Source organism: Apodemus sylvaticus, chromosome 13 (genome assembly GCF_947179515.1).
Source record: "Apodemus sylvaticus chromosome 13, mApoSyl1.1, whole genome shotgun sequence".
Taxonomy (NCBI): Eukaryota; Metazoa; Chordata; class Mammalia; order Rodentia; family Muridae; genus Apodemus; species Apodemus sylvaticus.
Window position 1 is genome coordinate 95,312,861 of NC_067484.1, and position 131,362 is coordinate 95,444,222.

Sequence of the window (131,362 nt, forward strand, 5' to 3'; positions counted from 1 at the left end):
CTTTAGTAAGATGGCTCCATTGTTTCTATGTCTGTGATGAGGCAGAACACCATAGAGCAGAGCAGAAGTGGGAACAGAGCAAGGCATGACAGCCAGAAGCAGTGAATGAGAGATGGCACCTATTCCTGCTGCTTCCTCCTTATGCTTTCGCTCTGTCTGGGCTCCCAGGCTGGTTGACAGTGCTACCCACATTCAGGGAAGATCTTTGATCCCTTAGTTGCCATCTTGCATGCCTCTCATTGCTGGGAATCACTCACAGAAACATTAGAGAGCTTAACTAATCTCTGAAGCATCTCAATCCAATCAAGTTGATATTAATCAACACATTGTAGAACAAATAGTTAGAAACTAGTAGCCTATGGGTATGGTTCATTGGTATCACATATTTAACTTTCAAGAGGCTTTGGATTCGACACCCAGCCTGAATAAACACAACAATCTTCACTATATCTATATAATATAATTTTAGTTATATCGAGACACAAAGGGAACTGTAAGAAAACATTCAAGTAAGCCACAGGAAAGCAGGATAAAGAAAATAGAGAAACTACCAGGCACAGTAACACTCAATAATCCAGCATTTAGGAAGCAGAGGCAGAAGGACCTTTCTGAGTTTTAGGTCAGCCTGCTCTACATTCCAGGGTAGCCACTGGGACACATTATGAGATCCTGCCTAGGGTGAATGGGGTGGGGGAAGGAGAGAGAGGGAAAAACAAACAGAAGAAACTACACCAAACTCAATTGGCAAATGTAAGATCTCAATTAACAGTAATTTATATTACATAGAAATAAGCTAAGATACCAGCTAAGGCTCTACAGTAGCCAGTGTAACAGTACATGAAGTCATTCCAGGTACTCAGGAGGCTGAGACAGCAGGTCACTTAAATCCTCTGGTAATCTGGGTAAAACAGTGAAAAACAAGCAGAAATCCCATCAATATTCAAAGCAATAGTAATCAGAACAAAATAGACTACTAGAAAGCCCAGAAACAACCCCTGTGCAGCCAGATGGTGCTTGCTGACAAAGGCAAAGGCTAATGAACAAAGAATTCTTTTCAAGGAATAGTGCTGAAATAACTGGATATTGGCTCGTGGAGAATTATGCAAGAATCTATCTAGACAGATTCTACCTTTTAGAAACTTAAGTAAATCAAAGGCCTAAATGTGAAATGCTAAAATTTTGAAAACCTAGAAGAAAGGTTGAAACACTGAAAATACAGCCAACAAAAGGTAAAACTGATAAAAAAAAAAAAGACTTGATTAAAACAAAACAAAAAAAGCTATGTACTAAGAGGGATGTGAGAGTAACTGTCTATAATTCCAGTTCTACAAAGAAGCCAAGGTAGGATGATCACAAGTTCAAAGCCAGACTGAGCTGTATAGCATGACTGTTGTTAAAAACAAAACAACAGCAACAAAAAAAAAAAAAAAAAAAAAGAAACAAACAAAACCACAATGGTTGGAAATGAAGCAGTAGAGTGTGAGCGGGGTTAGAATGAACAGCAAAAGCCTACGTTCAAACTACTGTTAAGAGAGCTAGGGAGATGGTCTGGTCCATACTAGTACTGGCTGCTTTACAGGGGATCAGAGTTGAATTCCCCGCACCCACATCAGGTGGCTTACACCTTTCTGTAACTCCAGGTCCAGGGGATCAGATGTCCTCTTCTGACCTTCATGACCACTGGCATGAACACACACACACACACACACACATTCACAGACATAGACACATGTGAATAAAAGGCAATCTTTTTTAAAAGAGCCTATTAAGAAAATGATAGGCAAAACCATAAATTGGAGGGAGGACCCAACCCTTGCTATCATCAATATTAAAACATATCTGATGACAGGTCAACATATGCAAATAATTATTTTATTTATTTGTTTGTTTGTTTGTTTAATGTATATGAGTACACTGTAGCTGTTTTCAGACACACCAGAAGAGGGCATCTTGGATCCTATTACAGATGGTTCTAAGCTACCATGTAGTTGCTGGGAATTGAACTCAGGACCTCTGGAAAAGCAGTCAGTGTTCTTAACCACTGAGCCATCTCTCCAGATGCTACAAATAATTTTTAAGCATAAAAAAAGGCCACTTAATTCAAAACTGGGAAGACTTGCACATACAGTCAAATGTTCCATGAAAAAAGTTATATAAATGGAAAATAAATATGAAATAATGCACAGTATCATAAGTTATAAGGAACTGTTAAAACAACATTGAGATACCACTACATGTCTATCAAAGTAACCAAAATCCAAAACAGTAAGATTAAATGTTGATGTGGGTATGGAGCAACAGGATCTCTCATTTATTGTAGGTTGGAATGCTTACTGGTCCTATTTCAGACCCCAGGACAAGGGACTGAGGTTCATATTTTAGCTAACAAAACAAACTTGTCTCCAAGTTTTCCCAGCAGCCCTCAGTCCCTACCTGGTATACCCTGCTCCCAACCCTGAACTTTCCAGCTCAGAGGCTGGGCTGCCCACAAAGGCTCTTCACTAGATAATCCAGACATTTGGCCTCTCCTCTTCCTCCTCCTCCTCTTTCTCCTCTTTCTCTTCATGTGCACACCCTTTCTTTCTTTCTCTCCCCACGCCAGGGCCTCAATCCTTGGGGAGCAGTGAACTTGCCCGAGAGCAGCTTCCCAACAAACGTGCCTTTAATATAATCTAATCTGGTTTGAGTTGGCTCATTTCACAGCAGAGAAATAACCTATTAGGTACAATCAATTCAGAAAGTTTCCTATAAGACTAAACATATCGCTATCACACAATCTAGTAACATTGTTCATTGGTATTTAGTCATATGAGCTGAAAACTTAATATCTGCATGAACTTGAACACAGATACTTATTGCCACTTTGTTCATACTTGCTTTGAACTGGAAATGAGATTTGTCTGTAGCGAAGTGGATGAATTGACTGTGGTGTTTTGTTTTGTTTGTTCTGTTTTGTTTTGTTTTGTTTTGTTTTGTTTTTAGAGACAGGGTTTCTCTGTGTAGCCCTGGCTGTCCTGAAACTCACTTTGTAGACCAGGCTGGCCTCGAACTCAGAAATCTCCAAACAATAGACTATTAGTATGAAAAAGAAATCAGGCCGGGTGGTGGTGGTGCATGCCTGTAATCCCAGCACTCTGGGAGGCAGAGGCAGGTGGATTTCTGAGTTTGAGGCCAGCCTGGTCTACAGAGTGAATTCCAGGATAGCCAGGGCTATACAGAGAAACCTTGTCTCAAAAAAACCAAATCCAAAAAACCATAAAAAATAAAAAATAAAATAAAATAAAAAATAAAAATAAAAAATAAAGAAATCAGACAGGAAAGACACAGGGAAGGCTTGGCTTCATATTACTAAGTGAAGGAAGCCAATCTGAAAAAGTGATAATATAATTTGAACTACAAGGTGAAGGGCCCAGCTTAACATTACAAACTCCATTTTGCTTTTTGACTCCATTTTATGAATAACTTGCCTTCTGAATTAACTCAGCTACTAAAACCCCCCAACTTGTTCCAGGAGCCATGTCACCCTGGCAACAATCACAATTCTCCTGAGCAAATAGCCACCTAGCAACAACCAATCAGTTCTTAAGGGGAAAGTATCCACTGTTTTAAAGTAGACTGATTAATCTAGCAACCATTGTTCACATCAACTTGAAATCATTACTGGCCAATAGATGTGTTCCCAGCAAATGTCAACAAGTTACATAACTGCCAAGTTGGAAAGTCCCTTGCCCTGCTACAACAACCATGATAAACAGACAAGGCTTGTACCAGCTTGGGACCTTCTACACCAATCATTGTGCTGGAGAGGTTGGAGGGTTCAAGCTCAAGCTTGAATAAAGACTCTATGCTTTTGCATACAAGTTGGACTTCTGATGGTTTCTGGTGGTGTGAGGGGACTTCAAGATCTGAGCACAACACATGGATTTTTTTTAAAAGGGCAAATTAATGAAATACTAAAAAAGATCAGTGACTGCGAAAATTAATAATGAGGAACAGACAACACAGACAATTTTTAGAGAAGGGAGATGATTCTATATGACACTACAGTGGTAGTTACATGCTATAATATATTTGCCAAGTTCCATGAAATGTACTACATCGAAAGTGACTCTACATAAGAACTGTAGGAGATAACAATGTATTTTCATTAGTTGTCACAAAAGTACTATTCTAATATGGGATGTTGATGGAGAGGAAGACTGGTATGTCTGAGGAGGCAGGAATATATGGAAACTCTGTAGTTTTGTTCAGTTTTGCTGGGAACCAGAAACTGACTTAAAAAGAAAACCTACTAGAACAACAACAACAACAAAACAAAACAAAACAAAACAAAATTCAAGAAGGCTGATAAAGCTACTGTACAATAAGAAAAACATTGAGATGAAGGAACATTTATTATTACACTATGGAACAGTAGAGAGCATATACTGAAGCCTTCTAGGGAGACAGAGCAGAAGGATAAATAATCCGAATTGCATTAGACTTGTCAGCAGTAACCTCAGTGTCTTCATTCTGGAAGACAATGAGTCAATGCTCTCAAAAATGCTCTCAAAAATGTCGCAGAATTATTTTTAAAATAGAATTTGATTTTTTCTGGTCCACACTTTCACCTGTAATCACAGATTGGCACAGGAAGATCAACATAGTCAACTAGCCTGGACCTCTGAGTGCTCTCAGGGACTGAGCCACCAACCAAAGAGCATACACAGGCTGGACATATATGTAGCAGACACGCAACTTAGTCTCCATGTGGTCCCCCAAAAACTGTAGCAGGAGCTGTCCCTAAAGTTATGGCCTGACTGGAATCTGATCCCCAACAGAGCTGACATGTCTGGCTTCAGTGGAAGACTTGATGTGCCAGAGTGAGGTGGGACCAGAAGGGGGGCAGCATTTAGGATGTAAATATATATATATATATATATATATTTTAAAAAATAGAATTTGACTCATCAATTGATTGCACTGGAGATTGTCCTCTCAAGGCCTCACATATTGCAGGCAAGTGCTGATCCACTGAAATGCATTCCTAGCTTTAGAGTTCATTCTAAAGGGCAAATTAAAAACACTAGGTAAAAATGTAAAAAACACTTTTATTTTAAACATATTTTGGGTCAATATAAAATTATTTCCATGAGGCTTATTCAAGAGACAGAGTCTATATCTAACCCAGGCTGGGCTCAAATTCCTTATGTAGCCACAGAAGATCCTGAACATCTATCTGATCCTTGCACCTCCTGAGTTCTGGGATTATAAGTGTGTACCACTATACCTAATTTATCCAGTGCTGGGGATGACTTCAAGGCATCATGTATACTAGTTAAATACTCTACCAACTGATATCCATTCCCAGCCCTATCATAAAATGTTTTGTTTAATATTTATTTATTTTTCACTATGTGGTTTGCCTGAATGTGTGTATGGGCACCAAAAGTATGCAGTACCTGTGAGGACCAGAAGAAGGGTGCTTGTAGTGGCTATTCCTGGTTGTCAACTTGACTATATCTGGAATGAACTACAGTCTAGAATTGGAAGGCTCACCTATGATCCTAATTTGGAGGCTCAGAGATATAAGTTTCTGACCTGGATCTTGGCATGGAGACCTTGAAGCATAGTGGCTAAGACAAGGAGATCTCTTGTCTTGAACAAGGAGTTCAAGATCATTTGGGATTAAAGGCATGGATGCACACACCCTTAATCTGGGCCACACCCTCTGCTGGAGACCTACAGTCTTTAATCTGGGCTACACCCTCTGATGGAGATTTATAAGGACTTTGGAAGAAGGAAGATTCTCTCTCACTCTTCCTTGCCTGTTTGCCTCGTGGGACTGAGAAACTGCTAGATCCTTGGACTTCCATCCACAGCTGCTGCTGATCATTGTTGGGGAGTTGGACTATAGACTGTAAGTCATTGACAAATTCCCTAACTATATAAAGACTATCCATACGTTCTGTGATTCTAGAGAACCCAAACTAATACAGTGCCAAACCCCAGTTTCCTGGAGTAACTGGAGTTACAAATATTTGTGAGCCACTATGTGGGTGCTGGGAACTGAATCCAGGTCCTTTGCAAGATCAGCAAGTGCTCTGAACGACCAAGCCATCTCTCAAACTTACTAACATGAAGATTTAATAGTGAAAAAAATACTGATACCATTTTTATCAGAATCAAAATATGAGTATATTTTCTAATAGGAATAATTAATAAAAGTGGTTTTATCTTTCATGTATGAAAATTCTTTTAACACAGGGTTTCTCTATGTAGTTCTGCCTATCCTAGAACTTGCTCTGTAGACCAGGCTGGCCTTGAACTCACAGAGATCTGCTCACCTCTGCTTCCTAAGGGCTAGGATTACTTCTGTTTATTTAGGGTGCAAAGAATTGAGAAAAAAATTTAAGTTGTAAATAAGATATTCACAAAACAAAACTTAAGTCAACTTGATTTTTTTCCCCTTGAAAACAAAACAAAACTTTCCAGAGTATGTTGTTTATTTATTATTGTTACAAGTGTGCATAATGTTGCACAAGTGCTTGTGTATCGATACACACATGTGGAAACTAGAGGGTGACATTTGAGAGAAAGTTCTATCCCTCTACCAAGGTTGTCAGGTTTGCACAGCCTGCACCTGGATCTTCTGAGTCACTTCACTGGCCCCAGGGCATGTTTTCAATAGTACTTCATAAAGCTTCCTCCAATGGTTATGTTCATATGGATATCTAACATCGATGTTCAAGAATAGATTGCTAGCCGGGCGGTGGTGGCGCATGCCTGTAATCCCAGCACTCTGGGAGGCAGAGGCAGGTGGATTTCTGAGCTCAAGGCAAGCCTGGTCTACAGAGTGAGTTCCAGGACAGCCAGGACTACACAGAGAAACCCTGTCTCAAAAAAAACCAAATCCAAAAAAAAAAAAAAAAAAAAAAAAAAAAAAAAAAAAAGAATAGATTGCTAATACTGGACAGATGGTTAAATTAAGTGTAATCTGTGCCAATTAAAAATATAATTATATTTTAGTTATTTTTATTACAATGATATACTTAAAAAACACAGATTTTATTGCAAACTTTAAAATGACTGGATATGAAATCTGAGAACTTGAGATTTGGTATTTATCTGAGAACTAGTATTTAGGGGTAATGCATTTCAGAAAGTGCAGGGGATTTTGGCTTTCAATTTTAGTCTATACAAGATTAAATGCCCCATAAATGTTCATGAAAATACTCTGTATGCTTGAAGAACATTTAAATTAATATGAATTCTTTGAGGATAATGTGGGTGGATTTAATCATCTTGTTGAAGACGGAAAGCAGAGCAATAAAGAGAAAGGATGGTTTTCTAAGGGTCTGGAGTTCAGCTCAGTGGCAGATTTTGCCTACACTGAAAGGCCCTGCCTGGGTTCAGTCCTTATCACCAGGAGAAAAATCTTGAGATACCTACTGCCTCTCTCTCTAAAGTAAAAGAACCTGAAGGAAATATAAAGTAAAACTCTCAACTTTTTCAATTCCAACTAAAGTAGTAAGGTGATAATTTGGTATATAAAGAAATGAATATTAATAGTAAACATCAAATGATTTATAGCATTCTAAACTTTAATTAATTATCTTATTTTTAGTATTTTTTTTTTTTTTGGTTTTTTGAGACAGGGTTTCTCTGTGTAGCCCTGGCTGTCCTTGAACTCACTCTGTAGACCAGGCTGGCCTCGAACACAGAAATCCGCCTGCCTCTGCCTCCCAAGTGCTGGGATTACAGGCGTGTGTCACCATACCCGGCTTAGTATATTTTATTTATATATTGTGATGCATGTGAAGATGAGAGGACAACTTGAAGGAATTCTTTGGTTCTACCTTATACATCCTGAGGATAGAACTCAGGCCATCCAGGCTTGGCAGGACCTCCCTAACCTACTGAACTATATCATCAGTCTTAGTTCATTCTCACAATCCCTGAGGCAGCTGTTAGAATCGTCACGTCCCAGAAGGCAGACCTGAGACTCAGCAAGGATGATCCCATTTTTATTATTTAATCTCTCTGCCAAATCTCACCAAAGACAGTGTTCTCTCTCTGTAAGGGCTGTTTTCTGCCTTGTAGCTTTTTGCTTTGGAAAGGGCTATTCAAGGAAACTAACAGCCATGAGGTAGTAAGGGGATACATTTTTTCCCACCAATGACACTGCCTGCTATGTTGATGTATGCTGCATTGTTAGGCCTTAAAAAAAAAAAAAAAAAAAAACAGACAAAATTCTCCACCACCCACAGATCCAGAAATAGATATCGAGTAGATCTTGGCTCCCTCAGGGATTTGGGTTGCCATTTAGGGAGAGAGGGGGGGGGGAGGGGGAAGGGGAAGGGGAGGGAGAGGGAGAAGGGGAGGGGAGAGAGGGGAGGGAGAGAGGGAGAGGGAGATGGGGGGGGAGAGAGAGAGAATGATGCATCTTCTACCATAAGAAATGGGATAGTGTCATTGTGATGCTTTTTTCTCCTGAAGTTTGCTGGGAAAATGTTAGCTTTGAGGAAATATAAATAATAAAACAAGGTAGAAGTCCTAAAATATAGAGAGAAATCTAAAATGTAGAGTTCCATATACCATTTCAATTTACATTTACTTTACATCAGAAAGTATTCACAGAATACTTTCTAAACTTTTCTTTTTTGGTAATGCAAGATGGCTTTGTATGTGGGAGTTGAATGCTTTAGTCACACAATTCTCAGTTTGTTCTAAGTCCAGTAGTTCTGTTTTTAGAAACATGTAAACTACTGGATTTTCTGACTAAATTAGATTAAGATATTTGACTGGGGAATGTGAGATGGAATACTTCCAGGTCATGAATTTGGACAGCTTACATCGAAGGAGTTTTAGGAAAAGAAGTATTATTAAGAAACAGAGACATCACACAATTACAAATGGGCAGTCCACCAAAAGAAGTAATAACCTCTAAATATGCACATACCTAACAATGGGGCTTCAAAATATAAGAAACAAAAGCAAATGGAAATAAAAGAAACATAAAGACACCTACTACATCCACAAGGTATTGACACCTATTTTATTTCCTTAGGAGATTAATTCAGAAGGATAACAAATCCTCCCTGGATTACTGAGTGAGTTAAAGGCCACCCTTGGTATTTTGGCAAAACATTGTCTCAAAACAACAAACATGAAAGAAGGGCTGTGCTGTAGCTCAGTGGCAGAGCACGTGCCTGGCTTTTCTAGCACATGGAGGTCCTAGGTTTAGTTTCAGGTACCTAACACACAAAACAGTAGAATATAAGAGAATGACACTGTTGGGGCTAGAGAGACAGCTCAGCAGTTAAGAGCACTTGTTGTTCTTTCTGAGGACCTGGGTTTGGTTCCCAGCATCTACATGGCAGCTCACAACTATCTATAGTCTAGATAAAGGGGATATGATGCTTTCTTCTGATCTCTGTGGGCTCCAGCCAAGCATGTGGTACACCTACATACAAGCAGATAAAGCACCCAGAGATATACAATAAAAAGTAAACGATAACTCTTGAACCAACTTGATAACATTTTGGAGATTGTTCCACTTAACATCATTAGAATATACCAAAATAGAATAGCATGGACCAAAAGACAAATTGAATCTAGAGAATTAAGAACACGACAGAAAAGGTTTAAAGGAGCTGCGGAAAATTGCTTAGATAGTATGAGGGGGGAAATGTATTAGAATTTACAAGAGTGGGACTCTATTTTTTTTCTTTAATCAACATAGTTCCTATTTGAAATGATAAAAAAAGGACAGGACAGTGTTGATGGTTATATAATATTGTATTTTTATTGAAAACTATTGAGTTGTTCGCTTAAAATGGCTAAGACACTAAAATAGCTATGGAGTTTTTAATATAATAAAAATCAACTGGGGCAAAAAGAGATATGAATTTGAAAGAAAACAAGGAAGGTTTGGAGGAAGGAAAGCAAAAATTATGTAATTATTAAAATCTAAAAAAATAAAAGTAATAAAATTTTAAAATGGTACTATTTAAAGTACTTGCTCATCTAACAATTTAAAAAGAATAAAATTACTTAGACATTAAAAAATCTATAGATAGAAAACTATATTCATTGTATAGTATATGAACAGAAGAGGTTTTTAGAAAAGGAAATAAAAGAAAAATATAAAAAATTTCAAATAATTAGGAGTTATACAACGAACTTCAAAATAAACCATGTGCAAAGGAAGTAATTTCAAGGAGATTATAAAATACTTGAGAATGAAGCATATCAAAATTTGTAGAACACATCCAAAATTAGAAGAAAATGTTCATGTTTGCAAAGAACAATTGTGCAAAATCAATAACCAAGACTTTATGTAACAACTATATGCAAAGAAGAACAAATCATTTCAGAGCAAGAACAAGGAGAGGAATAAATGCAGGACAGGAAGTGGAAGAAGTTGAAAACAAAAAATAATAGAGAAAGTAATGAGACAAAAACACAGATTCGATGAAAATATCATGGAATTTATAAATGGTTAGCCAAACTAACAAAGAAAAAGGAAGAAAAACAAGTTATCAGTTCTAATAATAAAACTGGAGCCATCACTAGAGACACTGCAAAGTCACACGAACAATAGAATAATAGGATGAAAACTTTTGAATCTACAGTAACTTAGATGAAACAGACAAGCTACCTAACAGTTTTCTAGAGCTAATATTTATTCTAGAGCTAATTATTTGTATGTGTCCACCTGCTCTTCCTCCTAAATGCAATCTTCCAGAGTGGTGACTCTGGAAGATTCAGTTGACATGGACATAGGTCACCTGAGGTCTAAGAACTATCGTTTTGTTTGATAACTAAAGTTCAAGATGATTTCTTAAAAGATGGATAATGATGAAAGTGAACATCAGTTTCCAGTAAGAGTGGCCAGTTAAAGGCTGAAGCATATTGTAGAAGCAGGAAGCAATGTTATGAAAGCAATCAGATTAATGCTGGCAGCTGAAAGTGTATCATCAATGACTTTCCTTTGGGGAGTTACTATTCTATCATGTGCAGTCTTTAGGCTGGAGTATGGTTCAGGACCTGTGCACATTAGTGGCAACACTTAGTGACTACACAAGAAGACAGTGAGACGATGACGAGGAGGATGGGAACTCTATTATTTGCCTGGAAAGGCTCTGGGAGATCACACAGTCCAATAAAACTCTGTCAGTAGTTGGGGGAGGGGGAAGGGTAAGTGCTATGTATAGACAACTAATCAAGTGCATTCTTAAAATAATTGGCTTTAGTCAACACACAAACATTCTAGTTATGCTATGATGTCTTGATGTATTTTCTTATACTCTTCTTCAAGGGGTAGCTTTGCATAAATATCTGTCCATGGTATCTAGGCTAGTGACTCAGAAATAATTTTACTCAGAGCCCTAGGCTAGGCATTCCATGGAGCACTCTCAAGGCAACAAGGAGTGTGCCGTGAATGGGCTTGCTGCTGCTAGCCTTCACGTCAGTTAGAACAGCCCCCGCCTTCACCTCAGTTAGAACAGCCCCCACTGTAATTTTTTTTCACATTTGAGCTCTTATAACAACTAAGATTTGTATTGGTAAATAAAATGATAAAATCATAAATAAAACCACCAGTTTACAGTAAACAACCTTTATTGCAATACTCTTTGTAATCTAATTTCAGGAGAGATGTTCAATTTGGTTCTTTAGCATACAGTTTTTAACATTTCTGTTCATGCTTTGCTAGTCTTACACAGAAATGATTCAGCTTAAGGAATTTGCCAATTTCTGATGTAAAATACCCTTTCTCACATAAAGATGGTGCCTTTCTCTTCACTGAGGTATTAATATCTAATATTAACATGCCTATTGTAACATGTGGTTTTATTTGAACAACATCTGTCAATTATGTCACTTTTTTAGACTTAAATTTTGCTTTAAAGGGGAGCTGTGTTATTCCAGAATGTGGGAAGGCAAATTTATTTTCCACAAGGGAAAGTCAGTCAGCCATAAAAGCAAAACATATAACAATACTATAAAATTCTGTTACTGTTATTGTTGCTTGCTTAGGGTTCAAAGCCTGATGCCAACTTTTTTGAGGACAAACAAAACACATTAGTAAGCACCAGAGAAGAGTCAGAGGGTGTCTGTTGCTCAGGGTAAAAACACTTGCTGCTAAGTCTGACTTAGTTAGCCTGAGTCTAACTTCCAGAACCTACATGGTGGGAATGAGAACTGACTCCCACATAGCAGTTCTCTAATATCCATAAATATGCTGTGACACACACTTATCTACATACATGCACACGAAATAAGTTAATTTTAAAAAGAGTTATTATATAAAATAAATATATATCTTATAATTGATCCTGGTGTATTTATGATGAGTTACAGTTGTTATTAAAATATACTTAAGAATTTCAAAATAATTAAAAACCTATGGATACAATAGGATATCAGAAGATGGCTGGGTAAAATATTAAGCATATGTTCAATATTATGCTTTCATATAATCATGAAATAGTTAAAACAAGTTCCCAGATAGGCTGGCAGCAAAATTTATAGATTAACCAAAAATACCTGCAGTAAGAAATATGTATGGCCTTGCTGATAAAATCTAAGAACTATATTTTACACTTTTGTATGAAGGTTACCAATTACTCGCTGAGAAGATGGGATGTCACAAACTCTGTCTAAATTAAATTATACATTTAAAACATTTTGCCAACCAGGGAAGTATATGTCTAAAGTCCCATATACTCATGTGGCTGAGTCAGAAGGATCACTTTAGTCCAGGACTTCAAGGGCAGCATGGGCAACATAATAAGAACCCAGTTCAAAAATAAATGAACAGTAAAACAATTGTAGCTACAATTGCAACAGAAGAGAGGTAGAATAAGGAGATGCTCAAAGTTATTTTATAAATCATATTTAAATGCAAATGGTTAAAGTAATTTAGAAACTTTAAACAAAGAAAAGGAATAATGTTGGTTAAAGATTGACCATATATATGGTCGAAAGCCTCATAAGATGGTCTTATATGGGTCTGACAGAGTGTGTGGTCAGTCTGTGTGAGATCCTGAGTTCAATTCCCAGCACTAAATAAATAGTCATAGTCTGGCAACATCCTTAAACATTTATAGCCATTAAGTATACTCCACAGTCTTTGTACAATAATTGCCTAAGGACACATTTCTCAGAACATACTTGTGGGGTGTGTGTGTGTGTGTATTTGGTGTGTGTGTGTGTGTATGTGTGTGTGTGTGTGTACACTCAGATCATCAGACTTTTGTATCTAACATTTTTATCTTCTTACCTCACTGGCCCCATTTTCTGTTTTTAAGAGATGTACAACTATACATCCAGAATGGAATACTTCAAGAATATAGATAATTATGTGGAACAATTCATGTATACTAATAATGGTATCATTATTAAGAAAAGTAACATTTAATGCTGTTAACAGAATTGTTTAGCAATTTAAAGGGCTGGTGAAATGACTCAGTGGGTTAAGGTGCTTGCTGCCAAGCCTGATGACTTAAGTTGAATCCCCAGAATTCATACTTTTTTTTTCTTTTGGTTTTTCAAGACAGTTTCTCTGTGTAGCCCTGGCTGTCCTGGAACTCACTTTGTAGACCAGGCTGGCCTCGAACTCAGAAATCCGCCTGCCTCTGCCTCCCAAGTGCTTGGATTAAAGGTGTGCGCCACCACTGCCTGGCTAGAACTCATACACTTGAAGGAAAGAACCAACTCCCACAAGATGCCCTCTGCCCTCCACATGCATGCTGTGGTGCAGTATACCCACACATATATGCCTTACCCCCACACATATAAATGAACATTTTCAAAGTGTTTAGCAATTGTAGAGCATATACTTTTTACCTTCAATATTTTTTCCACTTAGACTTAAAATGAAAATACAGAGAACCAGGACACGGCAGAAGAGCAACAGAGCATGGAGAAGAAAAGAAAATAGAACTGGAGGTTGGAGAGAGGGCTCAGCAGCTAAGAGCACTGGCTACTCTTCCAGAGGACCCAGAACTGATTCTCAGTACCTATGTGGGACACTTACCCTCTGTAAACCCAGTCCTGGGGAACCCAATGCCCTCTTCTGGAACAATTCATTTTCCACTGCATGCATGTGGTATACATAAATACATGCAGGCAAAACATCCACACATATGAAAGGTTTGTTTGTTTTTTAAAATGGAACTAAAGTGGGTGGTGGTGGCACACCTTTAATCCCAGCAGTCAGGAGGCAGAGGCAGGCAAACCTCTTGAGTCTGAGGCCAACCTGGTCTACAGAGTGAGTTCCAGGACATCCAGGAGTACACAGAGAGATCCTGTCTCCAAAAACCTTCTATAAATAAATTAAAAAATAAAAAGGAACTAAATATATTCTAAACTTTTAGAATACAAAAGGACAATATACATAAAAAAGTGAAATTCTAAAGAAAAAAGACAAAATGAGAAGACCTTTTAAAAGAAAATATTTCGTTATTAAAAATGTTCAAAATGTAAAAATATGGTAAAAATCTGCAATTAGTAAAGGGTTGCAATGATGTATGTATATAAAAAGATACAAATGAATTTAGGAAAAAAGTGTAAAACCAGTAGATGAATAGATGTAAAGCATAAATCAATACATAGAAAAATAAAAACCCTCTGCTGGTGAGATGTTTCCATGGGTAAGAGCACTTGCAAAGAACCTGGATTCAGTTCATAGCACTCACATGGTGGCTCACAATCATCTGTAACTCCAAGCCTAAGGGATTCAATGCCCTCTGCTGATTTCACTGGGCACTAGACATGCATATGATCCACATACATACCGTTTTAATACATGTAAGATAAATCTAAAAATTAAAAAGCTGGTACAACCACTCTGGAAATTAGTCTGGCAGTTCCTCAGAAAACTGGGCATGACACTGCTGTACCACTCCTGGGCATATACCCAGAGGATTCCCCAGCATGTAATAAGGATACATGCTCCACTATGTTTATAGCAGCCCTATTTATAGTAGCCAGAAGATGGAAAGAACCCAGATGTCCCTCAACGGAGGAATGGATACAGAAAATGTGGTATTTATACACAATGGAGTACTATTCAGCCATTAGAAACAATGAATTCATGAAATTCTTAGACAAATGGATAGAACTGGAGAACATCATCCTAAGTGAGGTAACCCAGTCTCAAAAGAACACTCATCGTATGCACTCACTGATAAATGGATATTAGCCTAGAAGCTTGGAATACCCAAGACACAATTCACATATCAAATGATGCCCAAGAAGAAGGAAGGAGTGGCCCTGGTCACTGGTCCTGGAAAGGCTCAGTGCAGCAGTAGGGGAATACCAGGACAGGGAAGTGGGAAGGGGTGGATTGGGGAACAGGGGGAGGGAAGAAGGCTTATGGGATTTTCAGGGAGGGGGGATCTAGGAAAGGGAAAATCACTTGAAATGTAAATAAAGAATATATCGAATAAAAAAAGAAAAAAACAATAACAACAACAACAATAATGAAATGAAAAAAGCAAAGCGAATACTGGATGAGAGCCAGTCACTTACCAAATAACGAGTCTTAAAGAGAAAGATGTAAAAATCTGAAAAGCAGTGGTTCAGAAAGCAATCTTAGCGTTGGAATTTAGGGAGTGGTGTTTTAGGCAAGAAGAAAAAAATCTAGATTTCAGACTTGGAAAAAATAGGAGGGCATGTAGCCAACTGTGTGTATTATCACTGCCCTGACCTGGGTTTCCCTCTCTTACTATGGTCACAAATAAACCATCTCAGAATATTCACAAATAAAAAATCCCCCTACTTTTGGTATGCATTGGAATAGTAGGTATTTGCGTTCTTGGGCTTGGGGTTAGTAGCAGTGAGATCTCTAAGATAGCAATGACATAAAGCAGGGGAGTAATTGGTTTACAGAAATCCCTTTCCTTCTGTTTCTCCATTCTATTTCTAGGGTCAATGCAAATATGTTTGCAGTTGAATGGAATAGCAGCTTCTAAGAATACAAAACAGATGTTAGAGGAAAACATTTTAGGGCAAGTCAGGAGAAGCGTAAGAGCACTGTGTCCTCACAGGCTGCCATATCCTTTCTTTGTTGTGATCTTGACAGATTCCCAAATTTCCAAGTCTGCCTAGGCAGGACCAAGGCTGTAGTAGATCTAAAAATGTCAAACTATATTTATTCCTAAGCCCTAATGTTCTGTGGAAAGAAAACAAAACAACTCTCTCTGTCTCTCTCTCTGTCTCTCTCTGTCTCTGTCTCCCTCTATCTCTGTCTCTCTCTCTCTCTCTCTCTCTCTCTCTCAGCTGATCTCAAAAGAAATACTCTTTTAAAAAGGAAATTTTCTTCCTGATTCACTTGTAAGACCTAGAAAAACATGAAAAATTAATTTGGGGTAAATATTAATCATATGAAACTAACTTCCTTCCTTCCTTCTTTCCTTCCTTCCTTCCTTCCTTTCTTTCTTTCTTTCTTTCTTTTCTTTTCTTTTTTTTTTTTTTTTTGGTCTTTTGGGGTTTTTTTTGGATGTTGTTTTTTCGAGACAGGGTTTCTCTGTATAGCCCTGGCTGTCCTAGAACTCACTCTGTAGACCAGGCTGGCCTTGAACTCAGAAATCTGCCTACCTCTGCCTCCCAGAGTGCTGGGATTACAGGCGTGCACCACCACCGCCTGGCTGTCTCATAACTTTCTAAAGTGCTTTAGAATCTAGGGAAGTTGTACATTTAAAAAAGATAAGATACTCTTTGGAAAGCTACATTAACCATAATAAGTATCATACTTTCCTGGAAGTGTTGGCTAAGGTTTCTATAGGAACTTAGCTATATTACATTCTTAATACATTTATGGCATGCAATTTTGGGATAACATGTAATTTATGAAACTGACATACAATTGATGTTCATTTTATAGTATGTACCTATTTTATGTGTTCTGGAGATAAAAATTATTAAAATTATTATATAAAAATATAGCTAAGGGGATAGAGAGATGACTTGGTGGTTAAGAGTATTTGCTGCTCTTACAAAGGACTTGGACTCAATTCCCAGCACCTACATTGTAGCTCATGATTGTGTAGAACTCCAGTTCCAGGATATTTGATGCCCTCTTCTGGCCTCCCTGGGTACCAGGCATACATGTGGAACTCATGTATATGCAGGCGCATACTCATACATATAAAATACAAATAAATAAACCCTTTAAAAAATAAGAAAAATGTATTTCTACAGGAAAAAAGCAATTTTATAATTATTTTAAAAATCTGGAAGTGTTTCTTCATTGGTGTTTACATGTTCATGTTTGTAGGGGTGCATGCCTGCACAGATGGTTATGAAGATCCAAGGCCAAATACTGGCATAATTACTTGTGATCCATTTACCTTGTTCTTGAGATAGGGTTTCTTACTAGTCTGGAATTTGCTGATTAGACTAGACTGATGCAGCAAGCCCCAAGGGCAAGACTTTTCATTTCCTCGGCACAGGGACTACAAACTACACCATATCCAGCATTTTTGGCTTTTTTTTTTCCAATGTGGATTCTGGGGATTGAAATCATGTCTATAGCAAATGTTTTATCAATTGAGTTATCTCTCCAACCCTGACTTCCTCAATTTGTTTAAAAACATTTAGGGTTTTTTTTTTTTTTTTGGTTCAGTTCTTTTGGAAATAAAAGATATTATCATGCATCAATCTGTTATTTCTTTAAATGCTCCATTGTAGTTTTATATAGACAATATTTAAAAAGTATATACTGTTTCCAGTTTCTCTTCTCCATATTTACTTGTGAATAAATTTTTTCCCCTGGGATACAGTGTTTTGTTTTCTTTTTGTGAGGAACTATACCAAAACAGTAGATCAAAGCAAGAATCATTCTATTAGTTTATGATTCTGGTATATAAGCAGTCCTTGAGGGATCAGCCAGTTTCTTAATCCCTGTCTCATCAAAAGTTGGGGTTAGCAGGTACCTAAGTATTTGAGAGGTTAAGAAAGGAAGGCTGCAAACTTAAGTGCAACCTGAGCTATATAAAAAGGCCTGAGTTGGGGGAAGGGAGCTGGACTTCTGGAACAGGCCAAGTCTGAGTTATGTGTTCTCAGAGTCTGATGGATTCTCAGGTGCCCTCCATATTATCTCTTCTGGTGCTCAATAAGCTTGGTTTGTTTTTTTTTGGGGGGGGGGGGCATGTTGATTTCAGTTTAGTACAACTTTCCAGAGCACAAATCTGTTAGTTGTGAGACACTCTCACAACTTAGGCCTGGCATAGTACCTATGCTGCATTCTACTGGAGAAAGCCTCAGTCTAGCTTCAGTGTAGATGGGAACTACATCAGACTGTTGCAGGAGACATAGATCACGGAAAACCATTTTTAGAGGCTACCTCTCATAACATTTTCCCCCCCAGATACTTACGAAAGAAATTCTATAAACATTTGACCAAGTATATTTTCCACCAAATAACAAACAAGAAAAATGTGCATTTTAATTGTTTCACTCTATCGAAGTCTACACCCCAATCTAATTTCCCCATGATCTCTCCCAACAATGCCTTATTCCAATTTTTCCACGGCTGTAGTTTCTTCACTGTAGGTTCGAGCACAAATCTCATCGAAATGAATTTTTTCCAGATGTCTGAATCCCTAAGTCCAAATAAAATAGAATAAAATGTGACCAACTTAGTCTATATGTTTGCATAGAGGTACCAAATTTATAATCTTTAATTTCTGACTAAGAACATTATAAAAGATTATTTCCGGGTGCTGGGGATATAGCTTTGTGACAAGACACATGCTTTGCATATGTGAGGTCCCAGCCTCAGTCCCGAGCAACAACAACAAACCAAAACAAACTAAACTCAAACAAGCCAGCAATTCCACAGACCATCTATTGTTATTCTTCATTTTAAAGAAAAGTTGTGTTTAATTTTCAAAACATAGTAAAATTTCCCAAATAAGATATTCTTTTTAACTACTTCTGTTTTGTTAATGAAAACATTACAACCTTTAAAAGATTTTCTTTGTTGGACAACCTTTATGAATTTGGAAACTATGTAATACTTCATGGATGTGCCTGTTCTCCTTGCACCCAAGTTACTGTGCCTCTCATCACTTCAGTTTTAGTTGTATGTACACTGCTAATATGATGATTACATCTTTATCTTTCTCACTTTGCTACAAATCATGGAAACTACAAGGGATGCCACTGGTTCTTGGACCCTATATTTAGGAATGGCTAGCCAATCCAATGTTATTAAACACTGTCAAGACCTTCTTTACTCTGAACCTACAAAGTCATTTTATGTCTTCCCCTAGGGACCATAATCATGTTAATCCTTCTCTTACAAGGAATCATTTAAACCTGTGCCAATGCAAACAATACAATGCATTACTGGTTCTCCATTCAGATTAAACAGTGTTAATAGAGTCAGTAGTTGCAAATCTTCCCAATATTACTCTGTTCCATTCTGGTTGCTTCATGATTAATGAGCAAGTAAGCTTGTTATAATCTTGAGCACGAGCTGGGCGGTGGTGGTGCATGCCTGCAATCCCAGCATTCAGGGAGGTAGAGGCAGGTGGATTTCTGATTTCAAGGCCAGCCTGGTCTACAGAGTGTTCCAGGACAGCCAGGGCTATACAGAGAAACCCTGTCTTGAATAAACAAACAAAAAAATAATAATCTTGAGCACTTTTCTCCATCTGTGGCATAAGCATAACAGACTTTGTTATATACATATTAATTTCCACATGTCTGTCTGTCTGCCATGTATGGGGTACATCTTCAGGGGCCAGAAGATGTCAAACCTCCCAGAGGAGTTACAGGTGGTTGTAAGCTGCCTCAAGTGGGGTACCAGGAACAAAACTCACAAATTCTAGAAGAGCAGCAAATGTTCTTAACTTCTGAATCATCTCTTTAGCCTTTCAAATTTTTGTTTGTTTGTTTGGTTGACTGGTTGTTGTTTTTTGTTTTTGTTTTGAGACAGAGTTCCCTATGTAGCTCTGACTGTCCCAGAACTTGTTCTGTAGACTAGGCTGGCCTTGAACTTAGAGATCTACCTGCCTCTGCACATCCCCAGTGATGGAATTAAAGGCACAGGCCACCACTGCCTAGATCCTTTTGTTTATGTTTTAATTGGATAATATATAAAGTTTGTAGAGTAGTGCCTAACCCTTGGGAAGCTATTTGTATGCATCTTAATATATTAAGTTTTAATATAGAATATCATCCTCTATTACTTTTGCTTCTAAGAGAAAAGTTGATGTATTCTATAACATTTATACATTGAAAGATATGAAGAGTAGCCATACATGGTATTAGTATTTTGCAATTGCTTTTGGAAATCGTAATATTCTTCAGAGTGATTTAAATTATAATTATTTTGAAAAATTATACATAATTATACAATAAATTTTTACTTTTTAAGATTTCTCTTTTTTACTTTTTATGTGTTTGTGTATATATATCTGTGTTAGTGTATGCCTTATAAGTATGGTGCCCTAGAGGCCAGAAGAGCGAGTCCTGAGCCTGACATGGGTGCTGGGAACCCAAGTCTGGTACTTTACCAGAATAGCAAGCAATCTTTAACCATTAGGCCATTTCTCTAGCCCTCCTCTCCCTAATATAATTTTAAAGATGGAGACTTTAATGTCATGGTTCTGTTACACTTGGACAGTTTATAATGTAGAAATAAATTTAGCTTGGTGCCATGGCATTCACCTCTAGTTTGGGCTATTTAGAAGAGTTGACCTGTCAAAAACCAACATTTAATGTTAGACTATAAGTAATGGAATGCTACAATTTTTAGACTAGCCTTGTAAGTAAATAAAGTACATACACTTCAAAAATACTTTTAGAAGCTTTGTCAGTGACTTATCTTTATTGGTGTCTTGCTGTCTTAACTACCTGTACTTTTTCATGTGTTTCCAAATGGAAAACAGCATAATGTTCAGTTCTCTGAGGAAAAAAAAAAAACCCAAGAATACCTAAAAATGGTAATAAAATAAAGGACAAGCAGGGTTTAAGAAATTTATTTCAGGGAAACTGCCAGATTATTTTAAGCCCTATGCTTAAAAATAAATCTAATTCACATGACTGACTTAAAATACTGGGGCCAAGAAAAGTCACTGCAAAAGCATTTAATGGAATACCTGAAGTTTGTCCCTGGGTTTTATTTTGGCTATAACTTTCTGTGAAGACTTACTTCCTATCTTGATTTACACAGTGGACTTTATAGCTAAACATTTCCGGTACCTACTTTTTCCTATTGGCTCCCTTGCTGATTTACTGTTCAGATGCCATGCATTGCTTTTTTAATATGCGGACATTTGGTTCATCTGTAGTATTTTCCAGTGTGAGGTGAAACATAGCCACATGTTCAACTAGAAATCTTTCATTTGACCTATGATCAAACCCAAGGATTGATTGGAAATAATCAGGTTGGACTCCTACTGAAGGCAGTGAAAAACAGAATCAGAAACCTTTTTCAACCTGTCACCCTACAGTCAATGAAAAACTGAATTAAGGAATGCCCGTTATTTTCATATTCCACTTTAGTTGTAATAAAAACTACGATTTGAAGTTTTACTAAATGCCCTGAAGTTGCAGTATCTCACAGACAGGACAAAACTACAGTTGCTGTGAGAAACGAATAGAAACAGCTTACTAATATTGATTTTCCTATGATTTTTTCCTCTTTAAGTAAACTGCCTTTGACTTCTATTGATTCCGTCTTCCAGAGTCAACATTTTAAGGCTCCCTTGACATACTCGGTTTGGGGACGCTGAGTCCGTGGTGATTTTCCCACTGAATCGTAAACAGATTCTGCGGTGGTGGGCATCAAGAAAAGCCCACCGGAGTGCTCCGGAAATTCCAAACTCCACTGGTGCTGAAATAACTGGTACTACCAAAAGAAAAGCACCCTCCTAGGCCGCAAGAAGTATCTATATCAGTGATAACAAGCGCCTTCTTTTCTTGTCAGAATTCTCCCGACCAAAGGCCCAAAGGAAGCGAATCTGGGGCGCCTGCCAGCTCAGCCACCAAAAGCTGGGAAAAATCTACTCCTCCCAGTCCTCCACCACACCTCCGACTCCGCCCCGCGGCCAGCCTGCCAGGCCCCGCCCACGTCCGGCCCCGCCTCTCTTCCCTCCTCTCTGTCGTGAGCCGGCCAGCCCCGCCCTGGCGGGCGCCTGCATGCGCGTGCGCACGACCCAGCTCACTCCCTTCGGAACGCCCGCGTCGCGCATGCACACTGAGCGCCGGCGGTCTCCGTTTGTTTGAACAGGAAGGCGGACATATTAGTCCCTCTGAGCCCTCCTCGCCCCACCCCCCCAGGCATTCGCCTCCGCGACTCGCCCTTTTCCCAGCTCGGACCGCGGCCCCTCCCAGAAGTTCCCGCATCAGCAGCGGCAGGGACCCTACGGTCGTCTTCCTCCCGGGCCCACCACAGCCAGTCTTCCCTGAGACTCCATCGGGCCACCGACCTCGCCCTGCCCCGCCGGACACCGCGTTAGCAACTCCAGCAGCGACCGGATAAAATGGGAGAGTGAGCCTGTTCTGTGGGGACCAGCTCTTGGCCGAGGCTGATCAGTGCGTGGCCGAGTGGAACCGGGGATGCAGAGCTAGACTACCTCTAGCGCCTCTGAGCGGAGCAGGGCCGGCCGCGGCCCAGGCGGCGGCGGCGGCAGCTGGCGCAGATCCTCACCCGCCCTTCGCTTTCGCCTTTCCTCTTCGCCCTCCCTGGCTGCCCCGAGGGAGTCTCCACCCTGCTGCGCTCCCTCTTCCCGCCGCTGCCCTTCTCTGGACTGGGCCCCGCCATGGCGAAGGCAGCCGGGGCCCGCTAGGCTAAGGTGCCTCGCCAGAGCGAACAGGCTGCTGGCGACGGCGCTGTCGGCTGTCGCGAGGGGCTGCAGGGTGGGATGCGACTTTGGGTGTCCGAGCGGCTGCGGGTCGCTGTCACACCCAGCCTGGGGTCTGGAGAGTAGAGGTCCCCTCAGTGAGGGGGAGGAGGGGGGACCGGGCGCACCTGGTGACCCCGAGGTTCCGGCTCCTCTGCCCTGCGGCTACAAACCCACGGGGGAGGAAGTTGGTTGAACTTGCTTTCCGCTGCGGGTACGAAGGTATCGTCACAAGTAGCAGCATCATGTCGACTGGGGACAGTTTTGAGACTCGGTTTGAAAAAATCGACAACCTGCTGCGGGATCCCAAATCGGAAGTGAATTCAGATTGTTTGCTGGTGAGTGCTGCTGTTTTCTCTGGGTTGCCTTGGGTTGCTGTTTGCAGTCCTAGTTAACTGGAAAGAGTCTCAGGTGTGCATAGCCTTGGGAAGATGCCAGATTTCTCTTTTGCAAGAATTTTGGAACACCAGTAAACCTCATAGTTCAAGACACCCCCCCCCCCTTTTATTTTTTTAGCAATTTCAGTGGTTCTAGGCTAGCTACTCTGAACTTCTGGTTTTGATTCAGCTCCTCAGTCCACCGAGCATACTTAGAAACTACGATTTCAGCCATCGTATCAGAACGTCAACACGTCAAAGTTTATATTGTATAGCTTGTTGAAAGACAATCTTAGTACTAACCTCCCCGATTAGTTTGACAGTAGGATTGAAAAATCTACTTTCTATTTATAGAATTAGGGAGTTTAGACTTGGAAATGATAATGGAGAATTAATACAGAGGAAATGATTTTTAAGATAAAATTTTAGGTGTCTTGAGGCTAATGAAACTGTTGAACATTAAATGCAAACACCTACAACTAGTCTTAGGCCAACAAAAGTTTGGTGGCTTTTAAAACACTTAGTAAATATATTTCACATGTATTAAGAACTTTTTTGGTGGTAGTGAACTAATTATTGCCACTTTAAAACATTCTGAAGTTTTTAGGTCACAAAAAGCCAAAATCCTACCATAAAAATTACCCAGTTGTTGATAGCAAATACACTTATTTGTAAATAATAGGCATTTGAGTACTGCCAATACAGTTATCAACGGAATTTTTCTGTTTACTACCAACTAATATATATATATAAGTTTGTAAACAAAATCACAAGATCTCTAAAATCACATTTCAGTGTCTATCTGGACACGGGAATTTCAGAGAATTAACTTTGTATACTCAGTAGTTTGGAAATTTAAGAATGATGCCATTTAGAGAGATAACATTTTTAAAATCTCATACTGAATCAGGAAATTTTGTAAATTAAAATTAGTGTTTATTTCAGTTTTCTAAAGTATATTCAGTTAGTCAATACTTTCAATTTGTAAGGTTTCTTACCAAAGCTTTCAGAATTGCTATAAACATACTTAACTATACACTCCCAATGTATTCCATGTCTGATATGTCTTTCAGTAGTTCCATAAGTTGTTATTAAGTTTTTTTATTGTTGTTAGTGGTGCTGACAGTTGAACCCAGCACATACTAGGCAAGCACTTCACCATCAATCTGCTCATCCTGTTCTGCTTTTTGGTCCTCCTATTATGAAGTAGATTATAAGGAGGGTTTTGGAGTTTTTTTTTTTTTTTTAATTGCTAGTTTTCTCTTTTGTTACAGTACCATTCAGTAGGAACCTGATGGAGCTGTAGAGAGTACAAAGGAAATAAATACACATTACATGGACTTTTTAGAGAGTTGAATCCATTTAGTAAAACATACATATACAGAAACAAACAGTTTCCAGATTGAGCAAACAACTGATTAATTGTAAATGATTATTCAGTATTTTTCCATCACTCATCTGTCTATATAATGAAAACTGAAGGGAAAAAATTGCTGTGAGTTGAGAGTGCTAGAGTGTGCTTTATGATGAATTGGCTACTGAACTGAGGTTAGCAAATAGAGGATGGATGAACATCCATGACTGGCTGTGACATGTTTAGAGAAACAAGGTAAAGTTGCAAGGATGGGGTTAGATTTGGTGGATTTGAGTGTAATTGGGCTGTCACAAAATGAATGAAGATTAATCCAGTAGTTCTGTGTAAGATAGATTTGTATGGAAAAAGACTGGGAATAAAGAGAGCTTGGAGAATTTTCAGATTACCCTAGTAGTCCTCACTCAAATGGAACACTGAGCTAGGACATGAAAATAAAGAAGGAAGAATTGATGGAAGCTGATTGAGTTGAGGAAAATCAGAGAGGCATTAGTCAAATGACTCCAAAAATGTTGAGCTTGGGTTATATATAGTAAGAATGGTAAAAATAATGAAGTTTGGGAATTGCTTGAGAACTGATGTATTTTAAATTTGCTGTATTTGACAAGATAGTGGAATGAGTGTGAAGAAATGGCCTGTAGACTATTGTAGATGTGGAATTAACTTACAATAACAAATAATGACTACAGATTGTAACTGCTATAATGAAAAGGAATATCATAGAGAGAGATCCAAGAGTGATAGATGAAGGAAGAGTCAAAGAAGCCAGGTATTAGGAGCACAAGACTTTAAAGGAACATTCAGAGAATGAATTTGATTACTTATCTCTGTTTTAGTCTTATAATCTTGATCTTTTAAAATTCCATTATCAAAGGTGACCACTGAAATTTTACTGTCAGGTCACTCTGAACTTAAAGATTGGAATTTTCTTTGGAAACAAATCCACTTTCCAGTTTTGTAGTATCTAGCATGAATTTTCTTTGTACAATATTTTATGTTTATTATTGAGCATTCATTCATTCACTCATTCATTCCCTTACTCTGCCATTCACAGCGACTTAGCAGATTTCTACACTTCCCTTTTGTATGGATTGGACCTGTTATAGATTGGAGCTTTAATACTCCTTTTACCTTGGTTGCCTCTCTAGCTTTGTATTTATGTGTGCCGTGTGCATATAGGTGCAATCAGAGGCCACAAGAAGGGTGTCAGATCCCTCGCTGACTGATTTAGCTAATACTATATTCATAATATTTGCCACATGGAGTACTTGTCATTCTAGTCTTTTAATATCTCATTATTATATGTTATGTTTGCTTCTAGATCCACTCCAGTAATGAAAGGTTTCAAATTTTGCTGGCAAATGTCTTTAAATCTAATTTTACTCAGAAAACACTTTTTTTTCCCCCGGGCAATAATAATGTTATCTGTTTACTTGGAAGATACACTAGTAAGTGGCTGTCCAACCATTTCTTCAAGAGCATGACTTTTTTTTCAGATTTCTATCTGGGGAAGTGTAAGATGTATGGGTAGATGATGGGGAAGGAAACCATATTACTTAAACAGAATGTGAAAGAAAAATGTAAAGATTTGGATGCTGGTTTTCATTTTTTTTTTCCATGAAATTCTTTTTCTGTATTTTTAACTAGTGCCTTCCCCATATTTTCATTGCAGATTATTTTTTTCCCTCTTTGCCTTGAATGTAATGGACAATTAATTCCAAACTTGAAACATCAGTTACTTATCACTCTTTCCATTATCTATAAATCATTTTATTTACATATTTTAATTGTGTGTATCTGTGTATCTGTGCTTGCCATTTGGATGTCAGAAGACACATTTTGTGGAGTTGGTTCTTTTGTCTACCTTTATGTGGTTGCTGGGGAAGTAACTCAGGTTGCCAGGCATGTGCTGCAAGCATCTTCATTGACTGAGCCATCTCATTCGCCCTTTATTTTATTTATTCTAAATCATAAACATTCAACTGTCTTTTAGGTATCTCTTCTTGACTATCATATTATAACCCAAATTTTTTATATTTTAAATAGATTATTTGTATGTTGTTAGTATCACTACTATCTCTCACTAAACTGAACATTTTGTTGTGAAGTTTTTGGCTACTGTTGTCCATAGCTGTGTGCCCATTAGTCCTCATGATTTCAAGGTTATGAGTTTTACTAGTGTTAGTAGGACCAAACCCTTTTCCTTAGCCTTTTTTGTTGTTTTATTTTGCTTTCAAGAGATGGGACTCTGTCTTAAGTCACTATTCTATTGTGAAGAGATACCATGTATGACCAAGGCAATTTTTATAGAAGAAAGCGTTTAATTGGGGACTTGCTTACAGTGTCAGAGGTTTAGTTCATAATCATCATGGCGGGGAGCATGGGGGCTAACAGGCATGGTACTCAAGATGTAGCTAAGAGACATATCCTGATTTGCAAGCAGAGAGAGAGAGAGAGAGAGAGAGACAGACAGACACAGAGACAGAGACAGGCAGGCAGGCAGGCAATGGGCCTGGCTTGGGCTTTGAAAGCTCAAAAAGTCTGCTCCCAGCAACACACCTGCTCTAGTAAGGCCACACTTCCTAACCCTTCTATGCGCCTATGGGGGGAGCATTCTTACTTTAGCCATAGGTTCTCACTATGATGCTCAAGGTGGTCCCAAGAACTCATTGCCTCAAGAAATGAGATTTTTGCTTCATCCTTACAGGCATGCATAGTTTAGACTGTTCTGATGTTCTGATTGTTAGTGTATTGCTAGAACATTTAGAAAACAATCCTTTTTCATTTACACATTTAGTAAATGTTTCTGTTGTTCTAAATGTGAATTCAAATCTAGACCTTGTCATGTGTGAGCTAGAGGATTTTAGGTGAGTTATTTTAACCCCTGAAAGCTCATTTTAGCTTCAAGAAAAAGAGAGAGGTTATTGTACTAGTTTGTTATGCTAATTAATTTATCATGGTATAGGGTGGCTAATAACCTAATAATTGATAACCAATATTGTCATATTATTACTGGTACATTTTCTCTTTTACGTGCAGAGTAATTTACTGGACACTTAAGGCTATAATCCAGATATGTATTGTTGAAACATTCAAACCAAATATAACTGAAAATGTAGACATTAGATAGATTCAATTAGGAGACTGTTCCCTTAGTCATGTTTTATTTTGTAGTTATGGTCATTAAGCCTAGGACCTTGTACTTTCATGACAAATGTTTACCGTTGAGTTAAATCTCCAGCCCCTTTTCCACTCCAAACCCAGGGACTTTCTTCCTGCAGAGCTCTCAGCTACTATTTCTGCCTGCCTGCCACCATGCTCCCTGCCTTGAAGATAATGGACTAAACCGCTGAAACTGTAAAGAAGCCTCAATTAAATGTTTTCTGTTTTATAAGAACGGCTGTGGTCATGGTGTCTCTTCACAGCAACAGAATCCTGACTAAGACAATACCTAATTTTACTAAGGTTTTGGGTTAGTATGAAAGGCAGTTGGGAGCTAATTAGTTAAAATTTAAGTATCTTGTTCTCTTTTTATTTGTGTCTTCTGTACTTTGTGAGTATGTTTTCTGTACTGAAGGGCCTTTTTGCACTACAACAAAGCTGTGGGTGTATAGAGCAGTTGCTCACAGTGACAGGCAAGACATGAATGACCTTAGTACCTTATACCCTCTTCTGACCTCCAAGGTCACTAGGCATGATGCAGTACATATACATTATGCGTATAGGCAAAACAGTCATACATTTCAAATCTTAAAAAAAAGTTGAAAATGTGCCATTGGTTTAGCATTTAAGAAATAAAATTTACAGATTTAAATGATGTTGGTAGGAATACAAATATAGGAACTATCTTTGGGTCATGCTGTTTTTGGAAGTAGTTCCTCAACTGATTTTAATTGTTCTATTTGGCACTTGGTTTTGTATTTTATAACTTATTTTTATAACTCTAGGGCAGTGGTTCTCAGTGTTCCTATTGCTGTGATTGTTTTATACAGTTCCTCATGTTGTGGTGACCCCCCCCCCAAGCCCCACCCATAAAATTATTTTCATTGTTACCTTATAACTAATTTTGCTTCTATTATGAATCATAATGTGAATATCAATGCTTTCCAATGGTCTTAGGAGACCCCTGTGAAAAGGTTGTTTGACTTTCCCCAAAAGGGTTGGGACCCACAGGTCCAGAACCACTGCTCTAGTAGTTTGTGCATTTTGAACAAAAATGATAATCAAGATACTTGCTTTTATATCCACTGTAATATATATGTGAGCACTGAGTAGTGGTACAAACTTGGAATTTCAATACTTAGAAGGTACAGGCAGGAGGATCGGGAGTTCAAAGTCATCCTTAGCTACATCCTTAGCTACATTGTAGACGAGAGATCCTGTCTAAAACAAAATAAAACATACAGATACATTGAGCAGATGAATAACGTATATATATTTTATTTTTCTAATAAGTGGACCTTTTCTGTTTGGGATTATAAAATGCAAAGTGTGTTTTCTTAATGATTGCTAAATGATTGTAGGAGGCTAGGTACTCAAAATCTGATATTGTAGAGAGGCAAGAGATTATCTTTATTCTTGTCATAATTTAAAAAGATTGGCTAACCTGCAGTAATACTTTCTATACCAACTTTTGGCAAGAGATTGAAATCTTTCTCAGGACTGGAGAGATGGCTCAGCAGTTCAGAGCACTGATTACTTTTCCAAAGGTCCTGAGTTCAAATCCCAGCAACCACATGGTGGCTCACAACCATCCATAAGATCTGACACACTCTTCTGGAGTGTCTGAAGACAGCTACAGTGTACTTACATATAATAAATAAGTCTTAAAAAAAATAAAGGAATCTTTCTCCAGTTGTCTTATATTAGAAACAGTGGATCATATTTACTCTCCTATCATTCATTCATTTACTCAACCATATTTGTTTGATATATACAAACAAATATTGGAACTTAAAGACAGTGGGGACTTAGAACTCTAAAAGACAATGGGGCACCATAGTGAGTTTAAAAAAAATGGGTCCTGCTTTCATGGAATTCATAATTGTAGGGAAAGGAATTATATCTATCACACTAAGATAGTGTATTGGTAAGGCTTGAAGGGGAGGTAGGGTATATGTGAGTCATGCTTTTATTTCAAGGGTTGGGATATATAAAAAGACTTATGATAAAGCTGTCTGAGTATATATTTTTCATATGAGTCTGGATTTTCTGAATCAGATTCATTTGAGGAACTTTGGCTAGTTAGTTAGTTAGTTAGTTAGTTAGTTAGTTAGTTTTTCAAGATAGGGTTTCTCTGTATAGCTCTGGCTGTTCTGGAACTCACTCTGTAGACCAGGCTAGCCTCAAACTTAGAAATCTGCCTGTCTAATATGCCTGTCTCTACCTCCCGAGTGCTACTTTGGTTAATTTATAATGAAAAGTTTCAAACATACAGAAGTAAGATAGTGTACACCTATTGCCCAGAGTTTGTATTTCTCAGACTTTTCATGATGCTTCATTATTTCATTTTGTGATGCTTTATTATTTCATCCTTAAGATGCTATAGTATCTTTTAAAAAACAAAGGACATGTTTTTATAACCACTGTGAATAATCATGTCTAACACAAACATTACATTTTATCATTAATTTCCAATTTATGTTTACATTTCTGAATATCTAAAGTAGATTTTATTTTTTTAACTTTTTATTCTTTGTGAGTTTCATATCATGCACCCCAGTCCTGCTCATCTCCCCTTGTCCTCATACTCATCTTTTGCCCTTATAACCTTCCCCCAAAATAAAACACACACAACAACAACAAAAACAAAGCATAGGAAACATCTCATCATGAAGCTGTAGTATGTCACAGTGTGTCCCACAGTATCCCTCTGTCTACACATCTTCACTTGCAGATGTTCATTGCAGTCAGTTACCGGTCTTGTTCAAGATCTTTAGCTTTTGTGATACCATCAGTATTGAATCCTTATTAGGACTCCTCATGGTTATCCTGTTGTTGCCCTGAATCATGGCTATCTTGCAGCTTTAGAATAGCAGGGCCCTGGATCTGGGCCTGGTGGTAGCCGAACTAACTGGTCAGTCTGCCAGTTCTCTCTTATCTGCAATACCAGGTCCAGGCTCTGCAGCACAGCTCTCCTGCTCTCATGCTCCTGGGCTGGCTTGCCTACTCCCATGCTTCCACAACTCCACTGTGCTGCCCAGTCATGGTGCAAAACCCACTCTCCCAAGTTCTGCAATTTGTGAGGGGCTGGGCCAGCTTTCCTGTTCTCACACCTTCTGGGCTGGCTCACCCATGCCTTTTCCCTCAGGGCCAGCTCCACTGTCTTGCCTAGGCGAGGTACCAGACTAGCTCACTTGGTATGGGGCTAGTAGCTCTCTTGCTTTCATGACCCCAGGGCCAGCTTTTCCAGTTACTGCAGGGGGTGAGGAGGAAGGCATTACCGCCACCTCACAGCAGATGAGTGATGGACCAGCTCCCTTGTCCTCTCTTCCTCAGGGATGGCTCACCTGTGTCCCCTCCACCAGGACTGGCACTACTGTGCTGCCCAGGGAAGATGCAGGCCTGTTCTTCTAAGTGCTGCAGCCAGCGAGGAGCAGGGTCTGCTTTCCTGACTACCTCAGGTTGCAAGGGGCAAAAAAGCAGAGGGCATCTCTCCTGTCCCAGGCTACCTCATGGCAGAGGGGTGGCAGGGTCAGCTCTCCCTCACTTTGTCCTCAGGCCTGGCGCCCTCACTACTGTGCTGCCCAGGCAAGGTGCAGGCCCACTTTATAGCAAGTGCCGCAGTTGATGAGGGGCAGGCTAACTGTCCGGAGTTCATGACCAGATCTGGTCTGACTGCCAGATCTGTCAAGGGATGACAGTAGGAGGGAGCATCACCTCTGTACCTCTGCACCTGTGCCATCCCTCAGCAGACAAGGGGTGGGGTTAGCTCTCCCAGATTCAAGTCCTCAGGGCAGGCTTACCCCACCACCATTGTCAGCTCCACTGTGCTGCCTGGGCGAGTTGCTGACCTCAAGTGAGCAATGGGGCCAGCTCTCCCAAGTGTCACATCCATTGAGAAATGGGGCTAGTTATGAATGGCCCCTGGACATCCACATGGTCCCCAGTGGCTGTCCTGACCAAAGACAGCCCCATGTTCCCTAGTCGTAATATGAGCCATAGACTCAGACATGGCCCCCAGTGGCAGCTCAGGCTGGGATCTCAATATGGCTCCAGATGTTGGGACTGACCCCTCACAAGAGGCTATTCCTCTCTACCTTTGAATCTCTAGTTCCATCTCTCTTCATTAATACTTAAGCTGGTCTTTCCCATCTGACCACCATATACTCCCATGTGGTGGCTCCTGCCTGGCACAGGCTGGCCACACAGCTGGCAGGCTTCTGGGTGACATTCTCTACTACATTCACCACTTGCTGCATGTGCCATGTGTTGGAGGGCAGGTCTATGGGTGGCATGGTAGTCTGCAGGTTTCTGTCTTCCTCTTCTGGTGCTTTTGGTTTTGATTTATGGGTTTGGATTTGATTTTTTTTTTTATGGGTGGTAAGCATAAGACAGCTTTGACCACCAAGCCAAGCATGAACAAAGGACTGCCATCTGCCCAACTGATATAAGAACACCACCACCGATAGGTGTCTCTTTTCCCATTGCTCCCTGGGGATGTTACTGTTTTTGTGGTTTTGGTCTCTTAAAAGTCTTTAAATGTAGAATCTCCTTATCTCAACTTCTCACCTGTCATCTGATGTCTTTTTGAAGAGACCGGGGCAGGGATACTATATATCTGTTTTACTATCTAGATTTTTCTATTCTTATATCTACCATATTTCTTAGATAAATTTATAAACCAGAAACCTTGGTTTAACTATGTTGGACTTTTTAGTAAATATTTCCATAGATGTGTCTGTTTTCTTTTGTATCACAGCAAGAAGCATGTATAATTTTAGTATTCCTTTCACATTTATTAACTAATTCTGTTGAGAGAACTTATCACTACCTGTGGCTGTTTACCTTGAATACAGTTCATGATACAAAGGATGACTGCTTCAACTTCTAATTGCTACTTTGCAGAGGAAGGCATTTTTCCAGCCTTGATGTGAGAGGCTTGGCACAGACAAACTGTTATGAAAGTAAGATAATACTCAAGGAAACCTTTCAGTGAGGTAATGATGCAGTAGTACCCTTAGGATGACCTGCCACTATCATAGGGTCTGAAGGGATGAAAAAAGAGAGAGACTGGGGAAGGAAGCTTCATGGAAAAGGCTCACATATTCTAAGTTGAAACAAGCATTTTGATACAGCAGTTGGCAATAAAGGAGTCCAGGTGATGTCTCCTGGCTTTCTACTCTTGAGACTAAAGTCTCCTGTGGTCTTTCATTACCTGAAAAAGCTACTAGGACTAACTTTTTCCTTCTATCATCTGGGTTGCATGGATGAAACTCAGGTTTCTAGGCTTAGTGGTTAGCGTCTTTTCCCTGACTGGACAGTTTGACCTATTTTTGACTAATAGTAGTCTCTTGATATTAGTTCTCATATTTGTTTGATCCTAATAGATTTTGACAGAGCCCTTGTTTTTGCCATAAGATGCTTAGGCTTGTTTTTCAGGTTTATTGTCCTGGGCTTGAAAATTAGCTAGTAGTCCAAGAACATTTCTTTTTGATGATGTTTTGAATTATCACTGGTACTGGCTTATAGTTGTTTCTTGTCCTTATTTGGTCAATAGAGCTTTATAATATTTTATTTTTGAATTTTAAACAGCTTACTGTTACTTAGGTTATTTCAATGCAAGATGCTTTTGGTATTTAGAAATTTATTTTCTTCCATTTTTCCCCCTCCCCTCATTTCAATATATAGTTGGTAAATTCTCATTTGTATATGCCATCTCTATCCTGTTTTTTCCTTTCTTATTTTTTATACTTTAGTTTTATATGAAAAAAATTTTAGACTTATTTTTATTTTATATGTATGTTTTGTTTGCATGAATATCTGTGCACCATATGTATGCATGGTGTTCATGGAGACCAGAGAGTGTTGGATTCTCTGGAAGTAGAGTTATACATAGTTGTGAGCCACTGTGTGGGTGCTAGGAATCAGCCTAGGTCCCCTGGAAGAGCAACCAGTACACTTAATTGCCAAACTATTTCATTAGCCTTCTACTTTTATGCTTTAAAAAATTTATTCTAACATTTCTTTTTATAAATAAAGACAAATACACTTGGACTACATGTATGTATATGTTTATATTCATATTTCTACCCTTTTCTGACTCTTAAAAATATTATACTGTGGAATGGAAATCTTCATTCTTTTTTTGTAGTTGAGTATAGTGCCCTACTTTATGGATGTTAATATTGTTTTTTTCAGTCTCAAATTAACAAATACTATGTTAAGTTTTTGGTTTTAGTAATATTGTATATGAATTTGTATTTTTACCATTGTGTGTGTGTGGTTTTTATTTTTATTTTTTTATTTTTGGTTTTTCGAGACAGAGTTTCTCTGTGTAGTCCTGGCTATCCTGGAACTCACTCTGTAGACCAAGCTGACCTTGAACTCAGAAATCCACCTGCCTCTGCCTCCCAAGTGCTGGGATTAAATGCATGCGCCATCACTGCCCGACCTATTTTTACCATTGCGCGCGCACGCGCGCGCGCACACACACACACACTTGGGCTTGTGCAACATTACTGAACTAAAATCCATTACTGACAGAAGTATTAGTTGATCACTTGTCGATTGACAATTTGTATTATTTATTCAATGCTATATTACATAGTCAGGATAGATTAATAGTTCCAAGTTGCCTAGCAGTTTAAGTGAGAATTAGAGAATATTAGAAACCCTTATTTAGAATACAGAGTGTTTGCCTTCCAACTTCACATTCTCTGTGGACAAGAACAGACCATTCTTTTATTTATGTGCATAGAGCATAAATATGATCATGTTTTCTCCTGTTTGTGCTATAAATTCAGTATTGGTATCTATAAATTTACCTCAAAACTATTAGCAATGGAAGGCTTAAACAAGAATGCATGCTGCTGGAATAATGCTCTTTCCTTTGTGTGATGGATGAACATCCATCTTCTACTCCCTCAGAAGATTTCTTCTGCATGTTATAGAATGAGGAATGGTTTAGTCTCATAATCCATAGTGTCTATAAGTTGATTTCTAGAGGTGAGATTGCACCGTCAGAAGTATATAGATACATAATTTTGCTCATTATTTTATGAGTCTGTCTTCTAGGAATGAAAAACTATTCCCATAGTAATAAGTGAGATTATTTATTGTCCTTACTAATAGTAGTAACACTTTCCAACTTTAGTAGGTTAAGAAGTAGTATCCTAGTGTAATTTTAATTTCCTTTTCTCTTACTGGTAAAGTTAAATATATATGTATATATTTAATTAATTTATTTAATCTATTTTATATATGTGACCTTGTGGGTGCTGGGAACTGAACCAAGGTCCTCAGCAAGTGTTCTTATGTGCTAAGCCATCATCTCTCCAGCCCCATCTTTTCCTATTGTTATGAACTTTGAAATTTCTACTTATTTTTGTCCAGCTTTACAACTTTTCCTCAACATTTTAAGGATTCTTTATATACTAATAATCTTCATCCCCATTCTATAGTAAAAGACATAGTAAAAAGAGTAAAAGACTCATCCTACTCCTGTTTCCATTACTTGGTTGTAATAGACTCTTAGTTGTACAGTGGGTAAGGGTATGAGTTTAGTAGGAGTAGTTCTGAAACCAATGAAGTCAGCCACTTATTAACTTGATAATTTGGGCAAATTTCTTCTGAGTTTTAAGATTCAAGCACATCATCTTCAAGTAAGAGTAAGTATATTTTTTTTTAGAATTTCTAGGACTGTTAGAAAGGGTAATGCCTAGAACACGCTTATGTAGTTCTTGATACTGAGTCATTATTAGCTATCATTGCCATCATCCTTGTTGTTATATATCTTTATTTTTTGTCCTTGTCGAAAAGACTTTTGGTTGATCAAGTAAATTATTATCTACCCAACTCCACCCCCCCCATTCAACAGTTCAGCTTTTTATCTAGTTATGGTATTGGGCAAATTACCTAATTTATTTGAACCTGAAGGTAAATAGTTTATAAACTTGAGGACCATAATACTTCCTAGATTTTAATTATGCAGATAAAATGAACTGGTGTCAATATTTTGCTATGGTCTATAGAAACTAGATTAGCTCAGGGGTCACAGAACTCTAGCTTCCTGCCTCTGCCTCCTGAGTAGTGGGATTAAGGGGTTGTGCCACCACACTAGCCAGGTTCTGAATTTTAAATGTTCCCTGACTATGATCTTTGCTTTCTGTTATTGTTTCATCCATCCCAAAAGTCCAAATTTTAACTCAACCTTTTTAGACTAATGGGCTAGTCAAGTAGTTTTCTAGTTGTAGTAAGTACTATAATTTTTCTTAATCTCAGCCCTACATGTTTGCTTTGTCTTCATTTACACTATTTCCCTGAACAAACCTAGACTTTTCTATAGTATTTCATTCGTTTTTACCATTCTGCTCACGTATTTCCAAGGTCTTTTATTGCCTTGAGTTCTTTTTTTTTTTTTAACTTTTATAATCTCAACATTCATCATAACTGTGTTAGATTTTTTTTTAATATTTTTCTGTGTTGGATTTTTATCTTTTGAGCTCTTACTGTACTTATCATACCTCTTGTATAGTTTAGAATTCATCTATATAGCTGTTTTGTATGTATCTGTCTTGTGTGCTAGCTTTACTTTTAATGAGAATTTTCTGGGATCTCAACTGAATTTTGAGTATTCTGTTAATATCTGTGCATTGTAAATAATTATTCTGCGCACTTATTTTCTGAATTAGTTTGTAGGTGATACAGCCCAGCCTAAATTTTTGTATGCAAAATTAATTATAGATTCAGAGAGAAAACTGATCTGATTAAATGTGAAGATTCATTCAGTGGCTCTTTCTCTTCTCTCACTATCTTTATATTGGCACTGGCTTTAGTCACGTGAAAGCACCACTGCCGAGAGAACACCAGAGTGTCTTTGACCACTACAAATCATTGACTCAAGTCTAGATCTTAGAAAGAAAAATTAAAAAAGAAAGAAAGAAAGAAAAGTTGATTAATTAAGTGGGCAGCCAACTTAAGTATAACCAATCAGTTATGATGAGGATCACATGAAAACTATTGGAATGGCTAAACAGTTTCTAGGAAAATGATGACTGGGCAGTGGTGGAGCAGGCCTTTAATCCCAGCACTTTGGGAGGTGGAGGCAGGTAGATTTTTGAGTTCAAGTCCAGCCTGGTCTACAGAGTGAGTTCTACGACAGCCAGGGCTATACAGAGAAAAACCCTGTCTCAAAAAACCAAAAAAAAAAATAAAAAAATACAAAAAAAATAAAAAAGGAAAATTATAACAGTGGGTGGGATAAGGTAGATGGTATCGTCAATGTTCACCATACATTCTTAGATGTTAGCTGAGTAACTTAAAACTCTACTAAACTGCAAGTTTCCTCAATCTATAAAATGGAATTAAGAAGCGTGTACTTAATAGGTTGTGATGAGAATGATAGGAGATAAGCTTTGGATGTTTTCATAGCAGTGTTTGAAACCTCATAAGAACAGTGGTGTAACCTGATAAGTAGTTGGCTTTTGGCCCTTTTTACCAATGTGTCACACATTCACCTGGTCTGACTGCAAAGGGTTTTTACCTGTGATAGTTTATCTTGCTCTGCAGGTTGCTCACTGGCCTTCTGGTGGTACCCTATTCAGGTGCATCTCTAATACATCTTACTAAGTAGAAGTTATTAACCTCATATATCTCTTAGAATTCTAGATTGTTATGTTTTTAGTCTATGTGAGGTGTTTTTGTTTTGTTTTTTAGATATTTGCTTTATTTACACTTCAAATGGTATCCCCTTTCCTGAGTTACCCCTTCGAAAATACCCTATCCCATCTTCCCACCCCCTACTCAGCCCCTCTCCCCACCCAATTTCCTGATTTGCATTCCCCTATTCTAGGGAATCGAGCTATCACAGGACCAATGGCCTCTCCTCTCATTGATGTTTGAAATGGCCATCCTCTGCTACATATGTAGCTGGAGCCATGGGTCCCTCCATGTGTACTCTTTGGTTGGTGGTTTAGTCCCTCGGAGCTCTGGGGGTACTGGTTGGTACCTATTATTGTTCCTCCTGCAGAGCTGCAAACCTCTTCAGCTCCTTGAGTCCTTTCAGTAGCTGCTCTATTGGGGAACCCTATGCTCAGTCTCTTGGTTGGCTGTGAGCCACGGGTATTTTGATCCACCTGCCAATAAGGATCAAAGTATCCACACTTTGGTCTTCCGAAGATCTTCATGTGGTCTGGGAGTTGTATCTTGGGTATTCCAAGCTTTTGGGTTAATAGCCACTTATCAACAAGTGCATACCATGTGTGTTATTTTGTGACTGGGTTACCTCATTCAAGTTGATAGTTTCTAGCTCCATCCATTTGCCTAAGAATTTCGTGAATTCATTGTTTTTAATAACTGAGTAGTACTCCATTGCGTAAATGTACCACATTTTCTGTGTCCATTCCTCTGTTGAGGGACATCTGGGTTCTTTCCAGCTGCTTGCTATTATAAATAAGGCTGCTATGAACATAGTGGAGGAGCATGTGTTCTTATTAAATGTTGGAGAATCTTCTGGGTATATGCCCAGGAGTGATATAGCTGGGTCCTCAGGTAGTGTTATGTTCAATTTTCTGAGGAACCGCCAAATTGATTTCCAGAGTGGTTGTACCAGCTTGCAATTCCACCAGCAATGGAGGAGTGTTCCTCTTTCTCCACATCCTCTCCAGCATCCTCTCTACTGTCCCCTAAGATTTGATCTTGGCCATTCTGACTGGTGTGAGGTGAAATCTCAGGGTTGTTTTGATTTGTATTTCCCTGGTTAAGGAGATTGAATATTTCTTTAGGAGTTTCTCAGCCATCCAGTATTCCTCAGTTGAGAATTCTTTGTTTAGCTCTGTGCCCCATTTTTAATAGGGTTATTTGGTTCTCTGGAGTCTTAACTTCTTGAGTTCTTTGTATGTATTGGATATTAGTCCTCTGTCAGATGTAGGCTTGGTAAAGATCATTTCCCAATCTGTTGGTTGCCTGTTTGTCCTATTGACAGTGTCCTTGGCCTTACAGAAGCTTTGCAATTTTATGAGGTACCTTTTGTCAATTCTTGATCTCAGAGCATAAGCTATTGATATTCTATTCTGGAAAAATTTCCCCTGCGCCCATGTGCTCCAGGTTCTTCCCCACTTTCTCTTCTATTAGATTCAATATATCTGGTTTTTATGTGGAGGTCCTTGATCCACTTGGACTTGCACTTTGAACAAGGAGATAAGAATGGATCAATTTGCATTCTTCTACCTGTTGACTGCTAGTTGACCCAGCACCATTTGTTGAAGATGCTGTCTTTTTTCCACTGGATGGTTTTGGCTCCTTTGTCAAAGATCAAGTGACCATAGGTGTGAGGGTTCATTTCTGGGTCTTCGGTTCTATTCCATTGATCTACCTGCCTGTCATTGTACCAATCCCATGCAGTTTTTTTATCACTAGTGCTCTGTAGTATAGCTTGAGATCAGAGATGGTGATTCCACCAGAAGTTCTTTTACTGTTGAAAATAGTTTTCACTATCCTGGGTTTTTTGTTATTTCAGATAAATTTGGAAATTGCTCTTTCTAATTCTATGAAGAATTGAGTTGGAATTTTGATGGAGATTGCATTGAATCTGTAGATTGCTTTTGGCAAGATGGCCATTTTTACTATATTAACCCTACCAATCCATGAGCATGGGAGATATTTCCATCATCTGAGATTTTCTTCATTTTCATTCTTCAGAGACTTGAAGTTCTTGTCATATAGATTTCACTTCTTTGGTTAGAGTCACACAAGGTATTTTATATCATTTGTGACTATTGTGAAGGGAGTTGTTTCTCTAATTTCTTTCTCAGCCTCTTTATCCTTTGAGTATAGGAAGGCTACTGATTTGAGTTAATTTTATATCCAGCCACTTTGCTGAAGTTGTTTATCAGGTTTAGGAGTTCTCTGGTGGAATTTTGGGGGTCACTTAAGTATACTATCATAGCATCTCCAAATAGTGATACTTTGACTTCTGCCTTTCCAATTTGGATCCCTTTGACCCCCTTTTGTTGTCTAATTGCTCTGGCTAGGACTTCGAGTACTATATTGACCAGATAGGCAGAGAGTGGATAGCCTTGTCTAGTCCCTGATTTCAGTGGGATTGCTTCAAGTTTCTCTCCATTTAGTTTGATGTTCGCTACTGGTTTGCTGTATATTGCTTTTACTATGTTTAGGTATAGGCCTTGAATTCCTGATCTTTCCAAGACTTTTATCATGAAGAGGTGTTGGATTTTGTCAAATGCTTTCTCAGTCTCTAATGAAATAATCATGTGGTTTTTTTTCTTTGAGTTTGTTTATATAGCGTATTACATTGATGGATTTCTGTATATTGAACTATCCCTGCATCCTTGGGATGAAGATCATGGTGTGTGAACTTTTTGATGTATTCTTGGATTCTGTTGTCAAGAATTTTATTGCATACTTTTACATCGATATTCATAAGGGAAATTGGTCTAAAGTTCTCTTTGTTGTGTCTTTGTGTGATTTAGGTATCAAGAGTAATTGTGGCTTCATAAAATGAATTGGGTAGTATTCCTTTTGTTTCTATTTTGTGGAATAGTTTGAAGAGTATTGGTATTAGGTCTTCTTTAAAGGTCTGATAGAGCTCTGCATTAAACCCATCTGGTCCTAGGCCTTTTTTGATTGGGAGATTATTAATGACTGCTTCAATTTCTTTAGGGGTTATGGAATTGTTTAGATCATTCATCCGATCCTGATTGAATTTGGTACTTGGTATCTGTCAAGAAAAATGTCCACTTCATTTAGATTTTCCAGTTTTGTTCAGTATAGGCTTTTGTAGTAGGATCTGATATTTTTTTTTGGATTTCCTCAGTATCTGTTATTACGTTTCCCTTTTCATTTCTGATTTTGCTGATTTGGATACTGTCTCTGTGCCCTCTGGTTAGTCTGGCTAAGGGTTTATCTGTCTTGTTGGATTTTTTTTAAAGAACCTGCTCTTGGTTTGGCTGATTCTTTGTATAGTTCTTTTTGTTTCTACTTGGTTGATTTCAGCCCTGAGTTTGATTATTTCCTGCTGTCTACTCCTCTTTGGGTGTATTTGCTTCTTTTTGTTCTATAGCCTGCAGCTGTGCTGTCAAGCTGTTAGTCTATGCTCTTTCCAGTATCTTTTTGGAGGCACTGGGGTTTTTTTTATTTTTGTTTTTTAAGAAAGAAATTCAGATTGTTGATTGAAAACCTTTCTCTTTCTGTTTTATGCAAGTTAGCACTTTACACCTGGGTTTTTCTGCAGCCAAGCTCTTTTCTGATAAAAGCATTTAGTAGTATACACTTTCCTTTAAGCATTGCTTCAGCAGCATTTCACATAGTTTGGTATGTTATAGCTCCCTTTTTTTTTTTTTTTTTTGTCAGTTCAATATATATTGATTGCCTTTTCCCTTGAGACTTCTTTGTCTGGTGAATTACTTAGAAATCTGTTATTTTTCCATGTATTTGGATGTTTGTTTATTGTGGCTTGATTACAGTTTTACCAGAAAACATCTTGTATGATTTTAATTCTTCTAAATGGTTGAGATTTGTTATGCCAAGGAGATAGAGTATCCTGGTAAGCACCTGTGAGCACTTATAAGCAATGTGATTACTAAACTGGAGAGGTGGTTCAGTGGTTAAGAGCACTTTCTGTTCTTTCAGAGGCCCTGAGTTCAGTTTCTAGCATGTACATGGTGGCTTATAACCACCTGTAATTAAGTTCTTTACGTTCCAACACCCTCTTTTGTACATGGCATGTCTGTGGTACACAGACATACATGCAGGGAAAGCACTTACACATATAAAGTAAATAAGTCATTTTTTGAAAAAGAATGCATACGTGCTGTTTTAGGGTGGAATGTTTCATATCAGATCCTGTTGTTTCATATTGAATTTTTCTTGCTATTCTTTTGCCTAGGTCTATTAGTTGTGGAAAGTGAAGTGTTTAGGTTGCCAATTAAAATTGTGTATTTTTATTTCCATCAGTTCCTGCTTTTTCATTTCTAGTTCCATTGTTATGTGCATTCACACTGAAGATAGCTTTGCCTTTCTGGTGGATTGACTCCTAACAGTGTCGTTTTTTGCACTTTGTTTTGAGGACAGCTTTTAAGAGGTGCTGATGTGACTTTTCTCTCTTTTGATGAATCTGTATGCTGAGTAAATTGCTCATCTTTTTATCTTTCAGCTTAATGTGTATTACATTTGAAGTGAATTTCTTTTTTCTTTGCTTAGTAAACCCAATGTTTAGGCTTCCCAAAGGATGCTTTCTGTACATTTATTTTATTCTTCTAAATTAAGGCATGTTTTTCTGTGCCTTATCTATCTATTTGTGAGTTTTAAAATTAAAAATTAGCTATTTGTTACACGATGCTAACTTTGGAATCAAGTTAGATTTTCTCCATTTTCCAGAGTAATGTGTTATCTTTGTTCTGTTTTTTGAGACAAGGTCACTTCTCTTACATGTATCCTAGGCTGACTCTTGAACCTTCTTTGTAGATGAAGGTGATCTCATTGTGCCAGTTTTTCGGTGCTGGGAATTAAACATAGAGCTTCCTGCATACCATACAGTCACTCTATCAACTGAGCTACATTCCTCGTCCTGACTTGGATATGATTGTAGTACCTCTTTCTGAGGTACTGTCTGTCTTCAGCTGTTTGGATGGAAATTTCTTTTTCCATCATTCGGTGTACAAACACCAAAACCACATAAGAGTTTCACAAAAAAGAGTCTTTGAACTTACTGTATGCTGGCATATTCTTTAATCCCCCAGCTATCTAGACTTGCACTGTGGCGAAAATTTAATGCTTCATAGTTTTTTTGTTGTTAGCTTTTAAATATCTTTTTCCCCCCTAATTGGTGTGCAGGTGTGTTGATTTTCTAAATACTGTCATATACCTGGCTGCTTTTGAGAATATAAATACCCCAAATAGTCTCACTGGACCTAGGTGTTGTATCAGAAATCTCTCATTTGCTCCCAGACTTGTCTTGGTTCTCAGTGGAGTTTGTCGTAGCCTTCCACATAGCAAAATTTTATGAATAGCACCTGCTGCTTACCTGTCTGTATTCTCTGTTATGTGAAACAGATGAGGCCCTTGGTCCCTTACTCTCATATAGATAGGAACAGACATAAACAGTTTACCTTTACCTCGGGTTCAAGGTATGTGGGAATGAGATTCATTCTGCTAGTTGCCCAAGACTATACAAGCTGTCCTTGCCCAGAGGTAGGTCCAGAAAACAAGTAATATAAAGAGGCTTCTTCCTGCAGGTTTTAAGATGACTTCTTACTTGACTGTAGCAGTGGTGTTATATAAATCCTTCAGCCATTGTCCAGTTTGTGTGTGTGTGTTTATTTGTTTAATGGCTTATTAATAATATTTATAGGGAGAAGGGAGCTTAGAGCTTCCCACATTGCCAACTACACAAAACGCAACATATGTTGAACTAGGTTATGAAGATATGTGCCTATAATCGTAGCACATGTGAAAATTAGGCAGGAGGCTCATCAGTTAAAGATCAGTTTGGTCTATGTAGTGAAACCCTATCTCAAAAACAGCAAACTTGAAAAACAAAACAGTGAAATACATATATAAATACAAAGCTCAATATTTTGATTATTTCTGAAATATATATTTAGTTCCCTGGCACTAAGTCATTCAAACATGTACAACTGTCTGCCATTTAATTCCAAATGACTTGGCTTCATTTCATTTATAGAACTACTTGTCCTTTTTGTTGCATTTCACTTGCTCTTAAGTTCCTTCTAGGTGTTTTCTTCAGTTTTCTTGAGGTTCTTCTGTCTTTATTCCTCTGTGTTTCCCATTGTATATATTTGTCTTGTTTAGCTCTCAAATGCCATCATTTCTCAGGATTTTATTCTTGACATTTTTATTTCTTCATCTACTTTTGTTGGATAACTGCATCCGTTTTGAAGGTCTATGAATATTCTTATGACTTCCAAATGTGACTCAAGTAAAAAAAAAAATTGAAGTAAAACTCAAATTGTTAGCTGTCATTTTTTAATCTATACTTAAGCTCTTTGGAGACCTTTAATTTAATATGTTCAAAACATTTTTCTAGTTTTTATTTTGTATATTTATTTGTTAGTAAAGCCATCATATAGGCTAAAAGATATAGTATAAACATTCTTAAACAGACATAATCGCGCTCAGCTCATCCTGCCCCTGTTAGTTATTCATAGAGTTCTTTTGCTTCTTGTCTGCACTCAGTTTTGATGTTTAATTCAGTCTTTTATCTGGTTGTGCCTGTATTTTACAGCATCCTCCAAATTGTTCCTTTCCACCCAAGTCTTCTAGTTCTAATGCATCATCTTATTTTATTGCCAGACTTTACTAAATTAAAGATGTTATATGCCACTCTCCTTTTTCCTCTTAAACTCTTGTTTCAAAATGGGTATTGAAAGATAAAACACTCAAATTCCTACCGTGCTATGTCTTACTTTAATGTCCGTAACCTATTTTTCACAGTTTTACCTCTGACATGTTCTTACCATTTCTAGTCAGGAGCACTCTTGGTTTTCTTCTTTGCTGTACACTGTCTTCATCTTACTCACACTGGGTTTTATAAAGACCTCAAAATTAGTGTTTTCTCTTTATGTAGACCCTACTTAAAAGAGTTGGTAGGTACTTTATATATATATATATATATATATATATATATATATATATATATATATATATAGCTTTACTTCTAAACTTTCAGAGAGACGTTTTTTGTTATTTTCTTCTCCAGTTTTCTACAGAAGAAAAGACCAGTTTATATAAATGATAATATCACCTTTAAGAAATGCAGAATTCATCATTACTTGTTTGTTTGTTTATATATATATATATATATATATATATATATATATATATATATATATATATATATGTACCACATGTGGGCAGGTGCCTTCAGAGGTCAGAAGGAGGGTATCAATCAGGACTCCTGAAACTAGAGAGTAACAAGCCCAATGTGGGTGCTGAGAATCAAACTCCTCAGGTCTTCTCTGCAGTCTCCATATTCATTTTGTAGGACTTTGGAGGCTTTCTTGACCTAATTTATGGCTGAATATTCACATTGCTTGTATTGTACAGCTTTTCTACTATATCAGAGTGGAAGCCTGAACCCCTCTTGTTTACTCTAGTGTCTTAAATTTCCTTAGCCTTGTGTTATGCCTATGGATGCTACTGAAAAACATAGATCATCCCATGTTATTTATAGAGTTAAAATATTTGATGGTAGGTCCAAACATCTAGTAGACATATGCAGCTAGTAGAGGTGGCCAGATTTTCATTAATAAATACATTCCCAGGCTCAGTGGTCTAGCAAAAGACAGGTGGAATTGCTGCATTTAACAATAAGACCTGAGTTTACTCTTAAGATTTTATAACTACATGACTAAAATGCATAAGTTTTTATTCCTAGCAATTAGGGAGACGAACTATAGTCAAAATAAAAGTGGGAATATTCAGGACTTCACATACTTAACCTAGTCTCAAATCTGATATGAGTTATAGATATAAATAGATAACTATTCTCCTTTTACATCAAGAGAACACAGGCTCAAAAAGGTTATGTCATTTGTCTTAATAGCATATAAATACAAGTGTATTTTTCTTTGGAATGAAATTGATTTTTTTTTAAGCTTGAAAAATTGTTACCTATCTGGAATTCATCACTTTATTAGTATGATCTACAGACTTTGTTCTCTATAGTACTAATCATTGCATAAGCTACATAAACAGAAAGAGCAATCTTTGTAATGAAAACATTTTAGGATTACCTTACTCTGCCTTCTACTATATCATGTAGCAAGATACAGTCTCAGCACAAGCTTTCCCTTGGTTGTATGGATTACTACACCATCACATTGCCCAGCATTTGGTTACATATTTGAATGTCTGGTTTTGAAAACCAAAAAGCTTCTATTTGTCTTTTGCTGTTTGTTGGCCTAGAAAGTGCACTAAGAAAGTGAGCCCTGCCTATGAACACCTAGTATGTTTTTGTAATTAAATATGTATACAGCTCACATATATGGTTATGTATGATTTAGAGTAAATTTTATGCTTCATTAAATATTATTTAGCTATTATCCTTTAAAACACTTATAGTCACATGTAGGTTTTTGCTGAACACCTATGAAATGAAGATAAATTTAGAAGTAAGGTTAAGTGGAATGTAAAATTTTTTATCCTTGTAAAATGATTATATGAATCATAATCACATGAAGTCAGCCTGGTACTCTTCCACAGGAAGATTTTGAAAGTTAAAAAAAAAAATGTGTATATGAAATAAAAAAAACATAGAACTTTGCTCTTCCCTATTATTTATGTAACCTTGTAAAGGGTATTAAATGAGCACAAGATAAATTGAAGAGAAGACATTAAATATTCAAACCAGATAATATTCTAATGCCTAACACTAACTGTCTGTTTCTTTAGGATGGATTGGATGCCTTGGTTTATGATTTGGATTTTCCTGCCTTAAGAAAAAACAAAAATATTGACAACTTTCTAAGCAGATGTAAGTACTTTCTGTAGTTTAATGTTGCTGTACATATAACTATCAGATATTCAAACTTCTTTCCCCTTCTGTTGCATTCTTAACTATTCCATTAGTGAATTCTATGTAATATTAGTGCAAAGATTGGCACTAGCTGCTGCACTAACAAGGCACCTTGTGAATGAAATTTTAGAAACTAGTCTAGATGCCTATCAAGAATGCACAGAAAGTAATTTGGGGAAAAGGGGTGAAAAGTATAAAGCTAAAGTAGAAATATGTATTTTAAAATGCATGTATGTGCATATTCAAGTTTTAATACTATATTTGATCCCTTCGTTTATAAAAGAATTAGTTATTACATTTGGAAACCTACAGGTAAAAATTGATTACATATGACAACCCATCATAAAATAAAATGTTTTTCTCCATGGCAGCTGTTTTGTATATGCTTATTATAGATATTCTCTTCTAAAAGTTTATTTTAGATTTTGAACTTATTTAAAAATATGGTTTAAATTAAAAATAGCAGTAAGAAGTTGATTATAAAATTCTTCCCAGCCTGTTTATTTCTATTCCAAAGCCTTAATCTAGTCATATAAAATAGTTGTATTTTGTTGTTGTTGCTGTAATTTCTTTTTGTTATTTCTATATAGTAGAGTTTGAATTACCTATTTTGTACTTTTGTTGGATTTTTCTTCAAAATCAGTTTTAATTTTGTCTTGGAGTTTGGTACCAAATTCTGATTTGGGAATGATTTTTTCCTACCTGATGAAAATGTAACCCAGTGCTTTGCATATGCAAGTAGTCTACTGTTGAGCTACATCCCTATCTCTTTGAATTGTGAAATTTTAAGTATAAAATTCTTACTAATGTCTTGTAACCTACTGAAAGAATTGGACAGTTTTATTAGTTTTTATTTGTTTATCCCTATACTAAATAACAGTGAAATAAACAACGATGAACTACAGTTTATTTGGTGGTAGACAAAGGCAGAGGGTGATCATTAGTCTAGAGGTAGAGGGTAGAGTATAGTATGACAGATACTGGGATAATAACCTTCTTAATCTATTATTCTTTTCTATTTGGTTTCCTTTGTCTCAAACCACATTGCCTCTCTTGAAAGCTAGCATTCTATGTGTGAGCCACAACGTCCAACTTAATTTTACTACTTTATTGCTTTTCTAATATTAAGTATGTTCTTGTATTGCATTTTATAAATAGAAATATTAGCTAGGAGAGAAATTTGTATAGCTCTTTTGGAATATTAAGCTAGAGAAAAATGCAAGAAAAGTAATATTAATTAAACAAAATTTTAACAAATCATATATAATGATAAGTAAAAGTCACAAATGAGAGGTTTCTACCAGTAGTACAAAAATCAGTGTACTTTATGATATTAGTATATTAATAAAGGAAATGTATAAATTATTAGATGTAGAAAAATGAAATAAAATTTATATTCATAAATGTGAAAGAAACTTACCTCAACATTATAAGGAAACATATAACTTAGATATGTTAAGGAAGTTATATGCTTCCTAAGTTATAAGGAAACATATAACTTAGATTTAATTCTTTTATATGTGTGTATCCAGTTTCCTAGTTTTATTTGTTGAAAGGCAGTCTCTTTTCTAGTGTATATTTTGGCATGTGTAAAAGTAACTTTTATTCGCCTAATGTTATTGTCATCTCCAAGGCTTAATACCTCAGTCTGCTAACCCAGTCCTAGCCCTAGAAGCTTCTCGCCTTTGTACAGTCTTATTTAAGCCTAGAATGTTTCAGCCTTTAAGACTTACTGATGAATAAGTTCACCCTTTTTATTCTTTCTGAACTCTTGACTGGCTGGTTCAACTCAGCTATTCTGGCTCAAATTCCTCTCCAAGCGGACTGATTGAATCTGGCTCTGCTTGGCCTCATACAAACTTTGGCATATGTTCTAATCTTCCGGCTCCTTCTCATTCTCTCTCTTTTCTCTCTTCTCTTCTCTTCTCTTCTCTTCTCTTCTCTTCTCTTCTCTTCTCTTCTCTTCTCTTCTCTTCTCTTCTCTTCTCTTCTCTTTCTCCCTCCCTCTCTCCCTCTCTCCTTCTTCCTCTCCTTCTCCTTCTCCCTTTCCCTCTCCTTCACTCTCTCTCCATCCTGTGTCTCTATTAACTGTCCTGATAAAACTGCCTCTTAATCTCTACAGGGCTTCCTTGTTCTCCATTCTCATGAGATTTGGGCACATACATTTCTGTCAAATCTTTCTGATCACTTTGCCACTCAATTAGACATCACTTTGAAACATGGGTGCTTTCTTTTACAAATAACTTTTACCTTCATTGTTTGGGATTAAGGGTGTTTACTAAGGGTCGATCTGTATTCCAGCCAGGGTAGCAATATTGCTGGATTAAAATTCCTCTACAGGTATGTGTCAGAATTTAGTGTGGTTGAGTCTGTGTGGACTTATTTTTGTGTCCATTGGTCTGTGTAATTTGACAGTCTCTTATATGCATTTAGTCACAAAGCTATTGGCCAACAGCTAGGACAAGCTAAAACATCAAGGAACCAGAAGGATCTATTTGATTTCTAATGTTTTGTCTGCCAGCTTCCTCAAGATTTTGAATACTTTTTCAGTGTCACTGACCATTCTAACACACTACCTCAGCTTAGGATTTTCTTATTTCTTATGTAAAATATTAAAATACTCTTAAAATTCTCTCGCTTCAGTTTTGTCCTTACTGAATTTATCTTTAACATTCTTCTGAGTAGTTGAAGTATAGGTTTGATTATGCTTATTTACATTAGTTTCCATTTACAGCTTTTAAGCATGCTAGTGATTTTTATATCGTGCCTTAATTTTTATATATTGAGAGCTGCCTAAACCTGTAATCTGGGGGAAAAAAGTCTTCCTATTATTAAGTCATAGATTTTTTTCTTACTTTCTTGCTTGCTTACTTCTCTCTCCCTCTTCTTCTCCCTCTCCCTCTCCCTCTTCTTTCTCTCCCTCTCCCTTATCCTCTCCCTCTTCCTCTGTCTCCCTCTCCTGCCTCTCCTGCCTCTCCTCCCTCTCCTCCCTCTCCCCTCCCTCCCTCCCTCCCTCCCTCCCTCCCTCCCTCCCTTCCTTCCTTCCTTCCTTCCTCCCTTCCTTCCTTCCTTCCTTCCTTCCTTTTTTTGGGAGGTGGAATGGGGGAGCTGGTCCAGAGCTCACTGAGTAGATAAAGTGGCCTCGAACTCAAAGATCTGCCTGCTTCTGCCTCTGGAGTGTTATTAAAGGCATGTGTCACTCTGCCCAGCAAATGATAATTTTCTAACAAGTGACTTAAAGACAAAGTTCAGGCTCCTTAACCAGATTGGGGTTCTCCATTCTCTTCTGCCACAAGCATACTAATCTAGCGGCAGAGCCCTTGTGTATACGGTTCTGCTGTTCCATCACTTAAATGGTCTGTCTTCATGATCTCATGTGCCTAACAACTACTTTTCATTTCAAATGTGTCTCGGGTGTTTCCCTAAAAGTTTTCTGTCAGTGACAGACTTTAATTGGTATTTTCTTAGTACTTTACAAACCATGCTTAAATGTTTTATTTTTAAATAGTTTTGAATTAGAATCCCTGCCCAACTCCCCAGAAAAGGTTTCACTGGGTAGCCCTGGATGTTCTAGAATTCATAACAGTAACATCGTAACCATTACCTTTTTATATTTCTAGTGGACCTAATGTAGAGTAGGCAAAAATATTTATGTACTAAGTTGAATATTGTAACTTTGTAGTAGGTCTTGCATTACTTTGATCTGGAAAGTTACTAAATATACTTATCCGTGTACAGGAATTTATTAACATTGCATATGTCTGTTGGTCATAACCTATAAAAATATTTTAATTTGAACATTTTAACAGAAAGGTAAAAATATTATAGTTACTTTTATTAGGAACTAAAACTTTAATAGTCTTATATGTGTAGACAACATTGATATGGGAAGCTTTTCTATGAAATCTCATTCCAGTGTTGACCCATAGGGATTTAAAAAAAATATATAGCCCTATTTTAACCTATGACCAAATTAGGAGATAACTCTCCAGGGGAAGATTTGAAAATTATTGTCATCTGTAACATGACAGGTTAATAAGAATAATTGCATTGATTCCCCACTGCATGTTTTAAAGTCTAGCTTCAGATTAATGTTGTAAGTTTAAAGATTGCAGGTTAGAAATTTAATTTTTATTCCTTAGTACATGTGCCTTTGATATATTGAACTTGCTTTTTGGGGATATTTTTTTTTCCAGGATAGGATAGGTTTGTTTGTTTGTTTGTTTGTTTGTTTGTTGTGTGTGTGTGTGTGTGTGTGTGTGTGTGTGTGTGAGAGAGAGACCCTGGCTGTCCTGGAACTTGTCCTGTCCAGGCTGGCCTTAGTACAGAGACTGCCAGTACGTCTCCCAAGTACTGGAATTAAAGGTGCATGCCACCACGCCCAGCCAAAATTTTTATATTTTTTTAAAGGATCATCATAAATGATTCACATAAACAACATAAACAGAATTTTTTTTTTTTTTTTTTTAAGGTAGGGTCTCAGTATCCCTGGCTAGCCTGGAACTCCCTGTATAGACCCAGAAGGCTTGGAGCTCACAGAGATCCTCCTGCCTCTGCCTCCCAAGTACTGGGATTAACGGCATGCACCTGGAACTCACTCTGTAGACCAGGCTGGCCTCGAACTCAGAAATCCGCCTGCCTCTGCCTCCCAAGTGCTGGGATTACAGGCGTGCGCCACCACCGCCCGGCTCAGAAATTTTTATTTCTTTGATAGAAACATCTACCTATGTTTCCTTAATAAAATGTGATATATACCTAAAATGCCAGAAGTAAATTATTATTAACATTATTACTACTACTACTACTACTACTACTACTACTACTACTACTATTACTACTACTGCTACTGCTACTACTACTACTACTACTACTACTACTACTACTACAGCATTTATATTTAGCTTGGGGATGTAGTTCAGTTGGTAAAATATACTTGCCTAGCATAAACAGAACCCTAAGTTTGACCTCCCAATATCTTGGAAATGTAGGATGCATAAGAAAGCTTAAAAAAATTAAAAGTAAAAGCACAGCAGTTTTTGTGTTTAAAACTTTATATCATTAGATTTTTATAAAAATTTTTGATGTAATAATAAAATCATTACAGAATTTGAAACAGTTCCTAGCATATTAAGTATTTTTATACTTAAAATTATAACTTCAAATTTTATATATATCAATTATTTCAAGTGATAAGAGTACTGGGGCTTAAACTGGGGACCGAAAGAGGCAAGTATTTCACCATTGACCTACATCCCAGCCCTAATTTGTAATGAAGTGGGCTTTTTAAAATTGTGTTTTGAGTAATTTGATTGTAAAATAAGTAGTGTTTATTATAATAATGCTTTAGTGACTTAATTATATTTTTCATACAGATAAAGACACAATAAATAAAATTAGAGATTTGCGAATGAAAGCTGAAGATTATGAAGTAGTAAAGGTAATCGGCAGAGGTGCATTTGGAGAAGTTCAATTGGTAGGTTACCTTACTCAGATTTTTTTTTTAAACACTACTCCATTTAGCATAATATTTGGGAAAATAATTGTTTTCATGGAACTGTTTCTTTAAATGGCTCTGACATTTTTGCCTAAGGTAAAAACCTTGATTAGATATCAAAGTAGTAGAAAAGTGTTTTCCTAAGCATTTCAATAAACTTTTCGTGTCTCACAAAAAAAAAATCTTTGCTCCTAATTCTATGTAGAATGCTAATAGTTTTATGAATAGGGCATCATACATGATGGGACAGACTGGGAAAGTTTGTTGATTTATTTTTTTAATTGTGTTCTGGTAATTAAAGTCTTTATACTACCTAATTGTACGAAGAGAAGAAACAGAAATAGCTAAATTATTAAATATTAAAGTCATGTAGTAAGTTATTAAATGAAGCATTGAGCTTTACATGTTAACTAATGGTTAGTTTTCAATTTTAAAGGTAAGGCATAAATCCACCAGGAAGGTTTATGCTATGAAGCTTCTCAGCAAATTTGAAATGATTAAGAGATCTGATTCTGCTTTTTTCTGGGAAGAAAGGGACATCATGGCGTTTGCCAATAGTCCTTGGGTTGTTCAGGTATGGTTTTCATTCTGTTTTCTTAATGTTGTACTAGCTTGTAAAAATGTATCTGAGAAATTTATTTTTTATAACAGTAATAACTTATTAGTGATTATAAAATTATTATTTTTAAAGTCATAAAATTAATTGCTGAATTATGTTTAGAAAAGTCAGAACAAAATTACTTTTGTAGAATTTAATCTGCTTTAATGGAAGTATTCTACATTCACTTTAGTAATGATATTTTTGTGTGAGAAAACATGAGGTCCTCTTTTTTTAACTGCCTAGTTATGCATATGTGTCTCTTACTGAAATAAAACAATGGAGAAATCAGAAGATTGAGTTTCACTAAGTCAACAAATGTCCTGTGTTGGCCTTAAGTTTTTAGTACTGAGGAACATATACCCTAAGGTCAACATTGTATAGCACAGCCATGTCACGTTAAAGTGAAGGCAAAGGCAAGAGGGTCTGGAATTCCAGGCAAGACCTCATTTCCAAAGGAAATGGCGCAAGTCTAAATAGTGTTGACTGACATTGACCAAATTGTTTAAAATTCATGGGCTCTAATTTCCTTGCTTATAAATATGAACAGTCTTTAAGATGTTTTTGTTTTTAAATTTCAGACAGGATCTTATGCTAGGCCACTTACTATGTAGCTAAGGGTAGCTTTGAACTCTGATTCTCCTACCTCTACTTCCTGAGTGCTGAAATAATAGGTACATGCTACTTCTGACTAATTGGTTATTTTAATTGTGAAATAAAGGCCCCACTAAATTATTCTGAGTTTTCCACCTATGCTTTAACTAGGGCACCTCCATTTCTTTTTATCTTTAATTTTGAAGTCTTTTTAAACTAAGCTAGATCATTTCCAAATTCCTAATATACATTTTATTGTTTATTTACAGTACATATTGAGGACTAAATAAGCATTGGAATAAACGGATTTGGAAAATGTCTATTTATATATAACGCCATTTTAAAAAGTTTTTTTGTGCACGTGTGTGCCTGAGTGTATATATGTGTACCACATGCTTGCAGGAACCCATGGAGACAAGAAGATAACGTTGGCTTTCCTAGAACTGGTATAACGGATGGTTGTGAGCTACCATGTGTATGTTGGAAACTTAAACCCAGGTTTAGTTGCTCTACAAGGAGCAACAAAGTGTTTATAACCACTGAACCACCTCTTTAGCTTCCCACATTTGAAACTTGAAGTCTCCATTTTTTTTATTACCCGTATATATCAGGGTTCCTCAGCTTTAGTATCTGTATACCACATAATGCTTTTTATCCTCCCCCCATCTTTTTGGTAAGGTCAGAAACATGCAGGAGAGGCTAAGCAGATTTCCAGAGCTAGGTAGCTAGCTAATGCACTACAGTGGAGCCAAAGCCCAGTTTATCAGACCTCAGAGCTCTGATATTCATTGTAAAGGTAACACTAAACTTCTCATGTGCATCTTTTTTTTTTTAAAGACACATTTATTCAGTGTCATGATCAGACTATTACATTTAGCAATCAACAGCATGGATGAAAAAGGTCTACAGTAAAACCTTCTGTTGGAATGCTTTATACTTGCCACAGAACAGAAACTAAAATAACCTGTTATATAATTAGTCACAAATACAATCCTGGAGTTTTGTGTACACACATGAGTATTGTCTAAAACATGTTTTCTTTGTAGCAGCTAGGCCCTGCCACCACTGTGCATGGCTGAGTTCACAAATCTGTTGTAACCTGTAGCTTCCCTGTCACTTCTCTGGCTCTCCTGTCCTGCTAAGCTTTGTTTCCTGTTTGTATGTAATTAGAACCTCCTGCCACTGCCATAGCTACTGCTCCTGCTGCTGGAACCTCCATAGCCACCTTGGCTTTGTGGTTTAGTAAAGTACTGGCCTCTACAACCATAAGGGCCAGAGCTCCTGCCTCCAAAGTTCCTCCCTTCATCGGTCCAAAATTTGAAGACTGATTGTTGTAATTGCCAAAATCATTGTAGCTTCCACCACCTCCAAAACTGCTTCTGTCATTGCCAATTATAGCCATTCCTACTGCCACCATATCCACTACCTCCACAGCTGCCACTAAAGCCACCTCGACCACTAAAGTTCTGTCCTCCAAAACCACCTCCATGACCACCACCAAAGTTTCCGGAACCATTGCGACCTCTCTGGCTGGATGACGCACTAGCTATCTCTTGCTTTGATGTTCTTCAGTGTCTTCTTTGATACCACCAAGAAAGATCTTTTTCACAGTTAAACGGGCACCTGGTCTCTGAGAATCTTCTCTCTTAGGTTCCACAACTCTTCGATCCACCTTGTGTGGTCTTACATTTACAGCAGCATCTACTTCCTTCACAGTGGTGTATGTGACAAACCCAAAGCCCCTGGATCTCTTGGTGTTTGGATCTTTTATTACCACACAGTTGGTTAGTGCTCCCTATTGTTCAAAATGGCTCCTCGGCCCTCTGATGAAGAGCTTCTGCAGCTGTTCTGGCTCCTTGGGAGACTCTGACTTAGACATGATGGCAGGGTTATGAGAGCCTTTCCTCAGTAGCATCAAAGAGCAAGACAGTCTTTCATGTGCATCTTAAGAAACAGAAGTACAGTATTTCTTTGCCTGAGAAATTTGTTCCTTATTGAAACTATTAGAAATAAAAACCTCAGTATAAAAAAAAAATTAGATGTAGTATAGAGAGCTGTGAAGAGGAAATGACTCCAGGAGCCTCTTGGATATTCAGTTTATAGCTCTTTGGTGTGTATAGGGAGGGTCCTTGTGGCATTTATGCTTGCCCTGAAAATTAGCCTGCACTTACAGCTATTCTACAATTAATCCATTTCCTTCCATCTTATGTTAGTATCTTTGATAGGTTTTATATGAAAACAAAATGTTGCAAAAATCATTTTAATTTTTCTTTAATTTGTAGCTTTTTTATGCATTCCAAGATGACCGGTATCTCTACATGGTGATGGAGTACATGCCTGGTGGAGACCTTGTAAACCTGATGAGCAACTATGATGTGCCTGAAAAATGGGCAAGATTCTATACTGCAGAAGTAGTGCTTGCATTGGATGCAATCCATTCCATGGGTTTTATTCATAGGTAAATTTAGCAATTCTTTCAGTTTCTTATTTTTGAAAAGAGTAGTTGAAAGAAAATGTAAACATCACTTAATTGATATATCCTATTTCCAGTCTACCTAATTTCCTCCCCTGTAACACAAATAGCATTTTAGAATTATAGTGCATTTAGTTTAATCTTGTTATAAATAATATTCTTTAATATTCCTAGTCTAATTTTCTAGCTTCTATAGTGTGCATTTAAAAAAATAAAATTGTGGGCCGGAGAGATGCCTTGGGTTAAGAGCACTGACTGCTCTTCCAGAGGTCCTGACTTCAATTCCTAGCAATCACATGGTGGCTCACAACCATCTATAATGGGATCTGATGCCCTCTTCTGGTGTGTCTGAGGACATCTACAGTACGCACACACATTAAATAAATAAATCTAAAAAAAAATTGTAAAGTGATTTCTAAAAGTTTTGTGAAGGACATTTTGTTGCCATATCGTACATAATAGGTTTGTTCTGTTATACATCTGTATACAATGTACCCTTTCTTCTCCCCTCCTACTTATCTTCCTGTACTCAATCAATCTCTCTCATACTTTAATATCTTTTTACACCCCTATGACTTTTCTGATACCCATACTATGGTCTGTCATGGTCTTCTTCCTATATGGAGTCCCTTAAAAATGAAAAAATTAAAGACAAATAACTAATTACATTTTATATTACACTTAGAAAACTTTTGCATCTTTAAAAACTTGTTCATCTTAGTAGGTTCTCTACAGAATTGTGTCTAAATTTACTCTCAAGTACAAGGTCATAAAACCATTCTAGGATGTCCCTAAGTTGCATGAAAATATTATTTCATATTTGGGAATTTAAATCATGAACTTCTTCTCTCATGTATAAAATATAAGCAAACACCACTTTAACTGAGGTCGCTTATAGTAGTATGGTTGAGGGGTTATTTTCAGGAATATAAGCACTTACAGTGGAAACACCCCTGAAGAGAGTCTTTCATTCCCAGGGAAACATTAACTACCAGTAGCTCTTCAGAGGACTGAGGCTGGGATATGTTTTAAATATAATTTATTAAATTAATGAACAATTAGAAATACATTCATTGTAATTTAATTTATTCTGAAAACACCCACCCCTTGAGTCTTATGTGCAACTACTGTGCTGCATATAGGGATCCCAAGTGAAAGTGATTAGACTCTGCCCTGGGGTCGTTCATATAATCTCTTATTATAATGTTTTGCTGACATTTATGTCTAAATGTATTTTTGTGCTTAATCTCTCAAATTACTCATTTTCTTACCATCAAACAGTAGCTCAATCTTTTAACCATCTTTTAGCTCTTGAGAGGCAGAGGCAGGCGGATCTCTGAGTTAGAGACCAGTTTGGTCTATAGTTCCAGGACAACCTGGGATATACAAAGAAACCTTGTCTCAAAAAACAAACAACTAAACCAAACTTTTAAAACTGTCTTTTTTAAAAAAAGGCACTATGTAAAGGAATGTTTTGATGTACTTGAGTCTTTAGGTGTGTGGATAAGGAGTACATGTAGATAGTTTAAGAAGACTTGATCTGAAGTAAATGCTTTATAGCTTTTATCAATGTCTGATCTGTTTTAGCAATATTTTGTTGTTTGTTTTTCTCTCCCTCAGAGATGTAAAGCCTGATAATATGCTGCTGGATAAGTCTGGACATTTGAAGTTAGCAGATTTTGGTACTTGTATGAAGATGAATAAGGTTAACTTTAAAATTCTAATTTTGTTTTCTAATTCAAGATAGTATTGCTCTAGGAAGTGCTATTAAGAATTCACTAACCATGGGGACTAGAAAGATAGCTCAGCAGAGGTCCTAAATTCAATCCCCAGCAACAACATGCTCACAAACATCTAGCAGGTGTATATGCAGATAGAGCACTCACATGTATTTATAGACATAAAAATAAATCTTTAAAAAAAAAAAAAGAATTTACTAACCAGTTGTGTGGGGTTGGTGCTTGTCTTTAATCCCAGCCCTTGGGTGGCAGAGGTAGGTGGATCTCTGAGTTTGTGGTCAGCCTGGTCTACAGAGTTCCAGGACAGCCAGGGTTACACAGTTACCTGTCTCAAAAAACAAACAAAAGAATTCACTAACCATATCTGGATTTGTCCAGAATCAATGTGACCATATTTGTTGTTCTTAACACCATAGTTTCAGTGTTGTATTCGTAACTAGTCAATTGTTTACCCTCTCTATTTAGGGTAAATATAGATTGCCAAATTGACTAACACTTTTCATAACTGTTATATACATTACTGGTAACTAGAAATGAAATTAGTGTAAATGTCACTAAGTGTTAAAATTAAGACTGTCATAAAAGATTTGGATGTCTTAGAAATATTTTATGAAGACTTTAGTTGTCTTCTCTTAACATATATAAAATTTTGTCACTTTGTAAAAGTCAGTTGTAAGAGAAACTTATAGTCACTGTATAATTTATACATACAGTTGAAAGGAAAATGCTACCTTTTTTCTTTTGTTATAAAGGCTTATGTATTATATTTCACAACAGAATAGCTAGAGATGTGTAGTTATAATTTTGAAAGATATATTAAAAGGAAACATTACATGTAAACTAGTGTGTCAACATTTATTTTTAATTGTACTAATAAAGTAGGTAAAATAAATAATTTGGGAAGAGGACATTAAAATGTGGATCTGATAGTTACTTCGAATTAACACTATCAAGTCCTTTGCCTTATGTACTGCTCCATTTCATATCTGTACAGTTAGCTTTTGTGTATTTATATCACAATTTCTAGTATAGTTAAATCAGATATTTTGGTTAAAAAATAGTGAAATCATATTTATATGCACTAAAATGGTTTATTATGTAATCTCAATCTGTTTGCCTTGATTTTCGTCTCTGGAATTACTATGCAGTCATCATATTAGCAGTTAGAGTAAGAAATGGTGGCATCTAGTGAGTACTATAATACAAAAACATGAATTTGTATTCACTGATATTTATATAATTAGGATGTATATGCATGATTTACATTTATGTTTTTTCAAGTTTGCACTTTAAAAATATTTTTGTTAGCATACAGAAGTGAGTTTTACTCTGCTATTTCCATGTGTTATCCATTGTATTCATCTGCAACACTCTGTGCTTATGGTCCCCTCCTGTGACTAGTATTCTCATGGTTTTCATGTCATCTGTATTTCATTGTCATCATTCTTTGCTTCCCTTGCCTTCTTTCTTCTCATGGTCTCTCTACTGCCTTGATGTTGCACACAGGAGTGTGTGTGTAACCCTGACCCTGTGTGTGTATACATACTTACATGTGTGTATGTATGTGTGTATATATATGCACACAAGAGCTTAAATCTAGATTAAGCATGTGAGAGAAGGAATGCATTTGTCTTTGTGAGTCTGACTTACTTTGCTTCACATGACTTCTAGATCATTCATTTTCCTGAAGATGCCATGATTTCATCTTTTTATATAGCTGGATAAATTCCAGTGTTTATTACTGCATTGTTTCTACTCATCTAATGATGGATTTCTAGACTGTCTCTGATTTTAGCAATTATGAATAATGTGTTAAATTTTGATAAGTTATTTATAACAAGTTCTTCTTTGAGTTATATTAAGAAAACCATTGAAAAGTATTAAATACTAATCTAGGCTTGCTGCTCCTTTTAGGAAGGTATGGTACGATGTGATACAGCAGTTGGAACACCTGATTATATTTCACCTGAAGTATTAAAATCCCAAGGCGGTGATGGCTATTATGGACGAGAGTGTGACTGGTGGTCAGTTGGGGTATTTTTATATGAAATGCTTGTAGGTGAGTAAAGGAGGGTTTAGTTTCGTGTGTGTGTATGTGTGTGTGTGTGTGTGTGTGTGTGTGTGTGTGTGTGTGTGTGTGGGCGTGCGCGTGCACAATCGCTTTAATATTATTTTATGTGTATGGGTATTTTATCTGATGTTTGTCTATGTACCACGTGTATGCCAAGTGTCTACACAGTCCAGATAAAGGTGGGGAACAGAACTTGGATCTGGTGTAGCAGCAAGTGTTCTTAAAGCATCTAATTTCTGTTTTTGTTTTAAGTGTCTAATGTTTTTCATCCCAAACCCACCACTTGGCTTTCTCTCATTATTAAATTGCAATATTAAATTTGTAGGAAATAAATAAGATCCCTAACCTGTTTTGTCTGTTCTAAAAGCTATTTATGGGCTAATTTTATGATGTGTTCCATTTTTCTATGTTAAGTGTATAGTTTAACAATCTATTTATTGTTTTTTTTTTAAAACCAGGTAACTGATTCTTCCTTGAAAATACGTATTTTTGTAAATGTATTTCTTTGTGTTTTTTTTTTTTCTGTCAATTTTTTTCAGGTGATACACCTTTTTATGCAGATTCTTTGGTTGGGACTTACAGTAAAATTATGAACCATAAAAATTCACTTACTTTCCCTGATGATAATGATATATCAAAAGAGGCAAAAAATCTCATTTGTGCCTTCCTTACGGACAGGTAAATAAATAATTTTGACATCGAGTTCGCGTATTACAGTGTGCGTGTTCATGCCCCAGCATAAAAGTTAGCCCTTCTCTGCTCTCAAATATACATTTTTAGGCTCCACAGTATGCACTTTTCCCTGCTCAGCCATCTCATCAGCTTATACACTTATTTAAGTAAAGACATTCTCATTTTGCTGCTCAATTTTTAAGGTTCATACTTGATCTCTCTTGGCATGTGAACTATTAGAATATAAAAGCTAATGTCTTGAAAGTTTATGATAATAAAGCCTGATATAAAATTACGGTATTCTGGTATCTTTTGCCTGTCTGCTTAGTGCACATAAGCAGTCAGCTGATGGCCAGATAATATTTTGTTTTGTTTTTGTTTTTTGTTTTGTTTTTAAGTTGATTATCAGACTGAATCCTAGGTTTTTTATTATTTTCCACACAGACTTTTGCTGTGTGGGAACTCACTTTGTAAATCAGGCTGGTCTTGAATTCACAGAAATACCTGCTTCTGCCTCCCAAATGCTAGGGTTAACATTACCTGACATCACATCCAGCTAAGTTTTTTTTTTTCCCTTTTTATTCTTGATGTATTAAAACCTCTAGAATTTGGGTGCATCTTTATCACTGATTTACACTAATAGAAAGCATGCTTCCCTTAGTTAAGTAAAAGTGATGATATTCCTTCAACTTATGACAGTTTTGATTTGGTAACTTATAGTATTTAAATGAGTGCCTTTCTTGTACCCATAGCTGTTGTGTCTTCTAGATGCAACAAGTGCTTATGAATGTAAAATGTGGAACATTGCATATACTTTTGTAGCTTCCTGTAATAATTATGTTGCAGTGCTGAAAATTGAATCCAGGACTTAAGATACAGGACAGGGAAGTGAGAGTTTAGTTCAGTCACTTACTTATGTAAGAACTTAGATTTAATTATTTTTAATTAATGCATTAATTAATTAAATACAAGAATCAAATGACTTTTAAGATTACGTTTAATGTTGATCATAGATTGTTACGTAGTAGCAAAAGTCTAGTACTTATAAGTATATTTCAATTTGAGGATTACTTTAATTAAAATTAATTTATCCTCAGTATGTTGTTTAGAGCTTGAAAGGCAGTTTTTAGATTTTTATATTTTAATGTAAAGAACTATCTTGTGTTGTATGTTGGTGCTAGCCAAATAGGAATTAGCAACTTACATTGCATATGCTTCAAGTAACCTCATAGTTCTCTTGTGAGAAAATAGACATTGTGTAGTAGTAATTACAGTGAAGTGTAAGCATTGTGTGTCAGAGAATCTGGCCTGAAAAAGAGTCAGTGAAATCTCATAACAAAGTGTTATATATACAAAGCAATGTTTTTAGCTTTTGAAAAATTTGGATTTGATTGTATTCCAATTGAGCTCTGATAGATAACATGTGGCACCAAGTCCCCGTCTTCACTTCTGTTGAAGGCAAGTTTTAGTTTATGATGCTTTCCAAAAAAGGGCTAGATAGTTTTGGGTCTTATTTCTGTTCATTTTAAGATGGATGTGAGTGACTGTTTGACTACAGGCTGAACTCAAGATTCTTAAATGCTTTGTCACTGGACTGCAGTTTCATCGTAGCTCTATCTGGTTTTGAGCTTTCAATCCTCCTGCCTATCTACACATACCATCAGGGTATAGTCATTTTCCTTATGCCCTGCTTTGCCATTATCAGGTTTTAATTGATAAAAAATGGCTGAATAATTTTTAAAAATAAAAGTGGCAATTAAAATTTTAAATGTGTTTCTGGTTTTTTATAAATTTCATATATATGAAAGCTTACCATAAGCTTTTAAAACAATTAAAAGTCATAGAAAATAGGAACAAGTCAGTACCTTTATGTATTTTTCCCTTTAAAAAAAAATTCTTCAAAGTTAGTCTGTGCTTTATTTTCTGAAAATTTTGCTGATAATAGATTTTATAGGTGACGTAACTGCTCAGGTTTGGTGTTCTGTCATGAAGAAATCTATACAAGTTATAATAAGATCTTAAATGATTACTTTTCTCCTCTATTTAGAGAAGTAAGATTGGGCAGAAATGGTGTAGAGGAAATCAAACGTCATCTGTTCTTCAAAAATGATCAGTGGGCTTGGGAAACGCTCCGAGACAGTAAGTTCTTTTTTCCCTGAACATTCAAAGAGTATTTGAAAGTAGTTATAATAAGTTTAAAGTGCCTTACAAAATATTTGCGTACAGTTGATGAAAATAAATTCATAAATTCCCTAAACCTAGTTAAAAAGTTCTGGAAAACTTTGTGGAGCTATGCCCCACATATCCCTTGCACAGCATACCATCCTGATGGAACTGGAGCTGGGTTCAACAGTCACAGTTGATACTTGAGCATTTTTGAGTAGATCTTCATTTAGGCTTAGTTATTTCTATAAGAGAATTATCAAAGAGTAGGAATGGATGAGTTTTTATCCTGTTTCAATTAAAACTTCAGCTGTAAGGTGACTGAATTACTGATAAGTCCAGAATATAACTCAGTTTTATTTATGTTTACATTGGAACTTGAGGTATACTTGATTAGGGCTTTGCAGAATGCAGTTGTGAAATATACTATGCTAGAATTTAATTGTCATTATAGAACATTTTCTTATTTTTTATAAAACAAAGTTAACTTATAAGGTGATCTGAAGAAAAGTTTACATAACACAGTTATTGAAATCACAATGTTTTTATTATAATTATGTATAATATACCATATAAAATATTATATAACCTAAACAATCATATTGTGTGATATATAATCACTTATAATTATATAAATATGTAAAATATATAAATGTATATTTTATTTTACATCATAGTTATATGATTATAAGGTTATTATACTGTACATTAGCATCAAAGTACATAATTGCACTAATGACCCAGACTTAGGAGAATAAGAGTTAATCTTTTTTTCATACTGAGTTTCAGAAGTTTTTTGTTTCTTCTTGTTTTGTTTTGTTTTTTTATTTTTTTCCTTTTTATTTATCAAAAAAAGGATGCTGCTGCTAGCCCATCACCTATGAATAGTAATAGAAATGAGCTTTCCTGGATAGTATTAGGAACATAAGGATTGTGGAATTCATTGAGACAGTGAGTGGTAGTTCTTACTTGAAGAGAAAAAAATTTAAATTAATTTTCAAGTCCATGATGTACATTTGCTAGTTTTAGTGATGTATTGTAGTTATCAATGATTACTAAAAGAAACAGGCACATTGCTTACAATATAGCATATATTGTTCTATACTATAAAATTACTCAAGAAGAAGGGAAAGCTAATTAATCCAGAGATCAATAGATTGTACTATAACAAGGAGTGTCATTGACTATACTTACAGGCTTATTAAAGAAGCTATAGCAGCAGTGTGACCTTGGGAAATCTTATTAATAGTTACATCCGGTCGAGAAATGTACAGCAGATAATAATAAACCACTATAAAAGTAGGATGGTTTTATATATAAAAAATATTATATATAAGTATTTGATTATATTTATTATATATAAAATACTTTTTATATATATGCTTGAAAATTTGATATTAAGTATACAAAGTGAGATTTGAACCCTTTTTGCAAGCCAAGCATGATTTTATTCCATGCCTTAGAAGAATAACAGTCTCAAACCAAGTTTTTCCTTGTGAAGCTCATAGTTGTGTGGAAATTGAGGTCCAAATTCATGTCATTTTATTATAACCCTACATATCTTTAATAAGACTGCCTTTACTTATGAAAAACATAAATTTCTGGTTTTAAATCAAGTGAACTTTGTATTTAAAGATTATTACTGCCTTTTGTGATTTTTATTAATATTGTCATCTCTTTATATTTTAAAGAGCTTCATTGCTGTCTGTTTCGTAGAGGGTTTTTGTTGCTGTTGGTTTTTCTGGTGATACCGGGAATCAAGCCCAGGATTTTATGCATTCCAAGCAAGCATTCTACCACTGAGCCATATGCCTGCCCTTATGGTTTTGTTAGGGTCTTAGATGCAACAGACTTAGGAGCATTTTTATAGTTTTTCCTAAATGTAATCAGTTCTGCTTTGTGATTATTGAAAAACTAAAAGTTGTAGAACTTATTATCACATTTCTTTCTTCCTATCTTTCTTCACAGCCCACTCCTAAAATACCAAGAATGCTTTGATTTCTTCTATACTGAACTCACTAACCTACATTATAATGAGTGTAATTCCTTTTAGAGATTTCCTTATTTTTATTATTTTGATGTTTTCTTATGTGTGCACCATGTGTGTGCCTAGTACCTACAGAAACAAGAATGTCTCTGAAGCTATAGAAAGTTGTGCACTGCCATATCATATGGTTCTAGAAACCAAACAGACTCTCAAAGAGCAGCCAATACTTTTAATGACTAAATATCTTTACCGTTTCAGTTTTTAATACTTTAAATATATTTGAATTTTCATTTTCTTTAGGAAAAATTGCTCTCTTTTACTAATTTAGTAAAACTAATCTAGGTTTTACCAGTTAAATGTTTTAAAGTCATGACAATTAGTCTTCCAGTCAATCTTTTTTTCTTGGTTGTGCAGTATTTTCTCCAAGTCTCTTGAATCTGTTCACCTTTTATTTAAAGTTATAAAATATTAAGATTATAAAATTACTTCTACGTTTACATGAGATAAAGTTTAAGAAATTACAGGGTTGTGAGATTAAGATAGAAGACTAAAGAAATGGAAATACCCTTTCCCTTGAAAAACCCTTTCCACACTACCAGCACATTATGAATCAGTGATAGCACAGGGATTCATTCATACCTAAATCTGTATGAGGTTCTAGCCCTTGGTCATTGTAATATTATGTACCATTTAATGACTTTTTTCCTATTTAAAAGAGATGTAAGAAAGCAACATGTTAGCAGTTAAATTTGTATGAAAGCATGTAAATCCGGTATTTATTACATATAATAATTTTATATTAACAATAATATGATAACCTGCAAAACATTTTCTTATTTACCATCTCATTGGAAACAAAACATTGCCTTTGCTTAGTCTTCTATTTGTAACTGTTGAGCAATATATAAGGTACTATCCATGACAGTCTCTCTGCTTATGTCCTATATGTTTAGCAAAAAGCAAACCTATACTAAGTCTTACAGACTTCTTCAGACTAGTAAAGTCTCTCAGAATTTTACATTTTCATGGTAAAGATTAATAATATGGTCTTCGTTAATAAAAAAAAAATTGGGCCTAGCTTGCAAGTCAGGGCTCTTTAAAAGTGTAGACTTTGTTGACATTATAATTAATTCATTTTTATTTTAAGTAACTTTTTTTCCTTTCTTGATGAGTAAAGTAGGCATGACAAAACCCGTACTTGAGTCATTTAACTTTCAGTCACTAGCATCACATATGGTCACATTGCCATAAACCATCATCATTGAGTTTCTCAAAAATTTTCACCATTTTAGATTAAAAATCTTTATTTATTAAAATATTAATTCTCCTTTCTTCTTCCCAGTTGGCCCCCAATAAGCAAAATGTGTAAATTTCTGTCTCTATGAACTAGATTATTTAGGGTATCTCATTTAAGGAGAACACTGTAGTGTTAGCTTTTTATTATTGGCTTGTTTGACCTAGCAGACATCTGCCTGTCTCATCTTTGTTGTAGCGTTAATCATAGTTAACCATTGTTTAACAAAATGTAACACATTTTGTTAAATCCATTTATCAGTCATTAAACATTTAGATTACTCTCTAACTCTTGTTAGCTATTCATCCACCAATGTTTATTTTGAAATATATTTGTTATTTTACATTATAGCTATTTTATAACTATGTAAAGTATATATGAATATTTACAGAAATGTCTACTTGAGTAACTATCAACAAAATGGAATTGAAGAATCATTTTGCATTTCTGTTTTTAGGTTTTTGAGCAATCATTCATTATCCACCCTGGTGCTGTCTCATAGTGGTTTTGGTGTGCAATTTCCTATTGGCTACTTATATGACATGGAAGTTGAACAGTTCCATGTTTGTTTATTGACCATCTGTATAATTTTAATTTTTTTCCTCATTTTTAATTTGTTCATTTTTTTATTTAATTATTTCTCTATGGAGTTTTTAAAATCACACAAGTAAAAGAACAGTTGTCAAAAATCTTGGCTTTTATATTCATCTATGTAGTTATCTTTTCCTATTTTTTCCTCATGGCTGAGATTACACTATTGACTGTATGCATCTTCAAGTGGTTCTTTTGTAAGTTTTCTTTATTTTGTATTCAGTTTCCTAAATGTGTATATTGATAAGTTTTATCAGATTTGGGGAGCTCTGGTATTTCTTTAAATACTCTTTCTGCTTCTTTTTCTTCTCTTGTGCCAGACGTCTTAGATGCACATGTGGGTCAGTTGATTGTGCCTAATTCCTTTAGGCTGCGTATTTTTTATTCAGTGCCAGGATTTCTATTTTATTCTTTTTTCTATCACCTAACAGTTAAGACATTATTCTCCTGCTTCTTTATAGTTCATTGTCCCTGGTATCCTTTAATGTTTATACACATAAAGATTTATTATAAAATTGTATTTAGTAGTTCAAATGTCTGGAGTTCCCCAGTGGCATGCTTTTTTTTCCTCTCCTCTAAAGGTTGTTGTTTATTGTGAGCTGTGATTAGCTTTGATTGTTCAAACTGGTTTTACAAAGTTCATGTCTCTTGCCTTGTGTTATTATGATCTCTGTTCTGTTAACCAATGACAGAAATTTCCCAGATACCAACATTATGAGTTCTTTGGTTTGTTTGTTTGTTTGTTTCAATTGTTGTTTTTCTTAACTTTTTAAACTCTGTGTGTATGTGAGTGCGTGCGTGCGTGTGTGCGTGTGTGCATGTGTGTGTGTGTGTGAGTGTGTGTGTGTGTGTGTGTGTGTGTGAGTACAAAAGCCAGAAGAGGTCATCTGATTCCCCTGTAACTGAAGTTAGAGGTGGTTGTGAGTCACTTGATGAAGGTGCTAGAAATAGAACTTGGCTCTTCTGCAAGAGCAGCAAATGCTCTTAACTCAGATCCATCTCTCCAGGTCCTCTGAGTCACTCTCTTTATTAAACAACCCCTGTATATTTTAAGGTATTATTAGATTATACAGTTCTCAAGAAAGTTGCCTCTGACAGTTTTTGCCAACATAGTGCTTACTTCAATAGAGAAAGGTTTTTTTAGGATTTGTTGATGCCCATCAGGTTATTGGTTATTTATTAACAAAGCCTGAATCTGATTACACTATTGATAATAAGTCAGTAAAATAGTCCTCACCTCACTAACTAGTTCTCATGTGATTAGGTGATATTATGCACAGTCTTAAACATGGTAACTCAGAAGCAGAGATTTCAGAGCTCTATCAGAATGTCTTCCACTCACATCTCAACAGTTTATAAAGGAAGGAAGAAAGGAAGGGGGAAAAAAAGAAAGAGAAAAAAAAGAAAAACCTTTACAGGTTTTAAACTCTCTGATGGGTGGGTAAGATGGTTCATTAGGTAAAGGTGCTTGCCACCAAATGCTTATACCAGATTTCTTCCCAGGATCCACATAAGTACCTACAAGTTGTCCTCTGACCTCCATAATATGCCATGCCATGGACATGTGTGCACACATAAGTAAAGCATGATAATTTATTTTCTAAAAATTAAAATAATACCTCATAAGAAAACTTAGTCTCAGCCTAGTCTACAGAACAGGGCTATACAGAGAAACCCTGTGTTGAAAAACAAAAACAAAACAAACAAAAAAAACAAGCAAAAAAAATCAATGAGAGGAATTACAAGGGAGGGAAGGAGAAAGATTGATTTTGCCAAGACCATAATTTACTTGTCAGGGAGCGGTGATCTTTTACGTACTTCTCTTTTTACAAATCAGGCAGTTCTTTTGAATGAAAGTGAATGGTAGACAGACCCTCTTTTCTTTCCCTCTGTTGCTACTGGTGGTTAATGCTACAGCTTTGTTGGGCTACCTCTGTTGCTTAGTTCCAAAGTTGGCCAAATAGTTTCATGTGCCTAAGATTGAACTTGATAGATATTTTTTGGTCTGGGCCTAAGTGATTAAAAAAAAACATAGCACCTTAGTAAATCAATGAAATGCGTTCAGTTGATTTTGCTCATATTCATCTTTTTTCACTAAGGGAAAGTGAGGTAATTGTACCTAAGGTAGTGTCTTGGTTGTCTTGTGTTTTATACCAAAGGCTTTATACTTCGGTTGATTGGTTGGTTGGTTGGTCAGTCAGTCAGTCACTCGGTCAGATGGATGTTTGTTTTTTTTAAAGCAGGGTCTCTCTATGTAGCCCTGGCTGTTCTAGAGCTCACTCTATAGACCAGGCTGGCCTTGAACTTCGATCTGCTTGCCTCTGCCTCCCTAGTCTGGGATTAAAGACATACACCACCACTGCCTAGCTTTATACTTAGATGTTCCCTTTTATATCATAGTCAAGCTCCAGAAGCTATTAGAAACATTAACTTCACGTGGTGTTTTCTCTTATAAGATAGAAGTCCTTTAACCACTCCCCATCATGTATGATTCCCTTCCTCCTCTTTATTTCTAGGATAACTAAGAAATAATCTTGATTTTCAGTTTTCTCTATAGCAGATTAACAATTTAAAAGAATAATCCAATGCTTAAAATGGACCTTTTAAAAAAAAAGTACACTTTGTTAAGCTGTATGTTCTGAAAATTAACATATCCATTCCCAAATGCTTTTGAGTATTTCAAACTATGTCGTGTTTTGTAGCAAATCTTAATTTTACTTGTAGCATGCAGCTTAAACTTGAAACATAAGTAACTGCAAATATATAATTTTCATTTAATTTTGAAATCTCGTAAATCTTAGTATTGTGGAATTTAATGCATTTAATGTTGTGATCCACAAGCTTATTTAGAAGCAAGAAATCATCAGTATTTAGTATAGATCCTATTTGATGCTTCACATGAAGTCTGTCTTGTTGACCAGCTTCTTGAGTAGCTAATATTATAGATGTATGTTGCAGTGCTGGGCTGCTACATCTTTGTGCCACTTTATTTATATACTAAGTTTGAAAAAAACAACTGCTTTCTTTTTGTTTTTAGCTGTAGCACCAGTTGTGCCTGATTTAAGTAGTGACATTGATACTAGTAATTTTGATGACTTAGAAGAAGATAAAGGAGATGAAGAAACATTTCCTATTCCTAAAGCTTTTGTTGGCAATCAGCTACCTTTTGTAGGATTTACATATTATAGCAATCGTAGGTAAGTACACCAAGGAGTAATTTGGGGGTAAGTGATAATTCTAATATATTCACCATATCTTCTTTTTTTTTTTTAAAAGATTTATTTATTTATTATATATAAGTACACTGTAGCTGTCTTCAGACACTCTAGAAGAGGGTGTCAGAACTCATTACAGATGGTTGTAAGCCACCATGTGGTTGCTGGGATTTGAACTCAGTACCTTCGAGAGAACAGTCAGTGCTCTTAACCGCTGAGCCATCTCTCCAGTCCCATCACCATATCTTCTTAAAGATAACTAAATATTGTTTTTAAGTAGGTTTGACAGTATCTAAAGTTAGATCTTTTTAGTATACCAATTTTTTAAAATAATTATTTTGTGAATATAAGTACATTATAGCTGTCTTCAGACACACCAGAAGAAGGCAACTGATCATTTTACAGATGGTTGTGAGCCACCCTGTGGTTGCCGGGAATTGAACTCAGGACCTCTGGAAGAACAGTCACTGTTCCTAACCACTGAGCCATCTCTCCAGCCCCCACCAATATTTATTTTTAGTATTTGGTATTTGAGAATTTTTTCTTGCATTCATGTTAAGAATATAGTTTTATGTTGAATTATGTAGCATATCTTCAAGTGAAAATAACAGATGAAATATGTTAATAACTGACATTTCAGTTACTATTTTTATTTAAAGAGTTAACTGCTCAAAAATTTCTGAACAACTTAATACATTTACCTATCATTTTATCACTGTATTAATGCTACTGAAAGCCAATAATTTTTAGTTTTTGAAAACTTAGTTTCTCCTTCCTCTTCCAAAAAAACCCCAAAACATTTAATGAGCATTTCCATGAACTATAACATACAATATTACCTATAGTGTTATGTTTGACAAATAACTGTAGCCTTTTAATAACTGTTTCCATCCCCTGGAACTCTGAGTTGTCTTAAGGGTTATGTGAATAAAAACACAGTAAAACACAATTGTGCTTTGCATGAAGTAAGCACGCAGTGTCAGCTGTTCCTAACTGATAACATCTGTTGTTAGCTTCTATCTTTACATATTTCATTATGTTGGGCATTCATCCATTCAACAGACATATTTGATAATTTGTTCTTTGTCAAATGGATGGTCATACTGTGGTACAGAATATGATACAATATATATCCAGTGAGAAAATGAATGAACTTATAATGTAAGTTCTACTTAACAGAAATAAAGTGCTAGACCAGTAGTACCAACAAAGCACTTCTGGTTTAAATCTGCAAACCTGTTATTTTTCATTGTTTTAAACATTTCTTGTTTTAAAGATCAATTTATTTTTTATGGTGTGATTTTAAAAATTTGACTTAGAGTGATTATTAAATTTGAATATTATAATTAACTTCATGTTAACAAGTCTTATTATTTAAATCAGAACTTTCATAACAATAGATTTGGGTCTACAGTAGAAATCAAGAAGGCACTGTAGTCCTGCCTCCTAAATTCGCTTTCCCAAGATTTACTTAGAACCTCACTAGGCACTGGAGCAGCATCACTACCAACTAGGTCACGCTTGAGCTTTGACCATGAAAAAGCCTACTGTTTGATCCCTTCCTCCTGACACTTACATAATACTGTATTTACTTTATGTTGACATATGTAAACAGGAGATCATCTAGATAGGTTTTTCTAAAGTCTAATTTTATATATTATATTATCTAGGATATAATGGTGCTTTTATGTTTTTGAAAACATTATGTTGACAAACAATCCCCAGTATTTTTGGATCCCCTGTATGGAGTCTAGCAATTAATTACTTTATGATTCTCTGTACAAAGTTAATCTTTAAACAGTTTGTACTACATTATCATGCACTTCAGTGTATTTTCTGATTTTCCTTTATATTCATGTTTCATGTTCCTAACTAATGTTTATATTTCTTAAAAAATAGGATATATTGTGTTCTTAACGTCTTATTGTCTAATATAAATATTTTTATTATTTTATATGTATGCATGTAGGCCTGGGCATATGTCCACCTAGACGATGTATGTAGAAATGTAGTGCCTTATTAAAGTAATTGTCCACATTTTATGTAAAAGCAACACTATACACAACACAAAGAGCTTTTGAACACAAGAAAACAAAGGTGGAGAAGATGTGGGTAGATGGTGTCCTTGTATTCCCCTTCTACATCCAGAGAGCCTTTTACTCCTAGCTTTGTAGAATGCAGGTTATATAGCATATAAATCTAAATCTGCAAAACTCTTGCTCTCTCTAGTCAGAGTCCCTGGCAGGATTTTTTGGTACTATGTAGCTTCCTGGTCTTAAGCACTTTTGTTTTTTGTGCTATTTTATAATAAATCTAAAATATAGAAGTTAGTGAGAGAACCTAAAGTGTGTTGTTAATGTTGTATATAGAATCCCTCTCTTTCTCATGATATTAAGAGTGAAGAATTAAAAAAACAAAGCTAAACTTTGAGTTAAAAGCAAAATAGAAGAAGAGCACTGAGGTTGTGATTATTTTAAATGTCAGCACTATTGCACTACTTTTTATACTAAATACCACTTTGTTTTTTGTTTTTGTTTGTTTTGAGACAGGGTTTCTCTGTGTAGCCCTGGCTGTCCTGGAACTCACTCTGTAGACCAGGCTGGCCTCGAACTCAGAAATCCGCCTGCCTCTGCCTCCCAAGTGCTGGGATTAAAGGCGTGTGCCACCACTACAGCCTGGCACCACTTTGTTTCTTGATGTTGATACATCATTTTTCTATAGAAATGTTGAATTATAATTGTAGTGTTACTTAAGAACAATCTAACTTATATAGTTTCTGAAATAAAAATTAAGCATACTTAATTTTTTGAAAATTGACTAGTATAACACTGAACATAAAACAGGCACACAGTGCTTATTGTTTGTTAGTATATATTAAAAGCTATTTTCTTTTTAAATTCCTTCTACTCACCTGATAGATACTTACCTTCAGCAAATCCCAGTGAGAACAGATCTAGCACCAATGTGGATAAAAGCTTGGTAGGTATTTCTTACTCTCAGTTTGGTTTTTATTTTTAAATTCACAGATAATGTATTTGTATGATATTAAGTAAGTATATGAATTGCTTGTGAATGTGCAGTTAGTTTAGATATTTATAATACTTAAATTGTTCACTCTTCAGTATTTCTTATCTGAGTATCAAATAATATATAAGCTGGAAATAGTATTAAATGATAACTACTTATTTCATCCCTTGTCCTCAGGCCCTAATAACCTGCTCTGCTTTCTCTCTCAATTTCTTCTACTGTCCTATAAGTGGAATTAGATATATCTGTCTTTATGTGACAGGCTTATTTCATTTACTTAAATTCATCCATGTTGCAGTATATATTAAACTTCCCTTCTTTTTAAAGACTGGGTAATATCTCAGTGGACATGTTTACCACATTATGTGTACACATGCACTAAATTAAAAGAGTTAAATAGAGGGATTTTATGCTACAAACGTCAATCAGACAGAACAATAAAGGGAAAGAAAGCACCTTTGTACTAACAGCTGTGGAAAGCCATTGCTCTTACACTGCTGAAAGCAAGGAGAACGTTTGGCGTGATAAAAGAGGAATCCAGATTGTAGAACAAGAGGTGTTGAAAAAGTAACTTCATATCTCCACCTTTCTTGTAGTTTTGGTTTTTTTTTTTACTTTTTATTTTTATTATTTTCCTTCATTGTCTGAGACCAATAACACAGCAGATCCAGGCAGTGTAATCTATAGTTTTTATGACAAAAATAAAAGCTAGATTTTTAAGACTGAAAAGGAGTTGGAAAAGTAGAGTATAACTAGTATTACCAGCATAACTTAATTTCTTCATTTTTTGGAATTTGTTATGTATGATAAATAAGCATATTAAGAACTTGGTATGTTCTAGTTAGGGATTCTTTCTGTCGTTCATGTGACTGAAAAACAAGCCTACCAGACTTCTTTCCCTCCTTCTGAGAATAATATCTTTACAATACCTTGTATACACAAGAAACTTTAAAAAAAAAAAAATTCAAGATAAGGTTTCTCTGTGTAGTCTTTGCTGCCCTGGAACAAGATAGCCTCAAACTTACAGGGATCCACCTGCCTCTGCCTCCTGAGTGCTAGGCATGCACCACCACTGCCTGTTTCATATATGCATTTTATTTACATTTGTTTTGTGGTTTGTGTCTTTTGTGGTACTGGAGATCGAAGGCAGTGTGGATATAAATTCAACTCCTGAGCTATATCCTCATCATCTTAATTATATGCCTTTAATCAAGAAGCAAAGGAGTAACAATTATGTTTTTTAATTGTTGTTTCTTACTTTTTTTTCAAGATTAAAATTTTTAATGCATATGTGTATATACCTGGGTGTATGTTGGTATACCATGTGAGTGCAAGTACCTGTGGAAGATAGAAGAGACCATCAGGTCACCTGGAAGTGGGGCTACAAGTGGTTGTGAGCTGCCTGATATGGGTGCTGGGAACTGAACTGCCATCCTCTCTAAGAGCAGTAAGTGCTCATAACCACTGAGCCCATTTCAGTGTTCTGTGTAGCTCTTACTGGCCTCAAACTCAGTGTCTGGTCAAAGATGAGCATGAACTTGATCTTTGTACCCTTCAATGCCATGTGTTGCTTACTGGTATGGGTCACTTATATCCAGTTTTTTGGTACTGGGGAATAGAAGCTAGAATAGAATTCATGCATCGTGGGAAAGCAGTCTATGAACCCAGCCATTTCCCCAATACTATTTATTTAGTTACTTTTTTATTTTTTAATTTTTTTATTTGGTTTCTTGAGATAATCTTAGATAATTTAGGATTGCCTCTTACTAACTATGGTGACCTTGAACTTCTGATGTCACTTCCACAGTGCCAGCACCCATTTTTATGAAGCAGATACAATTCTTTTCCTTATGATATATTTCCTCTTAAATGTAAGAGAACATGTGATAAAAGAGAAAGTAAGAAGGGAGAAGGAACTATGCTAGTACTCTCTCTACTCTGGTCATTTTTTAAAATTTTGTTTTTATTTGTTTCTGTGAACATGTGTATATACAGAGGTCAGATTTAGTATTTTTCTCTTGCTCTCCACCTTTTTCTTTGATTCAGGATCTCTCCCTAATCTTGGAGCTCATTGATTAGCTAAGCTGACTGACCAGCACAGCCCAGGCATCTTATTGCCTTCCTGTCTAGCACTAGGATTATAATCATGTGCCACCAACCCTCTTCTTACATGGGTGATTGCATGGCAAACACTACTGATGAACTAATTCCTAGTCCTGGATAAAGCTAATTATTTTAGGATGTCAGTATTATGTAACAAATTAGACCATTTAAGTGCTCAAGTTTTATTGTGCATACAAGTATCATGATCCTACTTCTTAAAGTTGAGTTAATTCCTCAGTGATATTTTATTTTGTGCTGTATTTGATTTTTTCCCATTATCAAATACCATATTTTCTTCTCACCTTTTTGTTTTGCTAAAATGTTTTCTTTCTACTTTTCTTCTCCTTAGCCTAATTTTTCATCAGTCAGATGCACCCTTAAAACATTTGTATTTTTGGTAAAATTAGAAGTGGCTCCTTTTCTTTAGAACATTCTATAGGCAATCTTATTAACACCACACTGTAATATTTTGTGCCTATGTCTTTGGATTATTGTATGTTTTTAACTGATATTTAAAACATAAATGTACATATTGGGCTAATATATAATGTTTTGATACATACGAATTATGCACGACTATTCAGAAAATACAAACTAACATTATTCAAAAAGATAAAGGATTGAACTAAACATATTCTAAATAACCATAAAATGTTAATAAAAGGTATTAGTTTTAATTTCTCTGAACATTAGCAGAATGAAGGATTTTTTTTTTTAATTAAAGCAGGAAAGTTTACAAAAAACAATCTACAAGCTTGAAGAACAACTGCATAATGAAATGCAATTAAAAGATGAAATGGAGCAAAAATGCAGGTAAGACTGTCCTCAGTTATACTCTCATTAGAAGTTAGGTATATATTTTAGAATGTATACTCTGTTAACACCTAGAGGTATATGGAAGATGGGGATATCAAAGTTGCTACTTATGCACACCTATAAAAAGTGTTCTTGGCCAGAATTGAAAATAATAATGGCTTGTTATTTGGATTTACAGTAGAGTCTGTACTTAGCATACACATGGCCTTGGCCCTGAGTTTAATTTGCAGCACTGCAAAAAGAAGAGTAGGGAGCCGGGCGGTGGTGGCGCAGGCCTGTAATCCCAGAACTCTGGGAGGCAGAGGCAGGCGGATTTCTGAGTTCGAGGCCAGCCTGGTCTACAGAGTGAGTTCCAGGACAGCCAGGGCTATACAGAGAAACCCTGTCTCGGGAAAAAAAAAAAAAAATCAAAAAAAAGATCAGAAGAAGAGTAGGGAATATTTGTGTTGGCATTAGGTATAGATATGTTTTCTTCAGGCTTTTAAAAATTAGTTACCACATTCACTATGTTTCCCTCCATTGTGTTTTTAGTAGCTAATTGAAAGGAATTTCCTTTCTTCTGAGCTAAAATGACTAATTTTCATATTTCCACTGAGATTTTCTAAAGTATAATTTGTTTTGTTATTTTTTTGTTTTGTTTTGGTTTTGGTTCTTTTTTTTTTTCTGGTTGAATCAAATTATTTTGATAACATGTATTTCTAGAATAGAGTGGTTCTCATCTTATAGATAGCAACTCCTTATGGGTCAAATGACCCACAGGGGTCACTTAAGACTATCCTGCATATTGAATATTTATATTAAAATTCTTAACAGTAGCAAAATTGTAATTAAGTAGGAGTGAAAATAATTTTATGGTTGGAGGTCACTATAACATGAGGAACTATATTAAAGGGGTTCAGTAGTAGGAGGTTGAAAATCATTGAAGTAGAAGATGATCAAGGTATTTTAAAATAACCCAAAATAATGTTCAAACTTGTTACTTACAAATAATTTTATAGTTATATTTTATGACTATTAGTGAGTAAGTGAAATATAATTGTGACAGATTTAGTATTCAGTAAATGGTATTAGGAAAACTTGAGAGTACTAGAGGCATAGGAAATAATGTTTTTCCTGCCTTCCTTTCCTGGTATATTATATAGCTAACTGTATAATTTAAAATTAAAAAGAAAAAACCATGCAGTAAACAAAAGCTGAAGCCAGGTTTTGAAAGGAATTTCTAAGAGTAAAGTATAGAAATAAGGGAGGAAAAGAGTAAATGCAAACATATAAATACTGAGACATTTCTACTTTAAAAACTTAGGGGCTGTAAAGATGACTGAAATATTAAAAGAGTGCTTACTGATGTTACAGTTGTGTGTGGCTCACAACCACCTGTAACTCCAGCTCCACGGCATCTGACACCTTCTCCTGGGCTCTGTGGACGTCTGTACTCAAGTGTTTACATAACTACTTGCACACAGGCATACATGTTTACATACTTTAAAATAAAATAAATCTTTAAAATATTTTAAACAAAATTAAATTTTTGTTAGAGTTGGTGATAATTGGTTTGAGGAAGAAGTCAGAATGGCCAAAGCAGATGATCATAGGAAAATGTTTAACCTCAAGAAATGGAAATGACAGACTTAATTCCAATTCTTTAGGAACCTGAGGCAAGAGAAGTAATAGTTTTTAGCCCAGGCATTCAAATAATTTTAATTACATCCATTTAACAAAGATTTTTGGGACTGGAGAGATGGTTCAGTGGTTAAGAGGACTGACTGCTCTTTCAGAGGTCCTGAGATCCATTCCAAGCAACCACATGGTGACTCACAGCCAATTGTAATGGGATCCGGTGTCCTCTTCTGGTATGTCTGAAGATAACTACAGTGTACTCATATAAATAAAATAAATCTTTAAAAAAAAAGATTTTAGTTTATACCAAATAATGTGCATATCAATATTGTATTAAATGAAAGAAGATATAGCCCCTATTTTTGTGGAGCTTTTAAACATTAGGGAAGATAATGTAATTATAAATTAATATGGTACATGGTAATTTAGGAAAAATAAAATGATAGAGTAATGTATTAGAAGAACACCGTGGTTGATGTCTCACACCTGCAATCCCAGCACTGAAGAGGTGAAACAGGAAGATCACAAGTTCAAGGCTAGTCTGAGCTACATGTATAAAGACTAAACCTGCTCCCTCAAAAAAAAAGGGGCGGGGGGAGAAAAAGAAAAAAAAGAGGAAGAGGAAGAAAAAGAGAAAGAGAGAAAATAAAAAGAAAAAATGATGATTATATCATCAGATTCTACTTTATTGGATGTTTTAAAAACCCAGAGCCAAAAAGTTGGGTGAGAAGATTGAAGTGGGAAGAGTTAAAGTCCAGGAATTTTACACATGTGGAAGCTTTGTAAGGGAACTTGATTAGCTGTTTGATAAAAAGAAAAGACAGGGATGAGCCTGGCAAAATAAGGAAAGTCAATATATTAAAGGACTTTGTTTTTGACAAACTAAAGGATTTGAAATTTACCTTAAGAATGGTGGAATATACTAAAGGTCATTAAAGAATTAAAAAATGGTTTTCTATCATCCACTCACTAGCTTATAAGCCAGGTAGGCATGGCACCTTACTATAGTGCCAGTGTTGTATAGGCAGTGCAGAGATGGATCTTCTGAGTTCTAAGACTGACAGAATAGAAAGTGGAGGAACATCAAGGAAGACACCTAAAGTCGATTTTAGGAGCTTCACTCTACTCATACTGTGTACCAGCCCACATGTACACACCTACAGATAAAATAACTCCCTGGGTAATGGGCAGCACTTGACTTTTTCATTTTTCACCTAAGTTGTTTTTAAAAAAACAAAAACAAAAAAAGGAAGATTAGTCAAGGATAATTCCCTGTTGATAGAAAATACTTGTACATTCTAGAAGAAAAGGAAATTAGTATTGGAGGGAGCTGTATAGGACTGTAAATTACTTTGTTGCTACTTCATTAATATAATTAGGTACAGTTATGAATCGTAATGTAAATATCTTGATATGTGATCCCCAAGGGAACATGACCCACAGGTCGAGAACCACTGTGTTAAAAGGTCAGAATTAGCTTATAGACAAAGAAAAGAAATTGTGGTGGATGTAATGCAATTTGGATAGATCTCAGAATTTTGTCTACATTGATTTCCCAGTGCATTTATTCATTTGACACATGCCACTTTTCCCATCACTCACTTAACTTTTTATGATAGATTGAGTAGCTTTTACTTGATAGCATACTGTATTAGGAAGTTCAGAAATACTTTTTGGGGGGTGGGGGTTCAAGGCAGGATTTCTCTGTATATCCTTGACTGTCCAGGAATTCAGTCTGTAGATTAGGCTGGGGTCAAAGGCACATCACCACCTGGCAGTTGAGACACTTGGAGGAGAAAAAGTTAACCTTTGAATTTTTTTTTTACTATCATTCTGTGTTTGAGTGCAAATGCATGCTTTTGTGGCACGTGTGTGTGGAGGGTGTTAGACTGGGTCCCAACTGAGATCATGAGGCATGCAGCAGGCACTGTTACTGCTAAACCATTCTGCTGGCCCCAGAGTTTTTCTTTTCTCCAAGCAACAATCTACAGATAACAGACTCTAGCTATTAGTTTTTGCCAATAGAAGTCAAGATGTTTTCCAGTTATTGCTATTGCTGCCTTATCTCTGCACCTCAATTATATTCATCACTACTTGGAAATTCTTGCTACCATACCGTGCCAATTAGTATATTACAAAGGAAACGCTGAACTATACGTGTTTTCCAGTTTTTTTATTTGTATTTCAGTATAATTGACATCTTCTACTCTTAGATAATTTGTGTGCCTTCAAAAATATATTTATTGCTCCACAGAAGCACATGTCTTCATTAGACCAGCCAAGACAACACACACACACACACACACACACACCAGTTTTTAAGAAAATCAAGTGAAAAGACTTGGTATTAACACTGGTAATGGAAATAAATGGATTTATAATCTGAATTTTTTGTTTGTTTTTACAGAACTTCAAACTTAAAACTAGACAAGATAATGAAAGAATTGGATGAAGAGGTACTTTTTAATCTTTTTCATTTAAATACACATAATTTTTCTTTGTATCATTTTCCCCCTTTTACTTTGGTATGATTCTAGAGGCAGTTTCATTTGAAATCACAAAACATCATGGAAGATTAAGATGAAAATTTTACCTTAGACTACAGCTTCAAATTTACAGATTATACTTTAGTTTCCTTTGTATAATTTTATTCTAAGAATTTAATGTAGAAATTTTGTACATGAATTTCAACTTTGTGGTTCTTGATAGTTGAAAAACAAAAGAGTAGCAAGAGATGAAAATAGAAGCTGTAACTATGTCAGAAAGGCAGACTTGGAAGAAAAAATATTTCAAGTGATTGATATATACATGATAGAACGTGATTAGTAGGGCTTAGAATTGAGTTTAGAAATATTCATTTTTTTTAAGATTTCCGACCAGCCTGGTTTAATTAGCAGAGAAATGGTATTTTCTGATAAATGTATGTGCACAAATATATAATACATTTTTACTCTTAGTTAACTTTCTATTGTATGGAATGACTCCCTTAGGTAGACATAGACAATCTCTGTAGTCTTCTTCAAATGTAAAATATTCTTTGTCTTTTTAGATTTAATCTTTGATAAATTTTGTGTGGTCCTGTTTTTCTTCCCTAGGGTAATTGTATCTGTTTGTGATGTTTTTCTCTTTAATTTGTGGCTTTAGGGTATAAATTTAATCATCTAAAGATTGTGACAACTTTTTTCTATTAGCTTCAGTATGAACTTAGTTATTAGCACTCGATATTTCATTCTTATTGTTTAAGGAATCAATACTAAATTCAGATAAGTTATATGTTTGTTACTGATCATTATGAGTTCAAGATCGAGAGGAAGGTCTTAATTATTAATATAGTCCTATTTAAAGAGAGGCAAAGTGAAAGTACTGTTTCTTTTATCACTAAGTACAGCTAAAATTCCTATATGTTAAATATAATACAAATGTGAGGAGATCTTGAAACATTTGAAGAAAGCAGACCAGCTCTGGGGTACTTGATTTCTAAGAAACACCACAGGTTTCTCAGTTAATAGAGTGTTTGAGTAACCTGAGTTCCCACGACCTCATAAATAGAGATGTTGGCATATACCTGTAATCCTAATACCTGGGAAATGGAGGCTAGAAGAACAAAAGTTCAAGGTCATCTTCAAGTATATAGCAGTTTCAGGACTGGCCTAGAACACATCAGATCTGGCTCAGAACCTAAATAAATAACAGGAATAGTATGGGTCCCTCCTTCCCTGGCCTCAGTATAGCAAGAGCAGACTTTATAGAACACAGCTACATCATTAACAGCATCTCTTCAACTGTGGCAGAATATACTGTCTTTTCAAGTGCTTAAGGGCCACATACCAAGATAAGTCTTGTCCTGTGTCATAAAATATACTTAAAGGAATCATAATGATAGGGTGTCTTAACCAAAATATAATCAAGGCTAGAATGAGTAACAGATAGCAAGAAAACTGTGAATACATGTAAGTCAAGTGAGAAAAAGAGGCACTCTCAAAAGGGATAAAAATTCATTAGAATGGTGATTATATCTTCAAGTTTTTGTTTTTGTTTTTTGTTTGTTTTTTGGCTTTTTCGAGACAGGGTTTCTCTGTGTAGCCCTGGTAGTCCTGGAACTCACTCTAGACAGGGCTGGCCTCGAACTCAAAAATCCACCTGCCTCTCCCTCCCAAGTGCTGGGATTACAGGCGTGTGCCACCACCACCCAGCTTATCTTCAAGTTTTTATGTTTCAAAAAAAGTAAAGCTTTTCCTCATTGAAAATACATAATCAAATGTAAGAAAAATGAAGAAAAAATATAAAATCAAAATTTGTGAGATGCAGATAACACAATGACTAAAGGAAAAATATAGCATGCATGTTCTTATTAGAAGAAGAAAAGTTGGTAATGATGAATCTTAACAAAAACAGTGAAAAGAGTAGATAGAGGTCATTGCAATTGGAAATGACAAGGAAGAAAATGGATGGAACAAAAGAACTTATTTGAACAGATCCACAGAATTGGCTAATCTCTGGCAAGGTTGACAAAAGCAAAAAGATAGAATCAGAGTCAGGAATAAAAGAAAGTTGTGAGGGAATGATGTGAACAGCTCTAAATATGTCATTTAAGTGAATTAAAAGAATTGCTTAAAAAATTCAACATGCCACAACTCCATAGCTATATATACCTCTAAGGAAAATGAACCCATGATTTTAAAACTCTTTCTCCACCTGCACAAAAAAGTGAATCTCAATGACCAGAATTCTGCCAAGTTTAAACAACAAATTTACAACACATTAAAATAAAAACATTTCCTAATTCAATATGTTAGACTAATAACCTTACATAGACTATAGAGAAAACTAGAGCTCACTATCACTCACAACTACAAAGTCTTTAGCAAAATACTAACATAGATCTTAGCAGCACATAAAAAGATAACTATCTAACTCTAGTTTATTGCAGAGATTCATTTAATATTTTAAAAACAGTCACTTAATTCATTATATTAAGTCTAAAGAAGAAAAATAAAATGATCCTATCAATTGATACAGAAAAGGCATTAGACAAAATGCAGTATGCATTCACAGAAAAATTTTCAGAAAACTCAAATAGCATATACAAAACCTATATTTCACATCATATTTAATTGTAAAAGAGTAAGTACTTCCCCTAAGGTCTGTTACTAACAAAAGCACATCATCTCTTATCTCATCATTGTTCAACTAGTACTAGAACCTGTAGTCAGGACATATAACCAAAAAAGGATCAAAGAGGAAGAGGTAAACCTGTCTATGTGTTTTATGCAAGAGAGACAATGATGTCTTTAGAAAAATCATAACTCTAGTGATCAGAACTGCATGATATTGACTTAAGACTGTAGATTAGAAAATAGAATAAAGCACAGAAATAAACCGACCTGGGACTGGAGAGATGGCCCTGAGGTTAAGAGTATCAGCTGCTCTTTCAGAGATCCTGAATTCAATTCCCAGCAACCACCTGGTGGCTCATTACCATCTCTAATGAGATCTTGTGCCCTCTTCTGGCCTGTAGGCATACGTGCAGGCAGAATGCTGTATACATCATAAATATATCTTTAAAAAAAAAAAAGAAGAAGAAGAAGAAGAAAGAAACCCACACAATTATGGTTAGCTAACCTGTGACAAAGTTGCAAAAGCATTTTGGTGGAGGAAAGGTAATTCTTCAGCAAATAGTACTGGGGCAAATGTGGGCCAAGATCTGAACCTTAATGTGTCATACCTTGTGATCATTAACTTAAAAGTAGATTTAAACAAATATAAAAGTATAAATCTTTTAAGAGCTTTGAGTTGGTGACTCATGTTTATAATCCTACCACAATCTTCCAAGTGCTGAGATTACACATGAATGCCACAATGCCCAGTTTCAAGTTAGATTTAAAGTTAAAAGAGGTGACTCAGTAGGAAGAGGCTCTTGTATGTAGGCCTAATAACCCAAGTACCACCCCTCCATCCTATAAGTGGCAGGAGGAAATGGATTCCTAAGAGTCGTACTCAGACCTGCACATGCACACTGAATTTTAAAGTTAAAATGACAAAACCTTAGAGAAGTTGAGCTACTGTGGAGATCTATATCACCTCTACAAATCTCTCTAATGATATCTACATAAAATATACTATTTACTTAGAGATAGGAAGATGTAGAAAAATCACATAGTAAAACAATTTCCTGGTGTCACATTTTAAATACAAAAACAATGCAACAAAAATGTGACAAAACTGGTGATGGTGGTTCAGACGCAGCAGGTGGATCTGTCTAATTCAAGTAGGACTTACTTTGTAAGACATGTTTTATTTGTTACTGCAAAGGTGTCATTAGACTGTATTACCTGGGTCTTAGAACATGGTTGAGCTTGACTATAACCCTATCAAGGGAAAGCAGTGCAGAGACAGGTAGGCCCTAAAGCCCACTGCCAACCAGTCTTGCCAGTTGGTGAGTCAGGTTCAGTGAGAGACCACATCTCAATTGATATAGAAGAGAAATAGAGGAGGGCATCTGACAGTGGCTGCCGGCCTTTAAGCACATATGCACACTCACATATACTATGTACATATAAGCACAACTAAAAAGAATGTACTACCTGATTTTAAGCAAAAAATGGATCTTAAGATTTCATCTGAAATATTTTTAAAGAGCAAAGTACTCCCTGAACGGTGTGTCAATTGTAACTATTGTTGTTATAATTTTAGGGGAATCAAAGAAGAAATCTAGAATCTACGTTGTCTCAAATTGAGAAAGAAAAGATGTTGCTACAACATAGAATTAATGAGTACCAAAGAAAAGTGGAACAGGAAAATGAGAAGAGAAGAAATGTAGAAAATGAAGGTAAATTGTTCTTTTGAAAATGTCGGACTATCTAGGTAGACACCACCACTGCAGCCCCCAAAATTTTTTCTAATATTGAACTGTCTTTATCATGAGGTTGTCTCGACTATAATAATATATAGGTGAATTAAATAACCCAAATCTTCAGTTACATTTATAACTTACTAAAGCCTATAAGTGTTATTTAGCTAAGATGATTGTTACAATTATGTTCATACCAGAATCACCTGAGAATCATTGAAAATCATAAATATAAATATGAGGGCTGAAGAGATGATTCTGTAGTGAAGAGCACTGGCTGCTTTTTGAGAGGACCCAGGTTCTAATCTCAACACCCATAAAGTAACAAACAACCACTTGTAATTCCAGTTTCAGGGCATCTAGTGCCTTCCTCTGGCCTCTGCACACACTGTACACACATGGTGCACAGGCATACATGCAGGCAGAGAACTCCCATACACAAAATACTTAAAAACAGAACATTCATACCCAAACTCCAAAGATTTATGTTTAAATTATGGTATAGATACATGGCCTGGCAACAATATTTCTACAAATTCAGACATTTCTAACATGTATCTCATTTGATTACTGTAAAGCTAGAGTTGCCACACTCCCATCCCCAGTAGTAGCTCAGGCTATCCTGGAATTCACAAAGATCCATCTACCTCTATCTTCCAAGTGCCTCTATCTTTCATGTGCCACCACCTTTAGCTAGAATTTTTTATTTTCATGCCGGTATTGCAATTATAGTACATTTAAAAAATTTTATGCCATTTGATAACAGTGATTTTATTTCTGGTTTATTTTATAAATGTACTTATATGTATGTAATTTTATGTATATACAAGGCTCTTTATATAGAACTGATAAAGTATAAAAAATGTATTCAGTGATATAATAGATATTGGAATATCTGTCCTAAAAATATACAGCTTAATGAAAGAAAAAAGCATCTCCTTATATTACTAAATATGTATATATTTCTGTAGATATGCATGCGAAAACATATGTATGATGTTTGGTCTTATCTTAGGATATTGATTCATAGATTCAGCTAAGAAGGAAGAACAGTAGTTGTAGAAGAGTCAGTTAAGGGAGGAAAAAACTAGAGAAGAATCCTCATTATTCTACCATTTACTGTCATACCATTTTAAAAATACTGAATTATTCAATAATTTTAATGTTCAAAATCAAAGAACTAGCTTTATAACTAAGATTGGTGGTACATTCCTATATCCCAGCACTCAGGAGTTAAGGCAGGAGAATAACTTGAGCTCTTGTTTTTTATTAGAACTTGCAGGGAATATCAAATTATCCCTTAAGGGTTTGGGGACTCAGCAAAAGTAGTTTCGTACTATTACACCAATATATTGGTCCCATGAAGGCAGTAAAAGAATTTGGAATACTATAATATTGGAAACAAAGCTGTTTTACATTATATTGTAAAATCATGTTCTATTTTTTGATCGATTTAGAATATAAGAATTTGTAAGATAGAATTTATTTTGGGAGTGGGAGTTGACCCATTTTAACTGATTGTTGTGGTCTAAGAATACATTTTATTATTAAAAAGATTTTTTTTTTCTAACAAAATATGTGATTTCTACATAATCTTTGACTTCCTAGTTTCTACACTAAAGGACCAGTTGGAAGACTTACGGAAAGCAAGTCAGAGCTCACAGCTTGCTAATGAGAAGCTGACACAGTTACAGAAGCAGGTCAGTTCTTCATCAGGATTCTTTTAAAATTATAGTTAATTAAAAGAAACATGATTGTGTTTGGTCATACTTCTTTCTTTCTTTTTTAATAGTTAGAAGAAGCGAATGACTTACTTAGGACAGAATCAGACACAGCCGTAAGATTAAGGAAGAGTCACACAGAGATGAGCAAGTCAATTAGTCAGCTAGAGTCCTTGAACAGAGAATTGCAGGAGAGAAACAGAATTTTAGAGAATTCCAAGTCGCAAGCAGACAAGGATTACTACCAGCTGCAAGCTGTATTGGAAGCTGAGAGAAGAGACAGAGGGCATGATTCTGAGATGATTGGAGACCTTCAAGGTAATACTTTTTCTTATGTGAAGTATATGTGACAAAATTTACCATCATAAGTTTTTATTTTAAGTGTGTATTTCAGTGTCATTAAATACATTCAACATTACTGCATATCTTTCCACAAATCTCCCAACCATTTTAGTCACTCCAAACTAAATGGTACCTGTTATACAACTCTAATTCATTCATTCCTTCCTTCCTTCCTTCCTTCCTTCCTTCCTTCCTTCCTTCCTTCCTTCCTTCCTTCTTTCCTTCCTTCCTGTAGTGGTCTCTAACCATCATCCTACTTTCTGTGACCCTTACCAAAAAAGACCAGGCCAATAGGAAAGGTTAGGATTAGTTATTAGCATTCTTTGTTTAACTAAAAAGCAGATTAAACATAAGTGACAATGAATAAAAGGAACAGTTTAAAAAGGTTAATACCATTCGGTTTGTTTTCCAAAGATAACTGCCTTCACTTCCCCAGACATTTTCCAAGGTTTTGTTGCTGTTCAGTAGCAGCATCCACACTAGCTATACAAAAGACACACATGAGAATTGCCAGGCCTTTCAAGAAAGACTGGAGAACGAGAGGGGATGTGTGTTTTAACCTTAGTCATGGAAGGGAACATATTTTGGGTCTCATGAGACTTGATGATTAGCTATAATTCTGTGGACAGAGGTCAGGCCAGTTTTTGTGACTATGGAAACAGAAATTAGGAGTTCCCATTGGCTCATAGCTGAAGAGAGTTGTGCAGTCTTATCTCCCAGGCACCAGGCTTAAAATAGGTCTAGATATATATAGCCAAGAAAGGAGCCTCTTTGTAATTACTGGGAAAGCCTCACACTTTTTTAAGTCTTAGTTTTTCTTGCTGCTTTTATACAGTAAATTAGCCATGTGAAAATCTCATTACTTAAGGATTAATTCCATAAATCCTTCCAGTTCTTAAAATTGTTGATATTTGTTATCTCTTACTTATGACTAAGCTTTGGACTACTTGGTTCCAAATTTTACACCATCATCACGTGTTTAATCTCAATTGGGGGGGGGGGGGGTCCTACCACTTCTTAGATCATTCAGTTCCCACATAAAATATGCAAACCTTTTATATTTAAGCATTAGAGCTGTGCAGATAACTACCCTCTGTGCTGTAATGTCTACTTCCCTGCTAAGAACCCTGAGATATGTTCCTTCTGCCATGTTCCTTCTGGGCTGCTCTTGCTCTGATTGGCCAGCCCTCAGTTGTTTACCCCATGGTGTCCTCTCTCCACCTTCTCTCTTCCCTCTGAGGTACTCCCTCAGCTCCCAATCCCTGGGAACCTAAATTCTTCCTACCTCTCTTTTGCCCAGCTACAGATTATAGGCATCCTTATTCAACAAATAGTTTTAAGGCTGGGTTACATAGCAGCACTTGGTGTATATGAAGATTTCCTCATCCCTGGGGACAACCAGACCTTGGGAGCCAGTATTTAGCATTGCAAGATATAGCAAAAAGCCAAACCTCAGTGATCATGTTTATTGTTTTTTATTTTAACAGAATCTTTTAAGAATTGGTGAAAGCTAAGGAAACTTTATAGTATGATTTATTAGACTTATCCTTTTTTCATCACTTGTTTTTTCACTTAAAGTCCTATTTTGAGGTTTTTGGTTTTTGTTTTGTTTTGTTTGGAACCATCTCAGTATGTGTCCCTGGCTGGTTCTAGAACTCAGAGACCATCTTGCTTCTGCCTCTGGAAGATTGAGGTACCAATTTGATGCTTGCACCCAACTATATAATTTAATATGCTATCCCAAACTCATAGTAGTTTAAATTGGGATTTAAATCTAAAAGCTTGACCTGTCCAGTGACTCCATGTGTCTGATTTAGGGCTTGAACAAGAAGACAAGTGATAGTTGGATGTAAGGAAGCATATGACATCTAGCTGTCTTTATTGGTAGCTTTTGATAGATGCCCAGTCATTTTCCCTGGGCATTTGCAAAATGGTACCCATCTATTTTTGTAGTTCTAGCATTTATTATATTCAGAAGGTTGTACAACCTTCTCCCCTACCTAGTTCTAAAATTTTTTCACTAACTTCTAAACACCTTTCACCCCTTAAATTGTCTTTCTCTGTTCCCCTACCATCTAGCCATAGGAAGCCACCAAATTTTCTTTTATCTTTTTTTTTTTTTGTTTTTTTTTTTTTGTTTTTGTTTTTTTTTATCTTTTATCTTTTTGAACTCAGGAAGTATCTGCTTCCCTGAGTGCTGGGATGCCATCTGTATTCTTTTCAATGCATACTTGGGTGTGAAATTGCTGGGTCATGTAGTAATCCTGTGCTTAACTTTTCTGGAATTGCTAAGCTTTTTTTTACAGTTGCTGAACTATTTTTTCCTCACCAAGAAATTAGGAATCCGGCCGGGCGGTGGTGGTGCACGCCTTTAATCCCAGCACTTGGGAGGCAGAGACAGGGGGATTTCTGAGTTCGAGGCCAGCCTGGTCTACAGAGTGAGTTCCAGGACAGCCAGGGCTACACTAAAAAACCCTGTCTCGAAAAAACCAAAAAAAAGAAAGGAAGGAAGGAAGGAAAGAAAGAAAGAAAGAAAGGAAAGAAGGGAAGGAAGGAAGGAAGGCTGGGTGGTGGTGGCGCACGCCTGTAATCCCAGCACTCTGGGAGGCAGGCGGATTTCTGAGTTTGAGGCTAGCCTGGTCTACAGAGTGAGTTCCAGGACAGCCAGGGCTACACAGAGAAACCCTGTCTTGACAAAAACCAAATCCAAAAACAAACGAAAGGAAAAGAAAAGAAGAAAAGAAAAGGAAGAAGGAAGGAAGGAAGGAAGGAAGGAAGGAAGGAAGGAAGGAAGGAAGGAAGGAAGGAAGGAATCTGATCTAGCGCCATGGTGTTAAAACTAGGTAACTGCCTTAATAGGAATGAGCTCACATATTACTGTGGTTTTAATTTTATTTCCTAATGAGTTAATGATGTTGAGCATCTTATACTCACTTGTTTCAACGTTATTTAAGAGACCATTTCTCCCTGTGTCTGTGTGTGTGAACACAGGTACAAACACAAGAAAGAGTCTGTATAACGTACTCTTTTTGTGGAGGCCAGAGGTCAATGTAATTCTCAGGCCCTATTCTTTCCTCTTTAAGTGGTTTTGATATTTTTGTTTAATATTGATTGTCCAGGGCTAAGATGTAGTTGAGTTCTTAACTTAGCATTTATCATTAAGGACCTAGGTCCATATCCCAAGATTGGAAAAAAAAATATTTTGAATGAATGAATGAAAAAGAAAGGAACAAATTGCCTTTAATAAATGAAAGAATTTGCCTGAAAAGGTGGCATAGTGGGTGAATTGCAAGTATGAGGACCTGAGTTCAGATCCCTAGCACCCATGTAAAGAACACATGGGGAAAAGTATGTTTCTATAACTTAGTGCTGGAGTGAGAGAGACACGCAGACCTCCAGGGGCTCACTGGCCAGCCACGCTGGCTGAAATAGAGTAGATGAACGTCAAGGTCAGTAAGAGACCTGTCTTAAAAAAAGTAGAGAAGTAATTCAGGAAGACACCTGGTATCAGCTTACATCCTCTACCCTCACCTGCACACAGATATGTACCTGACTGACATGCTTACACACACACACACATACACACACACTCCCCCAGGATATGGCCTTACTTCTGCTTTTTCAAATCTCTTGTATTGATACATACCTTTGCCATAGGTCAGCACCACATTTTGACCATAGTAGTTTTGGAGCAGGTGCTGAAATTGGGGGATTTCACTTGTTCAACATTGTTCTTCCATAATAGTATTTTAGCTGTTCTTTAATTTTTTTTTATTTCTGCAAAATATACATTTGGAGTTTTAATAGTGCTACAGTGTCTTTACTCACTATTTTAGGTAGTTATTGTCAGTAGTTCTCCCAATCTATGAACACAGGCTGTTTTCATTTATTTATCTTTTTTTTTTTTTTTTTTTTTTGAGGTTTTGTTGTGTTTTGTGTTTCATTTGGTTTTGAGACAAGGTATGGTTACCGTGCCCAAAATAGCCTTAAACTTCTGAGCCCAAACACTCTTGCCTCAACTCAGGTGAAATTATAGCCATCCTCCTTTGCATCTGCGTTAATAGTGTTTTCAGTGAATGATCCATGTTCTTTTTTGGCTGTCTTTCTAGGCCAGCGGTTCTCAGCCTGTGGTTCATGGCCTCCTTTGGGGTTGAATGACTATTTTATGAGGGTTACCTAAGACCATTGGAAACCATAGATATTTACATTATGATTCATAATAGCAAAATAGAGTTTTGAAGTAGCAACAATGATAATTTTATGGTTGCCAGTTACCACAATAGGAACTGTATTTAAGGATCACAGCATTAAGAAGGTTGAGAAGGTAGAGACAGGAGGATCCCTGAGTTTGGGGGCACCCTCTACAGAGTGAGTTTCAGGACAGCCAGGACTAGCTACACAGAGAAACCCTATCTGGGAGGGTGGTGGGAAGGAGAAGAAGGTTAAGGAGAACCACTGGCTAGTGAGTTAACAGTTTGCTGTTCTTACAAAATGACCTGGGTTAAGTTATCAGTGCCCATCTGGCAGTTCACAACTATCTGTAATTCCAGTCCCAGTGGACTTGTTGCCCTCTTCTGGCCTCCATTGGCACTGCACACAAGTGGGACATAATGTACATGCAGGCAAAACACTGGTATACATAAAATAAAAATTCAAAATTGAACATGAACAAATGCCTACAAGTCCCATCAAAGTCCTCCACCATCCACTTAACTCCCAAATAATCACAGTTCTGATTTTTAATACCATAAATTAGTTTTGCTTTAATGTTTTTTCTCACTTCATAGCACGAATTACATCTTTACAAGAAGAGGTGAAGCATCTCAAACATAATCTTGAAAGAGTGGAAGGAGAAAGAAAAGAGGCTCAAGACATGCTTAATCATTCAGAAAAGGTAAATGACTTACTGTCTTAATGATAGAATATTATGGTTATCAAAGGTAGTGTTAATAGCATTCCTTTGTAATGTTAGTTTTTTTATTGTGTTTATTTTTGTTTGTACTATGGATTTTGTTTGTTTTGTTTTGTTTTGTTTTGTTTTGTTTTTTGGTTTTTCGAGACAGGGTTTCTCGCCCTGGTTGTCCTGGAACTCACTCTGTAGACCAGGCTAGCCTCGAACTCAGAAATCTACCTGCCTCTGCTTCCTAAGTACACCACCACCACCCAGCTGTACTATGGATTTTTTAATAGGTAATTATATTACTTTGGTTTGGAAATAAACTTTGTTCTTAGTTCCTTTGTACATAGGTAAGAGGAACTTATTAACCATTGTATGTTAAATTATACAAAGAGAGAAATAAAGGACTAGACCGTAACACACCATGCATGCTTATTCTATGTTGTTAATAAAAAGTAAAATATAAAAAGACCAAAGTAATTGGCTTTTGTATTCTCTCCCTTCATCATTCTGTTCCCCTACCTCCCTCATGCATCATGGCACATATTTGGAATCGGGACAACTTAGTGGTGGGAGGTGAATTTCAGTTCTCTTCTTTTACCATATGGATCCCAGGGATGTAGCTAGGGTCATCAGGTTTAGCGGCAAGTATCTTTACCCTGTCGGTCTTCCTTCTGGGCTCTGCATTTATTTTTAATTTTATCAAAAATTCACTGCTAAGTACCTTCCTTGCTGAAGAAAGTATCAATTACTTTACAGATCAAGGTCTCAATTTCAGTGTCTCCCTCAGGACAATGATTTTAAAAGAGCGGCTTTGGCATGTTCTATCCCAAAATAATTTTTGTTAGCCAAGGTGATATAACTGAACAAAAAGGATGAAAGAAAGAAGAATAAACTTTTAAAAGACCGGAATCCATTCTTACTGTTCTCACCTAAACATTTCACTACCTTGTCCCAAGATCCTTCATCTTTTATAAGGAAGCAAATGTGAATTTAGATAAAAATATAGATTCTTACACTGTAAGAGTTTTTTAAAGACAAAAAGTTGGATGGCAAAGGCAAAGATTGTTGAATTCATTTGTTCCTATAGTGTAAACTATCCTGAATATACCTTGGAGCACAGAGAGCTCTGTGTCAGCTGTGGTGTATGCTTCAGGAAAGGATAATTAGGAAAGTGTTCATCTCCAGTAGAATATTGAGGAATGTAAGATTTAATTGTGTACCTCTTTGACAGCTTATTATATTCCATGGTTCTCATTCCAATTTTCTTAGGAAAAGAATAATTTGGAAATAGATTTGAACTACAAGCTCAAGTCTATACAACAAAGGTTAGAACAAGAAGTAAATGAACACAAAGTAACCAAAGCACGCCTAACTGACAAGCACCAGTCTATCGAAGAGGCAAAGTCTGTTGCCATGTGTGGTAAGTGTCATTTAATGTGCATAGTTTAATTAAGTTTAATAGAGAAATTTGATTCTGATCTTCTGTGGCAGAGAGTATAAATAAACATTGTTATCTGAGAAGAGAATACCTTTTATTATATCTTCTCTTTTATTACAAATTTACCTTTTATAGTTTTTATAGTTTCTTTTCTTTACCTACTTTGTCTACAATTGCCTCGTTTTATAATTATTTCAAATGTCCTTAAGATCAGTGTTGGTTCGTTATATTATTTCCAACAACAATTCTAGTATTTGTTTTTAAAAGACTAGTTTTGTTCTCTGGAGAATGCTTTATAAAAAGGAACAGTAGAAGTAGGCTGATCTGGTGGTAGCAGAATGCAAAACAGCACAGAGGATAAAATGTGGGTAAAGGTGAAAAGCAAGAAAAGCTCAGGCGTTTAGTTGGAACAAATGAATCACTGGTTATATCTTACAGAGGTTGATAGAAGTGGAGTAGAAGTGATTCAGGGATAGAGAAAAGTAACTCTTTCAATGTGAAACTTTCAAAGTGAACTTTCACTTTGTTACTTCAAGGGCAGGTTCCAAGAATAGCAAAAAGACTTATTTAGCTATATAGTTCTCTACTGGTATGACTGTGGAAATGCTAAAATTCTTAACTTACAATATTCTAGACTCAGGAACTCAATTATTATCTTATAATAATTGAAGGAGAGGTTCTGCGACCATAGACTCCTATCATTGAGTTCCTATTCTAAGGGTCTCTTTGAAGATTTTCCATACCAATGCAAGATAGAAATTAATAACTGCAGTCATATTTTTTTCATTCTTTACCTTCATTTCATTTCATAATTACTCTTTCCAACTACACCCTTAATCTTCTAGTTTACATGGTTTTGAATTTTTCATCTTTTTTGGACAAGGGCTAGATTGAGACATTTTAAAAATTATTTTTATATTTTACAGCTATTTCTTCAGAGATTCTTACACAAATTACTCAAATGTCCTTAGAATTTTTATAATTAATACCTATTACAGTTGCAGAATAAATCAGAGATTTTAAAGATCAATTTTCAGACCATTTAAAGTGAAAAATATTGAGGTGCTCTTCAAATGTATGCTTGTAACTTTTTTCTGCTGCAGAAATGGAAAAAAAGCTGAAAGAAGAGAGAGAAGCTCGAGAGAAGGCTGAAAATAGAGTTGTTGAGACTGAGAAACAATGTTCTATGCTAGACGTTGACCTGAAACAGTCTCAGCAGAAGCTAGAACATTTGACTGAAAATAAAGAAAGGATGGAGGATGAAGTAAGACACAGAGCTAATTTTTTCCATCTTTTAAGAGAATTCTAGGTTGTAACTGGAGAACTCTTGTGTATCTCTGAAACAAAGAAGATTTGAATAAAGTATGTGTTCACTGCTTATACTATTATCCCAGCACTTAGAATTTTCATTTCAAATAACTATTAAACATTCACTCCCTTTCATTGTGTATTACAGCAGTTGATGCAACTGTATCAAAATGTCTTAGTTCCTCCTAGAAGAAACTGCTTTAAAAATTTTTTTTTTCAAAGAGTATCTAACTGCTGTTTGGAGTGGCTTACATTAATAGAAAACATGTATTTATAATACTGTTGATAAAAAGATAGAAGATGGTATCTAAAACTCAGATAGTTGGTGGTTACTATCTGAGTTTTAGAAATTATTTGTAAGTAGTTTCCAAGACTTGTCTTGGTGGATCGTCAGTACAGATTGTATACTTGGTAAGGAAGTAGGTAAGTCATGTGTAAGAGGAAGTCAAATCAAAGAAGAAAAGATAACTTGGAGCTGTCAGGGGCTCTAAACTAACTGGTATTCTTTTAAAATGTACAGAAATGTATAGGTGAAAACAGTCTTGGGAAAAGTAATATATTTGTATATAGAATTGACCAAAAAAGAGATTAGAAATAAACTAGCAAGCAGGATAACTATATATTGAAACTTTGGAAGCTGGAGCTGGAGATGACTCAGATATTAAGGACATCAACTGCTCTTCAGAAAAATCCAGGACCCACAATGGCAGCTCAACAGTTATCTGTAACTCCAGTTCCAGGGGATCTAGCTCCCTCTTCAGGCACCAGGAACATACATGATACACAGATATAACTTGTAGGCTAGATACCATACACATAAAGTGAAATAACTTTATAATTAAAAAAAAATTTTAAAGGCCTCTTCTCTCATTTTTTTGTTATTAAGGAGAGTAAGATATATATGAAGTATATACTGTTGGGGAACAGACAGCTTAGAAAGACTACATACAAGAACTCCCAATGGATGTGGGCTTCTATGAAAGTTAAGGAAAGCCTTGCTACAGATGTGTCATTTGAAAGCTGAAGAATAGACTGAGTTTAAGATTATTCATTAAGTCTTGGAATATTCTGCAGTTTCCAACCATCCAAGACATACATGAAGGACTTTGTGCTGTTTGATGATTTCTATGATAATCACTTTGCAGATAGCAGGTAAAGAACATGTTGTAAACTGCTGCAACAAGAGTTTTAATTGACTAATAAGTACTTAATAAATATCAACTATTTTCTGAGTTTTATGATTATATAGATTATATAAACATTTGTGGATTAACAGGTAAATTAAAATTTCGAATGTCTCCTCAGACATGACTTTCATCATTATTTTCCCAAATTTTTGGACTAGTTGAAACTAAGGTTTTTCTTTTCCCCACAGATTTTCATACCTAAAATTTACATACTATTTTCACTTAGTAGTAAATAGGCAGTAATAGACACAAGGAGGAATTAGAATGGTACAATGGATAATAATATTCTTGAGATTGATTAGTATTCTTTTAGGTATCTAATATATACTTAAATTATTAAGATACCAATTGTTATTCTCATTCATAGGTTAAGAATCTCACTCTGCAGCTGGAACAGGAATCAAATAAACGGCTCTTGTTACAGAATGAATTGAAGACTCAAGCATTTGAAGCAGACAATTTAAAAGGCTTAGAAAAACAAATGAAACAGGAAATAAATACATTATTGGAAGCAAAGAGATTGTTAGAATTTGAGTTAGCTCAGCTTACAAAGTAAGTCTTGAAAATATCTTTTTGTGTTTTCATTGGCTATCTATAATGCTTGATATTTTATATATTCAGATGATCTCAAAATTTATGAAAAAGACAAAAATTGTGATAAAAGAATTTACTTGCAAAGATTTGCAAGAAAGTTCAGGCTTTCAGAGGACAAGCTTAACTAAGTTAAAATTACAGGTATTTAAAGGAAGAAATATAGACTAACACAACTACTGGATTTACAGTCTATTAATGTTGGAAATAACAATTTTCTCATAATTTTCGTATGTATAAACAACAACACATCTCTCAAAACTAGCATTACAGTAAGAAGGCTACCCTACCTGAGAGGAAGTGTTCCAGGTGGCTTTATTTTAGAGTTTTAGAGATTAAACATAATCTTGCGAGCAGGGTTTGTTTTCTTTCTTTGATTCCTTTCAGAGTTGTACAGCTTTTTTTATTTTCCTCTTATTGCTAAGATGTTATGTGCCTCCTTACTTGAGATCACAACAAAGCCAGGGTGTCATTACTTTTAGAACATATATGGGCCTGCTTTTAAAATATAGTATGAAAGATGGGTACTCAATACCAAGTTGTGATTTTATCTCCTCCAGATATATGTTAATCATACATTAGAGATTCACCTGTTTCTACCTCCTGAATGTTAGGATTAAAGGTGTGTTGCCGCTGCCCCGCCACCACCACCACCACCTCCACCTGTCATTTAGACCTGTTTCATTGGGATAATTTATCAGTTTTTATTAAGTTGACTTTATATTGGAAACTACTAGCCCCATTTTTGCCAGTTAATTACATAATACGTTTTCCCATAAGCAGTTGTCACTCAGCACTCAGTAGACATTTACTATCATGGCTTGTTACTAAACTACAAAGTACTATATAATATTAAACCCTACAGCCTAGGATAAAATTGGGTCTTTGGGGTCTATTGCCTTCTTGTTTGTTTGAGTCTTTTTCTCTCCTGAGTGTGTCCTTTTTTGGGTGAGGTGTGTATGTTTGTTATATATACGTATTTTGTCTTTCTTACTGGTTTATTACTCTTCCTTTCCTTTTATATTCCCTGTAATTATTTTTATACTCCTTTATGTGTTGAATTGCCAAAATGTTAGAGTTTATTTTTTACTTGAATAATTTATGACCTCTGCTTTTGTTTATTAAACAAGACATTTAAAATATATTTCTGTAATCTTTCTGCCTGTAAACTGTATTTTTGTCTTTTTCTGCAAATATTTACAGGATTTACAAATAGGCCACAGCACCATTGATGTCATTTTCATGGTTTAGAGAGATACACAGTTAATGTGGATTCATTATTACTTTATAGGTTCAAGATGAACTCAGGCACTACGGCCTAACCAAATGAACTAGAAAATAACATGATGCTAAAATATTTTTCTTACAGAAGTTATTTTATTGAACCTTTTGTATTTTAGCAACTTCAGTGAAATCTGTCATGAATAAGAAAATTTAATTACTGATTTTCTTTATTTAAAGGCAATACAGGGGAAATGAAGGGCAAATGCGGGAGTTACAAGATCAACTTGAAGCTGAGCAGTATTTCTCTGTAAGTGAAAATTATTTTTAGTAGACTTTAAAAACTGACTTAAACAAGAACCTTTTAAGAGTTTTTTCTGCAAATTATATTTCTTTTCTATTTAAATTCTGAACAAAAAAAGACTTTTTTGTGTAATTTTTCAGCAATTACTGTCAAATTACAGCTGTAAATAATAGTTTGGTAGCTGGGCATGGTAATGCAGGCCTTTAATCTCAACCCTCTGGAAGCACAGGCAGGTGGATCCAGGGCAGCCAGGGCTACAGACTAAGACCTTGTCTTAAAAGACTTTGTTGCATGGAAATAGCATTAGATTAGGATGGGGTTCCTTGAGTTTTCTGGCCTGGAATGGACATAATATTTATCAGTGACCTCTAGTACCATCTATCCCTCAAGCTTTATTCCTTATAATTAAATACATGGATTTAACTTGGTTTTTTGTTTGCGGGTTTTTCTTTTTCAGGAGTTTTGGGTATCTTTTGTTTTTCGAGAGACAGTTTTTCTGTGTATCCCTTGGTGTCCTGGAAATTGCTCTGTAGATCAGGCTGGCTCAGAGATCCACCTGCCTGACTCCCAAATGCTGGGGTTAAAGTCGCCACCACCAACCCAGCTTGTTTGTTTTTAATGATTTATTTTATGTACGTTGATGCTTTGCCTGCATGTATGTCGTGAGGGTGTTGAATCTCCTGAATCTGGAGTTACAGCTGTGAAGTGCCATGTGGATGCTGAACCTAGTTCTCTGAAGAGCAGCCACTGCTCTTAAACTGATGAACTCTCTCTACTCCTAGTTTAACTTTTTTAACTTTTAAGATAAAACTTTTTAAACTTAAAAGATAAGAAACTGCTGAACAGTTTATCACTCACCACAAACACTTAATTCCTATCACTGTTTTTACAGACACTTTATAAAACCCAAGTAAAGGAACTTAAAGAAGAAATTGAAGAAAAAAACAGAGAAAATTTAAGGAAAATACAGGAGCTGCAAAGTGAAAAGTATGTTTGTTTTCTTTTGAAATAGAACAAGAAAGGCAGGCTGGACAGTGGTGGCACATGCCTTTAATCCCAGCACTTGGGAGGCAGAGGCAGGGGGATTTCTGAGTTCAAGGTCAGCCAGGTCTACAGAGCGAGTTCCAGGACAGCCAGGGTTACACAGAGAAAACCTGCCTTAAAAAAAACAAAAAAAAAACAAAAAACAAAAAACAGGAAAGGCATTCATAGATTTAAGTTGAAAAATAGGGAGTAAGGGTTCCGTCATTCTGCTAGGGCTAATTTATTGGGCTAACTAAAAGCTAAATCAGAGTAGTCTACATTATGATTCCAGTTTCAGAGAATTTACTGTCACTGTGAGCTCCATGCAACAAATAGTGCACTTACATACATGCAAGTAAAATCCTCATATACTTAAAGTAAAAATAATGTTTTAACAAAAGAAACAGAGGAGGTAGTTGTGGTCATGGTTAGAGATAATTCACTACCCAAGTTTTCTAACAACCTATAAAAATGAAGGAAGTACACAGATAACCAAAATGACTTGTCTAAGAGAGAATTTTAGAACAAACAGGCAAATGAATGTATGCATGGTATTGGTATAGTGGCAGGCAGGGAGATCAATGGAATAGAATTGAAGACCCAGAAATGAACCCACATACCTATGGTCACTTGATCTTTGACAAAGGAGCTACAACCAACAAGTGGAAAAAAGATAGCCTTTTCAACAAATGGTGCTGGTTCAACTGGAGGCTAGCATGCAGAATACAAATCGATGCATTCTTATCTCCTTGTACTAAGCTCAAGTCCAAGTGGATCAAGGACCTCCACATATAACCAGACACACTGAAAATAATAGAAAAGAAAATGAGGAAGAGCCTTGAGCTCATGGACATAGGAAAATTTTCTGAACAGAACACCAATAACTTATGCTCTAACATCAAGAATTTACAAATGGGACCTCATAAAATCACAAAGTTTCTGTAAGGCAAAGGATACTGTCAATCGGACAAAACAGCAACCAACAAATTGGGAAAAGATTTTTACCAACCCTACATCCAACAGAGGGCTAATATCTAATATATACAAAGAACTCAAGAAGTTAGATTCCAGACAGCCAAATAACCCTATTAAAAAATGGGGTACAGAGCTAAACAAAGAATTTTCACCTGAGGAGTACCTAAAGAAATGGTCAACATCCTTAGTCATCAGGGAAGTGCAAATCAAAACAACCCTGAGATTTCACCTCACACCAGTCAGAATGGCTAAGATCAAAAACTCAGGGGATAGCACGTGCTGGTGAGGATGGGGAAAAAGAGGAACACTCTTCCACTGTTGGTGTGATTACAAGCTGGTATAATCTCTCTGGAAATCAGTTTGGCGGTTCCTCAGAAAACTGGGCATAATACTTCCGGAGGACCCTGTTATACCATTCCTGGGCATATACCCAGAGGATTCACCAGCATGTAATAAGGACACATGCTCTACTATGTTCATAGCAGCCCTATTTATAATAACCAGAAGCTGGAAAGAACCCAGATGTCCCTCAATGGAGCAATGAATACAGAAAATGTGGTATATTTACACAATGGAATACTACTCAGCTATTAAAAACAACAAATCCGTGAAATTCTTAGGCAGATGAGTGGACCTGGAAAATATCCTAAGTGAGGTAACCCAATCACAAAAGAACACACATGGTATGCACTCACTGATAAGTAGATATTAGCCCAGAAGCCTGGAATACCCAAACACAATTCACATATCAAATGATGCCCAAGAAGAAGGAAGAACAAAGTATGGATACTCTGGTCCTTCTTAGAAGGGGGAACAAAATACCCACAGAAGGAGATACAAAGTGTGGAACAGAGTCTGAGGGAAAGACCATCCAGAGACTACCCCCACCTAGTGATGCATCCCATATACAGCTACACAACCCAGACACTATTATTGATGCCCACAAGTATTTGCTGACCTGAGCCGGATATAGCTGCCACCTGGGAGGCTCTGCTAGTGCATGACAAATACAGAGGGAGACATTCTCAACCAGCCATTGAACTGAGCACAGGGTCCCCAATGAGGGAGCCAGAGAAAGGACCCAAGGAGCTGAGGGGGTCTGCAGCGCCATAGGAGGAACAACGATATGAACCACCCAGTACTCCCTGAGCTCCCAGGGACAAAACCATAAACCAAAAAGTACACATGGTGTTACCGAGGGCTCCAGTCGCATAGGCCTTGTCCAGAGGATGGCCTTGTTGAACATCAGTGAGAAGAGAGACCTTTGTTCCTGGAAAGGCTTGATGCTGCAGTGTAGGGGAATACCAGGACAGGGAATCGGAAGAGGGTTGATTGGGGAACGGGGAGGGGAGATGGTTTATGGGATTTTCGGGGAGGGTGTACCAGGAAAGGGGAAATCATTTGAAATGTAAATAAAGAATATATCTAATAAAAAAATTGAACAAAAAAAACTAAAAGGAAAGAAAGTAATCCAGTCTCAGTGTAAATGCCAATTCTGAAAAGTTGGTGTTTTGAGACAAAATCTTTTGTATCCAAGGCTGTCCTTGATCAGTCCTGCCCTCTCTATTTCCCAAGTAGATAGAATTTTAGACAAGGCCACTATATTCCAGCAATTCTGAAATGCTTCAAAGTATATTTTCTAATAAAGTTTCCAAATCGTTTACAATGGTTTGAATCTATGTTTTCATAATATCAAATATCAAATAGTTTAGCTTAATCTCTTAGTTTACAGACTTGGTCAAATTAAGCTCCAGGAAGTATAAGGAACTTGCCCAGTGTAAATGGGGTTGAAAGTGTCTTGAATGACCTCCTTGTCTACCAGTGACTTTTCAATCTTGCCTCGATGTCTTATATTCTAAACCCACAACAGGTCTTCTTTCTAAAATTAAATGACTTCAAAAGTTCAAGTCATTACCTGTATAAAAATCTTTGTAGATTTAAAGTTTACTTTAATAAGAAAAATCCTTAGTTCTGTTGCATGGATTTTTTTTTTTTGAGGGAGAGGGGCACTTTTTTTTTTTTTTTTTTTTTTTTTTTTTTTTTTTTTTTGTTATTTCCAGAGAAATTCTCACTATGTAATCAGGCTGACTCTAAATTCTCAATCCCTATGCCTTAAGATTGCAGTTGTCAGAATTACAGATATAGACTGCCATGTCTAGCAAGGTCATTGTTTTCCTTTATGTGATCAAGTAAGAATAAACTGAATTTGTTTTTATTCATTTCACTTAAAATTGTTGCAGAGAAACTCTTTCTACTCAGTTGGATTTAGCAGAAACAAAAGCTGAGTCTGAGCAGTTAGCTCGAGGAATTCTGGAAGAACAGTATTTTGAGTTGACTCAGGAAAGCAAGAAAGCTGCTTCAAGAAATAGACAAGAGATTACAGATAAAGATCATACTGTTAGTCGGGTAAGTAATAAGTGAAATCTGACTGAAATTGATTTAAATCAGAGTACTTAAGAATTTAAAGTATTAGGGTGTGTGTATGTACACAAATGTATACTTATGCTTCTCACACATAGAGTGATCTTTCTGTACTTGTGTTTATTTTATCTTAAACAGTTGGTAATGATAGAAAATCTTATTCAATACACTGGGTATTTTTCCCTACTGTAGATGCATTTTATATTTTATGTGAAGAAATGCCTTTTTAAAAAAAAGATTTGCCGGGCGTGGTGGCGCACGCCTGTAATCCCACCCCTGTAATCCTACTTGGGAGGCAGAGGCAGGAGGATTTCTGAGTTCGAGGCCAGCCTGGTCTACAGAGTGAGTTCCAGGACAGCCAGGACTACACAGAGAAACCCTGTCTCAAAAAAACAAAACAAAAAAAAAAAAAACAAAAAAAAAGATTTATTTATTTTATGTATATGAGTACACTGTAGCAGTCTTCAGAGACACCAGAAGAGGACATCAGATGCTATTGTAGATGGTTGTGAGCCACCATGTGATTGCTGGGAATTGAACTCAGGACCTCTGGAAAAGAAGTCAGTGCTTGTAACTGCCGAGCTGTCTCTCCAGCCCACTTATCTTAAACTCATTTTTTATTTTCTTATTGTGTTGAAAGTGATGGTATGGACTAGATTTCTTTGAAGTTCAGAGAAACTACTCCAGAACAAGAAACTCATAGTTAATAGTCAAGTGATCCATTGTGCAAAAAACCAAATTACCTATTCTTTTGATTCATAGTAATGTGGGATAGATGGGGTTACAGAAGCTTTTCTTTGTAAGTTAATAAGTACTCTGATGTAAGTATGCCAGGGTTAAATTTTGGCTTTGGCTCTGAGAAGTTAGGTGATCTTGATAAATCATGGATTAATGTAATCTGCCAAGATCACATAACTTCTCAGAGACAAAAGACCTGAGTTTGTATCTCTTAACACCCATATAAAAATATGGACATGGCTGTCCGTATGAATAATCCCAGCATTGGGAATGGAGACAAGCAGGTCCTGAGGGCTTCCTTGTGAGCCAGACAATGAGTTTCCTGTTCAATAAGAGACCCGGGCTCTATACTTTAAGGAGCTATAGAGGAAGATATCTTATGTTCTGCTCTGGGTGTGTGTGTGTGTGTGTACATGCAATTTTTGGAGGGTAATTGTTTGTAAAACATTTAGAACTTTATTATATATTCAGTTTCTTATTGGGGGGGGTTAGTTTTTGTTTTCATAACAGGGTTTCTCTGTATAGCTCTGGCTGTTCTGGAATTCACTCTGTACATCAAGCTGCCCTTAAACTCAGAAATCCAATAGCCTCTGCCTCCTGTATGCTATGAATTAAAGGTGGATGATTCGTTCATGTATTTTAAGCTGGAAAATAAGCCGGGCGGTGGTGGTGCACACCTATAATCCCAGCACTCTGGGAGGCAGAGGCAGGCAGATTTCTGAGTTTGAGGCCAGCCTGGTCTACAGAGTGAGTTCCAGGACAGCCAGGGCTACACAGAGAAACCCTGTCTCGAAAAAACCAAATCAAATAAATAAATAAATAAATAAACAAACAAACAAACAAACAAACTGGAAAATAGGCATTTTCTATACTTAAGCAATGTTTGACCTGCTTCACCTCTAGATGTTACAGAAGATTTTTAAGATGTTTGGCTGTATGAAATAACCTTTGTGTGCTTTATTTAGCTTGAAGAAACAAACAATGTGCTAACCAAAGATATTGAAATACTAAGAAAAGAAAATGAAGAGCTAAATGAAAGAATGAGGACAGCAGAAGAAGGTATATAGTTTCCTTAGCAAATGACAGTGTGGGTCTGGATAGAAAGCTCAGAAATGATGAGCAGTCGCTGCTCTTAAAGAAGACCCAGATTCAGTTCCCAGCACCCATATGGTAGCTCCCTTTTGTGAATTGTATCTCATCTCTAGGTTCAGAGCCAATCCAACAGCTTCCTTATGATTTCTGAAGGAACCATGCATATGCATGTTATATGTCTGTAGACAAAACATTCATATACACAAAATAAATATAATTTTAAAGACGTTTATGATAATTAACTTTAATTTTTTTAATTGATGGTATGAGGGCTCATCCATTAATAGAACTTGTTGCTTTTCTAGAAGACCCAAATTTAGTTCCTAGCACCCACATCAAACAGCTTAAAATCCTCTATAACTCCACCTCCAAGGAATCCAATGCCCCTTCTTCTGGCCTCTCTGATTGTCTCCAAATGCTCCATGCTAGAGTTGACCCATGATCTATGTAGCCATTCATGATCATGCAAAGTTCCAGGTTAGCCTGGTTGATACCCTGCCAAAAAATGAAAGAAAACGTAAAGTTAATTCTGAGATTAATCTGTAGTTATGTTTTACTTTGTTTTTGTTTTTAAAGAAGTATTTACTTCATGTATATGAGTCCACTGTTGCTGTCTTCAGACACACCTGAAGAGGACATCAGATTCCATTACAGATGGTTGTGAGCCACCATGTGGTTGCTGGGAATTGAACTTAGGACCTCAGGAAGAGCAATCAGTGCTCTTAACTGCTGAGCCATCTCTCCAGCCCCTTACTTTGGGCTTTTAAATGCTTGTTTTCATATATTGACTAACTTAGATACCCTTAAGGATTGTATTAATGAGCTGGACAATTAGTAAACTCATGTAGTCCCTTGGGAGGTAGAAACAATAGAATTGGGAGTTCAAGGGCAATCTGGGTTACCCATATTTAAAAAGAAAAAAAAAATCAACCAGTTACCAAAATTACTGAAAGGTACTATGTACTACTGTGTAGTGTATAGTAATTTCAGTAATTGAGGACATTGTTAGTTTGGAATGAGGATAAAAGTATTTAATGCTGCACAATAACATTTTATACAATTTATTTACAGAATATAAATTGAAGAAGGAGGAAGAGATAAATAATCTTAAGGCTGCCTTTGAAAAGAATATCAGTACTGAGCGGACCCTTAAAACACAGGTACTTGTGCCATCAGCCCTTCCCATTGGTTTGTATTTGAGTATCATATAATCAGAAAACTAATAATTGTTCTTTATGTATGTTTTTACTAAATGAAAGTCATAGGGTTTGGCTTTTCATTAGAACAAATATAGTGTATCCCTGTTAGATATAGAAGACTTGGCATGAGATGTATAATTGATCACAGTATATATCAGACTATGATCACGAGTCTGTGAAAAGTGTTTAATGTATTATGACACAGCTCAGTACTAGGGCATTTGCTTAGTATGCATGAAGACCTGAGTTCCATCCCCAGCTCTCTAAGAAAGAATATGATGTGGATTAAAAACCTATTGTTGACAGTAGGAAACATGAAGAGAAGATATATTAGATCAAAAGCCAGAGTTTGGGAATAAGAAACAAATGTGAGGTGGTGGTTTACCATTTTGTTTTGCATTTGAATATGCATCCAGCTTAGTTTTTGTTTGTTTGATTTTGTCATTAAAACGTAATGTCTTGACATGAAACCCTATCTCAAAAAAAGGTGGAGACGGGGCAGTCAAAAACTGCGTCTTACCGTTATACTAAGTTGCCCAGTAGGTCAGAAACTGAGTGCTTCGGTTGTTTGGTTTTTTTGAACAGTAATTGCTTTTCTCTGCTTTTAATATAATTTAATTAAGTAATTGAGGAAAGTCAGTAATTTTATTTTTAAGTAAGTACATATCAGGTTTATTATTCAGTAATCTAAATAGGTATTAAAATTACTGAGAGGTGGGTGTCTCATCTTCAGGGGAACTTTACTAGTAACCTTTCTTTCTTATTGATCCTTTATATTGCAACGAAAAACAATCTTTTATAAATGTGCTTGACTAATTTTTTTAAAACAGACTATGAAAGAAAAGATGCATTTATTACATAAAAGTTCATGTGTCTGTGGAGGACCTATCAACAAAAGTTTAAATGAGACAAAGAGGATACTTGCCAGCATTAACATCTATAAATCAAAACACCAGTACAATAAGAAAAATACTGTCTAGCAAACATTTGAAAAATACTTAACCTTAATAGTAAACCAGGAAACAAATTAAACAAGACCTAAAGAGACAGCTTAACACTTAAAAGCATGTCCTCTTGTGGAGGACCTGGATTCAGTTCACAGCACTTACACTGTGCAACTTACAACCTTCAGCTGAGGGGACCTGACACCTGCGGTCTCTGCATGCACCCACATTCATAGTCAAACATGCATGTGCAAAATAAGACTGCTTTTCTTTTTTCTTTTTTTCCAGTTTTTCAAGACAAGGTTTTTCTGTGTAGCCCTGGCTATCCTGAAACTCACTGTGTAGACCAGGCTGGCCTCGAACTCAGAAATCTACCTGCCTCTGCCTCCCAAGTGCTGGCATTAAAGGCTAAAGTCATGCACGACCACCACCTGGCTTAAAACTGCTTTTCTAATCAAAACAATAATGAGGTATCTTTTTAATGGCCTTTATATTCAGAGATTTAAATTAAACATAATTTTTAGGTTTGTCAATTCTATTTTTCTACGTGGTAAACCTGTGAAGCTTAGGTATGCAGCCAGAAAATTGAAAAAAATGCAAAAGGCTTTACTAGAGCTTGTCCTTGAGGAATGTGGTGCTACACTAACTTTTTCATTTTTCATAATAATGTTTCTGAATTTACTTTTAAAGTATGTGTTAGATTTATTATTGCAAACTCTAAATAGGCATTAAAAATTATTCAGGGATACCTAATTCAAGGATACCTATTCAGGAATATCCTAAAGGGAACCTAATTGACATAGATGAGGGCTGAATTAGGACTTTTTCCTCTCTTACTGGTATGGGATCTATCATTTTCATTTTTTATGTTCCTATAGAAAAAAATCCATGAATTCTGGCCTCTATGAATAGTATGCATGTATATGGTAGACACATATAACATTCAAGTAAACACTCTTATACATATGATAAAATAAGTCAATGATGATGATGATGTAGATGTAGAGAGCGATTGAGGAAGATACCGAATATCAACCTTTGGCCTCTGTACATGTTTATATACACATGAACATACAAGTACACACAAACATGACAAAAGAAAAGGGGTATCTATATGACCTAATCAGATAATTGGTCCCCTTGCTTTTCTACTTGCTCAAAGGAAAGTGATCTCTTTGGCCTTTTTAAACCTGTTCTTACAATGCTATCACTGCTTTCATATGCTTTTCTTGGTTATCCATCTTCTAATCCTCTTAAGAAACATGTGGAACTGAGTGTAGTGGCATATTCCTTTAATCACAGTGTTCACGAGACAGAGGAAAATGGATCTCTGAGTTTGAGACCAGTATGATCTGTGTAATAAGTTCCATGCCAACTACTTACATACTCAAGTGATAGGGGTAGGGTGGGGGAAGGAGAGAGAAAAGAAAGGAAACCTATGGCTTTTCTTAAACTTCTCTAGGGGTCTTCATAGGGGACTGTCTCCATAGCGCCATTGCATGTATCTCATGTTCTGTATAGCTTATGTGTCTGCCTCCTTTACTAACTAGAGTATTCAGAACACAGTTATATTTCTTTATATCTTGTGTGCAGTAATATACTGCAGTATTATTGAACAATGGACTTTTTTTACAAGCCTGATTTTTACATTGTACTAAATAAGACATCAGGTTTAGTTATCTGATCCACTATTCATATCCTAGCCTTGATTAGTTTGTTTTGTAGAAACATAAGTTAACACACAGAGATGAAGGGGAAAAAATCCTACATAACTTTGAAAACCAATACATTCTGATAGACATTAAAATTGAATAACTACAGTATATTGATTCTTACAAACACTATTTTAATGTTTGAACAGGCTGTTAACAAGTTGGCAGAAATAATGAATCGCAAAGATTTTAAAATTGATAGGAAGAAAGCTAATACTCAAGATTTGAGAAAAAAAGAAAAGGAAAATAGAAAGCTACAACTGGAACTTAACCAAGAAAGAGAAAAATTTAACCAAATGGTGGTGAAACACCAGAAGGAGCTGAACGACATGCAGGCGGTAAGGACTGTGCATATGCACCGAATGGGGAAACCACCCAAGTCTCTGCTAGGCACCTGTCATGCTTAAAGTAGACTTGCTTGTGTTAAAGGATATATTGTCATCATTAGTATTCACATTCTAATCATATGTTCTAATACTAATAATTTCTCTTTAAAGAATTTAAAGATGCTCTTTTTCCTCTCAGTTGTCATGACTTGAATTATTTTTACTAGTTTCATTAGAGGCCCTAGTTTGCAAGAGCTATTCAAGAATTTTTGTTTTTCAGTTGCAAGTGAATTTGGAATGTGGTTGTTATATTGATTATGCTTAGTTTAGAGGGGTTTTTTTGTTTTTGTTTTTGTTTTGTTTTTGTTTTTGTTTTTTTTTGATTTTTGGTTTTTTTGAGACAGGGTTTCTCTGTAGAGCCCTGGCTGTCCTGGAACTTGCTCTGTAGACCAGGCTGGCCTAGAACTCAGAAATCCGCCTGCCTCTACCTCCCAGAGTGCTGGGATTACAGGCGTGCGCCACCACCGCCTGGCTACTAGTTTAGAGGTTTTGATACAAGTATTCAATATCTACTTTTCTAAAGTCAAAATACCAATAAGTTATACTTGGCATTTAATATAACATATGACAATAACATAAAATTGTCTTGATTCATTTACATCCAAGCTTTTATCCTCAGTTTTCTGTGCTTTTAGAATTAATTCATTTGGAGTCAGAAAATAGTTTACTGTTATTTTAAGTACTTTTTCATACCTCATAATTTAAAAAGAAAAAGTAACAAAATAAGGTACTGGAGTATTTGTTGCTTTTGCAGAAGACCTCGGTTTGATTCCTAGCACCCGTATGGTGGCTCATAATCATCTGTAACCCCAGTTCCAGGGGATCCAACAGGCACACACGTGGTACACATACATGCATGCAGACAAAACATTCATACACATAAAATAAAATAAATCTTTTGGGGGCTGGAGAGATGGCTCAGAGGTTAAGAGCACTGACTGCTCTTCAGAAGGTCCTGAGTTCAAATCCCAGCAACCACATGGTGGCTCACAACCATCTGTAATGAGATCTGATGCCCTCTTCTGGAGTGTCTGAGGACAGCTATAGTGTACTTACATATATAATAAATAAATTTTTTTTTAAAAAAAAAATCTTTTAAAAAGGGGGGGAAGGAGTATATTTACCTTTTGCACTGAACTTAGAAAGAATCTAGTTTCTACAGAACATCATCATCTCTTGGAACAGGCAGAAAGACTGCTTGAGCTAAGAAGTTCTGGACTAGCTCAGCAACCACATTTCCAAACAAAAACCCAGCCATAGTAATAAACATCCATAGTGCACAACGTTGTTTCACACTTACACTTTTTAATTACTCATTTACATTTTGATTATTATTGTTGAAATTATTTGAGTCTGGTTGTTTTTATTATCTTTTTTATTTTTCAAAAATAGCAACTAGTAGAAGAATGTACACATAGAAATGAACTTCAAATGCAGTTGGCTAGCAAAGAGAGTGATATTGAGCAGTTGCGTGCAAAACTTTTGGACCTTTCGGATTCAACTAGTGTTGCTAGTTTTCCTAGTGCCGATGAGACTGATGGAAACCTTCCAGGTAAGAATCATGTTCTGTCACTCAGGTTTGCTTAAACAAACAGGGTATTCAAATATATTAAGAGGCCGTGCCTGAGGAAACCCCTGAAAATGTCTAAAGAAAATATGTTGTTTTGTCAACATGAGATTTCTCTTTGTAGCTCTGGCTGTCCTGGAATTCAGCCTCTGCTTCTGCCCCCATTCTGAGCTTAAAGATGTACACTACTTTGCCTGCTTTAATGTGTTTTTATGAGTACTCAGTCCTTAATGCTTACGTATTTTGGAAGCGAGAGAGACACAGACAGACAGCAGACAGGGGTTGGGGGGGGGGGGCACAAAACTATAGCAGCTATAAGTAGAAGCCTATCCAATATATTAGTGAGAACCTTTCTGTAGTCTTTGTCAAGGGAACATTAAAAATTGAGTAGAAATAAATGCCTTATATTTCATTTTTTCATCTTTCCCTAATTGAGGTAAATAAAAAATAATAAGTGAATAAATGCACATTCTTGGCTTCAAATGAAGTGATACAAATACTGAAATATGTAGCTAAAGAGATGGCTCAGTGGCTAAGAGCATTCCTACATGATGGTTAACAACCATCTGTAATTTCAGTTCTAAAGAATCCAGCATCCTCCTCTGGTTCTGCACAGGATACACACAAACATATATTCAGGCAAACAAACAAAAAACAAAAGTAACCCACCATATACACACAAATAAGATGTTTCTAAAAAAGAAAAAATTGAAACATGCATTTACAAATACTATCATATTTGCTATGCCAACATTCTAGTTCGGTGTTTCTGAAGTGTTTTGTTTTATAATTTTTTAAACATAGTAATGAAAAATTTCCTAAGTAATACATGAATTAAAAGATATTTTATTAAGCTAGACAAGTAATACATTTTACCAGGATAATAAATATTTTCATAAATAAATAAATTTTATTGCTATGATTTAAAAAAAAATCATGACCAAAAGCAACTTGGTGCTAGAGAGGTGTCAGAGATTAGAGCACTAGCGGCCGGCACATCTAGAGGACCAGCATGTACATGGTGCTGCACAAGCATTGTAACACCACTTCCATGGGCCCACTGTCTTCTAGATTCCATGGGCACTAGGCACTTTCCATGTGCACAGATAACATGCAGGCAAAGCATTCATAGACCTTACATAAATAAATAAAATATTTTTGCTAGTTCTCAGGTCACACTTATCTCTGAGAGAAGTCAGGGAAGGACCTCAAGCAGGAACCTGAAAGCAGGAACTAAAGCAGAAGCCATGGAGGAACACTGTTTACTGGTTAGCTTCCCATGGCTTGCTCAGCATGCTTTCTTACACAATGTAGGACTGCCTGCCCAGAGGTGGTGTCATCCCCAGTGAGCTAGGCCCATAAGTTATTAATTAAGAAAACTGCATTTCAGACTTGACTATAGGCAATCTAATCAAAGCATTTTTTTCATCTGGGGTTCATCTGGGGTAGGCTACAGATAACTCTAGCTTATATTCAGCTAACAGGGTGGAGGACAGCCAGGACAATGATTTAGTTTTTGAAATGAAATTATAAACTCATTTTTTATTAACCACAGGATATTTATGGAGTAAATGGGTCTATAATGTCAATCGAAAATTTTGAGTAGGGCCTTTTCTTTATCCTATGCATTTCTTTAAGCTTTAGAATATCTTACTGGTTTTGTCTAAATTTTCAGAGACTTATACATTATTAGTAACTATAATTAGAAGACTTGAATCAAAAGATAAATTGGTGAGATCCAGACTGACCAAACATATGAGGTGGTGTGATTGGCAGGCTTCAGGTTAGAAATCCACTTTAATTTCAGAAGCCTGATATAGTAGATAAATGTGGGAGTTATTTGACAAAAGAATTTAAATGATTTTACTGGCCCTGTTTTACATTTTTTTGTTTGTTTTGTTTTTGAAGATTTTGTTTCTGAGTATCAAATGTCAAAGTACTTTTGGGTATTATTCATCATCACTGTCATGTCATTATTGGAACTTCAGAAAAAAATAAAACAAGCTAAATCCTGACTTTCTATTGGATGTAGAAATTAAAGGGTAATCTTTAGCAAAATCACTTTTCCTTCCTAGCTCAGTAAATAAGAGCACTTGCTGCTTGTGCAGAGGACTGTTTCCCAGCAACCACATGGTGGTTCACAATTGTCTATAACTGAATCTTATAGAATCAGATGACTTCTTTTGGTGTGTGGATATACATACAGATAAGCACACATACATACATACATATATACATACATACATTTTTTAAAAGATCAGTAAATGAATTTGCATATTACAAAAGGAAAACTTTGAAATGAGAGTGAGTCAAAAGTTAAAATAATGACAGTTTTTTAAGTACAGGCTTTTGCGTTGAATGATTGGCATTCTAAGTGGTTATATAAAAGATGTGACATTATTTCTCTGAAATATCATTTAATACAGAAATTCTAACATGTCTAGTTTTCAGCCTTTATAATGCTTTTCAAGTTAAATCAAGTTTCTCCTAAATATCCCAAAAATCTTAGAAAAGCATGTTACTTCTCTCATCACTGAAGTTCTAAAAGAAAATCTTTCTATACTTGTTCTATTATGGTTTTGTTCTCTCCCTAGTTCTGCCAGTTTGTCATTTGGAAGACTGTGAATATGGAGATTACCAGAGTTACTGTTTGTCTTATGCCAAATGACAAAATAACTTCTGTGTAATAATGGCCTCTTTGCAGGTTGAAGGCTCAGTGGTTAAGAGCACTGGTTGCTCTTCCAAAGAGCATGGGTTCAGTTCTCAACAAATGGCAGCTCACCTGTTTCTCCAATTCCAGGAAATCCAACACTCATACAGACCTGTGAAGGCAAAACACTGATGCACATACAAGAAGAATAAATCTTATAATCCAAGACTATACAAATTTGAATTATGATATATCACTTGCAAAGCATTTTGACAATCAAAATTAGTAATGGCACCTCTTGTTATTCCTGGGCTTTCAGCTTGATGTGAAGAGGGAGGGAATTTTTTTTTTTATGTTTGTAAGTACATTGTCACTCTCTTTAGACACACCAGAAGAGGGCATTGGATCCCATTACATATGGTTATGAGCCACCATATGGTTGCTAGGAATTGAATTCAGGACCTCTGGAAGAGCAGTCAGTGCTCCTAACTGCTGAGCCATCCCTCCAGCCCTACCTTTCTGTTTTTTTAAATGTATTAAATATAAGATTAATATAGAAAGAGCTTTGGTTTTTTGGATTTGGTTTTTTTTTTGGGGGGGGGGGGGGTTCTTGTTTGTTTGGTTTGGTTTGGTTTGGTTTTTGTTTTTTCGAGACAGGGTTTCTCTGTGTAGCCCTGGCTGTCCTGGAACTCACTCTGTAGACCAGGCTGGCCTTGAACTCAGAAATCCTCCTGCCTCTGCCTCCCAAGTACTAGGATTAAAAGCATGCACCACCACTGCCCAGCCAAGATTAATATAGAAAGAGCCTGAGTTGTTTTTACCTTCAACCTGATATAACCATCTAAAAGAAGCGTCTTTATTTCTCAGACACCTCTTAATAAACTTTAGATATATTTAACCAGATTTGGTCTTATACACCTGTTATCTCAACACCTAGGCTAGCTTGGGCTACATAGTACATTTAAGTGAGCCACATAGTGAGGCTGTCTCAAGAAGTTAGAAGCTGGTGATATAAGTCTAGTAGAGCATTGGCCGAGCATACCCAGTGCCCTGAGTTTAATGCATAACTCCACAAAAGGAATAAACATTATGTAATAGTAGCAATAGTTGCTATAAAAAAGCTTTAATTATAAATAGCAACTTGTGGTATAAATATTAGCAGTTAACCTACTTATTTCTGGGTTTGGTTTTTTTTTTTTTTTTCTGTTTATTGAGTTAAATAAGCATAAAAGATACCATTCTTCATTAGTTTGAGAAAGTTTGGAATTAAACTTATATGTAGAATTAAGTACCTCCCAACCAAATTTGAACAATTTTACTGAAGTTGTTGCGTGTTTTACTCAATTATTTATTAGGATATTTTACTGAGAAAACAAATAAAATGCTTGTCTCTTATTCTTTATATCTAGTTGATTCTGCCTGCATTCCTTATTTATTTATCTTCTATTCTTCTGTGAGTAATAGGACACCTCAGTACTTTTGCCTGCTCTTATGTAAATAAATCATGGCTCTGAATTGTTCAACATGCTGCATTTTTTTCTTTCCTCTTTTTTTTCTGAGTATTTTTATATGTCATATAATATTTAAATTATTATATATCATATGCCATTTAAGCTGTCATTCATTCCAGTCTTGCCTGGCTCTTAAAGACATTATTATTTCATATGTTTTCAATTGAGTACTAAATGTTAATTTTATGGGGAAAGTGGCTTTGGATCTTTTTCTGCAATCTTTATTTGGTCATTAAAGCTAATATGTGTGATTGAAGCATGAAAGAGCAAATTACAGCATTTATTTGTTTATCTGTTTTCTGTTGCTTGTTGCTGCATGCTGTCAGACCAATTGTAGTTTTTACTTTGGTTTTAAAATTTAAGATTGACTACTGTACCTAAATTTTTTTCCCTAGAGTCAAGAATTGAAGGTTGGCTTTCTGTACCAAATAGAGGAAATATCAAAAGATATGGATGGAAGAAACAGGTATCATATATCTAATTTTTTCTCATTGATAATTTTGTTACATGTTTTACTATGAAGTGTAAATCTTAACTGTTCTATTACTAAAATTGACTTTAAATTAATACAGTATAATGGAAACAAATGGAAAATATGCTAGTCAGTTTAAATCAAGTTAATGTTACTCTTTTTATTCTTCTCTATCATTTCAGTATGTTGTGGTAAGCAGCAAAAAAATATTATTCTATAATGATGAACAAGATAAGGAACAATCCAGTCCATCTATGGTGTTGGACATAGAGTAAGTTACCTTTGATTCAATTTTTTTCATTGACTTTTTACTTATGAGTTACTTTCAGAACTGCTTGTCGTTACAACGTTACCTATTCTAAACAATATGGCCCACTGGGTAAAATTTACATTTGTTACACAAGCCTAAGTACCTGAGTTCTGATCCTCAGAACCCATGTAAAAGGTCGATGTAAGAGGGTGAGCATCCAATCTCAACATACCACTACAAAGTGTTGGGAGGCAAAATAGGAGAATCTCCAGAAGCTTGAGGGCTAACTAGCTTGACTTGCACAGTGACAAAGACACCCTGTCTCAAAGAAGGTGAAAAAATGAGAACCAACACTCAAAAGTTTTCCCCTGACTTTCATATATATACCATGGCATGTTTGCATCCACATTACACACATAAGCACATATGTACAATTTAAATAAAGTCTAGCCTTAGCAAAATGTGAAAAGGAAAATTATGTATATAAGATTTATGTACATTGAAAAGCAAATTTCTAGCCAGGCGGTGGTGGCGCACGCCTGTAATCCAGCACTCTGGGAGGCAGAGGAAGGCGGATTTCTGAGTTCAAGGCCAGTCTGGTCTACAGAGTGAGCTCCAGGACAGCCAGGGCTACACAGAGAAACCCTGTCTCAAAAAAACCAAATCCAAAAAAAAAAGCAAATTTCTATTGTTTTGAGTTTCCTGAGCATCTCAGAAAGTAAAATTGGGGGGCTATAGAGATGTCTCAGAGGTTAAGAGTACTTGATGCTCTTGCAGAGAGCCCAGGTTTCTTTCTCAGCATCCATATGGCAGCCTACAAACATAGCTGCAGTTCTAGGGGCTTGAACAGCCTTTCCTGGCCTCCATAAATACCAGGCACACACATGGTTTTCTCTCTCTCTCTCTCTCTCTCTTCACACACATGGTTCTCTCTCTCTCTCTCTCTCTCTCTCTCTCTCTCTCTCTCACACACACACACACACACACACACACTTAAATGCAAGCGAAACACTTATCACAGGAAATCCTTTTCTATTTTAACTTTATATTGACTGTTGTTTTGCCTGCATATATGTCTATGTGAGGGAGGGTGTTGGATTCCCTGGAACTGGAGGTACAGGCACAGGTGTGAGCTGCCATGTGGGTGCTGAGGATTAAACCCAGGCTGGGCTGTGGTGGCGCACGCCTGTAATCTCAGCACTCTGGGAGGCAGAGGCAGGCGGATTTCTGAGTTCGAGGCCAGCCTGGTCTACAGAGTGAGTTCCAGGACAGCCAGGGCTACACAGAGAAACCCTGTCTTGAGAATTGAGCCCAGGTCTTCTAGAAGAGCAGCCAGTCCTCCTCTTAACTGCTGAGCCATCACTCCAGCCCCCATTTTTTTTTTTTTTGAGTGTAACATCAATACATGATACTGACACCATCAGTGGTTTATGTTAATTAATGTAAACAAATAGCTGTTCAGTTTTTTTTTAATTAAAATTTTTTTTATTCGATATATTTTTTATTTACATTTCAAAATGATTTCCCCTTTTCTGCCCCCCCCAATTCCCCAAAAGTCACATAAGCCCACTTCCCTCCCAGCTGTTCAGTTTTAATAATATATAGTGGGTTTTTCTATGTGTTCATTCGCATTCCATTTTTCTATATTATCATAGAGGTGGTATATAGTAAATGTAAAGAAACTAGGTTCTATATTTAAGAACCTTAGAGACAACTAATTAAAAATTTTTAAGTGTATAATATATTCAAAATGAGGTTTGGTAAGTGCTATTCAAGAGTTATATAAAGTTTAATAAAGAGCCATCAAGATGGCTTATTGGGCAAGATTGCTTGAACAAGCTCAGATGATATTTCATACTGCTTTAAGTATTAGTTATGAATGATAAGCTTGAATGGAATAGGAAAAATCAGAGTGAGTCTTGTTTTATAAAACAAGTAGCCAAGTTGTTTTTCAAGTGGATTTGCAATCTTGCATTTCTGTCAGCAATATGTAAGTGATCTAGCTTCTATACATTTTTTTCAACATGAAGAGTTTTACTATTATTTTTAATTATATGTGTATGTGAAGGGTATGAATGTAGTGACCTAGCAAGCTTCTTGAGTTGAAGTTAGTAGCAACTGTGAGCCACCAGATGTGGATGCTGACAACCAAACTGGTCCTCTGAAAGAGCAGTATACATTCTTAACCACTGAGCCATTACTCCAGCTTGTTTTTCTTAAAATTCTAAAAGGTATACCATAACATGGTAATATACATACACACACACATACACACACACACACACACAATTATTGCTGCTGAACATCTTTATTTGTTTCTTTACCACTTATATATTCTCTTCAATGAAATGTATGCCTTTTGTTACCAATGAGATTCTTTTGGTTTTTTCAAGACAGGGTTTCTCTGTGTTGCTCTGGCTGTCCTGGAACTCACTTTGTAGACCAGGCTGACCTCGAACTCAGAAATCCACCCGCCTCTGCCTCCCAAGTGCTGGGATTACCAATGAGATTCTTATAATGGATTTATATCATTTATTTCTATCTTAGTAAATTGTTTCATGTCCGACCTGTAACCCAAGGAGATGTGTACAGAGCTGAAACTGAAGAAATTCCTAAAATATTCCAGGTACAAACGTTATATTTATAATTCCAAAAGCTCTTTTACCTAAGCAATACGTGTTTTGTGAAATAGGTATCAATGTTTTCATGCATGTAGAATTTTTATTTACAGATTAAGTTTTTTTTCAATCTTTACCACTCCTGAATTTAGATACTATATGCAAATGAAGGTGAATGTAGAAAAGATATAGAAGTGGAACCAGTTCAACAAGGTGAAAAAACTAATTTCCAGAATCACAAAGGCCATGAATTCATTCCTACCCTCTACCACTTTCCTGCCAACTGTGAGGCCTGTGCCAAACCTTTGTGGCATGTCTTTAAGCCACCACCTGCCCTAGAGTGTCGAAGATGCCATGTTAAGTGCCACAGGGACCATCTAGACAAGAAGGAGGACTTGATTTCCCCATGCAAAGGTAAGGTTCAGGGTGTGAGACAATTGAGTGGTATGGTTTCTGCAGGTGGGTTTTAATGTATTCCTTAGGGACCATGCAGTGGTCTTTTCTCAGAGCTAGTGATTCAGCTTTTGTTGTGAAAGCAAATCATCCCCTTTTTAAAAGGCAGGCCGCTGAAAACTTTGTCATTTGAGAGAACTTGGGGTGATTGCTATTGCTCCCCTTTGAGTTTTCACAGTCTGTATTTCCCATGTACCTCACCAGTGTGCCCCTCACAGACAGTAAGCAAGAGGAAATAGACATATACTGTCTGCTTTAAGTAAGAGACATATGTTTTGGATTTCAAACCTGGTCTTTTGTATAATGATACACACTAATGAGGATGTCAAGGTAGGAAGACAGAACCTGCACCATCCAATGGCTTCTTAACTTGGCAGTGTTAATGCATCTGGGCATCTGATTATGGACTTGCATTTTGAGGCTCACTGTGGGCACTATAAACATTCAAGGCACTGAATATGGCTTTAAAGAATCACTTTTTTTCTACTAACAAATTTTTCTCTGTAAAGAGTTAAGTAGATAGGAAATACCTCCATGCATAATGTATGACAGAAAACAAAGTCTGCAGTCTGGAGACTCCACAATCTGCACTAGGGTTGTCTTCTAGTCCCCATGATGACACAACAGGAAGGGACTCTGGAAAAAATTAAGATTCAGTGACATTAAGCAGTTTGTTTCAGGCCACAAAACTAGAGCTTCAGTTAGCTTTAGTTGCACAATAAACTGCTTTAAATTGAAAGTGAAAGACAGACAGACAGACAGACATAGGTTCTATAGATACATTTGTTTTACTGTTGTATTATGTTTTACTGCCATTTTAACATGGCATTTATTTTACTGTTTGTATTTCTAATTTTATACTGTTTTTCCTGTGTTTATGACTTTTGGTTTTTAGAAAAAAAAAATCAGTCTTAGTCAAATTGATATAGATACTTTCCAAGTATAGTTAAGTATAGTATCTTTAAAATTAACTTTCTAGGTGTTCACTGCACATGCCTTTGATCCCAGCACTTGGAAGGCAGAGTCAGGCAGATCTCTGTGAGTTTTGAGGCTAACCTGGTCTACAGAACAATTCCAGGACAGCCAGGACTACACAGAGAAACCCTGTCTTGGAAAAGTCAATTAAAAAAAAAAACAACTTAAAAATCATTAATGTAATTCTTTTTTAATATCGTATTATGGTTGTAATTGTAAAAGTTTTATGGGTTTTTCTTGTTTGTTTTTTAATGTAGTGAGTTATGATGTAACATCAGCAAGAGATATGCTGCTGTTAGCATGTTCTCAGGATGAACAAAAAAAGTGGGTAACTCATCTAGTAAAGAAGATTCCTAAGAACCCACCATCTGGTTTTGTCCGTGCCTCTCCTCGAACGCTGTCAACACGATCCACTGCAAATCAGTCTTTCCGGAAAGTAGTCAAAAATACATCTGGAAAAACTAGGTAAAAACTAAAATATGTTTATATAAAGTGTTTAGTCATATAAAAGTTGTTGGAACCTGTCTATTAAAATTAGAAACCTAGTCAGTCATGATGACCACACATTTAGGTTCAGCACTCAGAATGAGATGCAGGCATGTCTTTGAGTTTGACGCCAACCTGGTCTACAGAGCAAGTTCTAGGAAAGTCAGTGCTAAATAGGGAGACTCTCAACAACAAATACTATTACTATAATTAAAAGCCTTCAGTAGCACACATACTAAAATCAGAAACAACTATTTTCACCACAGAAAACATCATTTATAGATAGGTCTTTAATATTTGACTTGAAGGGTTTTATACCTAAGCTTAATTGATTGCTATTAGGAATTACTATGTAGGACACTTGCATACCCAGTTTCTGTTACAGGTTAGGGTGTATGTGACATATAATTTATGCCTTGTTATTTTAACGCACTAGAATTATATTTTTAAATGCAAATGAGTCATAAAATGTTCATCTTTTACACTGTTTTGGGATTAGGTTCTTTTGAAAATCAACATCATTTGTTAGTACTGATGAATAGTGTATTACAAATAAACTCAGTTAAATCCCTCTTTTTAAGTCTTTGGTGGATAGGACTTTTTTTCAGAAATATTTTATATGAATTACAGAACCTGATTCAACACTGCCCCTACCTCATTTGCTTTTTGAGACAGAGGGTTTCTCTGTGTAGTCCCTGGCTGTTCTGGAACTCACTCTGTAGACCCGCCTGCCTCTGCCTCAGAATACTGGGATGAAAGGCTGAACCAGCATGCTCGACTTGAAGCTATCTTTAATTCAGTTACTTTGTTCACTGTCTTCTGTCTGTAATGAAATGATGCAGACTCCTTTCTTCTGTATTTTCAAGCCTTTATACTATTACAGTATATCACAGCATTTACCTGAACCCTGTAGAATGCTTTTTCAGCTACCTAGCTATAGGGTATAAACTAGGACTAAAACAATTTAAAATAAGTGAGTAAGAAACTGTTTTAGAAATACAAAAGGGCGGAGCGGTGGTGGCGCACGCCTTTAATCCCAGCACTCTGGGAGGCAGAGGCAGGCAGATTTCTGAGTTCGAGGCCAGCCTGGTCTACAGAGTGAGTTCCAGGACAGCCAGGGCTATACACAGAAACCCTGTCTCGAAAAAACCAAAAAAAAAAAAAAAAAAAAAAAAGAAATACGAAAGGAAATCATATTATAGTGCTTTTTCCTTTCCTATGCTTTCTCTAAAGTTTTATGTCTTTTCTTTCTCTTTTGTGTGAGTGTACATATTTACCTTTTCCCTAAGTTTTTAGGAGTAGTGGGGGAGGCGCTGATGGTGTTTGAACCCAGGGCCTCAGTGCATGCCAGCCAAATCGTCTACCACTGAGCCATACTCTCAGCCCTCCTTCCAGCTATTGTTGTATCTTATATTTTTAAACCAAGCATCTTTCTTAAATTACAAGATTTTTTTTTTCCTTCAACAGTTAACCATGTGACCTACTGCTGTGTTGGAATCATGTGGGATGCTACCTGATGAACCAGGCTGTTTAACCATGTGGAGCAGACAGGCTTTGTTTTGACACAAGTACCACAGGCTTTTCAGGGTTAAAATTGCTGTTATTCTGTCCTTGTTTTGCCACAAAAAGCACACTGAGGATTGTTTTTGTTTTTGTTTTCTTGCGGGTTTGCCTACAGGTAGATTAGATTAATTATTACTATGTAATGCAAGTACAATTGGGGAAAGCTTTGCTAGATTTTTTTTTTTTAAGGTGCTGCCTTTTTGAATTTATAAGAAAATGCCTGTCACTCGTGATAGAACAGTTTTCCTCGAATGAACAAGAGGAAGGAACTTTCACTTTCAGTGGAATGGCCATCACTATCAAGATCAGATCGTGGAAGGAGTAAAGAAAATATCTCAAAATGAGACAAGTTTTTCTGTTTTGTTTTTTAATAAGTAAGTTTTTTGTGCTCTTGCAAGACTATTCAGAACTATTTTAAGAACACAGTGATGTCACTTGAAGCTCAGTGTCCTTACTGTAGAATTAAAAGCCTTACTGTCGATTGCCCACAGTGGGCTCTATGGAGAAATTAAATATCTTACATTATGCTTTACAAAATATTGTATATGTTTCAGCAAGTTTGTAGATTGGGGACTGGGAAAAGATGAAAGAATTACATTTAATCTATGCATTTTTGCCAAGCCATATGGAGTTATTTTACTACTAGAGACATGACTAACTATACAAGAGAACCAAGTTTAAAAGCATTTTGTGGGGTACATCATTTCTGTAATTATATAATGTATTTCTTTGTGGTTTTAAGTGAAAAGACATTAAGTTAACAAACATATAAAAATGTATGCACTGTTTGAAATGTAAATTATTCTTAGAACACTTTCAGTGGGAGCTGCATTACCCTATTAGTGCCTTAATTTGAGAGAATTTTTTTTACTGCCATGAGTACAGACTTTTCAGAAAACATTTTACAAAAAATTATGTGTTTTTTTCCCATTGGTAATTGGTTTAATTTAAAATATAGAGGTTTTTTGAGCTTTTATAAATTGAGTACAACCTTCGTACCAAATTACCTGCTACAATAATGAAACTATCTGCAAAAACATACAGTTGCACCAATAGTAAAGAATAATGAAATATATCCATAATGTTTTTCATAGGAATGACATAGGAATTACCATATAAATACTGTTCAACTCTCCTCTGGTAACAAGAGTTGATGTGTATGGGCAGTGTGATTTATTTTTTTGTTTTGTTTTGTTTTGTTTTTAACCAAATACCTCCTCAGTAATTTATAATGGCTTTGCAGTAATGTGTATCAAATAAGCACTGGAAAACCGATCTTCTCTAGGGTGATATGCATGTCTCAAGTGGTATTGAAAGCCGCACTGATGGATATGTAGTAATAAACATATCTGTTATTAATATGCTAATGACTCTGTGCTCATTTAATGAGAAATAAAATAATTTATGGATAGATACTTTTAATATTGACTACTATGGTATTTTCTCATGGCTGGAATGAATAGATAGCATACTAAAAATTATTCAGTAATTGTAAACAAATGTTTGCTAAATTTTTTGAATAGATTAAAATTATTTTTTAAAGATAAAACTTGGCTTGGGCTCTAAAACAAGAGTTGCTATTGTTCAAGTAAAAAGATGTCCTATGTTTGTTGGAAAACAATTCCCCATGGACCTATTGCAGTTCTGTACATCTTGTGAGCAGAGGCTGTGATAATTTATGTTTGGACTATCACAAATACCATACAAACAACCACCCATAGCCTTAGAAAATATAATGTTTCCCTTCAGAGGTCCCTTTACTACCAGTGTGTCTTTATATGGTTAAAGTCAGGCAGTTTGCTTGAGCTTATTAAAAAATTTAGATTCCATTCCTGAAGAGATGATTCATTGGTTGAGACCACATTTGCCTTTCTTCCAACAGGACCCAGTTCAATTCTCAGCACCCAATGTCTCACAACTTCTAACTCCAAGGGATCTGAGACCTCTTCTGGTCTCTTTGACACCAACACAAAGGTTGCATACACATACAATACATACATACACATAATTAAAAACAACAAAGACTGGCTCCTTATGCTTATAGTTTGTTATACAAGACCATCCTGAGTTCAGAACCCACCTGAGCTGGTGGTACAGGAAGCTCATGCTGCTTGCTATGAGTAAAATAGTGTTCATTTCTGTCATGCACATGTTTCATGTTATCTCTCTCCTTAGAACTGTCAACTGATAAACTTGTGAATTGCAGATGTGGATCCTTTATCACCTGACAGTTTACTTACTGCATTCTTAGAGCCATCCCCATTAAGTAGTATGTCAAGATTGAGTAGCAGCCAGCACAGTTAATACTAAATATAAGGATTTTTAAAAAATGAAATATTACATTTAATTTTACAGCAATACAGTTAATACTAAATATAAGGGTTTTTTTGGGGGGGGGTTGTTTTTTGTTTTTTTAATGAGATACTAGTCTGAGCATCACAGTGCTGAGAATGAGTATCCTGCAGAAGGACTCCTAAGGCTGGCTTGCAGAAGAACTGCTTATCTACATTCCCAGCATACTCCAGTTCTCTAATGGCCAGAGCGTGCTGGACCAAGAAGTCAGTGCCTGACAGTGATGTAAATGTCTGCTACATCTACAGACCAATCTGGCACTTTGCACTTTTTGCCACTTAGGAATTTCATATCCAAACATGTGAATCACTGTCCATCCTGCTTCAGTAAACCACTTTGGCTAAACATTGTCTTACCCAGAACCCTAGCTCAAGATTGTCTAAGAAATGAATTCCAGCTTCTAGATTTCTCTCCACTTTTACTGGAAGACACACTAATGGAATGGAGATTTAATAGTCTACCCAGGAAAGAAAGGGCTGTGGGAGCACTTGGAGCTGACAGAGGTTGGTGCTGGGTGTTTTTCCAATTGTGCTCAAACCTGGCCCAGTGTCACTCTTTCTGCTGCTTGGAGATAAGGATGTAGAATTCTAGGCTACCTCTTACCATGTCTTCCTGCATGCCGACATGCTTCCTGACTTGCCTATAATGGACTAAACTCTATCCCCCAATTAAATGTTTTCCTTTACATGCCAACAGTGTCTCTTCATAATAAAAACTCTTAAGAAGTTGGTAGCAGGGACTGAGTTATTGCTGTGATAGGCCTGGCTGTGTTTTTATTTGGAGGAATGTAGATTTTAGACTAGAAAAGTGGTTGAATGCTTTAAGTGAGGCTTAATGGGCCGTGGAAGACAGTAATGCAGAGGGGAGTTTGAAATGTGGGCACCTAGCTCAAGAGGTTTCAGAGGAGAAGATTAATATGTGGCCTAGAGACAACTTGCAATAATTCGGTGACTAATGTGGCTCCTTTCTGCCCTTGTCCACAAAAATATGCCTGAGAATAACTTGAGTTATGGATTAACAGACTTGAGAGAGGTTTCCAGACAGCCTATTATTGACTGTCACCTGGTCATTAGCAGCCACACTTAACGCAGGTCTATAATGAAAAGGAGAGAGCCAGACAAGGAAAAATTTTAAATGTACAGCGAGGAGAAAAGGAGCACCTAGAAAAAGTCTAAAGAAAAGCCTGATCCTAAGTTGAGTAAATGGAGTAGTTACCTCAGGGCCAGGTGGAGACTGATAAGACTATGAGGACTTCTGAAGTTGTACTGAATGTATTTCTGCATTATGAAATGGCTACCAGCCTATGGGGGCCAGGGAGTGGTGGGATGTAGTAGTTTGAATGAAAATGAGGCTCACGCTCACAGGGAGTAGTGTTTTTTTATACAGAAATCTATTATCCCATCTCCCCTCCCCCTGCCTCTATGAAGATGCTCACCTACCCACCCCCATCTTCCCGCCCTGACATTCCCCTACAATGGGGCATTGAACACCCTCAGGCCCAAGGGCCTCTCCTCCCACTGATGTCCAACAAGGATATCCTCTGCCACATGTGCAGCCAGATCCATGGGTCCTTCAGGGGTGATGCTCTTGAGAAATGTGGCCTTATTGGAGTAGGCGTAGCCTTGTTAGAGGAGATGTATCACTTGGGGGTGGGTTTTGAGGTTTCAAATGCTCAAGCCAGGCCGAGTGTCACTCTCTTCCCACTGCTTGGCTATCTATATGTAGAACTCTTGGCTCCTCCAGAACCTTGTCTGACTGTGTGCCTCCATGCTTCCCACCGTGACAATAATGGACTAAACTTCTAAAGCTGTAGGCCAGCCCCAATTGAATGTTTTTCCTTTATAAGGGTTGACAAGGTCAAAAAAAAAGAAAGAAAGAAAGAAGGAAGGAAGGAAGGAAGGAAGGAAGGAAGAGAGAGAGAGAGAGAGAGAGAGAGAAATGGCATGGTCATGTCACAGCAATAGATTCCTAAGACACAAACAAAAATCTAAGAAACAGTACCTGAAAGCCTTTGCCTCCCTGGAAGAAAGGGACTATAGGTCTAAAAGGTAGGAGAGTGTATTAGTCAAAGTTCTCTAGAGAAATAGAACTGATGGGATGGATTCCTATGTATAAAGATGGGATTTCTTGGAGTATCTTACAGGCTGTAGTCTGGCTAGTCCCAACAATGGTTGTACCTGATAGAAGTCCAAGAATCCAAGAATTGTTCAGTTCACAAGGCTGGATGTCTCAGCTGGTCCTCAGTATATGCTAGAACTCTATAATACCAGTGAAAGACTGAACTTGTAGTAAGAGTGAGGGCAAGCAAGCAAAAAGCAAAAGCTTCCTGCTTCACAGAAAATCCTTCAAGAGTATACTCAGCTACTTGGGCTTTAGTTAATTCTAGACGTAGTCAAGTTGACAAACAAAAATGGCCATTTCAACATTTGAACAGAAGCCTCCCAATACCAGCTGGGAAACAAGAGCTTAACAGAAGCCAGGTGTGATGGCATGCCCATAATCTCAGCACTTTGGAGGCAGAGGCAGGAGAATTCTATGTTCAGGCCTGAATTGTGAGTTCCAGGATAACTTGACTACTAAGCAAGACCTTACCTCAAGAGAGATACCAACAACAACAACAATAAAAAACAAAACAGGAAACTACAACCCACCCCAAGCCCAGAAGACAGGAGGGCTTAAACCAGAGGAGGTTCTTACTGAAAATAGCCCTTACTGAAAATGAACTGAACCACCCTCCACTGTTTGAATGAACTCATTGTGATGAGTGAGAACAAACAGGAAGGCTGGACACTACTGCTAATAGCTGGAGCACCAATGTCAGATAACTAAAATTTTACGATAGGAAAAATATTATTAAATACTTACCTTGTGCCCACCCCTCTCTCACTGTGTGTGTGTGTGTGTGTGTGTGTGTGTGTGTGTAGCGTTCACATGTTTGGAGGCCAGAGGTCAATAACATGTTTACCTCTATGCACCTTATTTTTTGAGACAGAGCTTGTCACTGAACCTGAAGGCCAGTGCTGCAGCCACACTGGTTACCCTGCATCCAACACTGAATTACAGGCATGCACTGCTGTGCTCATCTTTACATGATGCTGGGAGTTTGAGCTCAGGCTCTTGTGTAAGCAGCTTGCTCATTTAGCAGTCTCTCTAGCCCTTTAGATTGTTTTTCTATATGAAGGTGTTCCAGGGTGGTATATAGTTGTATGGAAAGAAAGTTCTTTAAAGAAAAATAGCTAGGTGTGATGAATGTTAGAAAATCATTGTGCAACCTTAGATAAATAATTGTATTAGAATCCATTTCACTGAGTTCTGAAGGAGTCTAACAACAGAGGATAAGTTGGCCTCATGTGAATCTCATACAGCTTAGCTCGTCATAGGTAAATGTCCAGCAGTCACTTGGTAATACCTGCTATAATATTGTGTGACCCACACGTTATCATTTGAGTGTGCTTATTAAAAAGACATGCAAAAGTTAAACACTGTTAGCTGATTTCTTTAACAAGGAATACAGATGAAAATAGTTATGCCATACACAATCTAATGAGCATTTAACATTATGAGACAACATTACAACAAAAGTCTATGGTAAGGATCTGTGTTCCACCCCCAACTGCACAAGAAAGGGTATGGAGAAGAAAGAAGGAAGAGGAAGGATCGGAGGAAGGCAAGCTAACAGGCAGCCCTTTTTTTTATCTGCTTTAAATACTGGTTAAATAAGGATTTGAGGAGGGGAAAAGGTCTTGAACATCCCAGCTGTAGGGTTAGTGGGGTCCTGCATCCACTCTGCCACAGGGCTATGGCCAGTTGAGGAGGCACGACATGGGAAGTTTTGACTGCACTTACTCCACTCCACTGGGCAGATATCAGTCCACAGGACACGGCTCCGAGGATGTGGGGTGCAGTCTGAGGTCCTGGGAATAGCTGGAGCTGGCTCCAGATCTCCATGCAGCAACGCTGGGGCAATCTGGTTCTCAGGCTCTGGGTCACCCGGACACCACTGGATGTCTTGGAGGATCTGAGAATGTAGTGGGGGCCCATGGGCTGGATCTAGCCTGGGTCCCTTGGGATAGTCCTTGTCTTGTCAGTGGGCTACCGGTTTGAGCTGGTATCGCTGAGAGGCCTGTGGGAGATTAGATGACCAGCTCTTTAGGCAAAGGCCTGTTTATTGCTCCCCACCACGGATCCCTATGAAGAGTCCATAGTTTTAAGGCATTTATTGTCATGGTGGAAAGTAGACAAGTAAACCAATAACCCAGTCCCCTGAGGTTAAATACATTTTGCAGGGAGGAGTGTCTGAGAAGAGGAGTTTATTTGCTAAGCCTCCAGGCCTTTAGGTACCTCATTAAAATGGAGATCTGTCTTGAAACTACTACGAGACTTGTGGCCACATCCTCTACCTGTGCAGGGGCTTGGAACATTGCCCTTATGTGGCTAATAGCCACAAGTCTATGGAGAGCTGTGGCCTCATGTCAGGAGCCTAGTGTCCAGGAAAAATGCCTTCTGTCCCTTTAGGGTCCCTTGGGGTTTCTAACCTTAGCACAACCAGGAACCAGACTGCCTTTCACAGTTCTACATCCAGCTATTGACAAAAATAATTCACAGTATCATGCTTTCCTTTTGCTTGACATGCATAAGGACCTGTTTGAGCTTGCCACCACTGCCCACAGAACAGTAGTGACAACAAAAAATAAATAGGAAGGAGTTTTTTGTTACTTAAGTTATGAGAACAAAGCAGACTGGGCTAGAGAGATGGCTCAGTGGTTAAGATCACTGACTGTGGAGCTGATCCTGTGCCACAGTGCTCCATACACAAATACCACGGGGAGAGAGATGGTCTCCCAGGAGTATGGACAAGCCTGTGAGCTCAGGTAAGACCACCACTTCTGTGAAACCCTTAAGTCACAGGAACTGAGGAGCAGCCTGGCAGGATCCTTCTGGTTTCCATCTGTACCCTGAACTAACTCACCCTGTGCCATAGCTCTCCATACCCAAATCCCTACTGGAGAGAACTGTTCTCCCAAGAGCACTAACTCAGAGACTTGCAGGAGGGACAAGCCACAGAGACAGAAAGACCAGCTAACACCAGAGATAACCAGATGGCAAGAGGCAAGGGCAAGAACAAAAGCAACCGAAACCAAGGCTATTTGGCATCATCAGAACCCAGTTCTCCCACCACAGCAAGCCCTGGATGACTCAACACACCAGAAAAGCAAGAATCTGATTTAAAATCACATCTTATGATGAAGATAGAGGACTTTAAGAGAGGCATAAATCACTCCCTTAAAGAAATACAGAACAGAGCTAAACAGGTAGAAGCCCTTAAAGAGGAAACACAAACCCTTAAAGACTTACAGGAAAACACAACAGGTAAAGGAATTGAACAAAACCATTCAGGATCTAAAAATGGAAATAGAAACAATAAAGAAATCACAAAGGGAGACAACCCTGGAGATAGAAAACATAGGGAAGAGATAGGGAGTCGTACATGCAAGTATCACCAACAATACAAGAGAAGAGAGAATCTCAGGTATAGAAGATACCATAGAAAACATTGACACAACAGTCAAAGAAAATGCAAAAAGCCCCTAACACAAAACATCCAGGAAATCTAGGACACAATGACAAGACCAAACCTAAGGATAATAGATATAGAAGAGAGCGAAGATTCCCAATTTAAAGGGCCAGTAACAAAATTATAGAAGAAAATTTCACTAACCTAAAGAAAAAGATGCCCATAAACATCCAAGAAGCCTACAGAACTCCAAATAGATTGGACCAGAAAGAAATTCCTCCTGTCACATAATAGTCAAAACACCAAATGCACAAAACAAAGAATATTAAAAAACAGTAATAGAAAATGGTAAAGTAACATATGAAGGCAGACCTATCAGAATTATACCAGAGACTATGAAAGCTAGAAGATCCTGGGTAGATGTTATACAGACCCCAAGAGAACACAAATGCCAGCCTAGAATACTATACCCAACAAAACTCTCAATTACCATAGGTGAAGAAACCAAGATGATACATGACAAATCCAAATTTACACAATGTCTTGACACAAATCCACCCCTACAAAGGATAATAGATGGGAAACTGCAACAAAAGGAGGGAAACTACACCCTAGACAAAGCAAGAAAGTAATCTTTCAACAAACCCAGAAGAAGATAGTCACATAAACATAATTCCACTTCTAACAACAAAAATAACAGGAAGTAACCATCACTTTTCCTTAATGCTTAACATCAATGTTCTTAATTCCCCAATAAAAAGACATAGACTAACAGACTAGATACAGAAACGGGACCCAACATTTTGCGGCATACAGGAAACACACCTCAAAGTGACAAAGACAGACACTAACTCAAAGTAAAGGGCTGGAAAACAATTTTCCAATCAAATGGTCCCAAGAAACAAGCTGGAGTGGCCATTCTAATATTGAATATAATCAACTTTCAACCAAAAGTTATCAAAAAAGATAAGGAAGGACACTTCATACTCATCAAAGGAAAACTGTACCAAGAACTCTCAATTCTGCCAGGGGTGGTGGTGCACACCTGTAATCCCAGCACTCTGGGAGCCAGAGGCAGGCAGATTTCTGAGTTTGAGACCAGCCTGTTCTACAAAGTGAGTTCCAGGACAGCCAGGGCTATAAAGAGAAACCCTGTCTCAGAGAAAAAAGAAAAAAAAAAAAACAAATACAAAACAAAAAAAAAAAAGAACTCTTAATTCTGAACATCTATGCTACAAATTGTAAGGGAACCCACATTTATAAAAGAAACTACTAAAACTCAAAGGACACATTGCACCTCACACAATAACAGTATGACTATATTGTAATAATAATATAAAATATATACTAATAGGGAGACTTCAACACCCCACTCTCATCAATGGACAGATCAGGGAAACACAAACTTAAACAGCAACACAGTGAAAATAAAAGAAGTTATAGACAAAATGGATTTAACAGATATCTATAGAACACTTCATCATAAACAAAAACCTTCTTCTCAGCACCGTATGGTACCTTCTCTAAAACTAACCATATAATCTGTCAGAAAACAGACCTCAACAGATATAAGATATAAGAAGTAATCCCATGCATCCTAACAGATCACCATGGATTAAGACTGTTCTTCAATAACAACAAAAATGACACAAAGCTCACATACACATGGAAGCTGAACAACACTCTACTCAATGATAACTTGGTCAAGGAAAAAATAAAGAAATTAAAGAATTTTTAGAATTTAATGAAAACAAAGGCCCAACATACCCAAACTTATGGGACACAATGAAAGCAATGCTAAGAGGTAAACTCATAGCTCTCTCTGAGTGCCTCCAAAAAGAAACTGGAGAGAACTTACACTAGCAGCTTAACAGCACACCTGAAAGCTCTAGAACAAAAAGAAGCAAATGCAAAAGCAGGAAATAATCAAACTCAGGGCTGAGATCAACCAAGTAGAAAAAAAAAAGAACTATACAAAGAATCAACAAAATCAGGAGCTGGTTCTTTGAGAAAATCAGCAAGATACATAAACCCTTAGCCAAACTAACCAGAGGGCACAGAGACGGTATCCAAATTAACAAAATCAGAAATGAAAAGGGAGATATAACAACAGAAATGGAGGAAATTCAAAAAAAATCATCAGATCCTACTACAAAAACCTATAGTCAGCAAAACTGGAAAGACTGGATGAAATGGACAATTTTCTAGATAAATATCAAATACCAAAGTTATATCAGGATCACATAAACCATCTAAATAGTCCCATAACCCCTAAAGAAATAGAAGTAGTCATTAAAAGTCTTTCAACCAAAAGAAGCCTAGGACCAGATGGGTTTAGTGCAGAATTCTATTAGGCCTTCAAAGAAGACCTAATATCAGTACTCTTCAAGCTATTCCATAAAATAGAAACAGAAGGAACACTACGCAACTCATTCTATGAAGCCACAATTAAGCTAATTACAAAAACCACACAAAGACCCGACAAAGAAAGACAACTTCAGACCAATTTCCCTTATGAATATCAATGCAAAATTATTCAATAAAATGTTTGCAAACAGAATCCAAGAACACATTAAAATGATCATTCAACACAATCAAGTAGGCTTCATCCCAGAGATGCAGGGATGATTCAGTGTACGGAAATCCATCAATATAATCCACTACATAAACAAACTCAAAGAAAAAAAACCACATGATCATTTCCTTAGATGCTGAAAAAGCATTTGACAAAATTCAACACCCCTTCATGTGAAAAGTTTTGGAAAGATCAAGAATTCAAGACCCATACCTAAACATAGTAAAAAGCAATGTACAGCAAACCAACATCAAACTAAATGGAGAGAAACTTGAAGCAATCTCACTAAAATCAGGGACTAGACAAGGCTGCCCTCTCCCTATCTATCAATATAGTACTTGAAGTTCTAGCCAGAGCAATTAGACAAGAAAAGGATGTCAAAGGAATACAAATTTTAAAGGAAGAAGTCAAAATATCACTATTTGCAGATGATATGACAGTATACTTAAGTGACTCCCAAAAATTCCACCAGAGAACTACAGCTGATAAACAATATCGGCAAAGTGGCCGGATATAAAATCAGCTCAAATAAGTCAGTGGCTTTCCTATACTCACAGGATAAATGGTCTGAGAAAGAAATTAGGGAAATGACATGCTTCATAATAGTCATAAACAATATAAAACATTTTGGTATAACTCAACCAAACAGGTGAAAGATCTGTACGTCAAGAACTTCAACTCTCTGAAAAAAGAAATCAAAGAAGACCTCAGAAGATGGAAAGATTTCCCATGCTCATGGATTGGCAGGGTTGATATAGTAAAAATGGCCATTTTTGCCGAAAGCACAATCTACAGTTTCAATGCAATCCCCATCAAAATTCCAACTCAATTCTTCATAGAGTTAGAAAGTACAATTCTCAAATTCATTTGGAACAATAAAAAACTCAGGATACCAAAAACTATTCTCAAAAATAGAAGAACTTCTGGGCAAATCACCATCCCTGACCTCAAGCTGTACTACAGAGCTTTAGTGATAAAAACTACATGGTATTTAGTTTTACAAGGTATTAGATTTACAGGCAGGTAGATCAATGGAATAGAATTGAAGACACAGAAAAGAACCCACATACTTAGGGTCACTTGATTTTTGACAAAGGAGCTAACACCATTCAGTGGGGAGGGGGGCATTTTCAACAAATATGCTAAGTCAAATGGCAGTGTATGTAGAAGGATGCAAATTGATCCATTCTTATCTGCCTGTACAAAGCTCAAATCCAAGTGGATCAAGGACCTCCACATAAAACCAGATACACTGAATCTA

General features: G+C 36.4%; 1 protein-coding gene and 1 pseudogene across 2 annotated transcripts; one reads left to right on the forward strand and one right to left on the reverse strand.

The window, feature by feature from the left end:
- Window positions 1–22,191: 22,191 nt before the first annotated feature.
- Rock1 (Rho associated coiled-coil containing protein kinase 1) lies at window positions 22,192–121,020 on the forward strand. 2 transcript variants are annotated; one of them, XM_052201346.1, is made up of 33 exons: window positions 22,192–23,182; window positions 46,185–46,266; window positions 51,681–51,781; window positions 52,239–52,376; window positions 55,277–55,452; window positions 57,088–57,172; window positions 59,121–59,265; window positions 59,817–59,955; window positions 61,997–62,088; window positions 69,022–69,181; window positions 72,118–72,178; window positions 75,054–75,142; window positions 79,170–79,218; window positions 83,456–83,591; window positions 85,221–85,312; window positions 85,405–85,651; window positions 90,463–90,569; window positions 91,845–91,995; window positions 93,117–93,277; window positions 94,876–95,060; window positions 96,561–96,630; window positions 97,517–97,611; window positions 100,863–101,028; window positions 102,747–102,840; window positions 103,945–104,033; window positions 106,878–107,066; window positions 108,507–108,666; window positions 113,238–113,308; window positions 113,497–113,585; window positions 116,112–116,190; window positions 116,335–116,596; window positions 117,868–118,075; window positions 119,564–121,020. In XM_052201346.1, the coding sequence occupies exons 1-33, from the start codon at window positions 23,090–23,092 to the stop codon at window positions 119,565–119,567; spliced, it is 4,065 nt and encodes a 1,354-aa protein (XP_052057306.1). In that variant the 5' UTR covers window positions 22,192–23,089; the 3' UTR covers window positions 119,568–121,020. The 2 variants fall into 2 exon arrangements, with proteins under 2 accessions (XP_052057306.1, XP_052057307.1); XM_052201347.1 differs by having other exon boundaries at window positions 75,057–75,142.
- LOC127698096 (heterogeneous nuclear ribonucleoprotein A1-like) lies at window positions 53,963–54,890 on the reverse strand (annotated as a pseudogene).
- Window positions 121,021–131,362: the final 10,342 nt, after the last annotated feature.

Coding starts and splice junctions, on each gene's coding strand:
- Rock1 (XM_052201346.1), top strand. CDS start 23,090: ATGTCGACTGGGGACAGTTTTGAGACTCGGTTTGAAAAAATCGACAAC. Junction 46,267..51,680: donor TGACAACTTTCTAAGCAGAT/GTAAGTACTTTC, acceptor TTTTTCATACAG/ATAAAGACACAATAAATAAA. Junction 57,173..59,120: donor CTTGTATGAAGATGAATAAG/GTTAACTTTAAA, acceptor TGCTCCTTTTAG/GAAGGTATGGTACGATGTGA.